The following is a 121896-nucleotide window of genomic DNA, read 5'->3' as shown; positions in this document are numbered from 1 at the left end:
AGCCCGGCTAAAAACACCTACCTACCATAGAGGTTGTATAATTCAATGAGGTGATGCACCTAAAATGCATGGTGCATTACCTGGTACATAGTAAAGTTAACACTGTTGTTGTTTTACCATTATTAACTTTATTTTTTGGCTTGATTTATCTCCCCCCCCTTCATAAAACCTTTATCTAAACAGTCGACATCAAAATAATCTCTTTTCTTTGAATATCAAAAACGTTTATTTTTCCTATCTCTGATATGGCAGCTACAATTTACCGCCCTGCATTTTGGTTACCTTCCTGTTGCACATATTGTCTTATTTCCTCCTCTCAAGAATAAGCTCCTTGAAGAAAAGGTGCATTCTTAGGCATGTTGGCTCTATGTGTCACTCACTGAGGCCATTATATCTTGTCCTGGGGACTTCCACCTCTTTAAAAGGTGAAGGTTAGGTGAGTTAGTTAACCTAGAAGAAAATTCTGCACTTAAAACAATCAGCAGTGTGGGATCTGGAGGTGGGAGTGAGAGTGGGAAGGAGGTTGGGATAAGAGACTCCAGAAAGGGGCAGAATTGAAAAGAAAACGTTTTTTAAATGACTATCTTCTTTCATCTAAGATCTCCTAGCAGCAGGTAACAATTAAAAAAAAAAAAAAAGGAGCCCTGCCACCGTTTGACCCCTATCTCCCCGCTCTCCTCTTTCCGGGAGAGGACGACAGGTGGGGAAGAACGAGGGTGGGCGCGACTAAGCCCTTTGCAATGACTACAGCTAATTATAGGAATTGTGGAAGTGGACCCAAGAATACTGAACTCCCAGCCCATCCACTGCCTCAACTGCGATCCCGGAGAATTCGTTGCTGGAGGGGACCCAGCTCGGCCCTGGGTTGGGGGTGGGGGGAGGCGTGGGAGACAGGCGGAGGGCGGAGACCAGCGTTGCCCCGCCCCCCAGCTAGGCGGTGACCAGTAGGCGGCACCGCGGCGCCCAGCTTTCATTTAGGGAGCAGCCTCGGGAACACCGTGCGCTGTGCCCCAGCTGAAATCGAAGGCCCGCGGCGAGATGAGCCGGGCGCCGGCGTTCCTGAGCGCCGCCGAGGTGCTGGAGCACCTCCGCAGCTCCAGCCTCCTCATCCCGCCTTTGGAGGCGGCTCTGGCCAACTTCTCCAGCGGCCCCGACGGAGGCGTCATGCAGCCGGTGCGCACCGTGGTGCCGGTGGCCAAGCACAGGGGGTGAGTGAGAAAGGCGGGGGCCAGGTGCTGGAGAAACTGGAAACGGGGAAGGGAAGGCACGCGAAGGGAAGCAGCGGGAGAAAGGAATAGAGGGCTCGTCTAAATCCTTGCTAGTAACAGTTGCCACCTAATATTTGCGCTAACCACAGTACCAAGTGGGCGCTTTACAGGCGTTATCTTGTTTAATTCAACACATTCTCCATATAGGTAGGTATTGATGCAAGCATTTTACTGATGGGGAAAACTGAGACTTAGGTTAACTTACCCAAGGTTACACAGGTAGTTAGTAGCAGAACTAGGATAGTTTTTCTCATCCAGAGGCCGACTCTTATACTCCACATACTGCCTAAAGGAAGGACAGAGGAAATGGGGGGAAGGAGGGACAGTAGGGCAGTGACAGAGGAAAGAGAAAGGAACGTACACTGGGACTTGGTAGGGCACCCCAGCATTGCTTAGAAGGGGTTGAAGTTATCCCTCTCTCCTTGCAGCTTCCTGGGGGTCATGCCTGCCTACAGTGCTGCAGAAGACGCCCTGACCACCAAGTTGGTCACCTTCTACGAGGGCCACAGCACCATCTCCATGGTGCCCTCCCACCAGGCCACTGTGCTGCTCTTTGAGCCCAGCAATGGCTCCCTTCTGGCGGTGAGCAACTCCCTGCCTGGGATGAAGTGGGGGCCCCTGGGCCCAGAGCTAGCCTGGAAATTAGTTCTCTGAGAGAGCTGGGTGGAGATTTGGTGGGGACCACACGTGCCCCTCTCTGACTATGATGTCTCTGGATACCAGCAACAATGAAGGGTGTCTGTGACTGTGTATCTGTTTCCAGGACTTCCTGAGGATGCACAATCCAGCACCAGAGTGCACCTGCTACTTGAAGTGTGTGACAGTGTGGAAGTAATAATCTCATCATTCTTGTAGATGCTCTTGCCCTGTCCCAGTTACTCCAATATACAGTTCATCAAACTCAGTAGCCAAGGAAACATTTATTTAGTGACTTCTCTAGTGGAAGAAAAGGAGTGTCCTATAATCCCTGGGAGGCTTTTCTGAGAGATACACAGTCACTGGTTTTAACGGTTCATGGTAGTACCAAAATACAGCAGTAGCTCATTCATTGAGCACTTTGTATGTATCGGACATAGAGGACTTGACTTGTATTAACTCTCCTAATACCTAGAAGCACTCTGTGAGGTAAGTAATATCATTAGCCCCCTTTTGCAGATGAGGAAGCTGAGTCACAGAGCAACTATGCCCATCTTACCCAGTTTACCTAACTAAGTAAGTGGCATGGCTGGACTGCAGACCTACTCAGTGTAAGTCCAGGGTCTATACTCTCTGCAGACTGTGTCTACTGCCTTTCTAACTGCCACTTACTGAGCACTTACCATGTGCCAGAGAAGAGAATTTGATCTCATTCAATTGTGGCAACATTCCTCTGTGGGAGTTTTTCTTTCACACCCCACTCCCAATTTCTGTTGAGGACTCTGAACCTCAGAGTAGTGGAGCCACTTTGCTGGAGGTCACACAGCTGCTTAGCCAAAAGCCCAGGAATCATTGCTAGGCCTGCCTGATGATGGAGTTTGTACGAACTTGTACTCTGAACCCATGTGCTCTGTGCCCTCCAAGCTGGCTCTGAGACCAGGCTGTTGAGTTGTTAGCTGGGTCAGTCTCCTTCATTCCACCCATACTTCTGGATCTTTAAATCCTCTCTCCTGATTTTCTGGCTCCCCAAGGAACCTGGCTGTACATCACTCCTCTGGGGAGACTGTGTAGCCCTACCCAACCTATACTCATTCTGAGGAGATGACATTCATACCACTACCAATGGTGGTTCCCCCAGAAAGTGGGACCGGCTCAGGCTTTTAAACTAAATGACAAGACCTTAGATCCTTCCTGAATCTGCTCAGTAGTAAGTGATTCACTTCCTTGTCTATAAAATGAGAATACTGATACTACCTGGGGAGCAACTAAGATGAATAACTTCAAAACAGGAGAATAACACAAAGGATGGTGGTTATTTTTAGCCAGACATAATTCAGAATCCCCTGGGGAGCTTTTGAAAACAAGGGTGTCTGGGTGCCTCCCTTAGAGAGATTCCCTGGGCATCTGTATCTTCACAAAGCTCCCCACATGTGTGGTAAGAGTTAAGAGCCAGGTAGAATTTCAGTTAAGAGGTAGAATTTCATGGCCCTTGCACAGATGTCGTATGACTTACTCTAATTCCTCAAATTGTTCCTTCATCTGGTGTTTTGAGAGACCCAGGGAAAGAAAATAAAATGGGCAATTCTTGAAGGCTCATCGTGTGCTAGATATTTACATTTATGTGAGTGCTTTAATCCTCACCAAAGTCTTCAGAATGGTTGGCATTGTCTTTGTTTTTACAGGTGAGCCAAATGGTACTTAGAGATTAAGATATTTCTTCAAAGGTGCATTTCTCATAAGCGGAAAAATTAGCTCCAGATCTGACAGCAAGCCTGTGCTCTTTGTAGGATACTGTGATACTTCCTGACGCTGCTCTTTTTGAGCTGTTTCTTTCTGCTTAAGTCGTGGCTAGGGTTGCCCCTCGCTCACTGCCTCTCCTTTCCTCCAAGGTCATGGATGGAAATGTCATCACCGCAAAGAGAACAGCTGCAGTATCTGCCATCGCCACTAAGGTAAGATTAGTGCCAGCCTGTGTTGTTGGGGTTTGCCGGAGAGCGGGGTTGGGCGCCTCAAGCTTGAAAGCCTAAGGGAGAAGTGAGGGACTTACTTCGGTATTCCTTTGGACATAACTGGAACTCCATAAGCCAAAAATGGGATGTCAGATGAGCACAGGGATTCATGAAACTATTAAGTACCACTTAATGAGCACCACTAGATTCCGGGGACCCTACATACCTTATTCCTTATCTTCACATCAACCTTGCAAAGGAGATAGGATGATCTCCATTTGCCACATTTAGGGAATGTGGCTCAGAGAGGTTATGTGAGTTGCCCAAGATCACACAGCTACTGAGAAGCAGAGCAAGAATTTAAAATTTGACTTCTATGACCCCCAGGACTGCTTTGTTGCCCCCTGCCCCCGTACTACACTGCTCCTGGTAAATCAGGGTAGTTGCTGCATAGGCCAAAGCCAATCCTGCACAAGAAGCAGAGGGGGAGATGAAGGGATCCAAGTGCACTCACGTATTCATTCAGCTAGTACTGCCTGAGATCCTACTATATGTTGGGCACTGTTCTAAACATCAGGGATATGGCAGTGAACAAAACAGAGAGTGGCACATGGGGGTTTAAGACAATACACAAGATGAAAAGTGAAGCACACAGTTTGGTTTGCTAAGAAAATAATTAACCAAAAACAAACTCCTTTTGAGTTAATAACATGCTAGGATTTGCTTTTAAAAAAAACCCACTACCGACAAAAAACAGATAGTGTGCTGCATGAAAATAAAGCAGAATCGAGAATACTGGGGAGGGGTGACCTTCCGAATTACCCACGGAAGATCTCATTCACCAAGAAGGTGACATTTGAGTAAAAACTGAAGGAAGTAAGTGGGGGAAGGGGCACTCTTCAGGCGAAAGGGAAAGCAAGTGAAGGGGGCGATGATGTTCCTGAGCACTGTCAGGGCATCCTACAAAAAAAGCAGTATCTTTAGAGGTTAGCGTTACGGAGAATAGGCTTGGAAAGCTGGCTGTCTTTCACGTGAGATGGGAATGTATACGGTTTGCTGAGCTGGTTTAGGAGTTTATGAGGAATGAGCATAAAGAGGTGTGGGGTCTGGGGAGCAGCAGAGACCAGGTGTTCAGATTGTGAGAGTGTTAAGGTCTTCTAAACACAAGATGGGGAGGGAAGAATGTAAGGATTAACCTGAGAATTGTGTAGGAAGGGGGCAGATCACACACCTGGATGAAATGGTTTTTTGAAGCACATCCAGACCCAACTCAGACTGAAATAGTCAAGGGACTCCTTGAGATATATATACTCACTGGTACAATTACTGCCTTTCATTTATTTGTAAAGGACTCTTGTCTTTTTCAGAAGAACTTCCAACCCATTGTCTTGATGTATCTTTCGGTTTCTGTGAGGGAGGGAGAACAAGTATTATTGGCTTCATTTCGTCCTAGAGATGGAGACTAGGACTTCCAGAAGTCATATAACCCACGTAGCTGTGGGATCTTCTGAGACTGCCTGGTCTTCATGGCCCAGGTCTGTGGTTTCCAACTCAAGCTATGCAGCAGCCATCACCTGGGGAATGTCTTTAAAAATTCAGATCCCCAAAACACAGATTTGAAATCACTAAGGGTGGGGCCCAAGAAAATGGTTGTTGTGTTGTTTTTTTTTTTAATAGTCTCTGGTTACTTCTGATGATCAACCCGGTTTGAAAACCAAAATCTTGTAGACCCAGCTCCCAGTTACACCGTGCTTTTTTTTTTTTTTTTTTTGCATTGATAAAAATCTGCACTCCCATAAGAGTTGAGAATCATTGAGCTGATGCTTCAGAGTTTAGGCTGCAACTTCCCAGCTTTATGCCCAGGGGTGCAGATGGGTTATTTCAATAAGGAACTAAAGGTCTATTATACTTTTTGCCCTGGAAGAGAGAGTGTTTTCTTTTCCACCACTTCTCATTCATTTAGGGCTTTGGGGAGGAGGATGAGAAGTATAAGAGGTTCTCAGGTTTGTCAGTCACTGCAACTTCTTTGCATTTGGATTGCACATACCCTGAGTTGTGGATTCTGACATGCTTTTTCAAGGTGACAGTACATATCAGAGTTTATCCCTGGCATGCATTTATTCGGCAAATAATTGAGTGCCCACTAGAGGCCAGGCCCAGTGCTCAGTCTGGGGCATAGAATGGTAAATAAAACCAGATACAGTACCTGCCATGGAACACAAGAGTCCATTTGGGGAAACAGATATTAACCCAAAGATCACACCAATACCTGTGAAACTATTACCTAGACAAATACATCGAGTGCAAGAGGTGAAGTGCAATGAGAGTGTGTAACAGGAGGTCTGTGGGATTTGGAAAGGCTCTTCTGGTGGAAGGGATATCTGATGAGAGATATGAAGGATAGGAGGAGTTACTTGTGAAGGACAGAGAGAAAAATATTCCATGCATAGGAAAGAACCTGTGCAAAGGCCTTGTGGTTGATGGTAACACACGTGCTTGGGAATTTGCAAAGAAGCCGGTGTGTCTGAAGGACAGGAATTGCAGAGGAACATGGCCTGAGAGGGGGCTGGAGAGATGGCTGGGCTACATCTAGTGCTGTTCATTAGCAAATGCAGATGACACACACACTTCCAAGCTCTTTAAGTAAGAAACCTAGCAGATTCATATACATGTTTTTAATTATTTGCATGCTATGGGAAAAAGAATGAAGTACCACTAATCCTGCTATGATTTAATACATCTTATAAATGTTATGCTATTTAGGAAAAGAGATGTCTATTGTAACATTATTACCAAGGCAACAAATTATCAAGTAAGACAATCAATCAGAATTAGAGATTTAGTTTCACAAGTTGAAGGTTTGTTTTACAGGACACTGCAATGATTTCTAAAGCCCAAGTGTACTTCAAAGAATAGATTCATATTAACTAAGAACAGGAAAAAAATTGATTTAGTAAAGGAAAAATCACCTAATTCTCCTTGTTGGATAAGAGCATAACATTGCTTGTTTTGTTGATATTGTAATTTTGAAAACTTCCCAAGTCAGATACTTTGAACTATATTTTATGGCACAAAATGGTATCTCTCCTTCTGTAGCTACAGGAGAGATGAACATCTGCTACTATTTCTGTGACTCCTTTTTGCTAGTAATTAATAATTAAAGAGACTTTCGCTTTTAGGATTACATTCCAGAAATTCAATAATTAATATTGAAGAAAGAACAGACTCAAATTTTACTGAATGAAATACAGAAAAGGCAGAAGAGGTTCTTTCTTTCTTTCTTTCTCTTTCCCCCTCCCTTCCTCTCTCTCTCTCTCTTTTTAAGTAGGCTTCATGTCTAGCATGGAGCCCAGTGTGGGGCTTGAACTCACAACCCTGAGATCAAGACCTGAACTGAGATCAAGAGTCGAATGCTCAACTGACTGAGACACCCAGGTACCCCACAAGAGGCTCTTATTTAATATGGATGGTGTGCCAGTAGGTCTCAACCCCGAATGATTTTTGCCACCTGTCCCAGGGACATTTAGCAATATCTGGAGACATTTTTGGTTTTGTCACAACTAGGGGAAGTAGGAGATGCTACAAGTATCAAATGGATAGAGGCCAGCGATGCTGCTAAACATCCTGTAATACACAGGAGAGCCCATCCACCAGTTTCTGCGGACAAAGAATTATTTAGCCCAAATGTCAGTCATGCTGAGGTTCAGGAACCCTGCTTTACTTCCTACACATAATAGGAGATTTGTGCCAAATCTGTGCAAATGAGACTGTCTCTGCCCTCATGGGCTTACAGATCAGTACAAGAAAATAAATCTGTAAAGAAATAAGTGCTGTGAAGGGATGACCTCTATCAGGGAGGTCAGGAAGATTTCACCTTAGAGGTGATACCTGATATGAGTTGATCATAGAACCCCACTCCCAAACACAGACACATGTACATCCTTAGCAGGTGCCACAAATGCCAGGTCTACATTCCTCTTTAAAGGAAGATGGAGGCTGAGAAAGGATCAGCAGTGGGCTTCGAAAATATAACGGAGAGCCTTGAGTTGCAAGGAAGGGCCCATGGATTCCAGGTAGCTCTTAGAAGTAACTCAGGGCTCTGAGAAGTGGGTGTGGCCTATCATGTCCCCAAGATGGGGTGGCACAGGAGAAAGAATGTGGTCTTTGGAGAATGAAGGGTGTGGTTTTTGGAGTCCCACTGTGCCATTTAATAGTTGTAGGACCCTGCAAGTTACTTAACCTCTCTGGACTCCAATTTCTTCATCTAGAAGAGGAGGATAAAAATAGGAGTGCCTTGCTCACAGGGTGATTGCCTGGACTAAATGAGACCATGAGGGTAAAGCATTGGCATATATTAGGGGCTCCCTGAAGGCTCCTTCCTCCCCTCCACACTCTGCAGAGGAGAAACTGAAACACAAAATATCATCTCCTTCATTGCCCAAGAGATAGTGAGGGAGCTAAAGATAGGGCCAAAGACACCTGATACTCAGACTGTGTTTGTTCTTCACCTGGCTGCTCTGTCTCCCTTGACCTTTGCCACCTGGTTTCTCTCAAATAGTTTTTGAAACCACCCAGCAGTGAAGTGTTGTGCATCCTTGGGGCTGGGGTCCAGGCCTATAGCCACTACGAGGTCTTCACAGAACAGTTCTCCTTCAAAGAGGTAAGTCCAGGGAAGGCTAGGGGAGAAGAGGAGAGGGAGCGATCATGACCTTTATCTATACTCCTTCACTGCAACATGGGCAATTCTGAAATAGTTAGGTCAAGAGTCTGATCTAGACCATTCTTGTTTTTTTTAATGTTTGTTTATTTGTTCATGAGAGAGAAAGAGAGAATGCCTGCATGCCTGCGTGCTAACAGGGGAGGGGCAGAGAGAAAGAGGGAGACAGAGAATCCCAAGCAGGCCCCACACTGTCGGCACGGAGCCTGATGTGGGCTCGATCCCACGAACCGTGAGATCATGACCTGAGCCGAAATCAAGAGTTGGACGCTTAACCAACAGAGCCACCCAGGCACACCCATAGGGGATGATTTAAATCCCCTTACCCCAGAGTGGCTCAACTTTCCCCTGGCACCAATGAAACATAATAAAACATAAACAGACAAACAATCATGGCACCAATGTCCCTCTTGTTACCCCCAATGAAGGTAAGGATATGGAACCGCACCAAAGAACATGCAGAGAAGTTTGCAGACACAGTTCAAGGAGAGGTACAGGTCTGTTCGTCGGTCCAGGAGGCGGTGACAGGTGCAGATGTGATCATCACAGTCACCATGGCAACAGAGCCCATTTTGTTTGGTGAATGGGTGAAGCCGGGGGCTCACATCAATGGTAAGCAGAGTGGCTCCCGGAGCCGTGGGTAGATGGTGGCCATAGTTGTCCCTGGGCTGAACCAAGTGGCTGCATCTGCAGAGCTATTTTCCTCATGCAAACGACCAAGCTTTTTAAGGCCCTCAGGAACATGTGATCCCTGAAAAACAATATTCACTCAAAACTTTGAAACAAAAATCCTAAACCAGAAGCTTATACATTTAAGTTCTATAAAATGTAACATTTTGGCAAGTGATCAGTCACAGCTAAGTTCTTAAATGTAATGGAATTTAAATTACAAAAGTCAAATGATTCCTTCTTTCTTAAAAATACTTAGAATTACCCCCTGAAAAAGTTTTTTTTTTTTTAATTATAGCACAAAAGACATTTAATATGACATGTGGATGCTATTTAATATGTGTGATAGGATGGGTGGGACTCCAACCATAAGAGTTCCTGGGGCTTCTGAGGATTCTCAAATGACTCTGGAGGTTATAGCAAGAGCTGGTCTCTGTCGAATATTTACTGTTGCAGGTGCTGTTCTAAATTCTTTATTTGTATTACATCATTCAATCCTTACAACAACCTTATGAGGTAGGAGATATTCTTATCATTACCTTCATTTTATAGGTGGGTAAACCAAGGCATAGAGAGATTAAGTAACTTGCCCAAAGTCAGAGGTTCTTAGTGGTAAAGCTGGGATCTGAACTGAGGCAATCTACCATCAGAGCACAAGCTCTTCAATTTTACTACTCTCTATGATCTTCCAAAAAGAAGACTGGAATCTGGTGAGCAAGGAGGGCAAATACTAGGGGTTTAAACACGTTTTCGGTGCCCTCTGTTCTGGTGACAACCACCTGGCGTGAACTCAGAAGCTAAGAATTCTGTACACATTGGCAGAGAGCAGGCAGAAGCCCAGTGTCATGGTTGCGCATCCAATCACAAATGTGTCCTGAATCCCTACCATGTGACAGGCACTCTTCTAGATGCTGGGGAGGCCAAAATAAGCCAGCACTCGGGGACATTTGCTTTCCTGATGCTTACATTCAGGTGAAAGGAAATCGACAACAAACAGCTAAGCAAATAGATGGACTAGATGGTTCCAGCTAAAGAGAAGTTCTGTGAAGGAAACCAGTGTGTGGCTTGTCTGAGGAATGGGCCAATGCGAAGTGAAGGTCTCAGCTTGTGTGGGATTGGTGTTATGATGTGAGTCCAGAGGGTAGGCAGGCAAGAGATGGGTCAGTTCTGGCTTTGTGACAGTAAGACCATTTCTGGAAGGACTCAGGAAATCAAAAGAAACCAGTTCTTGGTAAGATGGACAAGAGCTGAATGTTCAGCCAGACCGACTTGATTTTTTTCTTTTTCAGCTTAAAGCAGTACATATGTATTATCTTGCAGTTTCTGTGGTGTTGGGGGTCTGGGCATGGGTTAGCTGGGGTCTCTGCTCACACAAGGAGGAAATCAAGGTGTTGTCTGAGCTGTGGTCTCATCTAGAGCTCAGAGCCCTCTTCCAGGGCTAGGTGGTTGTGCAGATGCTTCACATTGTTAAGAGAGGAATACTGGTTTCCTGGGGGCTGTTCTCAGCTCCTGGAGGCTGTCCACGTTCCTTGTATGGCTGTTTCATCCTCAAAGCCAACAACGGAGAATCTCTCTCACACTGTGACTCTCCAGGAAGTGCTGCCTAAATCTTGAGTCCAGGCATCCCTTCTATTTCCCTAGCCCAAAGACAAAATTGGCTTAGGCGTTTACAGAGGCATCAAATATATTTCAGAAAAGTATGTTACAAGTGTGGTTGACAGGGAGACACCAACAACAGATTTTACTTACTTTACAGCTTGGCTAAGAGATAGGCCTGATTTCACCCCCACCCTGCACCCTCTCCCCGCTGCCCCAGCTGGGGTCTGACCCTCACCCATTCTTGCTCCACTGGAGCAAGGCCAGGGCCCAGACTGAGTGAGACCCCTCCCTTCACTGCCTGGCCCACCTCCATCTGCCCAAGTGGCCTCACAGGACCCTTTGAAAACTCCCCCTGCTCAGAAGAACTGGGGCAGGAGAGGGTTGGGGAGAGGGGATGCAAGTGCAATGAGAAGAGGTGGCTTGAGAAGCTAGGGTTTTTCCCACCAGCTTATGATTTATTTACGAGCTTCATTTAGTTAGTGCTTTTGTTCTACAGAACTCCCCACACAAATGCCCTTCGAGAAGGACATTTTTACACCAATCTCTTTGAAAATTAGAGTAGGGGACAACAGCAGGAGAGGGAACAAGTAGAGAAAACTGGACACAATGTGGGAAGGCACATAAATGCCGCCTTATGTGGGTGCAAGGCTTTGTAACGGTTTCCAAAGACTAGCTGGCCATGGGCTGGATCCAGCCAGCAGATGTGTTTTGTTTGGATCATAGTGTGCTCTAAAAATCAGGAAATAACACATGCAAATAGATTTCCTGCTTCTCTTTAAAAAAAATAATAAAAGGAAGAAGGGGAGAATATCTAACAGCGGCCCTGCATTCTCACATGGCCACAATTAGCTGGAGATGAATGGTGGCTGCCCTCTTTACAAGGGCCAGCTTTCTTCTGTGTACCAAGGGCTCCACCATTTCCAATCCAGCCCCTCTGACCAGCTTTGCTCATGTTCCTTACCTGCCTGGCCTTGTGGACTTTTGGTGGCAGCCTCTGTGTTATCCTACGTGCCGGTGCCAGGAGGCATGATTCCTTGGATTCATCATTATGCTTCTGGGCTCACTGCAAAGGATGTGATATCTCGGTGCCAGGATGGAGCCAGTTTCCTCTCTACTGGGGCTTCTCCGTGAGCCTGGCACTGGGCTCCTTTGTCATGAGTGAAGAGAGAAATGGTTGGGGGTGAGGAGTGGGAAGGATTCAGAACCAAGCAGATTGATAGAAGATGGAGGAGTGTAGGGTGTGAATAAGCTGTAAGTGATGTCTCTGTTCCCAGAATTTTATAAAGAGGTCACTGCCCCCAATAAACAAACAGAAAAGGCATCAAAGGGCCCAGGAGCATGTCTTAGATACACAACCATGGCCAACACCTTCAGTTCTTTGAGCCTCCTTTGTGCACCTTGTAAATGGAAATCAGACATGAAGCGTACTTGTGAGGATTATAAATAAAATGTGCGAAACATCCCACAGATAGCAGGCAGCCAATAAATGAATGCTAAGTTGCCTCAAAATCTCTTAGAAAGATCTTGGTATGAAATGCAAAAAAAAAAAAAAAAAAAAAAAAAAAAAAAAAAAAAGACAGGCATTATTCTTATTGATGAGTGTTCAGTCTTGCTGATTGGGGGGGCTGGCATTGGGAAATGAAGCATCCCAAATCTGAGTGTTCCCCTGTGTTCTGTGTCACCTCCTTTTCCCCACCCCTCCTCCACTTTTTGGCACGTGTAGTGTCCCTTGCCTCTATTTCTGGGTTCAGGGTCCGTTTTGCTGTCTCTTAGCCATTGGAGCGAGCAGACCCGACTGGAGAGAGCTGGACGACGAGCTGATGAAACAGGCTGTGCTGTATGTGGATTCCCAAGAGGCTGCCCTGAAAGAGTCTGGAGATGTCCTCCTGTCAGGGGTGAGCCTCTCCTCCTGGTGGGCTGCTGTCCAGCTGGCCTCACCTGGATGCCAGGGTTTCATTAACCTTCCCTGCCGTTTGGACTGTTCCAGACCTCAGTCACTCCTACCTCTTTGTGGGTGACAGCCCCTAAACATCTCTCAACCCTTTCTAATTCCCTTCTGGAATAATGTGGCCATTATGTTAATGACATGTGTTTTCCTGTCCCCTTTGCCTGGAGAGCAGCTTGATGGATTTTTCCCATCGGACTGAGCTGTCCTATGAAGCAGTAAGATTGGGAGATAAGTGGCTGGCAACCTTCCCAATGTGGCCAACAAAGTAAGACTGGGGTTGGCCACGTTCTGGCCTTATTCTTCTGTAATCAGAACATAGGAGCAAGAAGAGGGCTGCCAAAATGAGCGTTAAGATAAGAATATGCTTATTTCCTCACTGACAGACTGTCTTGGCTGGACATTCTCCTGGCTACAAACTTGTATCTCTGCATTCATGGTATATCACAAAGGCAGATATTATGCAAAAAAAATATATAAATATATGTGTGTGTATATAATTATATTATGATTATATATTATACAATAATTATAATTATTATATGTTATATATAATACATATGTGTTATATATAATTATAATTATATTATATATTACATATAACACATATATATTATATATAACATATATAATATGTGTTATATGTTATAATTATAATATAATTATATTATATTTATATACATATGTAACACATATATATATTATATATATCCTTTTTTTAATGGGGGGAGCCAGTTTACAAATGGTCTTTTTGTCAAGAACCTCATCCAGTTCTGGGTGCTCTCCCTGCCCCTGCTTCAGAACCTGGCCAGAACAGACACTGGCTCCATGGCCCTTCGGGTCAGTGTGTGTTCATTTCACAGGCTGAGATCTTTGCTGAGCTGGGAGAAGTGGTGAGGGGAGTCAAGCCAGCGCACTGCGACAAGACCACGGTGTTCAAGTCTTTAGGTAAGGACTGTTGCTCCCAGGGCACACTCCAGCCAGAGCACAAGGGCAGGCTTGCCCATTGGTGCAAAGGGGAATGAGTCACTGGACTCTGTATTTGAGTCATGAAATCTGTCATTTGAGTCAATTATTTATGTGTGTTAGCACAATAGGTAGTAAGCCCATGAACTCTGGAACTGGGTGGTCCTGGGTGGGATTCCCTTCTCTGCCATTCCCTGGATATGCGTCCTTGGGCAAGTGACCTCACTCCATCTGAGCCATGGTATCTTCACTACCTGTTCCCTTCAGTGTTTATGAGAATTAAGTGACCTGTGTATGTGTGTAAAATGATTTGTATACAGCAAGTGTCAGCAGCAAATCATTTGGACTTAGATCTAAATGAAAGTCAGAAGAAGGTATCCTTCAGAGGTGGGGGTAAGGATGTTTAAAGACAGGGAGCTTGGGGCGCCTGGGTGGCTCAGTCAGTTGAGCGTCTGACTTTGACTCAGGTCATGATCTCACAGTTCATGGGTTCAAGCCCTGCGTCAGGCTCTGTGCTGACAGCTCAGAACCTGGAGCCTGCTTCAGATTCTGTGCGTATGTGTCTCTCTCTCTGCCCCTTCCCTGCTTGTGCTCTGTCTCTCTCTATCTCTCAAAAGTAAACAAATGTTAAAAAAAAATTGTTTTTAAGACAGGGAGCTTAAGGGAAATGGCAGGGAGACCTACCAGAAGAGACCCACCCAGGAAGTACAGTCTGAGACCCCTTTTTGTCCTTCCTTCCCTACCCTCCTACTTGATGATTTGATAGGGACTTCCATGGGGAGCCCCATTACCGACAGAAGCCCAACAAAGGATGGGCTCCCAGTGGCCAGTCTGCCCCTCAGCCCAGCAACTTTACCCCCCACTCAGAGTTAAGGAAATGGACGCACATGATAACAGAGCTGATAGTCAGCTGATACACCTAAAATATTGAAATACTCCCAAACTGGTTGATAAATAGTTATTGCCCTGAGCCCCCAAGAATGTCTTCCACCCTTCTCCCAAGATCTTGCCTATTTCCTATGATCAAGAACCCAAAGCTTTAATGCTTGGCAGAACATTAAGAGTACTCTGGCCACCTAGCATCCATGCCAATGGGTCAGTATCCATGCCTTGCTGCCTTTTAAATATATTTTCAAAATCTCTCATGCACAGGGAGACAGGAAAAAGCAGTGTAAACTTTACCCAGAGCTTGGTTCAAAGACATCACACTGATCCAGTTGTGATGGAAAATTTCAGAGTTCAGAGATCAGAGGTCAGCAACCCCTTCAGCAGACCATACTGCAGAAATCTGCTGTGCCCTTCTGAGCAATTTTTGTTTTCTTGCTTTGGGGATTGGTTTATTGGCACAGCTTTCCATCTAGCAGGTGCATATTAAACACCTATTATGTATCAGACTCCGTACTGGATGTAGTGGTGACTACAAAAATTAGTAAAAATCAGCCCCTGTCCTTTAAAAACACATATCCACTTGAGGTTAAGCTACATATCCAAAACAATAAGATAAGTGGGGTTGCTGAAGGATGCAGGGTTTGGACTAGACCAAGGGTCTGCAAACTATAGCCTGTGGGCCATACTCGGCCCACCTCCTGTTTCTGTCCTGCCTTCAAGCTGGGAATAGTTTCTAATCAAATGACTAGAAAACAAAAAAGAAGAAGAATATTTTGTGACAGATGAAAATCACATGAAATTCAAACTTCAGTGTCCATAAAGAAAGTTTTACTGGAACATGGCCAGGCTCATTTGCTTACCTATCATGTATGACTGCTTTTGCCCCAAAATGGCAGAGTTGATTGCAACAGAGACCATAGGGCTTGCAAAGCCTAAATATTGACCATCCAGCTGTTCACAGAAAGTTTTCAGCACACTAAATTAAACTTTGAAGAACATTTAAAATGTGTTTGGTGGGCATTTCTTGCTTAGCATCTTTTCCCTGCTTCACCCTGTCCTTCGCAGACCTTCCAAGCCTAAACGCACCACTGGATATGAGTACGTTTTTACCCCAATGGGCATGGTTAGCAGCACAGACAGTGAGTCAGGAAACTGCCAGTCACAGGGCCTGGACTGTTCCTGGGAATGGTGTTCTGACAAAAAGTGAACCACATTTCTGCCCCTTCCAGGAATGGCGGTGGAAGACCTGGTTGCAGCCAAACTAGTGTACGATTCCTGGTCATCTGGCAAATGAAATGAAGGAACTTTGCGTGGAGGTAGATGCAACAGCTCAAGGGATGTTGTTACCAGCTCCCTTGCAATTTCTAGATCAAAAGAGGGAACCCGAAGTACAGTGAGCTATAGTTTTGAGCTTATCGTGTCTTACCTTAAATAATGAGATCCCCATTTGTGTGTGTAGTTGGAAAGCAAAACTAGGTGGCCATTTCTTCTGTTACACCAGATTATAGTGATGCTCTGTTTCCCCCCATATTTCACTGCATTTTGTAATTCCTTGAAATAAAGCATTTTCCAAGTCTGCAGTTCTCACTGTGGTCCTTTCTGTCCCCCATGGAAGAGGAAGTGAGGAAAGCAGGTGCTCCCATTCACTCCCTGGGGGAGTTCCAATGACCATAATTAAATTTATTTAAATTATTTAAATTAGTATACAATTCCTGTAATAAAATTCACCAGTTTAAAGTATACAATTCAATGGTTTTTAGCATGTTCACAGGGTGCAACCATCCACTGTCTGATTCCAGAACATTTCATCACTCCCCAAATGAAACCTGGTGCACATTAGCAGTCACTCTGCTTTTCCCCTTTTTCCCAGTCTCTGCCAACGACTGATCTGCTTTCTATCTTTATGGACTTGCCTCTCCTGGACATTTCATATAAATGGAATCATGCTTTATGTAGACTTGTTTCTGGCTTCTCATTATTTAAATTTCAAGGAACAATGGAGCTTCTATATTGGTCAGGACTTCTTTGGTCACAAGTAGTAGAGACCACAACTCAAACTACCCTAGGCACAATGATTGAAAGAACGAATGAATGAGGAATGGAATATATTGGCTCTTACAATTCAGAAGTACACAGGTAACTGCTCACAGCTACAGCTGTATCCAGGGCTCCAAGTATCCATAGGACCCAGTCTTGCTCTCTCCATCCCTCAGCTCTGTTTTCTTCAGTGTTGGCTCCATTACCGAGTAACTTTCCCCCTGGCTGTCCTCTTCGGCAACGTTAGCAGAAATGGAGATTATCCCACAATTCGAAGGACCATCTAGGTGATGTGCCCATTTCTGTGCCTAACACTGTAGCTAAATGAGATGGAATACTCTGGCACAGTCCAGTGCCATGTACCTGTCCCTGAAACAAACACATCCTCCCACTATTCTGATGCTGCTATTATCCGGGCCTGGGTCACATGCCCCCATTGAAGTCCAGAGTGGAATTAGTCCACCTGACCACATGAGCTAACAGAAGAGAAGGGGGCTCTTAGCATAAAGAGGGAGGAATGGGTATTGGGTGGACAAATCTACAGATGTCACTAAAGTATCAGTGTTGAGAGGTTCATTAGGAATTATCTGGTCCAACCTCCTCGTCTTCCAGATGAGGAAACTGAGGTGTGTTTTCCCTAGCTCCCCCAATTCACTAGCAGAGTTATGCTGCTCTTGTCCTGCCAAAGACCCCTTCCCCATCCGAATCCACTCCCACTCCTAGTCTGGCTATGAGATAAGTCAACAGCAAAGAAAAACATTTTCTATTGCTTTGTTTTCCTACACAAACTCCTAACAGTTCTTCTTCATGCTATAGAATGAAGCCACAAGTTCACCCATTCCCCTACTCACCTCCCCTCTGGTAACCATTAGTTTGTTCTCTGTAGGTAAGAATCTATTTTCTGGTTATTTTTTTTCCTTTGTTCATTTGTTTCTTAAATTCTACATAGGAGTGAAATCATATGGCTTAGCCACAAGTTTATCATGTTTGCCAGGCTGTCTGGATAGGGGCCTTTGCACTGGAATAAAATATCGATGAGATCTGCTTTTGCACATCTCAAGTGACGATGAAGTCCTTCTGGGGAACTTAATGGTCACAACCCTAAGGGATGTGTAGAGAAGGATGTGTGATAGTGGGATTATTCAAAGGGCCTCAATTACAGTAATTTCTCTGACATTGACCATAGCAACTTCTTTCTAGATATGTCTCCTGAGGCAAGGGAAAGAGAAGCAAGAATAAACTATTGAGAGTACATAAAAATAAAAAGCTTCCGGGGCACCTGGGTGGCTCAGTCAATTAAGCGTCTGACTTCTGTTCAGGTCATGATCTCTCAGTTCATGAGTTTGAGCCTGACCTCAGGCTGTGTGCTGCAGCTCAGAGCCTGGAGCCTGCTTCCAATTCTGTGTCTCCCTCTCTTTCTATCTATGCCTCCCCTACCCACACTCTCTCTCTCTCAAAAATAAATAATAAAAAATTTTAATAAAAAGCTTCTGCACAGCAAAGGAAACAACCAACAAAACTATAAGACAACCTACTGAATAGGGAAGATATTGCAAATGACATATCCAATAAAGGGTTAGTATCCAAAATATAGAAAGAATTTATACAACTCAACAACCAAAAAACAATACAATTAAGAAATGGGCAGAAAACATGAACAGACATTTCTCCAATGATGACATAGATGGATAACAGACACATGAAAAGATGCTCAACATCATCAATCATCACAGAAATACAAATCAAAACCACAATGAGATATCACCTCACACCTGTCAGAATGTCTAAAATAAAAAACACAAAAAACAATAAGTGTTGACAAGGATGCAGAGAAAAAGGAACTATCGTGTACTGTCGGTGGGAACGCAAACTAGAGCAGCCACTGTGGAAAAGAATATGGAGGTTCCTCAAAAAATTTAAAAATAGAACTACTACATGATCCAGTAATACGACTACTGGGTATTGACCCAAAGAAAACAAAAACACTAATTCAAAAAGATATATGTACCCCTGTGTTTATTGCAGCATTAGTTAGAATAGCCAAATTATGGAAGCAGCTCAAGTGTCCATCAATAGATGAATGGAGACTATATATATATGAATATTACTCAGCCATTAAAAAGAATGAAATCTTGCCATTTGCAACAACATGAATGGATCTATAGCATATTATGCTAAGTGAAATAAGTCAGAGAATGACAAATACCATATGACTTCACTCATATGTAGAATTTAAGAAACAAATGAACAAAGGAAAAAAAAAGAATCAAAAAACAGACTCTTGCCTACAGAGAACAAACTAATGGTTACCAGAGGGGAGGTGAGTAGGAGAATGGGTGAATGAGGTGAAGGAGATTAAGAGTATATTTATCATGATGAGCACTGAGTAATGTACACAATTGTTTAATCCCTATATTGTATACCTGAAACTAATATAACACTGTATGTTAACTATATTGGAATTTAAAATTTTTAAAGTGCCTGAAATAATTCATAGATTTCTTCTTTTGATCTTTCATTAAGAGCCCATACAATAACTGTTTTAGGCCACCAAGACACAATAGAAAAGAAACAGTCATTGTAAAGGGAATTAAGAGATACAAACTTTGAGTAATAAAATAAGTTGTGGGGATGAAAAGTACAGCATAGGGAATATAGTCAATAATATTGTAGTAATGTATGGTGACAGATGGTAACTATACTTATCATGGTTGAGCATTTCATAAAGTATATAATTATTGAACCACTATGTTGTACACCTGAAACTAATATTGTATGTCCACTATACTTCAATTTTTTAAAAAAGCAGTATTTACCCCCAAAAGCACACAGTCTAGGAAAAGAGAGATGTAAAAAGATGATTACAGTACCATGCTTCAGTGTTACAGGAACATATAGTCAGGGTCCCAGCAGGAACAGGGGTGACTGAAGAGAATTCAATGAAGGGACTTTAAGAAAGGAGAGGGGAGAGTTACAGGAAGCAGAGGGGACAGTGAAGCATGCCAAGGCCAGCCACACTAGGAAGCTGCCACCACCACTCGCTGAGTTGGCATGAGCAGTTAGGGAACCCAGCAAGCACTGGAGCTAGGGCAGACAGGGGCTGTGGGCTTGGATGAAGGGAGGCAGCCACAGCCCCACAAGGAAATGAGAGGTGGAGTAAATGTCTCAGCCCCTCTTTCCTCCCACTCTCTGGTCTCTTGATGGTGCCTCCCACTGTCCAAACCCAATCAGAAGTCCAGGGAGAGTCCATGGAGGTCACCAATGGGACACAGAGGAAGGTGGAGAATAGCAGAGAGAGGTTCTGGAGGTTAAACAGAAGATGGCCTGCACAGCTACAGGGTCCAACCCAGACTAGCGGCAGGCAGAGAGGGTGAGTCTCCCAAGAGAGTTGGCTACATGGAGGAAGGGTTTCCCAGGAGGAGGGATGATGGTGTGCGGGGGCACAGGCATAGGAGAGGCACACTATATTCAGGAAGCTACAGGAAACCTGGTGTGGCTGCAATTAGGAGAGAGAGAGAGGAAGGGCCAGAGATGAGATCAGAGGCTTGTTAAGTATGCCATTCTCAAAAGAGGAAGAATAGATAGAGCCCTGGGTTTCTCGGTCTCTGCATTATTAACATTTGGGTTCAGATTATTCTTTGTTGTAGGAGGCTGTCCTATGCACGGTAGGATGTTTAGCATTCCTTGTTTCTAGCCCTGTATCAACCCCTGGCCCCCAACTCACGATAATGAAAAATGCCTGTAGACGTTGCCAGAGGTCCCTGGGGCAAAATTATCCCAGTTAAGAATCACCGACTTGGGAGAAGATGGGTTTAGTTCTGGGCATATTGAGTTTGAGGTACCTGTGAGACATTCAAGGGGAGACGTCAGATAAGCACTCGGGCTTATGGATTTGGAGCTCAAAACAATGGTCTGGGTTGGTTACTCAGATTTTGGAATTGCAAGCATACAATTATGTGTATAGCCTGTGTATAGCCTGACGGCCTGAGATATAAGCACGATATGTGTTTGACACACCAAACTCCTTCAGTGAAATGTTCTTTCTTTTATTTCTCACTGACTTTTATGTTAGACTACAAAGAGAGGGAGACAGAGAGAGAACCAAGGGCATTAGGGAGTTTGATAGCACTGGATAAGCATCTAGATTAAGGGATGGAGGTCTGAATACAGTGAGTATTTAAACTCATCCAGGCTCATAATCCTCCAGTCTGTCTCTAGACAAGGCATTTATACTGCTCTAGCTTCCTCCCTTAGGCCTCTCTTGTTTCACTTAGTTTGAAACATCTAGAATTCTTATAACAGTTATAACCTTTTATAATATGGTATAAGACTTTTTTACAGCAATGTGGCATGATGGAGAGGCTATATCCTTCATGATAAGTTGGGAGAACATTCACATACTGGTTCTGTAAATAATTCATAAGAGGCCAAGAGCCCACAAGAAGAGCATAAAGGTGCCTGGTGAGATCCCCAATAGCAAATGTCTCCCCAAAAGAGGTGAGAGTTGTCCAACGTGACTGATGACTACAACTATGTTACACTTGAGGCAGAAAATGGATTGAGAATGGTTTGTGCAATGGGGAGAAAGTTTTTCCTTTCAGAGTCACTCCTTTCGACGTCACATAACCCGCCCTGACCCTTAGATGCCATGTGAGACACTACATTCAGTGAAACTCCTAGGAATCAACAGCCCAGCATAATTTGCATCTTGCCTCCAGCCTAGGCCTCCCATCTAGTTATGCAACAATAAATAGTGACCATCTGCTATATGACAGACCAGAATTTGGTGCAAGGGATATGTCAGTGAACATAGGACAGAGAAAACTCCCTGTCTCCAAGGAGCTTACATTGTAAGGCAGAACATGGCTTCTCCAATAGGGAAGTAGGTGTAGCAGAGTTCTCAGTAGTGGGAAACTTTTAATTCAACTTCTTTGCTCCCTGATATATAAGACCGAAGGTAATTCTCACTGTTTCGTTCATATATTTTGATCTAATTTTTGTGATAATTGCAGACATGGTATCTACCCTTTAAATGGAACAACAGGAGATGTTCAGAGAATGGTAGATGAGCCAATGGAGCCTACAAGCTGGGTTACCTTAATAAAAATAAAATTCAGCTGTTGAAAAAAATGCAACTCTGACAACCCATTGTGGCCTCACAGAGGTTTATGATTATTCACGTGATAACAGAAAGGGATTAGGTTTGGTCCCTTCTTTTTAATCCAGCAATTTTGGATGGCATTTTCATGTGACATTTTACAATCCACATGTCCTTCAAAATCATATCCCCTTCTCTCATCGCAAAATTGACATGAAGTCCAAGGGGATGGTCATAGTGAGAGCTTCCAGTTCTACTGGACAAACAAACATCCTCCTTCCTGTATTTTCTGAGCCAAATGCTGCCCCTCCAGTAGAAAGAATTCTCCAGCATGGAGAATTCCAGCTGGAAATGAGGAACTCCCACGAAGCACTTTGCATGAGATCCTTTAAGGCGGAGAGTTCCACTAATATTTCCACTGACCTGCCTTTTCTCATTCTCCCAAAGAGGTATCTTTCCACGCCCATAAGGTGATATTCTATCCAGGCAGCAATGCAGGTTTCCAGCTCACAATTCTTTGTACCACCTCACACAGCCTCTCATTTGCTACAATGTATCGCCAGCCTTTCTATACTACTTTTACCTCTGACAGTCATGTACAAAGTACTACTGGAACTCATCCTTTTTGTTAACAGCAGCACTTCCTCCCCGCCCCCCAACCCCAGTGACTTATACTTCTCATATATCCTAGGAACCAGTGTCTCATTAGGCAGATTCTGGAGAATAAGTGGAGAGAGGATCCTGGCATCTACAATAATGAAGTACTAATACACGCAGGCTCAGACACAACAAACTTTATCTGGGTTTCTTTTACGTGCCAAATGCTTTTGTGCACACTTTTTGAAAGCAAATACAGCTTCAGTCTATTCCAGACCAACAAAATGCAGTATTTGTAAACATGATCATCCCCTAGTGCAACATATTTATTCCATGACTGACAATCTTTCTGAATCTATCCATTGAGGAAGAATGAGCCAATTGTTCATCAGATTTACACATCTGTATCCTCCTGAAGCTTATCGTCTCCATGGGTGCCTCTTGAAATAACCCAAACAGATGTGCATGAGGAACCATGCTGAACATGAACAGCTGTTTCTGTATTATACACACAGTCAATAGTAAATTCCACTTGATGTAAGTCTGGCTATAAAAATCCAAGGAAGCTTAGCTGTTCAGTAGGGTTTCAATCTGAATTGGGATGGCCATTCAAAAATGTCAGCTGCAATTCTGCCAGTTTATATCATAAAACTTACACATATTCAGACATGTGGCCATGCTGACAGACAAGAATAAATAAAAGATATGTACATAATAGGGGCTCTTGGGTGGCTCAGTCGGTTAAGCATCGGACTTCAGCTCAGGTCATGATCTCACAGATCATGGGTTTGAGCCCTGCATCGGGCTCTGTGCTGACGGCTCAGAGCCTGGAGCCTGCTTTGGATTCTGTCTCCCTCTTTCTCTGCCCCTCCCCCTCTCATGTTCTATCTCTCTGCCTCTCAAAAATAAAAAAAGTAATAAAAATTTTTTTAAACCACATAAAAAAAGATATGTACATGCACATAAAAATGTAAAATTTCCTTTTATAATCAACTTTTCCCTACAAATGACCTAGATGTCCCCCCCTTCTTTTAAGTTTCAGAAGGCACTTACCTTGAGAAAAATCATGAAACAGTCCAGACTTTTTCTCGGCATCCTTATTTTCTCTCCACTCCTTAGTCTTGGTCTGCTAAGACTGCCATAACAAAATACCACAGACTGGGTGGTTTAAACAACAGAAATTTATTTTCTTACAGCTCTGAAGACTGGAAGTGCAAGATCAAAGTATTGGAAGGTTTGGTTTTTCCTGAAGCATCTGTCTTTGGCTTGCAGATGACTGTTTTCTTGCTGTGTCCCCATGTGGCCTCTTCTGTGTGTGTGTGTGCAACCCTGAGTGTCTCTTCTTATAAGGACACCATCCATCTGTGTCCCTTATGACATCATTTAACTTTAATCACCTCCCTAATGGTCTGATCTCCAAATACAGTTATGTTGAGGCATAAAGCTTCAACATACAAATTTTAGGGAGATACGATTCATATTACATCAGGTACCCGGTATTCTATTTCTTTCTTCACTCTCCCTACATGCTGCTCTGCCTCTGTTCCCAGGCAGGAATATTATAAACCCATTTCCATTACTTATAAACATGTAAACATCTGTTGAGGGGTTAAACACATTTAAGTTGGACATAAAGCCTCAGACCAATGGAAGAATTCAAATCTCTTCCAACAGACAAAGTCATAGAGCTCAGGACAGAACTGGAGTTGGAATCCCCAGGCTCTAAGGATGAGAAAGTAAGCAGCACACTTGTGTGACAAGAGATTATAATTTTTAAGTTCAGAGTTGGAAAATTAAAGAGATTTTCCCTTGTCTGCCATTCATTTAACCCTTTCTATATTCAAAAATATCAAAAAGATAATTGGAGAGAAAATTGCATTCTTGTATTCCCAGATCTCTTTGAGTTGGTCACTGGTGGTTTTTTTGGACAGGTACAGAATATTTCTCAGACTACAGTCTGGGCCTCTTTCTTAGGAGCGCATTTCCAAAACCCTAGCAACAATTCCCAGTGGCCTGGCATTGGGCATACAGAGGGTGTTGACTGGAGGGTTTCCAGTGGGCCACAGCATTGCCCCATTGCTGCAGATTCACCCTGTGGACCCAATAATCCATCAGAGACTGGTGTCAATCAGTTGCCCAGGCTGTTGTAGCACCTGCTTCCTTCCATTTATAGCATTAAGAACTTTCTTCCTGGGACCAAGCTGCATTTGTATACTCTGAAGATCCTCATCAGAGCAAAGTAACAGAGCTTCTAGATCAATCTGCTCTCTCATGAAAATAGGAAGGAATTCTTCCAGGTGGTGGGACTGCAAAAATACTTCCAGAGGAGTAGCATCAACCACATCTTCCTCCCACTCCACTTCATCCTCATCCCAAGGCAAATCATCTTCATGGCTGTTTTCCACTCCCTCGTTGTTAGCCTCAGCTTCCTCAGCCTCTGCTGCTCCTTGTCTCTGAAGCAATTCACTGTGCATCTGAAATCCCAACACCCTCTTGCTGTCTGAGAGGTCTTCGGGACTTAATATTCTGTTCTTTCTAAAAACAATATTGCCTAGACCCGGACGGTTAAGAATGGACTCGTGCTGCACACCTCCGTCCTCCTTTGCTGAGAAATGGAGCTTCTCTTTGAAGTCCTGGGAGAATGTGTCTTCCTCCTCTTCTCTGAACACTTCCATCACATTCCTCTGCCCACTTCTGCTCTCCTTCCCTACCAGCTCTTCTGTACCTTTGTTCTTCTTGAACTTTATCTTGAAGGTGTCTTTAATGCCCTTAGTTGCTGACCCAAATGTACCAGAAGCAGAAGCATTTGAAAGGGATGACCTGGAGAAAGTAGCCTTGGAAGAAGAAAGAGTCCCAGATTCCTCCTTGCTATAGGTGCGAGCCATCTTGTGTTGGTGCTTCTCTTGGAGCCTCTCGCACTCTTTGATCTGCCTCCTGGCATTCTTCTGAGCTTGCTCCTTCAGCCTGCTAACTTTCTTGGGGCTCATGATGTTCTGGGCAGTGGCAGCCTTATCCAGGAGAGCAACACATTCATTCTGCTCTCTGCTAGCAGCAGCATCCAGTGGAGACTGTAAGTTGTTGTCCAGGGCAAAGATGTTGGCACCAAAGTTGACCAGGAATGAAACACAGTGGGTATGACCATTGGAGGCTGCATAATGCAAGGGAGTATTTCCCCAGATGTCACATCTATTAGGGTCCCCTCTAGAAAAAATATCAAAAATACACATAATTTTTGTTTCTTAGAACATGAGGTCCAAAATAAATAAATAAATAAATAAAACCAAGATGAACAAAATACATGTTAATCCTGCCTTGGCATTGGTTATAACTTGTGAAAGTCTAAACACATAGAGAAATCAACATGGCCAGAAACAGAAAGAGCCCATCTCTACCCTTTGCTTCCTTTTTAGAAGAAAAGCTTTCCAAGAAACATCCCCCTCCCCCCAAAAAAGCCACTTTCATGTCTCATTGTTCCCAATTGGATCACATGTCTATAGGAAGAGAAATAGAACTACTATAACTTAGGCCAATTAAAAATTTTCCCTGAAGCTAGGGATAAGATTACCCAGTGGCATACTTGTAAATGTTTAACAACTGGCTTACCCAAGAAAAAGATCAAAGCTCTGATTTATGGCATGTGCCAATTTTTGTGTTGTACATACACCCATCATGGCAAAATTCAAGCTACTAATGTGATATTACTGGACACAGTTTGGAAGAGATGTACAGTAACACACTGTTATAAATTATTCCCACCATATATGTAGATATTGCAGATGTGCAAAATCTTAAGAACATAGTTAATAGTAAAATGCACTAAATAATTAGGAAGTGAGAAGTTTTGAGTATTTAAAAATATAATTTATTAACTGATAGGTTAAATAACCTTATTTTTAATAATGACTCTGTTTAACAGACTGAAACTTCCTGAAAATTAAGCAATCATCTCTCATGAGCTGGTAAGAGCTCATTCCCACTCTAACAGTGTTACCACACTGGAGTCACATGTAGGAAAATAAAGAACTGAACAGAACTGGGTTCCCACCAGCAAGAAAGAAGAGGAGAATGGATATTGTGTAGGTACCAAACAGTATCTACTACAACCATTATTCATACAAAGGGTAGAACATATCCATTGATTCCCCAACTTACTTCCATGTAATTACAGTGTCATATATGCGATCAGTTCTGCAACGGCTTACGGTGTAATTGGGGGTACTATTAGATGGGATTAAGGCCAGAGACCCCATGCCAGCATAGAAACAGTCATGCGGTAGGTGCTCAGTAAAGATTTGTGGGATGAATTAATGCCTACTGGAATCTTGCCCCAGGCCACAACCCCACTCCCCCTATGAGATTGTGAGTTACTGGCAGTCATGTTGTTTAATATGGCTCTGGCCCCAAGCCCAAGCCATTGATGAGAACTCTGATAATACAGGTACTAAGAGGCATTCTTCCCTCACCCTAGACTAGACCCCCAAACGAGGATCCCTCTAAACTTTCCCCAGTCTGGACCCATGGAAGGACAGGAGACAGGTTCCGAGAAGGCCTCTTGACATTCTTGGTGAGTAGGATGTGGAAACAGGAGAGACAATCCATGCACTTGCAACTGCCACATCAATGCCCTGTGACCCTTCCTCTGTTGCTTGCTACTCAAAGTTTGGTCCCTGGATCAGTAGTAGCAGCTGCAGCTGCTAGTTTGCTAGAAATGTGGAATCTTGGACTCCAGCCCAGAATTCCTGAATCAGAATCCGAAGTTTAACAAGATCCCAAGGTGATATGTAAGTTCCCTGCAGATTGAGAAGAGCTGCGCTAGTTAACGGAGCCTAACCAATGTCCAGTAATTTGATGAATCGAATTTGTAACTCCTCCACGGAAAGCCTTGGTCTCCTCAGGCTTTTCAGTTGTGAAGGTTTATACTTTCAACACCATCACCACCATCCACCATCACCATCTCCTTCTTAAAGAAAGACCAGGATAATTATCAGAGGGGTAAAATAAGGCTCAGAATGGTTAACTGATTTAAGCCTGTTACACAGGCAGCATACTTTGGATCAGGCTTGCCTCCAGGCCTAACGGTCTCCAGCACAATATAGTCTTATGTTAACAGACCTCAAGTTTTTCTACTTTGCCAGCTATGAGGCCTCAAGCTTAACTCACTGAGGACTCAGTGTCCTCATCTGAATGAGTATGAGAATAATTTTCATGGAGTTGCTATGTGAATAAGTTAACATAAAGCCTTAGAAAAGTGCTTGGTCCATAGTGAATACTCAATAAACATTACCTATTATCATTTCCCTTTTCCCTAAACTCATAATCCCTAATTTCATATATTTATTTTCCCCACAGCATTATAATAGCTCTTGTGACTTTTGTTAAATGTTTATTTATTTTGAGAGAGAGAGCACAGGAGAGGGACAGAGGGAGAGAGAGAATCCTAAACGGCCTTTGCATTCAGAGTGGAGCCCGACATGAGGCTCCATCTCGTGACCATGAGCTCATGACCTGAGCCAAAATCAAGAGTCGGACGCTTAACTGACTGAGCCACCCAGGCGCCCTAGCTCTTGCGACTTTTTAACACTTACAGTCGTACTTAATTTGCCCAATATTTATGTCCCAACTCCCTAATGAGATAATATGCCTCAGAGGGTCAAACCTGTGTCTTTTTGTCCTTTGTATCACATCTCCTAGCAGAAGTCTCAGACTCAAAGAAACCAAGCAGGTCATTTAAGCAGCTGAATGGAGCCAAGCTTGTTCTTTCAACAAAGTCATAGTTGAGTGTGAACTTCAATGAGAAAGGATAGCTGTCGCTCAGCAGCAGCTGACTGCCACCTTGAATAAAAGCAGGCACAATTTGGCCAGGGCTTCCATTTTCCACATAAAGCCAGACATCCAGGATTTCATGTGGAATTTTTTGAATTTCAAACGTTGGCTCCAATTTAAAAGAAAAATACAGTGAAATCCAAATAAAACACAGTTTTGGACTGGATCCAGCCCATACTCTGGCAGTTGGTAACCTCCTTCTGAGCAGAGAACAGCATGAACAGATGCACATATGGGTGATGTTAAACATGGCATATCTGAGGAACCAGGAGTATATTTCGGTTGACCAGAGTGCATGGAGATGGGGCAAGGGAAATCAGTGCAAAGAGGAAAGCAAGAAAATGAAATTTAATCTAAGGAAAGCAAATATTAAATAAGACCATTCTGTCGGGCTGCTACTTCCAAGAGGTCTGCTCAGTATGCCTGATTTAATTGTTTTGGATCAAAGAAAACCTCTTTCAGTCTTAGTGCAGTTGTGTATCTTAGGGGGGCACAGTGCCTCACCCCCAAAGATGTCGTTTTACATTTTATTTATTTTAACCAAGCACCATATTCAAAAGACTCCTTAAGTACTCTAGACATCAAAGAGGGATTGTAAAAACATCCAAGATGGTACTACAAACATAAACAAAAACATACTGGTTAAATTTGCTTGAAACTATTGGGTTGTATAAGTTAAAAAAGAAATTATTGAGAGGAGTGAGCTATGGTGGGGATGTTCAGGGTCTTAAGGAGTTTAGGTTAAATCTACATGCTTTGGAACTTAAAGGAACTTAAATGACCCTTTCAAGATGGAAGGAAGAACATCAAGAAAACCTTGAGATGACCCCAAAGATGTGTCTTGTTCTAAGAAAATTTCAAATGCAAAATTCCAAATTTATAGATGAAACTGTCAGTAAGATGATTTAAAAGTTTCCCTAGTGTATTTAAGTTATTTCCACTTATAAAAATTCTATTTAAAAGCAACTTTCTTGGGTGCCTGGGTGGCTGAGTTGGTTAAGCATCTGACTCTTCATGATCTCACAGTTTGTGAGTTCGAGCCCCAAGTCGGGCTCTGTGCTGACAGCTTGGAGCCTGGAACCTGCTTCAGATTCTGTGTCTCCCTCTCTCTGCCCCTCACCTGTTCACACTCTGTCTCTCTCAAATAAATAAATATTAAAAAAAATTTTTTTCAAAGCATCTGACTCTTAATTTCAGCTCAGGCCATGATCCCACAGTTCTTGAGTTTGAGCCCTGCATCAGGTTCTGTGCTACAGCTCGGAGCCTGGAGTCTGCTTCAAATTCTGTGTCTCCCTCTCTCTCTGCCCTTCCCCCAGCTCCCTCTCTGTCTCTCTCTCTCTCTCAAAAATTAATTTTTTTAAATGTTTATTTTATTCTAAGGCAACTTTCTGGGGCGCCAGGGTGGCTCAGTTGGTTAAGCAACCAACTTCAGCTCAGGTCATGATCTCGCAATTTGTGAGTTGAAGACTCGTGACAAGCTCTGTGCTGACAGCTTGGAGATGGAGCCTGCTTCAGATACTGTGTCTCCCTCTCCTCTTTGTGCTCTGTCTCTCAAAAATAAATAAAAACTTTAAAAAAATTTTTTTAAATAAAGCAACTTTCCAAATTTGTGTATAACTTAAAATATTTTCTAATGACAAATGTCATGGAGACCTTATTTTTTTTAATGTTTATTTATTTCTGAGAGAGAGAGACAGAGCATGAGCAGGACAGGGGCAGAGAGAGAGGGAGACACAGAATCCAAAGCAGGCTCCAGGCTCTGTGCCATCAGCACAGAGCCTGACACAGGGCTCGAACTCGTGAACTGTGAGATCATGACCTGAGCTGACGCCGGATGCCCAACTGACTGAGCCACCCAGGCGACCCTCATGGAGTACTTCTAAATTCAATCTTTGTCTTTCAGTCTTTGGTGTCTTTCATACTTCTTGATAGAATCATTACACATACCTGCCCAGATATTCACAAACTGGTCCCTGTCGTTTGATTATCTGAATCTAATATTGACGCTATAGTGTTTGCCTAGGCTAAATTCAGTCTTGGGTTGGTTTCTTTTCCTATTTCTTTTTTCCAAAAGAGAAACTCACAGAAGAGATTTTAAAATAATCCCCACTTTGCTCTTGCTTTTTTGTAGGTCAGTGCATTTGGGCAGTAATTTTTAAAACCGGATTGGTATTATAGTCACTAAATGGGCAACTTGCTTATATTAACTTACTCTGAGCATCTGGTCCACATCATTTTTTCTCTTTTGAAGTTAATTTGTTTTTTGTGAAGCTGTTCTCAGAAAAAAAAATCAGTCTTTCAAAAATGTTTTTCTACATAAGAAGGAATATTTGGACTTATTAATAATCAAAGAAATATAAATGAAAACAATGTACTACCATTTTCTTGCCCATCAGATAGGCAAGGATTAAAAAGAACAGTAATACTCAGTTTTGGCAGGAGTATGGGAAAATGAACAATGCTGGAGGAATCATAAAGTAGTTCAAATTTCCTGGCACGTTATGTGCCAAAAGCTTTTAAAACATAGCACCCTCTTGAATCAATAACTCTGCCTTTAAGAATTTATCCTAAGGAAATATTAGACCCTTGTGTAAAGATGAGTAAGCAAGGGTGTTCATCCCAACTTGTTAATAACAGTTGAAAGACTGGATTCAAATTTAAGTGTTATGAACAAGCAACTGATTAAATAAATTATGATGAAACCGTAAAAACAGAATACCATATAGTCATTAAAAACCAGTGACATGATGGGGCGCCTGGGTGGCTCAGTCGGTTGAGGGTCCGACTTCGGTTCAGGTCATGATCTCACACTCCGTGGGTTCGAGCTGCATGTTGGGCTCTGTGCTGATGGCTCAGAGCCTGGACTCTGCTTCAGATTCTGTGTCTGCCCCCCTCTCTACCCCTCCCCTGCTCATGCTCTGTCTCTCTCTGTCTCAAAAATAAATAAAAACAGTAAAAAATTTTTTAAAAAACAGTGGCATGGGATCCCTGGGTGGCACAGTTAGCTGACTGTCCAACTCTTGATTTCAGCTCAGTTCATGATCCCAGGATCATGGGATCAAGCCCCACATCAGGCTCTGTGCTGAGCCTGCTTAAGATTCTCTCCCTCTCTCTCTCTCTCTCTCTGTCTCTCTCTCTCTGTCTCTTTCTCTCCCTCTCCATCTGCCCCTCTCCCCACTCTTCTAAATCCAATCTCTGTCTTTTAGTCCTTGGTGTCTTTCATACTTCTTGATAGAACCATTACACATATCTGCCCAGGTGTTCACAAACTGGTTCCCCTCATTTGATTAGCTGAATCCAATATTGATGCTATAGTGTTTGCCTGGGCTAAATTCAGGCAAATTCTCTCTCTCTCTAATTAACAAAACAAAACAAAACAAAACAAAACAAAACAAAACACCAGTGGTATAGATTTCTACTTCAAAGAGCAAATAAAAAACTGAAAGTGAAAATGATCCATAATCTATTGTTAAATAATTAGAAGCAGGTGTCAGAACAGTTTGTAACATATGACTGCCTTTTTTCAGGGGGAAAAATGTATGTGTATGTACATGTTCTCAAAGGAAAAAGTCTGGAAGGATATAAGCCCAAATGTTAATGACTGTAAAAATTGGTTTGATTTTTACTTTATTAAATTTATCTTTGTAATATGATGTAAAATTTTGCAATAAGTATCCTCGAAGAATCAGGGAGGAAGATAACTTAGGTTAGCAAGTGAAACAAAACAAAAAAAATTCACATACACTTTGAAGGCAAAATGAAATTTTGTATAATTGGTGCCATCTTCCAAGTGTAGGAGAACATATGTAATTATTGCTTTTCATCTTTAAATTTTGAAAAGAAAGGAACACAATTTTTAACAAAGCCAGAGTTTGGGTATTAATAATTACCACATGATCCACTGTCAGTGATCAATGACTGATTAACTTCTAAATTCAATTTTTAATTTATTTCCCTTTTTAACTCCCTTAAGTATAACTGGCAATTGATCTCTCACAGTTCCTGAAAATTGGCTGTGGTCAATATGGGAGCCTAAGAAAACCTGTACAAGATATTTTTTTCAGCCCATGTACTCCATGGCAATTTAACACAACGGTGGAACATGGGGTCTTACCTTCCTCTTCCTCTACTCACCAAAACATCCAGTCAACTGTAATTGATCCTACACCCAAACTGCCACTCCAGTCCATCCCCGTCTCCCCATTGCCATTGCCACTGCCCTAGTCCAGTTCATCTCTCATCTCAACCATTAAAATAGCCCTTGAACATTTTCTGTGACTGCTACACAGCTGCCTGAACAAGTTTTGTAAACACAAATCTACCAGGTGGCTACCCTGCTTAAACCTGACAATGACTTCCCATGCCATTAGGATAAAGTTCAACTCCCAAACAGAGTTTACAAGGCTCTTGTGATCTGGTCGTTTCTTATAACTTGGCCTCTCCCCATTAAAGCTGCATCCAGCCATACTCAACTTCAGTGCCTAGAATGCAAAGTGCTCTCACTTGGGAAACATTCTTCCTTCCATCTTCTGGCCAGCTTCTTCTCACCTTTCAAGTTACAGCTTCAATGATCCAGAAAGCCTATCCTCACTCTATCGTTTGGGATAGATGCCTGTGTTATTTATGTAACGCCCTTTCTTTCCCCCCTTTATAACCAATATCATCTATGACTTAACTTATTTAATTTCTGTCTTCCTCTCTCAAATCTGATCACCATGAGGAGAGGAATTGGGTCTCTCTTGTTGATCAGGGCATCCCCAGTGGCCAATAAAATGGCTGGTACATTGCAAATATGTAAAAGTAAATATTTACTGAATTGAAATTGATTCACTTAGCTCCTTTGTTAATGTGTTCTTTTTTCCTTTCTTTACTGCCATTGGGTTATAGCTGCCAACACTGCCTAGCCCTTCTGGTAACATGCAGAAGAAAAGAGATAGGTAATTCCTGCATTAGAATTTGGGGGAAGTGTGTATGCATGTGTATATATCTGACAGCTAGAGAGATAAGACAGGCTGAAGGTCCCTTATAAAGCCAACTATTTCATCTAAGAATCATGGCTTGCATTAGGGTTGTGTATTAATAAAAGGCTGTGGATTTTAATGGAATAGATTAAAAAAAAAACAACGCATCATTTGTTCCAATCAAAGTTAACATCTTAAAGTCAAGTAAAACAGTGATTTCTTTTTAAGAGCCAACCATTTACATTTCATGGAAAAGTTTGTTTGTTTGTTTGTTTGTTTGTTTGTTTGTTTTAAAGTAGGCTTCAGACCTAGCATGGAGCCCAATGTGGGGCTTGAATTCATGACCCTGAGATCAAGACCTGACCTGACATCAAGAGTCAGATGCTTAACTGACTGGGCCACTTAGGTGCCCTTATGTAAAAGATTTTTAAAGACACAAAATTAAAATATCCTCCCCCCCATCCCCCTGCCCCGAGCAGATAACAAAGCCTTAGAGTTCAGGATCTTTCTATGTGTGGCTCATAAGGGATGAGCCATCCCCATGGTACCAGTTCTTAATGTGAAAAGAGCATCTCTAGGCAGTTTTCTCTTTTTCTCTAAAAAGACAATTATTTAGACAATCCATAAAGAACAAAGTATTTTCACTGACTTCCTTGTCTCTTGCTGCTGTCTGTAAACTCCTACCATAAACACTGTTTACAGTAGAAACCATCAGGTTGAACTTACCCTCTGCTGCAGATTATTTCTAGGGCTTCCAAATTCCCATGGTAAGCTGCCAGGAGTGTGGGAGTCATGCCATCTTCATCAGAAAGATTCAGATCTCTCTTGGTAGCCTCTTTCAAAAGTTCTAAGTAGCTATCACTAGCAGCTTGGTGGTAGCGAGTGGACATTTTTCCTGGCCACCTAAGCCCAGCCAGATATTGCTCTCCAGGCAGATCAGGTTGTTGGTGAAGTAGCCTTCCGGCAAAGCTGGTTAATCAGTAACAAGGAAGAGTGTCACCTCAGGACAAAGGTCATTCCAGCCTCCTCCATGGAAGGCAGCCAGAAAGGTTCACAGCACTGAACTTGGACCTTTCCTTTCTGGCATGGCCATGACCTGGAATAGTAAGGAATGCGGGGTTCGTCTTGAGTGTTTTAAGCCACATTTAATTTTTTCTGTCCATTAGCATGTCTTGAATGTAGTATTGGTCATCTAGGCACAGAATGTACAAAATAATTTCCAAACAATGCAGAACTAGTCTAGTTCACTAGGGAGGTCTACTTTAGAAACTATTTTATTGAGGTATAATTTATACACTATGAAATTCACCCCTTTTAAGTGTGTAATTCAATGATAGTAAATTTACACAGTGGTTCAAGCATCACCACAATCCAATTTTAGAACATATCTATCACCCTCAAAATATCCCTCATACTCATTTGTAGTTAATCCCCATTTCCCCTCCCAACCCTAGGAAACTACTAATCTGCTTTCTGTCTCTATAGATTTGCTTTTTAAGGGCATTTAATATAAATGGAATCATAAAATATATAGTCTTTGTGTTCAGGGTTTTTTTTTTAGCTTCACATAATTTTCTGAGGTACATTCATTTTTCAGTATATAACAGTACCTCCTTTTTATTGCTGAATAATATTCTACTATAGAAATATACCAAATGTTCATGATTCATCCAATAGCTGATGGACATTTAGATTGTTTCCCCTTTTTGTTTTTATGAATAATGCTTCTAAGAACATTCACACGCAAGTCTGTGTGGACATATATCTTTATGTCTCTTGGGTTTATAGCAAAGAGTGGAATGGCTGGGTTACATGATGATTTATATTTAACTTTTTCAGAAATTGCCAGTGTTTTTCCAAAGTCACTGTACTGTTATACATTTCTACCAGCAATGATTGGTGATAATTTCTCCATATCTTTGCAGCCTTTGTTGCCTTTTTGCTTATAGCCATCCTTAGAGGATGTGAAGTGGTATCATTATGGTTCTAATTTGCATTTCCTAATGATTAATGATGTTGAGCACGTTTTCATGTGCTTATTAGCCATTCTTACATCTTATCTTTATTAAATTGTTTGCCCATTTTTCTCACTGGGTTATTATCTTATTATTGAGTTATAAAAATTCTTTATATATATTGAACAAAAATCCTTTATCAGATCTATTTTGAACTGAATGAAAATGAAGACACAACATCTCAGAATTTTAAAACAGAGCTTGGCCCAAATGTCCATCAACTGATGAATGGATTAAGAAGATGTGGTATATATGAGGTGCCTGGGTGGCTCAGTTGGTTAAGTGTTTGACTTTGGCTCAGGTCATGATCTCACCGTCCATGAGTTCGAGCCCCATGTCAGGCTCTGTGCTGACAGCTTAGAGCTTAGAGCCTGGAGCCTGCTTTGGATTTTGTGTCCCCTCCCCCCCCCCCCCCCCGCTCCTCACCTACTCACACTCTGTCTCTCTCTCTCTCAAAAATAATAAATAAACATTAAAAAAAGATGTTATATATATATATATACACACACACACACACACACACACAGTGGAATACTACTCAGTAATGAAAAAAGAATGATATCTTGCCATTTGCAACAGTGTGGATGGAACTGGAGGGTATTATGCTAAGTGAAATAAGTCAGTCAAAGAAAAACAGATATCACACGATTTCACTCATATGTGGAATTTGAGAAACCTAACAGATGATCATTGGGAAAAGGAAGGAAAAATAAGATAAAAACAGAGAGTAAGGCAAACCATAAGAGACTCTTCAATAAAGAGAATAAACTGAGGGTTGATGGGGGTCAGGGGTGGGGAAAATGGGTGATGGGCATTAAGGATAGGACTGGTTGGGATGAGCCCTGGGTGTTATATGTAAGTGATGAATCACTGGATTTTACTCCAAGACTACACTGTATGTTAACTTGAGAATAAATAAAATAAAAATAAAAAATGTAAAAATAAATAAAACAGAGCTTGGGGGAGAAATTAGCAGTTTTTAATGCCTGTATTAAAAAAAGAGAAATATCTCAAATCAATAACTTAAACTCCCACCTTAAGGAAAGGAGGAAAACATGGAAAAATTAGTGCAAATAAAGAACACAATGTAAGACCAAAAACATGGTCCAAATATCTCTGTAAAACAAATAAGTGTAAATGGACAAAATTCACCAGTTGGAAGACCCAGCTATATCTTATTCACAACAGACACAGCTAAAATATAAAATTGCAGAAAGATTGAAAGCAAAAAATGGAAAAGTTTTATCAAGAAAATACTGACAAAAAATGGTATATCTATATTTATATCAGACAAAATATAGTTTAAGCCAAAAAATTACTAGGGATAAAGAGAGATGATGAAAGGAACAATTCATCAACAAAATATAATAGTCCTAAGCTTGTGTGTACCTAATAACATAGCCCCCAAATAGAGAAAACAAAAAATAATAGAACTGGAACAGAAGGAGCAAATCCACAATCACAGTAGGAGATTTTAATTAACTCTCTTAATATTATATATATAATGATAATGTTAATTCACCCTCTGTATATCATACACACACACACACACACACACACACATATATTAGGTTAAAGATTAGTAAAAATATAAAATATTTGAACACAATTAAAAGCTTGACTTAACAATCCTATGTATAACTCTATACTCAATAGAAAAAGCATGTTCTTTTCAAGTACACAGAAATATTTATAAAAATTGCCCACCTAGAATGCAAATTGGTGCAGCCACTCTGGAAAACAGTGTGGAGGTTCCTCAAAAAATTAAAAATAGACCTACCCTATGACCCAGCAGTAGCACTGCTAGGAATTGACCCAAGGGACACAGGAGTACTGATGCACAGGGGCACTTGTACCCCAATGTTTATAGCAGCACTCTCAACAATAGCCAAATTGTGGAAAGAGCCTAAATGTCCATCAACTGATGAATGGATAAAGAAATTGTGGTTTATATACACAATGGAGTACTACGTGGCAATGAGAAAGAATGAAATATGGCCCTTTGTAGCAACATGGATGGAACTGGTGAGTGTGATGACAAGTGAAATAAGCCATACAGAGAAAAACAGATACCATATGGTTTCACTCTTATGTGGATCCTGAGAAACTTAACAGAAACCCATGGGGGAGGGGAAGGAAAAAAAAAAAGAGATTAGAGTGGAAGAGAGCCAAAGCTCTCTTTGAGCCAAAGCATAAGAGACTCTTAAGAACTGAGAACAAACTGAGGGTTGATGGGGGGTGGGAGGGAGGGGAGGGTAGGTGATGGGTATTGAGGAGGGCACCTTTTGGGATGAGCACTGGGTGTTGTATGGAAACCAATTTGACAATAAACTTCATATATGGAAAAAAAAATTGCCCACCTAATAAAACCAGTGCAGGCCTCAATAAGTATCAAATGATAGATTTCATGCAGACCATGTCCTGTGAAGACACAGCAATAAAATTAGAACCCTTCGCCCGATACAACTGATAAACTGTATTGATATTCTCTTGAAGTATATATTTTACATAGTTTTTATCATCAAATACATACATTTTTGCATTGTCTTTTCCTCTCTTTAATCCACCATAAGTATTTCCCATATTGTTACAAAACCTTTAATATGTTTGGATAATAGTCCATGGAATTGAGGTGAGGAAGATCTATTTTCAAAGTCTATAACTCTTTATTCTTCTTATCTCTTTTTGTCTAAGCCTTTATTCCAAGATAAATTATCTGTCAACTTTGAGAAAGTACAAAGCTTTCATCTGCAAGTTTCTCACGATAATTAGCTCCAAGAGTCAATGTTTGTTCCTTTTTCTGGTTTCTATGAGAACCAGTAGAAGCTGTAGAAGCAACCTGGAGGACACTATTATTTATTTGTAAGGAGGGAAAAAGAATTTTTTTAAGACTGCAGAGAGTGAAATATTCAAACGTGATTATGGATACTGTGAGAACAACTAATTTTTTCATGAGCTACTTTAATTTAGACACAATTACATTCATGAATATATTCTAAAATAGAAAATCATATATAATCTGACAGAGGGCTTCTCAAAGATCGATTAATTATTGTGTATATAATTATAAACTATATTATTAGCTTATAGAAAGCTAAGTGTCAATCAAACGAGGAGTCTGTTACAAGATTAAGATGATGATAAAGATAATGTGATAATGATGGGGAGAAGGAGAATGATAAAGATAAGGATGGAAGCAAAGATAAAGGAGGACAGAGCAATCATTCATATAGGAAGAAGGGTTAGAAATGGAGGAGAAGGAAGAGTTTCTCTACTCCAGTAGCACTCATGACTTGGATTCAAACTCTCCTGTGAAATGGTAAGACACCTGAGCTGTTTGTTTTAATATTTTTAAATGGTATTTAAATATCCTGGCACCCTTTGGCATTTCCTTGGGAAAACCCCTTCCTTAAAAGAAGAGTGTGTTGGGGGGGGGGGGCGCCTGGGTGGCTCCGTTGGTTAAGCGGCTGACTTCGGCTCAGGTCATGATCTCGCAGTCCGTGAGTTCTAGCCCCGCGTCAGGCTCTGTGCTGACAGCTCAGAGCCTGGGGCCTGCTTCAGATTCTGTGTCTCCCTCTCTCTGACCCTCCCCTGTTCATGCTCTGTCTCTCCCTGTCTCAAAAATAAATAAACGTTAAAAAAAAAAAAAAAAAAAAGAAGAGTGTGTTGGGAAGGTGAGGTGAAGCAGAAACAGATCCTGAACTTGAAGATCCTCCTTACACCATTCCCTCAAGAGGAGATTGACAGAGAGGGTTGAAATTAGACCTAGAAGACCTGAAGTCCATATATTCTGGAAGAACTTACTGCATCTATTTGAGTTTCCATTTCTTTGTGAATAAAATTGGAGGATATTGTTCATGATCATATTATCATCTAAACTTATAGTAGTAAAGGTGAAATGATATAAAATTCCTTGCAAACTGTGAAGTATGGTTTTACAAACTGGAAGAGCCAAGAAACCATGTGATTGTGGCTAAGAGTGCAGTTAGAGAGAGAGAGCTCTAAAACTTAGTAATTGGTCTCTTTTCTTATTTTCTACTGTACTTCTCAAAGTACAAAGGAGAGACACAACAGGTAGGAGATGGTAAGGGCAGAGATTAATGAAAATACCCAAGACAGATCTGCATATAATTTAGGCACTAACTGCTCATCAGGAGTCTAGATAATTATGGGGCAATTGTGGCTTTTGACTGTATGTTTTGACAGTATTGGCCTTGTGGAAATAAGTATTTGAATCTGTCCCAACAGTATGCTATTGGACTCTTTGAAGGTCAGAAAAGAATATCTTCCCTACACATTGGTTGATAGACTTTAAGGGTCTGATTTAAATGTCCATTTAAATATCCAGAGTAAGTCAGGTGCTCATCACCTTCCTGTTGTAACCAACCCTGTCCTGCTCCCACCTCCCTATACACCTGCAATATTAGAATAACTTTAGAAACTCTTGCTAGTGACTTCTATGTCCCTCTGCTGCCACTTAGGTTCAGAGGGGGTAGGCTTTATTTCCTCCTTTGTTTTCTTAAAAATTCATTTATTACCTGACACCCCATGCATTTAACCATTTCACTTTGAGAGTCCCTTAGACCCAAACACCACTTCTTTCTGCCAATGACCCAGAGAAAACAGGGTTAATTGGCACCCCCAGGGGCAACACTTAGAAAGATTCTCCCCTTAAAGGGTCTCCTCCTCCCCACAAAGCAATGGCATTGTCCATTCTTCATTGCTGTATTTATAATTTTGCAGTCTCTCTTGCCACCTGACAGCTTGATGTTGTAAACAACTGTCCCATCTACCATGGAGTCTAATCCTGGATGAAAGGAAGTAGTAGCCCTTGGATGGAGAATTTACCTAGGACTCTGATCTATCTATAAAACAGAGTCTTGTGTGTTCCTTTGCCCAGAGAGAGAGATGGAAGGAACAAAGATTAGTGGTAGTTGATACCTCCAGTCTACCCCCAAGAAAAACCAATGCCAACAAAGTGGAAACCCAACTTCTTCCTTGTTCTGAAAAACCATTCACTGCTAATTGGGAAAGAAATTCAATGTGAAGCCCAGAAACACTTATTTTTATTAACGAGATTGCCCCCTAAACCCAAGAGACCTGGTTTTCAAAAGCAGCCTGTATTTGTTCTCCAAAGCTATTTACGCCTAATTATAGAGGAAATTCACTTGTATGGTAGGGAAGCACATTTTTACCTAATAAGGAAAAAGAAAAGATCCAAGCAGAACGTTGCTTTTAACAAGATTGTTTCATCTAATGAGCATCTTATTATGAATTTTAATGAAAATAAAAGGATTAACAGAAAGTAAAAAAAAATTATAAAGGATTACAGAAGTCCTATTGTTACATGGTACTTATAGGAAGTAAGCAAGGACAGAATAGGCGTCATTAACACATTACTGTATGTGCTGGACTTGGGTTTGTGAGAAACAAACCATTTGAGGTAAAGACATTTTTAAGTCCATTACTCAGAAAATGTCACTTAGTTATTTATGTACGTTTTCCTCTTGAGCACAGCAACAAAACTCTTCAACCTATTTGATGTGGATTTTTCCTCTTCAAAAGAGATTCAACAACCCTGCTTCTCATTTAAACACATATATCACTCAAAATACAGAGAAACTTTCTTTCCCACATTGAAGGTCACTGGTGTTGTTTTTCTTAGAAACATTGTTAAATACAAACATGAGGCAATGAAAGGAACCACTGTCTGCCCTTTTGTTTTTTCTTCTCTAAATGAAAACATTTATGAAAATATTTAGGTGGGTAAGTTGACTATTGAAATTATAATGTCCCTGAAGTATTGATTGGGCTTAATTTATTCACATAAGTTTCAAGCCATTCAAAGCCCTATTTTTCTGCCAAAAACACAGACAGAGCTGTTATTGTACCATCTGGTTTGCATGAAGAATCTCTTGGCATCTCTTAACTGCATATTTTATAAATGCTAAATCCCAGATGGCATTACATTGTAACAGTGGAGAGTTTTATAAAGGTTTCCAAAAACAAATTCTTTAAAATGTGAATACTGGATAGTTTAAGCAGGGGCTATGAATTTAAATTCTGCACTTGAATCAACTGGCTTTGTTATCTAGACAAATTTCCTTTTTCTTTTGCCCTTACTCCTTTCTAATTATTATTGGCTCTGTGAATTGAAGATTTCAATCAATAAAATCATATGACCAAGTCTTCACTCAAAGCTTAAATTCATATAAAAGTTGTAAGAACAATGATCACTGGAAAACCTGTATTAGCTGCCATTTTGTTTCAAGATAGAATTTACCACAAAGGAGGGATGTTACGGTACCTGTTAGCAGATCATCAAATACCATCAAAACCATTCACCACTCTTAAAGCTGATAGTTGGACTGGAAACTATGCAACTGTGAGCAGCATGCATTATGTTGAAACAAAGCCCTAGTATGTAATAGCTAAGAACACAGATTCTTAAGTCAGAGACTGACAGACACTAACCCAGAAATTAAATCCCACCATTAATTTGGGCAGATTACTTCTGAGCTTCAATTTCCTCACCAGTAAAATGAAGAGAAAACCCCACAGAGTTATTGCAAGTAATATTATTCACAGGGCTGATGCAAGTAATTAGTTACTTCACACAATGTATGGTCTGTAGTCAGTACTCAATGAATGTAAATTAGTAGTAGTCCCACTGGAAGTAGAAGCTGAAGTCAAGCAGAAGTAGCGGTACTACTAGTAGAAAGGAAGGAACTCTTGGGGCGCCTGGGTGGCTCAGTTGGTTGGGTATCCGACTTCAGCTTAGGTCATGACCTCACAGTTTGTGGGTTCAAGCCCCACGTCGGACTCTGTGCTGGCATCTTGGAGCCTGGAGCCTGCTTCTGATTCTGTGTGTTTCTCTCTCTGCCCCTCCCCTGCTCACACTCTGTCTCTCAAAAATAAATAAAAATGTTTAAGACAATTTTTTTAGTTAAAAAAAGAAAGGAAGGAACTCTCTCCCTTCTTTAGGTCAATCATAAGTGTATAATTACTGCATTTTCTTACACCTTCTCTTTCCTTTGCATTTTTCTTCTCCGTAACAACAAGGAACTGGCTTTTTGTTTTGTTTTGTTTTTTGGGTTTTTGGGTTTTTTTGGTCCTATTCGTCATCATGGTTCAGTAAAAAGAATATATATTTTATAGTCACACAGAGTTGTCTTTCAATCTGAGAATGTGTATTTGTCTTCTAGGGTTGCCCCAAAAAGTACCTCAAACTCGGTGGCTTAATCAGAATTTTTTTCTTACAGTTCTGGAAGTCAGAAGTCCAAGATCAAAGTGTCAGCAGGGTTGGTTCCTTCTGAGGGCTATGAGGGAAGGATCTTTTCTGGGGCCTCTCTCCTTGGCTTATAGATGGTCATCTTCTTCTGTGTCTTCATATTGTCTTCCCTCTGTATACATCTCTGTCCAAATTTCCTCTTCTCTTACAGACACTAGTCATATTGCATTAGGGCCCACCCTAAAGATCTCATTTTAAGTTAAGCTAGAGGATCTATCTCTAAGTACAAGGCCTCTCAAGAACTGGGCTCAGAACTGGCATAGTGCCAGTTCTACCACATTCTGTTGGCCAAACCAGCCAGACTCAAGGGGGAAGTGAAGACACAGGAAGAAACTGACCTCGAAGCACACTGCAAGGGATGGGAATACAGGGAGGGGTGGAAGATTGTGACTTGTACAACAAATCTTCACATCAGCTTCAGAACTTTAATATTTAACATATATTCTATCAACTAAAAGTAATGTGCTGCATTGCCAAGAAAACCTTTTCTCTATTTCTGTGGTAACCACTGCACTCTTTACTAGCTATGGAGTAATCTGTATTAATACTTTTATATAAATGGGTTTTTATTTAGAACTTCTGAGCCTTCTCTGTCATCCATTTACCTAAGCTGCCCTATCTTTATATTTACAGATCAATGAAGTCTTGTATACTTTTGTTCTAGTTCTTTCTGAGCCCATGACTATCAAGAGGCTTATTCAACTTGGATCTGTCTAAAGATCCCAAGGGGAAAATGATATTAATATTGTATAGTTACACTGTTAAAGGAATTACCATATGATGTTAAAGAACATTCTCATTGACATAATCTATCTTGTTTTCCTAAGTTAAATTCATATTTGACATTTGAAAGCTATTTTAAGCTATATTAGCATAGCTGGTAGAAGTTTCTAGATTTCTTATTTATCTTATACTGCTAAATTCTAATTAATGCCATCTTGTACTTCTAAAGCTAACTGATCTGCAAGAGAAGCAGAGTTTTAAAACACCTCTTCATGCACACACACCACACACACACACACACACAGGGGGAGAGAGAGAGAAAGGGAAAATCATAATGAATTAGAAAGAGCTTGGGAATGGACATCAGGACCTGATTCCTTACTGGATCTCTGCTGCTAACTTTCTGTAAGATCTTGAGCAAGTTACTAAACCTCTTAGGTGTAATTTCTTCATTTTACATTAGGGAGATGGACTTTGGAAGCCTCACGTACCAAATCCACTCACTTGGGTGCTATACCTTTATATCATGAAGTTTGAACCCATGGGCTTTTGATTGTATACCTTCTATTGATCACTTAAATACCACTCAGATTTACTGTTACTTCTGTTTGCACTTTAAAATTATTTTAATTGGTTATTTTGTCACCAAGACAACTCAACCAATACAGAAAAAAAATAGAGTCAGTAAAACAGGAGTTCCCCACCTCTGTATTCCTATGGATGATATTGTGCATATATTTATAACCAGTAGTAGAAGAGCACAGACAAACCAGAACCAACAATTGTTGTAAATGGCCAGCATAGCTGGACTGGGCTTGACTGCCTGTATATCTGCACGGTCTCTTCCCCTGAGTAACACAATTAGCTCTCTGGAAATACTTTCCTGGACTTTTTTTCCATAAGAGAGAGAGCACGCACATGGAAGCAGGGGAGAAGGGCGGGGGGGGGGGGGGGGGAGAGAGAGAGAGAGAGAGAGAGAGAGAGAGAGAGAGAGAGAGAGAGAATCTTAAGCAGATTCCATGCTCAGCGAGGAGCCTGATGCAGGGCTCGAACCCATGGTCCTGGGATCATGACCTGAGCTGAAATCAAGAGTCAGATACTCAACCAACTGAACCATCCAGGCACCCCATCCTTCCTGTACTTTCAATTCAAATATACATTTATATACACAGACACAAAAATGTATAGACATACACAGGTTTTTTTTTTTCTTTCTTTAAGTACAATATAAAAACATTAATTATACAACTCCAAAACTCCAATTTTATTGTGGTCATCTTTAATATTACCATCCATAGATCCACATGAATCCAGATGCATTTTAGAATTTGAAGATATTCATACTTACCTAACAATCTGATGATGACATTTAGGTTGTCTTTTAATATGTTTATATTGTAGAAAATAAGACAGCAAGCAAGCTTGGAATTTAAGAATTGTAAATTGTTGGGATGCCTGGGTGGCTCAGTTGGTTAAGCGTCCAACTCTTGATTTTGGCTCGGGTCATGGTCTCACATGCTTCTTGGTATCAAGCTCCACGTCAGGGTCCAGGCAGTGTGGAGCCTGCTTGGGATTCTCTCTCTGCCCCTCCTCCACCCTCCTCTCAAAATAAAAATGTAAACATAAAAGAAAAAGAACTGTAAACTGTTATTTATAAGAACTGTATTTCAGAAGGAGGGCACATGCTCAAATGAGGCAACAATACTGCCTTGTTATGCATAACAACTTAAAACTCCCTTCAAGAAATGCCTGGTGATGAGCAAGTAAGAAGTGACCTCAGGACCATCAGGTAGAGACCCACTCAGAGAGTAGAGGGAATACCTTGTAGTCATTAGCACAAAGAGTGCTAATGAAATTAGTGGCGAAGGAAGATGGCGGCGCAGGAGGACTTAGATTCCACCCACACCTGCCTAAATAACCCAGAAAACCGCCAGAAGACAAGCAGAACGGATTCTCTGGGGCCAAATGTAGATGAGAGGCCCACGGAAGAGGGTAGGAAGGGCAGAGAGGCGGTGAGCGCTACACTGAGAGCTGGGGCGGAAGGGCAGCCCTCGGGCAAAGCAGAGCCCCCGAGTCTGGCTTGCAAAAGCGGAGGGGCTGGACGGAGTGTGTTCTGACAGCCAGTGGGACTTAACATCTGGAAGGTTATAAGTTAACAGCTCTGCTCAGAGAGAGGGAGGGCTGGAGGACAACAGGAGGGAGAGTTGTTGAGCCCTGGACGACAGAGCTCAGCTTGGCGGGGAACAAAGGCGCTCGCCAGTGCCATCTCCCATCCCCCAGCCAAAATCCCAAAGGGAACCAGTTCCTGCCAGAGAACTTGCTTGCACCGAGCAAACACCCAACACTGTGCTTCTGCGGATCCATCCCTCCAGCGGCGGGTCTGACTCCCTCCCGCTGCCGCAGGGCCCCTCCCGAAGCGGATCACTGAATCGGATGGAAAGAGCCTAAATGTCCATCAACTGACAAATGGATAAAGAAATTGTGGTTTATATACACAATGGAATACTACTTGGCAATGAGAAAGAATGAAATATGGCCTTTTGTAGCAATGTGAATTAAACTGGAGAGTGGTAGCCTAAGTGAAATAAGTCATACAGAGAAAGACAGATACATATGTTTTCACTCATGTGGATCCTGAGAAACTTAACGGAAGATGATGGGGGAGGAGAAGGGGAAAAAAAAAGTTAGGGAGGTAGCCAAACCACAAGAGACTCTTAAAAACTGAGAATAAACTGAGGGTTGATGGGGGGTGGGAGGGAAGGGAAAGTGGATGATGGGCATTGAGGAGGGCACCTGTTTGGATTAGCACTGGGTGTTGTATGGAAACCAATTTGACAATAAATTTCATATATTAAAAAAATAAATAAGGGGCGCCTGGGTGGCTCAGTCGGTTAAGCGGCCGACTTTGGCTCAGGTCATGATCTCGACCTGAGTTCGAGCCCCTGCTGAGTTCGAGCCCCGCATGGGGCTCTGTGCTGACAGCTCAGAGCCCAGAGCCGGTTTCAGATTCTGTGTCTCCCTCTCTCTGACCCTCCCCCGTTCATGCTCTGTCTCTCTCTGTCTCAAAAATAAATAAACGTTAAAAAAAATTTTTTTAAATAAATAAACATTGAAAAGAAAAAAAGTATACTCTAAAAATAAATAAAGAAATAATAAAGAAATAAAAGAAATTAGTCTTTGGTGTAGTCACCACCTTTACCAGTTCCCACAGTGGTCCTCCTTCTCTCCATGCCTCCTGCTCAGGGCTTTTGTGCTGCCCCTTAGTCTCCCAGAACCCCGAATTTGGGGCTGGGATCAAATCTGTCCTTTCCAAGGCAAGACCTCCTACTTTGGAGAAAAGGCACAATATTGGTAGAGAAGCGAACCTGGGGGTGGGGCCTGGGAAAGTGGAGTGACACATCAGTCTCTGAACCTTGCTTCCACACTGCATCCTCTACGGCCTTCCCATCACAGTCTTAACAATCATGGTAGGAAATTACCTTCACATTTGCAGAAAAGTTGTCACTTTTTGGAAAATATGCTTCAGAGAAAAGGAGTAACTATTGCTACCATGCCTCTGCTTGGAATCTAAAATCTTCTCACTGTCTCTAATCCCAGAAACCTGCTTATCCTGGCTTTTGTTCCCTCTCCCCAGTTCCATATAACATAATGGGTTAATTCCCATTGAAGAAGTTGACCACTAGCAATCACTCATTTTCGTGCCTTCCCTCCAAGTATGTGCCAAATTTTCCCCATCATAAGATTCACCTGTGGTGCTTGTTAAATAGTACATTAACTCAGGACCCTCCCCTGGAGAGCCCAATTCAGCAGCTTTTGGGTGAGAGCCTGGAATGTGTGCTATTAATGAGAGCCCCATGTAATCCTTTGATCAAGAAAGTTGGGGAAACACTGCTCTAACCTACAATGGTATTTCAGACACCTGTAACAGGGAGTAGAGATTACCCCTCAAGTTACACTACAAAGACAACACCATAAATCAATAATTACAAGTGCCACCCCGCCACTTGCACAGAATTTGAACATGGCTGCAGAAATCTAGGTATCTCAAATTGCAGTAAGAGATGCTGAAAATATCTTGATTGGGCCTTACAAAATCTGAGTCCTCAACCTGGCTCTGACACTGAGTTGTTAATAGGTTGGGCAAAGTTGCTTTGCCTCAATTTCCCCATGTGTAAACTCCCAATTGGTATGCACTATGACATTATTATTTAGAACGTTACTCTCTTTGACCCAGAATTTCTACTTACCAAGGGTTAGCCAGGGGAATATACAAGAATATCCATCGTATTATGGTTTATGATGATGCAAAATTAGAAGTCTTTGTAATGTCCATCATTAGGAATAAAGGCTGATTTATCTAGACATTGAATACTATGCAATCTTAAAAATGGTAATGGAGATCTTTATGTTTGATATATAAAATGCCCATGTCATGTAAAGTGGTAAAATCAGGTTACAAAACATTACCTAAACTTTGATCCCAGGTTATTGGTTTTTGTGTGTGGTCTTTGTACAAAAAGCCCATAAAGCTATATATCTAAATATTAGCAGTGGCAAGATTACAGGTGACTTTTTCCTTTTCTCTATATCCTTCTGTAATTGTCTGAATTTTTGCGGTTAATTTAAATTTTTATACGTGGGGGAAATAATATATCATCATTTTTTGTAAAGGTACTTCATGCACATTGCCAGGGTAGTGATAACAGCCAGGAAACTAGGGGTTACTTAAAGGAAAGTTTTGTTACTTGAAGATGGTATGAACAAGAGATGTTCTTTCTTCAATAAAATCCACCACCCTCTTTCACTCTACACTGCAGTTGTATTTTTCCCAAAAAATACTAATTTTGCCCAGTGTTATGGAGAAAAACACCAATTCATTTACCTGGAGCCAATTTTAGTGACCTCTGGTTTCATGGCTGGCCCACAGAGAAGCTGGTAGAATAACCCAAAGGCAAATGTCAGGAAGGGCAGAATTATGCTTCCTTCAGGCCTTCCAGAAAGTCCTTCCTGTCCCAAATCCCTCCTCTCAGGTGAGAAAGCTGGAGAAAACTCAGGTGTCTCCAATGGGGAGAGGGCGGGGTCATGTTCTATGTTCTGCTATAAAAAAAGCACAGAACATCCCATCCCTCTATCTGGTTGATTTGGTGATACATTTGGCCATGGCCTCCAGACAGAAAGGAGGTAGTGGGAGTCCTTCAAGCTGGTTTAATGCAGATTGGAGGTGAGTAATTCTGGCAGCAGAGTAGGGACAGACACAATGGCCTTGTTTGCTGAAGCTCATTCCTCCTTAACTCTCTCCCCAATCTCCTTCTAGCACCTACAGGTCACTTTTTCTACTCTTTATCCTCATGACTTCCGTGAATTCCATAGGTGTTTTGCAGTTGGTGAATCCTGTCTTCCCAGGTATGTCTGTTGGGTGAGGGGAAGTGCCCTTAGCATCTTTCAAACAGGTTGCAGCTAGATGGCCAGGGAACATTAACATGGGCCACAATCTCCACTCACCCCGTTTCTTAGTTTGATCAAGTCAGTAGATTTTGCTATTACTTACCCATGACTTGGTATACTAGCTAAAGAAAAGATGTTGCAAAACACCTACACTAGTTTTTATTCCCTTACTGCCTCAAGCTTTACGGTACCCCCAAAACAGCAGAACACAACACTAAATCCCCATCTTTAATGGTAGTCCTTTTCAAACACAAGCTTATGCTTAAGGAAAGCATCAACATGACAGACAAAATTGGAGCTGCTCTGCTTATGAGTTTTTTAAACTTTCACGTGGGCAAGAGGATGTAAAATAGCATATTATAGGTAGAATTTAGCCTTTAAAAAGTGTTCTTGGGCTTATGTAGGGTGAAGTTTTTAAGTTTAAGTAATCTCTATGCTTAACACGGGATTCAAACTGAGGACTCTAAGATCAAGAGTCTTGCATGCTCTTCTGACTGAGCCAGCCAGGCACCCCATGTTGGGCATTTTTTAAACTTCAAGTTGAAAAGTCTTTAGATAGAACATTTGTTCTCCAGCTCTTCACAGACCTACCATCCCCACCTCTGTCAGCATCATTGTCAAGGTTCTAGCCTGGTCCCTGTTGTGGGGCCTATTCTGGGCTTAACTTTGGAGAGTTCCAGAAAGCCCCAGGCATTTAACTGACAACTTCCCTACAGTTGGTAACTTGCATTTTAGTTATGTCTTTGCCACCAATCTGTGAGCTCCCTGAAGGTAGGGTTCAAAGTTTGCCTCTTGCAAGTGGTATTCTTCCCTGATGCCTGTTGGAGAGGTGACTCCATACGTTTAGGAATCCTGCCTCCTGCAGCTCAAGGAGGCCCCAAACTTTTCCTTTCCTCTTCAGGTACTGTCACTTGCTATGAAACTAGAATGGCAGTGGAATTTCCAAGTGATTTTGGCACCAAAAAATGGCATACATCTGTGGTGGGTAGGTAATGTGTATATTCTTATCTTAGTCTTAGTAGAAAGCTCTTAGTTCAAGGCTAGCCCTATTTTTCAGGTGAGCAGAGTAGGCAAACTTTAGAGTAACTGACACCCAATTCCCATGATGCCACAGGGGTCCCTGATTTGCATGATGCCAGTAAGAGTGAGAGACCTCATCTTGCCTTAGAAACCTGTCTTATCTCAGAATTTCCTGAGAAATCTTTAGTAGCAAACCACAGCATCTTTTAAAGCTTGGGTCCTATCACCCATCTGGGACAATAAAAAGTAAAATGATGGAGGGGCGCCTGGGTGGCGCAGTCGGTTAAGCGTCCGACTTCAGCCAGGTCACGATCTCGCGGTCCGTGAGTTCGAGCCCCACGTCAGGCTCTGGGCTGATGGCTCAGAGCCTGGAGCCTGTTTCCGATTCTGTGTCTCCCTCTCTCTCTGCCCCTCCCCCATTCATGCTCTGTGTCTCTCTGTCCCAAAAATAAATAAACGTTGAAAAAAAATTTATAAAAAAAATAAAATAAAATAAAAAAGTAAAATGATGGAGCTTAGAAATGGATTGATACTCTTGACTATGTAGCTTTGGTTTACTCTGTTACTGTAATGTACTTCTTGGCCATTTGCTCTGGCTTCTATAGATCCCTTTAGTTTTGAATTGTTGAACTGCACTTACATCTTGGATCCAGAAAAGCTCACCTTAAAGGCCCCATATGAGACCTGTACCAGAAGAACGGTAAGTAATAGTTTTGAGGAGTGATGGTGGGAAATAGTAACCTAGTAGTTACTAATAGTAACCCTACTAGTTAAGGATTTGGCTTTAGAGTAGAGCAGTTACTCTCAATCAAGGGTGGTTGGTTGGTTGGTTGGTTGGTTGGTTGGTTTTTGTTACTGTTTTGGGGGGTTGGGGGGAGTTGTTTAGTTTTGTCTTCCAAGAGGACATTGTGCAATGTTTGGAGACCTTTTGAAGACCTTACTGGCTGTCACAACTGGTGTAGGGGGCTGTCTGCCACTGGCATGCAGCAGGTACAAGCCACAGTTGCTGCTAAAAAGCCTACATTGCACAGGGTGGCTCCCTTTAACATGGAATTACCAGTCCTGAAATGTCAATAATGCTGAAAATGAAAAACCCTGAAGTTAGGGCCTTGGTATGAGTTCTGGCTTTGCCACTCTCGAGTTGTGATCTTGAGCAAGTAAGCTAACCTTTCTAAGCCTTGGCTTGCTCATTGCAAAAGGGGGATTATGGTACCTTTTCTACAGGGCACCTAAAAATTAATAAGATACAGATGAAGAGCTTGGCACAGCAGTAAGATACAACAAATGTTTAAAATGAGATATTCTGATCAGTAACCTCCATGGGCAACTGAAGGCTATTTTGGTGCTGGCAAAGAGAACTGCTATGCTATAAAAACAGGTGTTGGAAGGCAAGCAGCAGCTGAGCAATAGGGTTTTCTCTATTGCCAAGCAACAGTACTGCCCAATCAAGGTTATTGGGAGCAGTAAAGGAAACCTGTCAAGTAGCCAAGAATCACTTGGGGAACTTTGTATACACTTAGTTCATTGATCTAAGTTGATGACTTAGGTCTAAGGTACATTTTAGAAATCTGCATACTTAACTGGCTACTTGATCTAACTCTGCAGTGAAAACCTCCAGTAATTAATTTTTCCTTTCGGAGATGGCCTTTGCCAACTTTCAGAGAGGCTAGAGTTTGCTTTAGACCAAGGGTCTGCCAACTACAAACTGTGGATGGCCACATTGAGCCCATGATGTGCATGTATGCATGTGTGTGATAGTACTTGAGCTAAGGATGGTTTTTAAAGACTTAAAAAGTACATGTTAGAAATGGTATGTGGCCTTAAAATCCTAAAATACTTAATAGTTAATAGAAAAAAGGTGGCTGTCCTTTGCTTGAGACTGAGTTCCCTAAACGAGGGGAAAGTACCAAAGATGGCTCTGTTTAGCACCCAAACAATAGCTGATAAATACGTGCTCAATATTTGTTTGACTTGGGCAGAGGTGCCAAATTAGCTGGAACCACGATATTCAAAGGTAAATGTCAAATCAAAACCTGAACTCTAATCCCTGAAGCTCAATAAACTATTTTCTGCCAAGACAGGAGTCTTACCTAGGCTATAGCTAGTGCTTTCAAATATCCTATCTTTGTATAGGAATGGTTACTTTCCAGAACCTGTGGTACTAGTAACCTCAAGAGTCTGGCCATTGAGCTGGATCCAATGGTCTTCTGGAATCACCTTTCCCACCAAGGTACCAGCACTTAGTGTTGTTACTATGCCTTTGCACACAGCTTGGCCAGCACCGGATGATCATCAGACTCAAGGACCACAATGCTGCTTCAAGACATAACAGTTTGATGTATCAGATCAACTGTCCAGTTATGCAAGCAGAAGAAACCCATGAGCATGCAGGATCCACTATCTGCACAAAGGATTCCATGTCTGTGAGTGAAGCAGACTGATGGCTTCTCATGGTTACTGCAGGGGAAATGGGGTGGTCTACACAGAGCTGGTGTTAGGAACAGGATCAGGATTACAATCTGGTATTCACCACTAATTGATGATGTGGCTTTGGATTCATTTCTTGACCATATTGAGTCTTAGTTTCCAAGTCTTAAGCAGGAGACAATAGTACTTAACTCAAAGGATGGCCCTGAGAATTAACTGAGAGGGTATATACAGTGCTCAGCACATCATACCTGGCAGTAGAAAGGATTACATTGGTAGCTGCAATGACATTAAAAAACATGTGACAAACTGAATGCCCATGATGTGCCAGGTTCTGTGCCAGATGCTAAGATACAGTAAAAAAGCAAAATAGCCCAATCTCCTACTCTGGGATTTTATAGTCTGACATAACTAATAACAATGGGAAAATAAATTCATCCTTGATTATAACAATGATAAAAAGGCATGACTTGACTGAATGCTTGATTTCTGTGGACAAAGGGAAGAAATGAGCATCTAAGAACTTAGTGTCCCAATTTAAAACTGGAAGAGAGTTGCGATCTTGCAATTGCTTTTTGTCATCGGAAGCCTGGAGATGAAAGGATGTCTAAGGGCACAGCTAGTTTTCATGACTGAACTTGTGCCTCTTCTTACCCCACAACCAGACCTCTTGGTAGAAGTACACAGCAGTTGCTCTGGGTGTTCTACACATATTGACAGGTGGCATGATTTCAGAAACCTTCTCTGCCAAATCAAAGCCTCACATCATGATTTCTTTACTTCTTCTTTCCAGTTTACCTTTAATGTCATTCCTGGCCTGGCTGATGAAAATACGGTATGAAAGTCACCTGTTAAATTACAGACCTAAGTAACCTTTAGTTCTATAGTAGAAGTGACCTAACTTCAATCTTGATTAAAATATTAAGTAGACAAATAGTCTTGGAGTTAGGATGAGCACCAGCCCTTTAAATCAAACTTGTATCTTTAGGATACCAAGAATCCGATGGGATGGAGCATTGAGGTTGGTGATGGTACAAAAGCCAAAACTCTGACTCTTCAGGATGTCTTGAGACAAGGATACAATATCCTGTTTGATAACCACAAGATCACCTTCCAGGTGTCATTCAATGCCACTGGAGTGACTCACTACATGGTAGGTATGAATCTTCTTGTACCACTACCAAAGGACAGACCAATATTCTAAGTCTAAGCGTGGCCTCAACCATGTCTTCAAAATAACTGAGAATACAGTTGATTGAACAGGTATCTTAATGCCTCCCATGTGCTAGGCGCTGCACTGAGTATGAAAGATAAAAGGGTGAACAAAACAGATGTGTTCTTCCCATGGATCTATCTAGATCTACTCTATGTGATCTAGGGTACCATGAAGGTCTTTGAGCAATTAAGATGTTGTTATACATCATAGGACAATGATTGCTTGTAGAAATTGGTGCTTTGAGGGCCAACAATGAAGACATGAAGTTAAATGAGTTAATGTGTGAAAGTAATTTAAACAAGTCCTAGCAGATAAGCGCTTAAATGTCAGCCATTTTAACAAGAACAGTCCTGTTACACATAGAATATAAACAGATTGCTGAGTTTTACAAACATTTCCTCTGAATGCTGTTAAGATAAAACCAGCTTTTGTTCACATCTGCCTAGGAGTGACGTATAGGTCCTACCAGTAGACAATACTGACTGGCCAGAGGTTAGGAGACATAAGATTTAAAAACTAGAACATCTGATAAACAGTCATTTGACAAACTGCTTAAATTCTAGTTGGGCCAAAATAGTGCCCAATACTTGAGTATATGTTTGCCCTGATGACTCCTAGAGCATTTGTTAGAAATTCAAGTAAACCAATGTTGGAAAAATGTTCTCTCCCCACCCCACCCTCAGCAAGGTAACAGTCACCTCTACATGGTGCCTCTGAAGTTGATACATGAATCTCTTGGGCAGAAGATCATCTTAACAACACGAGTGCTTTGTATGTCAGGTAAGGCCCTGACATACAGGAAGGGGCAACTCCAGTTGTGGGAGACACTGTTCTAGGGGCTTAAAGCTGATCATGGGCATTGTGTTGGCCATTCCTTCTAGATGCTGTGACCTGTAACGCCACACATGTGACTCTGACCATACCAGAGTTTCCTGGGAAATTAAAATCTGTGAGCTTTGAAAATAGGAACTTTGCTGTAAGCCAGCTGCACAACAATGGGATTGATAAAGAAGAATCAAGTGGCTTGACATTGCACTTCAGCAAAACTCTTATCAAAATGGAAGTATGTTCCTATCATGAACAGCTAGGCTTGAAGGAAGCCAGACTTGAAGCACAGTCATTAAATAACCCTGATACAGCTCACGACTGGTCCATAAACTGTCAGTAGAATAGATGCAAAATCGAAGGCCTCATTTGATCACTTGGCCTAAGCGAATTCTCCAGTAACTGAAATTTACTCTGAAACATACAGCCTCCTAAACCGCTGCAATGGAAGTATTCCTGTGTGGGGTTTTTTGTTTGTTTCATTGTGTGTGTGTGTGTGTGTGTGTGTGTGTGTGTGTGTGTGTGTGTGTGTAACTCAGTTCATCGAACTGATTATAAGTTGTTACTGATGGCCCTCCTATGCCCTACTAAAAGCGGGACAGTTTGATCCAAACAAAAGTGTCCTGAACTGTTAACTTGGAGGCCAGTCTTGACTGATGGAATTGGCAGGGACACCAGAGAGTAATCTTAGGTTGGGGTAGTGTGTTTCGCAATAACATCTGACAACATTTGTAGAATGCTTGATTAATCAGACCTAGCTTGGCAGAGCACTCCACTCTTTGGAATTTGATCTGTAAATTCAGGCTTCAGTGAAAAGTACAAAGAGCATGCAGAGCTGGGTATTTCAGGGCATGAGTTTAAAGCAATAAATTTCCTGCCTAGGAAAGCATCCTGATCTGGAGAAGTGATAGGATCTTGCTTGTTGTGGTTTGAAGGGAATCCAGATTAATTCTAGAGTGTGCCCTACAGGTATTCAGTGTACTTCCTTCCTGCTTCACTGGGACTGTTCTGGGCCCCCAAGGCTGTGGCTGCTAATTGATATTCCTCTCTCCTTGCAGTTCTCTGAAAAATGCCTACCCTATCAGTTCTACTTAGCTTCACTCAAGCTGACCTTTGCCTTTAATCAAGAGACTATATCCACGGTGCTTTATCCTGAGTGTGTCTGTGAGTCACCAGTTTCTATAGGTAAAAACATTTCCAAGAAAAATGGTTTTTTACATTATTCTCCCTTAGCCTTTCTGTAGGTCAGAATGGGTATAGAAGTTCGGACTCTGTATTGCTTCTACTGAGGAAACTGATCAGATCAGAAATCTCAGTATAGCTACTAAAACAGCATCCTAAGTTGACAAGATCTCCAAAAGACAGTGATAGGTACCTGTATGTATAAGGGATCCATGTTTAAGTAGCCCGGATATATTGTGGTTTAGGAGCCTGAGCCCACCATCTAAATAAGATTGATCCAAACCTGTAACTATAAGGGCTACAAAAGTTGAAAAGACTTCCCCCAAATGCTGATAAGTGGCTCAAAAACAGGGAGTAGGTATTTCTTCAGTATTGCCTCTGCCCCTGTGCTTCTCTTATTTACTAACCTGTATCCAGTCCAGCCAATAAGAAAACTAGCTCCTGCATCCACTACCCTCCATCCTTGCCCTCCCCAAACCACTCAGGATTTGTGAGTCTTGAAATAAGGGACATGATGATACAAGGCATTACACTTTAAGCCATAATCTGATCCATGAATAACTTCAGCCTCTCAAGGGTTTCTCCTAGATCTCCTCATCCGCACTTCAGTGTTGGTAAATACCATTCACCTGGCAGACAAACTACTTTAAACTCTGACCACCATCTAGTTACAGGTGACCTGTGTACTCAGGATGGGTTTATGGACATAAAGGTCTACAGTCACCAGACAAAACCAGCTCTCAACTTAGAAACCCTAAGGGTGGGAGACTCATCCTGCCAACCTACCTTCCAGGCTGCATCTCAAGGGCTGATACTGTTTCACATACCCCTGAATGGATGCGGGACAAGACCTAAGGTTAGTGCTGGCATACTATGGAATGCTAGGGCTTGACTTCGAGGTCACTTGTTAGTAGCTTCTAACCTTTATCCAACTTTAAGTTCAAGGAAGGCAAAGTCATCTATGAAAATGAAATACATGCTGTCTGGGCGGATCTTCCTCCAAGCACAATTTCTAGAGATAGTGAATTCAGGTATGATTAAATTGCTACTTGTTAAGCACCAGATGAAATTCAAGCAGGATCCTAACCTAAAATTCTTCTGTACCACCTTGCCCCTCCCCTAATGTCTTACAGAATGACAGTGCAGTGCCATTACAGCAAAGGTGACCTGCTAATAAATACCAGAGTCCAAAGTCTTCCTCCTCCAGAGGCCTCAGTGAGGCCAGGTCCACTTGCCTTAATCCTGCAAACCTACCCAGGTGAGATGTTACAACCTAAAAAAATCTGCTTGGGGCACTTATGTGGCTCAGTTGGTTAAGTGTTCAACTTTGGCTCAGGTCATGATCTCACAGTTACTGAGTTCCAGCCCTGCTCTGCTTATAGTGCAGAACCTGCTTTGGATCCTGTCTCCCTCTATCTACTCCTCCCTTGCTCACCTCCTCTCTTTCTCAAAAAAAAAAAAAAAAAAAAAAGGCAAAAACAAAAAAAAAAACCAAACACTGGAAAAAAAAAATTTAAAAAAACCTGCTGAAATCCTTTGAGGTAAATCTTCCCTAACCTGAACTTTGTGATGATGCCAGACTAATGGAACATTAGTGATGCTTTAGCTCCTATTGCAACCATCAACCACTTGAATACTGAAGAGGTCTCAATTCCATTTCAGATAAATCCTACCTCCAACCTTATGGGGAGAAGGAGTACCCTGTGGTGAGATACCTCCGCCAACCAATTTATCTGGAAGTGAGAGTCCTAAATAGGTCTGACCCCAACATCAAGCTGGTCTTAGATGACTGCTGGGCAACACCCACGGTGGACCCAGCCTCCGTCCCCCAGTGGAATATTATCATGGATGGGTAGGTATTCTCTATAGATAAGGTAGCTCAGCTAATCAAAACACCAGTGAAGAGACTCCTGGCTGGCTCAGTACAGCATGTGACTTTAGATCTCAGGATTGTGTGTGAGCCCCGTGTTGGGTGTAGAGATTACTTTTAAAAAGTTTAGGAAAAAAAAGGCCAGTGAGAATATAAAACCCTCTAGGGTTTCAGAAGAGCACTAGGTCACAAAAGTGCTGATTTTGGTACTCATTTGTAACCAGTCATTGGTCCAATAGAATGATATACTTTGCTCTTAACCTTGAATCTAAAAGAATGGGTTCCTCTCCAAGGATGCCAGGCTCTAATACTCTTGATCTAGAGAGAAGAGATTGCCAGTTCCTATTCACCCATGTTCCAAGCAAGGTGCTATGTACTCAACATGCATTAGTTGAACCTCCTCACGCTATGAAAAGACACTAGCCACCCCACTTCATGATAAAACCCAAGCTGGCTGCTTAAATGACTAGCCAAAATAAGATGTAGTAAATAGTGGGATTTAAATGCCTATCTGACTCGATCCATAATGCTCTGAAGCTGTGACTAGACACGTGAATTGGTGGCTGTCCTCCCAGCTCTGCCCTCAAGGGTCTTCATCTGTATAGAAACCATAGATTATCTTCCTTGAAGCCCTTATAATCTGTTCCTAAGCTCTTAAACTCCAGGTACACTCTTGGTCCAGGACTACATGTAGCCCACCTAACATAAGATTTTCTCTACAGCTACCAACCTCTGGTATGATCAGAGGTAAAATAGCAGTAGTTCTCTACTACTTTTTTACTGTTTTATTTTATTTTATTTTATTCTTTAATTTTTTTTCAACGTTTATTTATTTTTGGGACAGAGAGAGACAGAGCATGAACGGGGGAGGGGCAGAGAGAGAGGGAGACACAGAATCGGAAACAGGCTCCAGGCTCTGAGCCATCAGCCCAGAGCCCGACGCGGGGCTCGAACTCACAGAGCGCGAGATCGTGACCTGGCTGAAGTCGGACGCTTAACCGACTGCGCCACCCAGGCGCCCCTACTGTTTTATTTTTGAGAGAGGAGAGAGAGAAGTGAGGGGGGATGGGCAGAGAGAGACACAGAATCCAAAGCAGGCCCCAGGCTCTGAGCTGCCAGCACAGAGCCTGATGTGGGGCTCAAACTCCTGGACTATGAGATCATGACCTGAGCCAAAGTTGGTTGCTCAACCAAGCGAGCCACTCCAGCACCCCAGTTCTCTACTTTCCTTGTCCCTGATCTATACTAACTGCCTGGGATAAAACAGGTACTCAGATGAGTATGGAAGGATTAAGCCAATGTCCGATGAAAACACACATATAAAACGTGAGGTTCTTGATAAGTTTAGCTGGCAGACAAATAGGTACTTAAATTTTATTAATGCATGTTCGAAAAACAACTAGCATATACAACTCATGACTTAATATTGGTGGAGACGCCATGTCAGAAGTAAAGTAAATAAAATGTACAGGTAGAAGGTAGAACAATTCTGAAGGTATTTGAATACACATAGCTGAATATGGGCAGATGTTGAGTTAAACTTCAGGGAAAATGAAGCTGATAATCTTGGCTGATGTGTGCCTCCTAGCTGTGAATACAACCTGGACAACCACAGAACCACCTTCCATCCAGTTGGCTCCTCTGTGACCTATCCTTCTCACTATCGGAGGTTTGATGTGAAGACCTTTGCCTTTGTATCAGAGGCCCAAGTGCTTTCTAGTCTGGTAAGCGATTAAGTCACCTGGGACAGGTCAAAAGTGAGTGCATCAGTTCCACTTAACTCTTCCTTTATCCCCAGGTCTACTTCCACTGCAGTGTCTTAATCTGCAGTCGACTGTCTGCTGACTCCCCTCTGTGTTCCGTGACTTGCCCTGTGTCATTCAGACACAGGAGAGGTAATAACTTGAGGTCCTTGTTGCCATGAGTTGTCAAAGCAAGACTGGTCTTTATAGAACTAGAAACTAAGAATAAGGCTTTGGGGTGCTCGGATGGCTCAGTTGCTAGAGCATGGAATTCTTGATCTCAGGAATGTGAGTTTGAGACCCAAGTGTGGTGAAGAGTTGACATGAAAAAAAAAAGTTAAAAAAAAAAAAAAAAAAAAAGGAGGGGGGTTGATTGAGACTCTTCATTCAGTTGCAAGAAACCGTCTTAGCCCAGTCTGCCCTGCCAATAGAGTAAGACTGAGATGACCAGTTCTTGATAAGACTAAGGGCAAATTTGGTTTTATATATGGACTGGAGCCTGATGTTTTGCAAACATGACTCCCAAAAGTTACTATGCTGGAGTCCAGGTTGACTCGGAACTTAATCTTTGAATATTCTTAGAGATTTTATCCTATTCTTACCCTAAGGTGTATGTCCTCTCCTGCAAAGGTGGGGAAAACCCACATAGAGCAGGGGACTCGATGGAGATGTGCTCAAAAAAGTCCATCAACACCCCTCTCTACTCCTCACTATTCCAGAGGTCAGACAGACACAAATTCGAATTTCTCCCTCCAGCCACAGGCACCACTGAAGAAGAGAAAATGATAGTGAGTCTTCCAGGACCCATCCTCCTGCTGTCAGATAGCTCTTCACTCAGAGGTATGGAGCTAAAGCTTAGGGCACTTCCTGAACTCAAGTTCATACCTTTTATGTTGAATTTAACCATACATGAGTAATACATGATTATAGTAATTCTAAGCAGTTAAAGAATCTCTATCCAAGGAAGAGAAAGGAGTATCTCTTCCTAGCTATACTTCATTAAGTCTCTTGTGTACTCTTCCAAAAATCCCCCTTAAAAAAAAATCTCCCTTTAACACAAGTGGAATCATATTTTCTACCTGCTTTCTATGATTTTACACTTAAACACTTAAATCTGTACAGAGAGCACCTCACAGCTAACAGCTACATAGTACTGCATGCATACAGCTGTAGTTTAGCCACAGTCCTCAATCAAGGACCTGTAGGTTACTTTGAGCTCTGTCAATAATGTCATAGTAGAATACTCTTTTTTTTTTAATTTTTTTTTTCAACGTTTATTTATTTTTGGGACAGAGAGAGACAGAGCATGAACGGGGGAGGGGCAGAGAGAGAGGGAGACACAGAATCGGAAACAGGCTCCAGGCTCTGAGCCATCAGCCCAGAGCCTGACGCGGGGCTCGAACTCCCGGACCGCGAGATCGTGACCTGGCTGAAGTCGGACGCTTAACCGACTGCGCCACCCAGGCGCCCCTTGAATACTCTTAAATCTTTGCCAATGAAACAAATTCAGGATATCTTTCTAGAAGTGAAACTATGAGATCAGAATGAATGTGCCTTACCACTGCCAAATTTGAGTCTGTACTAGATGGTGTTCCTGGTCATATCCCATATCCTCATCACAAAAGGTCTTAATTTTAGGCTTACAATTGGAAATTGCAAGATTTGTTAGGGACTTAAGACAGTGTAATAAATTGTGCATTCGAGGTCATCTCTATGAATGCCAGAATGTTGGTTAGACTGGAACAGTAAGATTGTTTCCAGGTGTCAGCCCATCAGATTTTAGGTTAATTAAAGTTAGTAGGAAGTAGGAGCAGCAGTGGGACCAGAGAGAGGAGGAGGTTGGCTCAAAAAGTAAGACTAAATACTCTATTGCAAGCTTCCCAAAGGAGACATTAGAGGCATAATTTAACTTCTCTGGGGAGCCTAAGGCTTGAACTTAAGCCTTTAGATTTGAAATGATCTTAAGACCTGAATGTCTGCTTTCTTCCCAGATGTGGTGGACTCAAAAGGGTATGGGGCTGCCGGATATGTTGCTTTTAAGACTGTGGTAGCTGTGGCTGCCTTAGCAGGCCTTGTGGCAACGCTAGGCTTCATCACCTACCTGCGCAAGAACAGAACCATGATGTTAAATCACTAAGGATTTTCAAATAAAATGGTTGAAGTAAGCTACTTGCTTTTTACCTCATTAACGTTACATGGAGTGTTCTCTTATAGTCATTCTTTAATGGTAACTGTAGGACCTTTCCACAACCCCAATGGTGTTTAGTCTGTGGATGTGAATAAGGAAATGTGTGACTTCAGTGCTTACTGTCAACGCAGCCTTTGACGTCCTTAACCAAAACTGGTAGAGCCAGAGAATTAAACAGTGGCTCTTGACTATAGAGACAAGTCTTAAACTCCTCCATTCATCTATGCAAGACTAAAAGACAAGAAATCACCCCTAGTCACTGGCATGATTTTCTTTGTCTAGACGGGCAGGGAAACCACGTGTTCCCAAGGAATTAATTGAATTTATCTAGTGTTCTGCTCCAACACTGCCTAATGGAAATTATTCCTTGAAAATTTACCTGAGAACTTGAGGTATTCAGTCACATTCTTCCCTGTATTCCTCATGCAATTCAAGACCAACAGTCTCCCTTGGAGGGATAAAATTAGAAGGTTCTAGTTTACTTAAGTGCAATTACAACATTTCTAGTCTCATTAAGACTCCACAGCTGAACACCAGCCCCTTAGCTGAGCTGGAGAGTGGCTTTCCCCTCTACCAACACATGATTATTCATTCTTCCTGAGCCTTTTTTCCCTCAGGGTCCCCTAGCTTCTGCTACACTGCAATAAAATCAGTATGACTAGTGTTTGCTTGACACTGAAGCTCTAACAGACCATCTTCAAGATAACTAACGGAGAATATAAGCGAGTTCATTTCTATAACTAGAAAAAGCCTAGGTCTAAATGAGAACTTGTTTTGGAAAAAAGTCATAAAGCTTTTAAATGTCTGAACAGGGGTGTGCCTGGGTGGCTCAGACAACTGGGCATCTGGCTCTTCATTTTGGCTCAAGTCATGATCCCACAGTGGTGGGATTGAGGCCTGAGTTGGGCTATGCACCGGGCATGTAGCCAGCTTAAGATTCTCTCCCTCTTCCTCTGGTCAGCCCCTACTTACATGTGTGTTCTCTCAAAAGAAAAATTAAATATCTGTACATGGCAGGGAGGTGAAAACAGTGTTTTGTGGACTTCTTCAACCCTTAATTGGGAAATGTCATAATCTGGTTTTGTTAAGTGTTGTTTCCTCAAGAAGGCTATGTATAATGTAGGTCTTATATATTGGAAGGAGGAATCCAATATTAATTTCCATTCATTAGATATATATGGTAGAACTCATCCCTGGTGTGGGGAAGGAAACCCCACTCCATTATAGGAAATGTCTTGTCTGTCTAGAGTAACAGAGGTTAAAAATTCAAGGTATCTCATCAAAGCCATTCTTTAAATACTGCTTGATAAGAGAACATGGCCTTAACCTACTAATGCCAAAGGTGTTAGAGTCCAACTTTTCTGTGACTATCCTGTAACAGTGTTACATATTAGAACCAGAAATCTTGCATGTGCTGTACTTTGTAAAATGGCACTTAAGAGTTGGCCACTTACGTGGCTTCCTGATCTCCCCGAGTCTATATTGACTGGGCAGATGTGGTAAGGGTCCTGACAAGGGGCTATTATGCAATAGGGTCCAATCACATGGGTCCCTATAAAAAGGGTAGATAGATCAGAATCACATCATGTCCCAAAGGGAGACATCAGAATGACATGGGCTACAAGCCACAGAATGGAGGCAGCCTATATTAGGTGGGGCATGGCAAGCAAATATATTCTCTCCTAGAATACAGCCCTGCTGCCCCATTTTGGACTTCTGAATTCAAGTTGCAAAATAACCTGTGTTTTAAACCACTCAGTTTGTATTAATTTCTTAAAAGAGCAATAGGAAACAAATATAACCTCTAATGCTTCCCTACAGCCAACACTTTGCTAGAAATGCATACATTTTACAGAAGAGCAACTTGAACCCTAGTGTAGCTTGTCCAGGATATCACTGTGTCTTGATCATGAAGCTGGAGCTTCTCATCCCCAGATTGGTCTGTTTGTGTAGAGTCAGGATCAAGGTGACCTGGGCTCCAGGGTGCCGCCACAGACTTGTTTCTGATGTTTGCCGCAAATGCTCGGGCAGAACTCAGAAAAGCTAACCGGCTGTGGAACAGCTGCTAGGATGAATACTTGTTGCCATGGTAACCTGGAACAAGTATAAGAGTGATTGAAGAAAGTCACGTTCTCAACTTTGGGTGGTACGCATCCTGCCATATGTGGGGGAGGGGGCCTAGCTGTGTGGGGAGTGAGCTCAAATCCCAAGAGGCTGCTCCTTCACCCAGTGTCTGCAATCTACCTTATCCAGTAAGGATAAGCTGTAATTGTGACACAGGTCTCAGGAGGTAGATGAAGGGCATGTGGGATTCTAACACTCAGCCCAACAGTTCCATGGGTGGAGGTTACAGGGATTGGTAATGGACCTATGAGCCTTGGGAAATCCCCTCTAACATTGAACTTTTCTTTCCTGCCATTCTGCTGACTTGGGTGGTTTTATGAAATTTGTAGGGTTCTAGAATAAGGGCTAGAATAAGGTTTGTGTTCTAGTTCTGTCTCTCTCTTGCTGCATGACTTTGGGCAGATGGAACACAATCTCTGAGTCTACTTCCACATCTGTAAAATGGGAATAAAACTTATTTGGGGGCATCTGGCTGGCTTTGTTAGTGGAGCATGTGACTCTTGGTCTTGAGGTTGTAGGTCCCAGCCCCACACTGGGCACAGAGATTACTTAAAATCTTAAAAAAAACAAAGCCTACTTAGAAAGCATGTGAGCATTCAATAAGATAGTCAATCATCAAGTTCTTGTGTATGTGCTGCCCAGTCAGCATTGGAGCCATCTAAATAAAACTGCAGAGATAAAATTATAAGCAACTGAAGGTAGGATATAACTATGTACTAGGTAACAGGTACTTAGGCATATATTTTGAAAAATAAACATGTCCTGACCCCACCTACTAAACTAGAATCTTTGAGGGGTGTCTAAGCATGTTTAGGCTCTGTGGGAGGCCAAAGAATGGCCCTCAAATATCCATGTCCTAATTTCAGAAACATGTGAAATGTTACCTTCCATGGGAAAAGAGGATTTTGAGTACATGATTAATTTCGGGGTCCTGGATAGGGAAATTATCTGAATTATCCCTGTGGGCCCTAACTTCAATCACAAGGATCCCTGTAAGAGAGAAACAGGGTGAGATCTGACCACAGGAGGACAAGGCAATGTGATGATGGCAGCAGAGACTGGAATGATGCACAGTGAGCACAAGGGAGGAGCTACCAGCCAAGGAAAACAAGTGGACATCAGAAGCTAAATGAGTCCAGGAAAAGGACTCTCCCCTAGAGCCTCCAGAAGGAAATAGCCTCACTGGCATGCATCTTGACTTCAGCCTAGTGAAACTGATTTCAAATTTCTGACCTCCAAAATAAATCAGTTATTTTTAAGCCCCTGAGCTTGTGGTAATTTGTTACAGCAGCAAAAGGAAACTAAAGCAAAGCTGCTCCTGTGAGTCTGACATACACCCCTGGGTAAGAATCGCTGTGTTAAACAAAGCAATTGGTGGCAAACTTTGTCATAGACGTGTTACAAACACACATGGTTGCTCCTATATAGAGTCGAAGAACATGGGAACAGTTTATCATCTCAAGGACTTGGCAAATTCAAGTAGCAACCAGCCTCGTTTCTAAACCATAGTATATCCTGGTGCAATAGAAGAATTGCAGAGAACAGAAGTCCATCCTGATGTGGGAATTTAAGTTGTAACCCGTTGAGTTACCAAAATGCGAATTTCCTTTTATGGTTGTCACTACTGGGTCAATAAGCAGAAAATACATAGAGTTACATTGCTTCTGGCTTGAAGGTGGTGGTGCATGGAGAGGCAAGCCACTTCACTGTGGGCAGGAGGGCAGGACAGGGGCGTCAGCAGAAGGTAGTGTTATGTAAACAGGCTGGAACGCTGGTGGAAACACCAAGCAGCACTTGGAGATTTTGGTGGATCGGAGATTTATTTAACACCGGCGGGCGCAGAGGAGACCGTTTCTCCAAAGATCTGAGCGCTGAATGCAAGTGGGGAGGGTAATTTATAGTTGTCAGCTTCCACATCTGTGGGGGTTTTCACACGCGCAGCAAACAAAGGAAGAAGAACCCGGAGGAGGGGGTCTCTAAACTAGAGACCAGAGTTTGTTTTAGCGCCATCAGCCATTTTGGCATACTTTATTCACTTCTCCAACAGTAGAACATGCAGTGTCCATGGTCTTGGTCATAGCAGCTTCCATCTGATGAGTCAATGGACTCCAGTGTGCATAGGGGGGGCTACTGGGTGGCAGGAGTAACGACTTCTTCTCTTGAGAGTAGATTTCCCTGCCAGAGGTTAGCATTTTGGCTAAGCTTCTTGGTCCTGACCTTTGATCACAGGGCACCTGAAGAACTTTATTTTGTGAATAAACACAACTACAACAGTCATGAGTGCACTGGAACAGACAGTGTAGTGTTGGCTGCTTAATCAGAAAGGGTTTTCTTCCCCCTTTCTTTTACTGTAATACTGTGATTTATAATAAATACATATTTCGTCTTTGTCCAGGTCTAGCACAGAGCTCCTGAAACCCTGGGAATCTCCTAAGTGAAGAGAGAAATCAAGGAGTCTTTTGTAATGTTAATAGACGACTTAAGGAAAGCCCCTAGATAACCAGGGAAGGGGATTTGTTGCCAGGGACACCAACCTCAAATAGACTGTAGAGACCTTCAGTCCTACCCCCTTGATGGGGAGAGAGCACAGAGGTTGAATCAGTCACCAGTGGTCAGGGACTTAACCAATCATGACTGTAAAATCCAAACAGGTGGGGATTTGAGAAGAGTGATGCTTTCAGGAAGGATATGGAAGTTCCTTGTCCTTTCACCATGGCTCTGCATCAATTCCATCTGGCTATTCCTGAATTACATCCTTTAATAATAAACCAGTAATCTAGTAAGTACACTGTTTCTCTGAGTTCTATGAGACACTCTGGCAAACTCATCAAACCCAAGGAGGGTCTCATCAGAACCTCCTATCTGTAGCCAGTCCATTAGGAGGAGCACAGGTGACAACCTGTACTTGTGACTGGCACCTGAAGCAGGGTGGGCTGGGGTGGAGTCAGTCTTATAAGACCTAGACCTTAACCTGTGTGTGGGATCTGATGCCACAGTGACATCAGATAGTTACAGAATTCAGTTAAATTGTAGGACACGAGATGGTGTCAGAATTGCTTGGTGGTCCTTTATCCATTTTGAGTTTATTTTTGTAAATGGTGTGAGAAAGTGGTCTAGTTTCAACCTTCTGCATGTTGCTGTCCAGTTCTCCCAGCACCATTTGTTAAAGAGGCTGTCTTTTTTCCATTGGATGTTCTTTCCTGCTTTGTCAAAGATGAGTTGGCCATACGTTTGTGGGTTGGTGGGAATGCAAATTGGTGCAGCCGCTCTGGAAAGCAGTGTGGAGGTTCCTCAGAAAATTAAAAATAGACCTACCCTATGACCCAGCAATAGCACTGCTAGGAATTTATCCAAGGGATACAGGAGTACTGATGCATAGGGGCACTTGTACCCCAATGTTCATAGCAGCACTCTCAACAATAGCCAAATTATGGAAAGAGCCTAAATGTCCATCAACTGATGAATGGATAAAGAAATTGTGGTTTATATACACAATGGAATACTATGTGGCAATGAGAAAAAATGAAATATGGCCCTTTGTAGCAACGTGGATGGAACTGGAGAGTGTGATGCTAAGTGAAATAAGCCATACAGAGAAAGACAGATACCATATGGTTTCACTCTTATGTGGATCCTGAGAAACTTAACAGGAACCCATGGGGGAGGGGAAGAAAAAAAAAAAAAAAGAGGTTAGAGTGGGAGAGAGCCAAAGCATAAGAGACTGTTAAAAACTGAGAACAAACTGAGGGTTGATGGGGGGTGGGAGGGAGGGGAGGGTGGGTGATGGGTATTGAGGAGGGCACCTTTTGGGATGAGCACTGGGTGTTGTATGGAAACCAATTTGTCAATAAATTTCATAAAAAAAAAAAAAAAAGAATTGCTTGGTGGTATGGGAAACCCCCCACCCCCACCCCGCCCTGACATACACATTGGAGTTGGTCCCAGAATCCTCCTTCTTCTCTCCCCACTCCCTTCTTCCCCAATAAGAGAAATTTGACCTTGTTCTGGAATGGGGTAGTATATCCCCCAGGGGATATACCCAGATTGGGCTAAATAATGAAGATAAAGTCTCATTCCTCTTGCAGATCAGCTACCAGCAAGCATATGATTCTGTTTAATCACATTTATTGAGGGATATTGGAAGGGGGCTTCTGTCTTTTGCTTCCTTGTTTAAAAAAAAAAAAAAGTTATGTAATTCTAGCCCCTTTTCTTCCTGCCTGTGGATGTGGTTGTGTGACATTGTGATTCCTTGAGCTGTGGCAGCCATCTTGTGACCATGAGGAAATAAACCTAATGACGCTATCTGAAAATGATGGAGTAAAAACAGAAAACCTAAATTCCTGACTACTTCATTGTGTTTCCTCAATCAACCCTGGAGTCACTTGCATCTTTTAAAAAGAAAACCACAGGCCCCAAAATGGAATAACTTATGCTAGGCCAAGTTACCAAAACAGAGCTTAATACCTAATCTAATTGCAGTTTCAACCTACGCCAGAAATGTAGTCTTAACTGGTAAATCAGGAATTTTCTAATCAGCACCAATGGGCCCTCTCCCTTCCCCAAAATAAGATGAGATCATCTTTATCTGTGTAAGACCTCCTGCTCTTCCCCTAAGGGAGAGTGACCTTGCCTAAAACAACTTTTTTCTTTTGCTAATAACTTCTTTGCCCTACTCTCTTTCCTATAAAAACCTTCCACTTTGTACAGCTCCTCAGAGATGTACTCTACTTGCTAGATGAAATTCATGAATTGCTTCATAAAACCAATGTGAGAAGTGAGATGATTCATTTTCAAACATACCAAATAAAAGCTGTGCTGTCTAGTTAACCATAGGTTTACAACCTATTGGAAATATGTACAAGCTGCCCACACACACCCCTCCCCCACCCCTTGCAACAATGGAGTCCCCAACGCTTGGACACTTCACTTCCTGGTTATTCCTCCCCTCTCCATTTCCCCAGGCTTATTTTTTGTGGGCTCTGCAATGAGCATGTGCCAAAGAACTGAAGTTCTCTGGATCACCTCAAGGAGTGTACATTTGTTCCAATCAGACCACATGGCCATAGGTGACTTCCAGGTAAGGCTGTCACCTCTGTAGTACTCAGCCAATGAGGAACCAGGGGAGTAACATGCACGCTAGAAGATAAATTGCATGCTATAACTGCCCTGAGTTGTGCCTGTCCATCAGATACCTGCTCTTGCAAGAACTTTGATTGAAGCCTTGCTCACTGTGCTCCAAGTCTCCTAGTCCCTCCTTTTTTTGGGCCAGTGGATTTATTTCTCACAACCAATTAGATCTTCAAATTTACTCAGCTGAAATTTTAACAATCTTTGACGTTGAGTGAGATTCTAAGGATTCCTATTTTTAAAGGGAGGCAGTTTGTTTCTTGTAGGTAAAAAGCACTCAAAATGATTCAGGATTAAAGAACCTTTATTTTTAGGAGAATGACTATAGGTATAATTTGCATCTGTAAGAACACCCCAAGTTATATGTAAGCTATCCTTTGGATTAATAGCCAAATTTGTATAAATCACAAAGAAGAACACCTTCTGTTACATTTATTTTGTTTTGGCTCCCACAAGGCCCAAGAGGACCAGAGTCTTGTTCTGTTCATCTTTGAATTCCCACTGGTCCTCACGTGGGGAAGTGGTTGACCAAAAATATAGTACAAAGAAGTTTGATTCTATGAAAATTAGTAACAGGAAACATCACTAAAATGGAGTCAGGAAGTTTTGGCATGGGGAGTTCCCATGCCCTACCACTCCAAATCAATTGCAGACACAACAGAAGAGATGAATTTTACTGTGAATATGGAACCACTCTACTCTTCCAGGTGGAAGTAGAGATGTTTTCCTCATTTCCTGCCCCCCCCCTCGCCCCCACCAGGCAACAGTTCAACCAATGAGAAGCCACTATACTTCAAACTCCCAGTTTCCTCCAATGGACTTTTAGTTCATAACAGCCTTCCCAATTTACCCCTTCTCTCCTTAAAAAGAGCGTTCCTCAGGGCACCTGGGTGGCTCAGTCCATTCTTGATTTTGACACAGGTCATGATCTCATGGTTGTGGGATCGACCCTGCTCTGCACTGGGCATGCAGCCTGCTTGGGATTCTCTCTCCCTCTGCCCCCGCTTGCATGCTCACCCATACGTGCTCTCTCTCTCTCAGAAAAAAGAGGGGGGGCACCTGGGTGGCTCAGTCAGTTAAGTATCCAACTTCAGCTCAGGTCATGATCTCATAGCTGGTGGGTTCAAGCCCCACACTGGGCTCTGTGCTGACAGCTCAGAACTGGAGCCTGCTTCAGATTCTGTGTTTCCCTCTCTCTCTCTCAAAAACAAACATTTAAAAAAAAAAAAAAAAAAAAAGCATGCCTCTCCCTTGTAACCTGGACTTGCCTACAGTTTTGCTGTTTGTCCCCAATTGCAATTCTCTTTTATTCACAAATAAACCCATCTTTTTCTGGTAAAATAACTGGCAGTATCTATGAGGTTACCAATTCAAAGCAGACAGTATGGTCTCCTCTCTTCCCTACTTAGGAATGGATCCTCCTCCCTTAATTCTGTTAGGGTCACAGGGGCAGGGAAGATGCCAGGAAGCAAGCATGGATGCAGGAAACATGGGTTCTAGCCCTGGTACTGCAGACTTACAGTGTCTGGCCTCAGGTGTGCATCTTCAGGAGAGGACTGAAGAGGCAATCTATTTATTACCTTGTTACCCAAGGTGTGTGGTCTGTGCAAGGCTTCCCCTGGGAGCTGGTAAGCAACGCATAAACTCAGGTCCTGCTCCAGACCTAAGGATTCAGAATCTGCCCTGTAGCAGGACTCCTTGTTACAAATGCACATTAACAATGCACATTAATGGATGCAAGTTAACATTTGATGTGTGAGTCAAAATCTTCTTCCAGTTAGCACTACTCCCTGCTGGCCCAGCTTCATATTGCCTGAACGTGAGCTCCCTCTTCTGGCTCAAAAATTAAGCGCTTTCTTTAGGAAACACTTCTGATCCATTTGTTTTTTTTTTTTTAAGGGTTTCAAATGGGGCTTGAAGCTCCAGCACCTAAACAGGGGCATAAGGGCTGTTTTTTTAAGGGTATCAAATGCGGCTTGAAGCTAGCTCCAGCACCTAAACAGGGGCATAGCATATGTATAGGACCTTGAGTCTCCTCCCGCATTTTGGAAACTTGAACAATGCCTACAGCCAGCCTTGTCATTTCTGCTTTTTTTTTTGGTAATATTTATTTATTTATTTATTTATTTATTTATTTATTTATTTAAAAAAATTTTTTAATGTTTTATTTATTTTTGAGACAGGGAGAGACAGAGCATGAACAGGGGAGGGTCAGAGAGAGGGAGACACAGAATCTGAAGCAGGCTCCAGGCTCTGAGCTGTCAGCACAGAGCCCGAGGCGGGCCTCGAACTCATGGACTGCGAGATCATGACCTGAGCCGAAGTCGGACGCTTAACCGACTGAACCACCCAGGCGCCCCAATTTTTATTTATTTTTGAGAGAGAAAGAGAGAAAGGCAGACAGAGAGAGGGAGACCCAGAATCCAAAGCATGCTTCAGGCTCCCAGCTGTCAGCACAGAGCCCAACGCAGAGCTCGAACCCACGAACTGTGAGATCATGACCCGAGCTGAAGTTGGAGCTTAACCGACTGAGCCACCCAGGTGCCCCATGTCATTTCTGCTTTAACAACAAAGCAGGGAGAGATGAACAAACAGTGCCTGACCTGGCAGGCTGGTGATGGGGTAGTCACCAGCCAGCCCTGAGACCTCTGGCAAACTGTTGGCCCAGTTTCCTCTTCTGCCAGCTGATGAATATGGCATGAAGTTGGAACAGAGTGACCTTGCAAAACTGTTGTGAAAGGTCAAAAATAGTCATCGATGTGAAAGGTCTTTGAAAACCTGAAATGTTTGTTTCACAAACATGAAGGTGTTTTCCTGATGCCGTTACTGTAACTGGCTGCTCTAGCACAGACCTGGCCAACTCCAGCCTCTGATCCCAGACGAACTGTGCCTTGCTTGGCCTAATGCTCTTAATTCTCATTATTTGTCTACATCAAGATTTCTCAACCTTGGCACCAACATTTGGGCCCAGATAATCTTTTTGTAAGGAGGTGTCATATGCACTGTAGGATGGTTAGCAGCATCCCTGGCCTCAACCCACCAGATACCAGCCTCACCCCCTCTTCCAAACACACACACAGTCATGACAATCAAAAATGCCTCCAGATGCTGCCAGACGGGAACAGGCTATAGATCCAGACTTCTTGATCTTTCTAGTCAATGGAAAATGTTGTTCAGGGGCTTCTATGTATAAGGTTATAGGTTACCCAAAGTGAATAGACAGACTTTGTTTCCATCCCCAGAGCACTGGTGGAGAGGAGGCACGTAAGCAGGGTGGGAGGAAGGACAAATGCAAGAGAATAGCACCAAACAAGAGACAATTTCATTGAGCAAGGGTATAATTGTTCCACTGTGTTGTAGCACTTTTATAATCTAGAGATCACTTGCCTCCACCTCCCAAAGATTCTGGGTGGGTAGCATTCTCACTACAGACTGAGGAAGTCAACACACAGAGAGGTTGTCACTTGCTCACCATGCCTGGTCCACAAGGGCTGTACATATAAAGACAGTGCACACAGCAAGACATGACTTCAATTTAAGCTGGACTGTGGAAGGTGGAAATGTTTCAAAAAGGGAGGTTTGGAAAGGGGATGCCCAACACCACTGATTTTCAACTTTTCGGCCACACACATGATGGATAATATCCACCCTGACGACACACCCAAGAGGCACACCAAATTTGTATGTAATCCCTACCCCCTTCCTTTCCTTCAGGAAGGCAAAGAAAGCACTTTAATAATTTGTAATTGTCACAGCTCTTACCAATCACTCAGAGTGTGTGTGTGTGTGTGTGTGTGTGTGTGCACGCACGTGCGTGCACACATAATTTAATCACTCAGGATATGTGTATGCATGCACGCACAGGGGTTCTGGGGGATGCCATGGCATAGGTAAGGTTACTCTCAAATGCTACGTCCTCTCTCTAGCTCCACCTTTTCTCTCCTGCTCAAGGAAGCACAGCAGAACCTCATGAAAGTACCGTTAGTCATTCTCAACCTTCTTGGGACAACTCAGACCTGATCTGCCTTTGCCAGAATGCCGCAACTTCTGGGCTCAATCTCCCTTTTTTTTTCTCTCTTTTCCAACTTCTATTTAAATTCTAGTTAGTTAACATACAGTGCAATATCGGTTGCAGGAGTAGAATTCAGGGATTCATCACTTACCTACGACACCCTGTTCTACACGGAGCAGACTGCAGAAGCTGCACACAAGTGGTAGTTGAAATGGTTACTTCAATGGGGACAATTTTAGGGGAAGCCAATCACTCACATTCCGTTTCATGAAACCGGCGATCTCTGGAGTTCAGTGACATGGCAGCAAAGGATGTGGGTACGGTCGCAGACGGCATCTATTAGGGCATGGGTCCAAATTTCAGAAGGCCTCAAAGGCAGGTTGGAGGAGTGGATATTGAACAGTACACGGGTTACACAGGTGGGTTTTGTAGTCAGGCAGACTGGGCTTGAATCCCACTTGTTTCTGTGTGCCCTTAAAACAGTTTAACCACTCAGTCTTTTGGCTTCTTCATCTCTAAAATGGGTGGTAGTGAGGATGGACTGAAAACGTGTATTGATTTGTAGAGGTTTCAAGATCGCACCCAACATGTGGCAAAAACAGAGACATACTGATAAATTAACATTCTGGCTGTATAAAGTCACAGCTTTCATGCTCTGAGGATAAATTACCTTTCCAAATGAGCCGCACATTGAACTATATCTAAAAAGCAGGCACCTTTTGAATAATGGGTGAGTCCTAACATTCCTCCAAGCTTGGCTAACAACAGGCCTCTTACACGTTCCTGTTGCACTGTTTTAAATGATGGTGCGCTGTGCATTTTAACAACTGTGCCTTATGGGCCCATTCTATGGCAGGCACTCTGCTAGGTTCTGTACGTTATTTTACTTTGTTTGATTGGCAAAGGCCTTGGGCTCTAGGCAATATTATGGGGAGCCTGAATTGCAAAGCTATGATTAGATGCCACATTTCTTGGCAGAATTAGTTGAGTCAGTTCTGCTCTAAACCTTAGTTTCATTTCTAAACTCCAGAGGCTGATGCATACAAAAAATGAGAAGCCAGCAGGGGCAGCTTGTGATGGGTCTCACTCAAGTGTAGTGGGAAAGCACCTTGTACTTGCAGAGTTTGAAGTAAGGATGTTTATATAATTGGAAATGTGTTTTAAAATGATCTCTTGGCTACTCCTAGGAGACCATCTCATAAGATGTCTGTGTAAAGCTCTCAGCACTGAAAATACTCCCAAACATTATATCCTCAGCCCAGACCTACACTCTAAGCCAACAGTCTACTTGATTCATCCTATTGGTGTTAAAGGCGTATCTGACTTAATATAAGCAAAGCAGATTTTGAATATTCACCCAGTCCCCACCTCAGAAAAATAGTGTCTCTGTCTACCCACCGGCTCAAGTTAAAAAAATTTAGGTACCATCCTTATGTCCCCCTTTCCTTCATCATCCACATGCAATCAACCACCAGATGCTGCCGGCTCTCCAAGGGAGGCAGGTCTCCATTACCTCCATCCCAGTATGGTGCCACAACCATCCTCTGCTCTGGGCCTCTGGAGACCTAAATGGCTTTCAGCTCCCAACCCACTGCCTATAGAGTGATCTTTTAACATCCAAGTCTATGTCCCTCTAAACTTTATGGTCTTCCCTTTACTCATTGGTGTAACTTTCTTACTATATGGACCAGTGCACGATGGACTCCTATCCCTATCTCTTTCATCTACCCTTTGCTTACCAGGCCCAGCCACACTGACAGTTCAATTTTTCCAGTCTCTGGGCCTTTGTGTCCCTGTGCCTTCTGCTGGGAACACGCAGCCCCAGCTCATGGCATGGCAGTAACTTCTCATTCTTTGGTTCAGAGAAGAAATCCTTGCTTGCTGTGACTAAACTGGCCTCCCACAGTTATTTATCACCCTTTACTTTCATTGATATGCTTGTCACAATCTAATACTTTGTCTGCTTGTTGTAGCAGGTAGACTCTAAGGTAGAGCCCATGATCCCAACCTGTGGTACACATGCCTTTGTGCGATCCCATCCTTTCAAGTGTGGTTGGGACCTGTGATTGCTTCTAACCCACAGAATACAGTGAAAGTGACAAGATGTACGTGATTATGCTACATAAGAATGTAATGTCTGCCTTGCTAAGAGACTCTCTCAGCGGCTTTGAAGAAGCAAGCTGCCAGGTGTGAAGTCCCATACAGACTGCAGGGAACTGGATGCTGCCAGTGACCATGTGGGCTTGGATGTGGATCCTTCCCCAGGTGAGCCTCAAATGAGAACCTAGCCCTGGCAGGTTCTTTCAAAGGACCCAGCTGAGCCAGGACTCCTAACACACTGAAAATGTGAGTTAACATATGCTCTTTTAAGTCTATAGTTTGTGGTAAACTGCTATACAGCAACATTTAATACACTTGTTAAACAACTCCTGTGTTAGAAAGTGAACTTCAGGACTGGGGACCTTTTCATTTTTCCATTACTGGAGCCTCAGAACCCAGCTGGGTAGATACCATCGACAGAAAATAGCAGACCCTTGCATGAAGAAAAGAAACATTTAATAAATACCAACTGTTAATACTGGCAAGAAAGGGCACCTCTTGTTCTCAAGTAGAGGTAAAACCACCTTTAGGGACAGGCATGACAGTCAAGGGATTCAGAAGTTTCCAGATGAAGGCCTTTATGCCCTATCACAAGTAGCAGGCTTATTATTTTAGTTTGTCTGCCCAGTAAATATTTCCTCTCCTTCTCATATTCTTTTGGGAGTATGCACACCATCCTGTGTGAAACCAGTGGACCTGACCTAAACCATTCCTGGTTCCCATGAACCTATGTCCCAGCCCTGCCCTATCAACAGAGTCTAACCTCCTGGCCACTGTGATTGGTTCAGGGTTGCTCACATGACCCAAGTCTGTCCAATCAGAGCCAAGCCCAGAACATCTGCTTGTACTGTTGGAAAAGAGCAGCTTTCTTACCAGTGCAGAGTGCTGACTGTAGGGTTGATGTAAAGCCAGAGTTGCTGGGACCCCAGGTAAGGAGGGCCTGACTGGAAAAGGAGCTCACACGGAGGAAAGTAGGGCTGAGGGCTGAGAGAGATGCCTCAAAGCACCACTGGATCCGGCAGTACCTGAAAATCTAACCCCTGGCTTTTTAGTTGAGTGAAATGAACTTCCCCCTTCTGCGCCCCACTTTTTAAAGCCACTTTGGGTGGAGTGTCTATCACAAACCCTATTACCTGGGATCTGACATGAAATCAACAGAGAAGGAATAAGCAGGTATGATGTCTTGGGGGTGAAATAAAGAGTTAAGAAGCTCATCTAGATAAATATTTAATAAAATGCCACAGCAGACCACTGAAGTAGAAATCCCATGGGATTTTAAAAGTTTGTGTAATCCTTTAGCATTCCATAGGACTTTTTACAGATGTGGCTTAACAAGTTCCTGAAAACAATACAAAAGTGTCAAGTGCAAGTATTTTAGAAAGTAACAGCACTTAACAGTACTCAACAAGGGAACTAAGCCTTTAGACTTTTTCAAAAGTGCCCTTGGCCATAAAGTTAACTTTGGACTGTATTTTCCAGCTTTGTCTGAGAGGCCATAATTACCAAATTTTGCTAGTTTTTCTGATACAAAGCTAATAAGGCAGAAGAATTTGTTCTGTTTTCGATCACTTTTGCCACCTCGTTTCAAGGAAGTGAAGAAATAAACAGCTTCCTCATTTCAGAAAGAAAGAAAAAAAGAAAGGAAGCAAGGAAGGAAGGGGAGGGAGGGAAGGAAGATAGAAGAAAAAAAAAGAAACCATAGTTGCCCCAGTTGGGCCCTTGGACAAAAGATTGGAGTCTTTGGGGTCAAGCTGCTGGCTGTAAGGAGTGGGGCCAAAGTCAAGACCGCACACTGGAGAGGAGTGAAAGGTGGGAGGAGCTGCCAAGCCACTGCAATTTTCAGCTAATTCTCACATGAGGGTGGGTCAGCCAACAGAACCACAGGGACTCAAGAGCAACTGATCACCAAGTGGCCTCAAGTTGCCCCCGCAGGATCCTACAAATAAGAGAAAAGGCTAGAGGACACATACAGGGAGTGTTTGACCACCCAGCCCCCATCTGAGTCAATCCTAAGGGTTGAGTATGATCCACAGACTTCGAGAAGTGCTTGCAAAAAGCTCTGGCTCCGCTCAGCCGATCATTCCTGGTAGAGCCCCTCTAAGTCTGCGGACTTCATAGCAAGCTGACAGTCGCCACCGGAGTTTTGTTGTGTTAACAGTCTGTTTGGTAACAAGAGGAAATGGTTAGCCCTACGGCCTCTTTATTTATTTTTTATTTTTTAAAATGTTTATTTTTGAGAGAGAGAGACAGAGCATGAGTAGGGCAGGGGCAGAGAGAGAGACACACAGAATGTGAAGCAGGCTCCAGGCTCTGAGCTGTCAGCACAGAGCCCGACGCGGGACTAAAACTCACCAACAGTGAAATCATGACCTGAGCTGAAATTGGATGCTTTAACCGACTAAACCACCCAGCCACCCCATGTTTATTTATTTTTTAATGCTTATTTATTTTTGAGAAAGGAAGAGAGAGATAGAACATGAGTGGGGGAGGGGCAGAGACAGAGGGAGACAGAAAATCTGAAGCAAGTTCCAGGCACTGAGCTGTCAGCACAGAGCCCGATGCAGGACTCAAACTCAGAAACAGTGAGATCATGACCTGAGCCGAAGTTGGATGCTTAACTGACTAAACCACTTGCCACCCCATGTTTATTTGTTTTTTAATGCTTATTTATTTTTGTGAGAGACAGAGACAAAGAGAGAGAGAGAGAGAGAGAGAGAAAACGTGGGTGGGGGAGGGGCAGAGAGAGAGGGAGGCACAGAATCTGAAGCAGGCTCCAGGCTCTGAGCTGTCAGCACAGAGCCTGACACGGGGCTTGAACCTATGACCCATGGGATCATGACCTGAGCCAAAGTCAGAGGCTTAACCAACTGAGCTACCCAGGCATAGGGCCTCTTTAAAGAGCTTTAATGCTGAGCATGCACAAAACTGAATACAGGACTTTCTTTGTTGGTTTGTTTTTAGCTGCTTCTTGAAACACCAGATTTGAGGCTTTACCATTTACAGATGGAAATTGATGGCACAAGAGGTTAAAATGACTGAGTTAGGGGTAGGGATTATGGCCCTTCCCCCTATCCTAATTTGGACACTGCATTTTCTCAGTGTATTGTTCACATTCTCGCAATAATCCAGTGATTGTTGGAGTAACCCTATTTTACCAGTGAAAGAAAACTGAGAACAGAGAAGTTAAGCAGCTTGTTCAAGATCACACAGCTAAAAAATGGCAGAGCTGGGATTGAGACCCATATCTTCTGATTCCAATTAATCCGCTGTTTCTTGACATCTTCAACAGAAGAGAGGTAGGGGGCAAAAAGGAAGACAAATAGGTCTTTTTTAGCCCCTGTGATGGCAAGTTTCTGAGGGGAGTGAGAGTGGAGATAGCATTATCAATATTAAGTACATCTATAGGTTATCTTTGAATTTCAAATACCTTTGCCAACATGGACACCCCAGTGCGGAAAACTGTGGCATACACCAGAGTTTGGCTGACCAACACAGCCGAGAAAACAGCACTCCATCTCACAGCCTCCTTGCCAGCTTAGAACAGCCAACTGACACAATTCTAGACAAGGAAGTCAGCTTGGGCAGGATGGGGAGAGGTCCTAGGAAAAACTGCACTTACTTGATAAAAAATGGTCAGACTCAAGTGGTGAGGGAGGTCTCATTTTTTTTTTTCTCCCTTCATCCTGCCTTGAATGTTCTTGGTGTAGCCAGAGCCACAACAGCTTTCTTGTGGCCATGAGGTCACAAACCAATGGGCTAAGCATGGCAACACCAAAAGACATAAGGTGGCTGGTATGTAGATGACACCATGCAGTTAATCCATTTTCTTAAGGACATCTTACAGTTTTATTCCCTTTTTTCTTTTTCAAAAATTTTAGCTGCATATTATCTTTTGTTTTAAGGTCAAGATCCCATTTGCATCATGGAATAAAGTGAACAGTTCCTCTTTCTTCCCCCTATGCTTTGGAACATTCAGTAAGAGGTTTCTTGAGTTTAAGAATGCACTAGTGCAAGGGTTTTCAGGTGACAACTATTTTCATAGTAATATAATATGCTCAATGCCTTTGTTGCTCTCATTCTCCACAAAGGAACAGTGGAGTGTGTTTTTTAAGCTTATTTTTGAGAAAGAGAGAGAAAGCACAAGTGGGGAAGAGGGAGAAAGAAAGGGAGACAGAGGATCCAAAGGGGGCTCTGTGCTGACAGCAGAGAGCTCGATGCGGGGCTTGAACTCACAAACCGCGAGATCATGATCTGAGCCTAAATCAGAAGCTTGACTGACTGAGCCACTCAAGTGCCCCAACAGTGGAGTTTTCACAGTATATGTGGAACATCTGCATGACTCCATGAACCAATATTCTCCAAATGAGCAATGCATGAAGTTAAAAAACACGCACCATAGAAGATCTAATAAAAGTGCAAGACAGACCAGTAGATTTTAATATAATGAACTACAAAAAGTCACATTTCAGTTAACCTTTGCGAAACTACCACATATTGAGTTTTGGTGTACTATCAAAGAACATCCACAGTCATCTGAAAAAGCTTTTCCTCTCTTTGTCAGTCACACATTTGTGAGGCGGGGTCTGCAAAACCCAGCTGACCTCTATTAAGGAGACCTTAAAGATCTTTGTAACATGTAAAACAATGCCACTTACTCATTTCATTTTGTAATGGGAAAATGTTACTTATAAAGATGTTATTTACATCAACTGGTAAAACTGCTCTTTTTAAAGGAATAAATATTTTTTGAATTTGTTAATTTCTACTACAGTAATTATTGGTACATTTAAACCACATGAACAAAAACTTGGGGAGATTCAGTAGTTTTAAGAAGGTAAAATGGGTCATTTTAAGAAGGTAAAAAGCTTGAGAACCACTGCCCTAAGAAAACAATCAGTCCAGGGGTCTTGGTTGGGAGGAGAAGAGGGCTGTAAGGAGATAAAGGAGAAATCTTGGGTATCTTTTTTTGTGTGTTTGTTTTTGAGAGAGAGAGACAGAGTGCGAGCAGAGGAGGAGTAGAGAGAGGGGGGCACAGAATCCAAAGCAAGCTCCAGGCTCCGAGCTATCAGCACAGAGCCTGACATGGGGCTCGAACCCACAATGCTGAGATCATGACCTGGGCTGAAGTTGGATGCTCAACTGACTGAGCCACCCAGGCATCCCTCTTGGATATCTTTTTACTCTCTTTGTTGACAAGTAGGTGGTATTCAGGTTTTGCTACTTCCTGCGGTATAGCAGAGCAGGGTTCAGAGGTGGGGAGAAATTTTGGCTCAGAAACATTAGCTTTAATAAGCCACATTTTGGCTAATATTTTTCCTTTTATCTCCTTTGAGACTGATAGTCATCAAAACAATTTAGAGAAGCTGAATGTAACTCCAGGGACATCAACCAGGCAAGCCTATGACAACCACCCCTGAGGTATTTTAAATTATACCTACTTCACATTTTATTTTCCAACATGAGTAACAAGAGGATAACACTTTGGTAAGAAGTTCAAGGGCTAGTCTATAGAAAAATAAAATTCAGGATGTAGGTTCTTTTAGGGCAAGGGTTGGCAAATCCCTTGGGCCAAATCTGGCCTGCTGCCTGTTTTTGTAAATAAAGTTTTATTGGAACACAGCCATGCTCACTTGTAGGCATGTAGCCACCTGTGCTACAACAGCACAGGTGAGGAGTTACAACAGAGACCACATGGTCTGCAAAGCCTAAAATAAAGTATTATCATCTGGCCCCTTACAGACATTGTTTGCTGACTCCTGTTTTGGAGTCACTTTGGAATCTTGGTTAAGAAGCTTTAGAGTTAAGTGACTTGTAGAGTTAAGTAACTTGTAGAGTTAAGGGACTTGTATAAGTCCCTTCTCTGCCACACTTTGCTTTGGGACTTGGCTTCATTTAGTTGTCATAGATTGGAGCTAGTACCTGCCTCACAGGGTGGTTGTGAGGATTATATGAACTAAGGCCTGGAAAGCGCATAACAGAGTCCCAGGCACAGAGCAAGTGCTTGATGGGTAGCTGCTGTCATCAATTAAGCAAGAGCTTAAATGAAGCATAATGGACAGCCCACTTGGGACTTAGATTCTAAATTCATCAAGGAGAATGGATAAAAATCAAGCATTAAAAAAAAATCATCTCTAGGGGCTCCTGGGTGGCTCAGTCAGTTAAGCGTCTGACTCTTGATTTCAGCTCAGGTCATGATCTCATGGTTGTGGGATCAAGCCCTGCGCAGTACAGAGCCTGCTTGGGATTCTCTCTCTCCCTCTCTGCCCCTTCTGTGCTCTCACACACTCTCTCTCAAAATAAATTTAAAAAAACATTAAAAAAAAAAATCTCTGAAAATCCCTTAGGAGGGCAGTCCATTATAGACAAACATACTGTCTTACACTAATCTCAGTATGGCTGGTTTTCCCTCTAGCATTTAAATACATCACTGTTCCTTCAGTGAAGGCCCAGATGAAGTGTAGCTGGCATTTAGGAGCCACAATGTAGGAACATAATCCATGTAATCAAACACAAGATAACACACTCAGTATGGTGAGATACACACACACACACACACACTCTGAAGAGCAAAGGGAATGAAGACAGACTTTGGGAACAGCAGATTTGTGGCCCCCTGCATCATCCTGAGGTACATGCATGCTGAGTATTTCCGGTTGCCCCCCGCAAAAACCCTTAATTTGAATTTTTGTAAATTTAATGGTATCTTTTAAAAGGAATCAGTAACAATTACTTCAGAGTTGCCATGACAACAAAATGAGTAATTGTGTGTGGTGGTTGTTTGAAACGCCATCGTAAATTCCCATGTGATGTCTGATGTATATGGAATAAGGAACACCTGCCTCTCACAATTTTACTAACCAAATAGGGTTAAGGTATTATTTGTGAAAATCCCCCAAATGGTAAAGATTAAATTATTGCACTGACATGTATTTACCTGGGAGAAAACCAGTAGTTGACAAGGCTGGAGACCATCACGTAGGACACCATGATTGTCCCCGACATGACGAGTGACACAAAGCTCAAGCCACAGAGGACACAAAGCAGTGAGAGGCCACCCACAGAGATGACCAGTCCTAGAAGAAAGCATAGTTAGGAGAAGCATTCAGCTAAAACAGATTGAAAGCTACCAGACCCAAGGCCACTGTGCTTATGACAGTTAACTCAGACTTTTTAAGTGAGATTTCCCATAAAGATCCAGGTTTCCAGCATCACTTTAAAAGAAGGTAATCTAGGGGCACCTGGGTGGCTCAGTCGGTTTAGTGTCTGACTTCGGCTCAGGTCATGATCTCACAGTTTGTGAGTTTGAGCCCCTCGTCGGGCTCTGTGCTAACAGTTGAAAGCCTGGAGCCTGCTTTGGATTCTGTGTCTCCCTCTCTCTCTCTCTGCCCCTCACCTGCTTGCTCGCTCGCTCTTTCTCTCTCTCTCTCTCAAAAATAAATAAAACATTAAAAAAAGACTAAAAAAAAGGAGGTAATCTAACCACCCAAGTGGGCATCACTGCAAGGCAAATACCCTTTTCCTTGCCTTGGGAGTGGTCAAATAACTCAGGACTCCATCCTCATGGCTACAGTGATATAATTTCAGAGACGGACCTTGCAAAGGAAGGAAATCAGACAATATAAATGGATGTGCTGCCTTTTTACAAAGATTTGCAAAATCCTGGATCAGTGTTTTTCCAAGTGTGGCCAACAACCACTGTATCAGAATCAGATGCATCAGGAAGGCTTGTAAAATTTCAGATTTTTGGACCCTGCTCCAGAACTACTAACGATCTCTGGATGAAGCCTAGAAGTCTGTATCTTCAAAAACACAAGTAAGACTTAAACACACTCAAGTTCCAGACTACTGTTCTAAAGGCTTTATATATGCTGTTCCTCCTGTTTAGAAAGTCTTTACTTCCCCAAAGGAAACAAGAGTTGTTACAGATCTATAAATCCTGTTCTCTGTTAAACTTTGCATGATACACCAAAATGCAGTGGTTCTCTTCCCCTCCTTAAATTTACTTTTGCTGCAGTACTCATTCATTCCTCCACTCATTCATTCATCCGTCTCTCTATCTGTCAATATTTAGTGAACAGCTACTCTGCCAGGCTGTATTTTGCTCATCTGCCTATGATGCTCACTTTCTCCTTTGAGTATAAATTGCCTTATCCACAGTTCCCCAGGCAGGGAAACAACTCTGCGTGATCTTAACCCTGGGAAGCCGTAGGATAAATCAGAGGTGATTGCCTGACCCAATGGCAACCACCTCTTTGGCCAGTATTTTGTGATTTTTGATCTGATATGAAAAGGCAAACTGAGCTGGTCAGATCTGCCTTCTCAGTAATTTTATCTTAGCAACAAAAGGAGAAGTTGACAGTTGGCAGTGTGACTTCAGGAGGAAAGGTGGCAAAGAGGAAACATTACTACCTAGCAAGGTACCTGGCATGCAATGGATATTCAGTAACTAGTTGTGAAATAGACTGTTACTATTCATGTAGAAGCTACTAGGTGCCATGGGCTGTGCTAAATACTTTATGGAACTATGAGTTTCAATCCTTACAATAATGCTTTGAGACAGTTATTATATCATCCCCATTCTACATATGAGGAGTTTGAGGTTCAGAGAGGATAAATAACTTGTCCAAAATTGTGTTGGTGGAAGTAGGATTCTTTTTTTAAAAAAAAATTTTTTTTTAACGTTTATTTATTTTTGAGACACAGAGAAAGAGAGCATGACCAGGGGAGGGTCAGAGAAAGAGAGAGACACAGAGAGAGAGACCATGACCAGGGGAGGGTCAGAGAAAGAGAGAGACACAGAATCTGAAACAGGCTCCAGGCTCTGAGCTGTCAGCACAGAGCCTGACGCAGGGCTTGAACTCACGGACCGCGAGATCATGACCTGAGCTGAAGTCGGGCGCTTAACCGACTGAGCCACCCAGGCGCCCCTGTGGAGGTAGGATTCTAATGTGGACTCCAGAGTCCATCTTTTAACTACTCTAACAATCTGCCTTGGTCATTCTGATTTTTTCAATAAGAGGAAACTTTGATATCAGTGGCAGGTGCCAAATAAATACTGTGCTCCCAATTGAATCATTTTCCAAGGGGGTGAATAGATGAGCAGGATACCTTCCAGTAAAATGACTCCCACAAGAGCAGCCAGGGAGGTAAGCACCACAAGGAGCAGGAAGAATCCAACAGGAATGGCCGACACAGCAACAAACACCAGCATAGTGAGGGCCAGAAAAGGATGCCTGTCCAGGTACTGACCCACCGGAGACTTCATAAAGGCAACCACCTGCAGGCAAAGGAGAAAGAGCCAGGATTAAACGCTGTCTGACCCCCAGGTTGATGGACCCACCTGAGCTGCAGGAAGTATATAAGCAAAGGCCATGAAGTTGGATGGCTCATAAGTAATGTAACAAGTCAACAACACTAACAATTCTCCCAAGACATGAGTCACCCTGGCAACAGCTTAAGGTAGCTATAGGCAGATGGCAGGTTTGAGGGTCCCACCCAACTTTAAGTCTTATGAAAGTAGGAAAGACCTGGTCATGGCTCTACTGCTTAACACACACCCTCTCAGAAGAGGCCCTCAGCATGTGTACACATGGATGTAAAGTACACACCATTTATCTCCTACTTCACAGCTGAAGTTTCATAGTTGAGGCCACTGAGGCACAGAGAGGTTAAGTCCTAGCTACTTGGCATCACCTGGGAGCTTGTTGAAAATGCAACATCTCAAGCCCTCCCCCAGATCTGCTAAATCAGATGATTTTTTTTAATGTTTATTTTTTTTTTAATTTTTTTTTTCCAACGTTTATTTATTTTTGGACAGAGAGAGATAGAGCATGAATGGGGGAGGGGCAGAGAGAGAGGGAGACACAGAACCGGAAACAGTCTCCAGGCTCTGAGCCATCAGCCCAGAGCCCGACGCGGGGCTCGAACTCACGGACTGCGAGATCGTGACCTGGCTGAAGTCGGACGCTTAACCGACTGCGCCACCCAGGCGCCCCAATGTTTATTTTTGAGAGAGAGAGAGAGAGAGAGAGAGAGAGAGACAGAAAGAATGAGCAGATGAGGGCAGAGAGAGAGGGAGATAGAGGATCCAAAGTGGGTTCTGTGCTAACAGCAGAAAGCCTGATGCGGAGCTCGAACTCAGGAACCGTGAGATCATGACCTGAGGTGAAGCTGGATGCCTAACTGACTGGGCCACCCAGGCGCCCCCATCCCCCAGATGTTGATTTTTAATGAGATCCCAGGTGACTTGTACGCACATTAAAGTCTGAGAAGCAATGGCATTTGCCTAGAGTCACGCGGTTTCCAAGTGGCAAAATCTAGACATCCAAAGCTGAATCTCTTCATTCTGAATGTCTAATGCGTGCAATGGCTTCACCTTGTTAGGAAAAAATGCTTTTATGTCATCAACTTGGATACCACAGTCAGGACATAGTCCGATGACACCGGCAAGCTTATGCTGTGTTAATAAACAAGCTAACTTCCTTCACCAGGCAAAAGGGTTTTTTTTGGATCTGGCTCAATGGGGAAGGGCCACTTTAATAGAGAACTGGCCCTAGACAACCCCACAAGGATGGGCTTCGCCCCTCTTCTTAAGCCCCATGCTGTCTCTCTCCTCACTACTGACATGTTGGTTCCAGTTCCCTTACAATGTTCCATCAAGAACTTTTCCCCATCAAAACTGGTCCTTCCCAGGTCTCATTCCTCAGTGCCTTACAGGCCAGCAGCTGAAATGAAGAGGAAATTCAAGCTACAGTGATCATGGATGCCACTACATAAAACACACGTACCTCTTAATGACTCCAATAGTGGGGATCTGGAGGCAAGCTAGAAGGCAATAGGGTTTTGCAGTTGAAGTTGATAGTGATCAAAATACAGTGCTCATGCTGCTTAACCAGAAAAGGCTGTTGTTCCAAGAAGCCACTGCCCTTGGTCTTGGGGCTTCAGCACTGCCTCCTTAGAACTCTCCAGGCATGAACAACTTCACTTCCTGTCAGGCCACAAAAATGGCACAATGCCCACTAGCTATACTGCCTCTAGCTCCTCCTGAGAAAAGCTACCAGATTTGGCTATTCAACTTCTCTAGCCAGAGGTGACTACAGTAGGAATGCGAGCTCACATAATCAGAACCCAATGAGATTCTCCTGTTAAGTCAGCTGAAGGTGAGAGAACGGGTCACGGGAGTGGGGCTGGTCCCTGGATCTGTCTTAAGTCCTGATTGCTTTCCAGCTCTAGTCCACATACATTCTTATTAACTCCTCCAACCACCCAAGGCATCATCTGACAGACTGAACTGTTCTCTCTGACCCTTATAATCAAGAGACCCAGTAACCACAGTGGGGAGATGAGGCTGGAACACCTGAATGCCAGGCTCATGAGTTTACACCTGGACCATCCAGCACAGTAGCCCCACGTGGCCACTGCAGACTTGAAATATGGCTGATGAACTAGGTTTTTAACTTAGTTTAACTTAAATTTAAAAATGGATATATGCTTCAGTCACAGGAATATTTTTAATTACATTTCAAATAGGTCAGGTAGGTTTCAAATAAATTTTCTTTTTTTTTTTTTTTTTCAACGTTTATTTATTTTTGGGACAGAGAGAGACAGAGCATGAACGGGGGAGGGGCAGAGAGAGAGGGAGACACAGAATCGGAAACAGGCTCCAGGCTCCGAGCCATCAGCCCAGAGCCTGACACGGGGCTCGAACTCACAGACCGCGAGATCGTGACCTGGCTGAAGTCGGACGCTTAACCGACTGCGCCACCCAGGCGCCCCTCAAATAAATTTTCAAATGTAAATTTCATGAAATCTGAAGAGATCAAGTATTTTCTTTTTTTTAATGTTTATTTATTTTTGACAGAGAGAGAGAGAGAGACAGAGCATGAACAGGGGAGGGGCAGAGAGAGAGGAAGACACAGAATCCGAAGCAGGCTCCAGGCTCTGAGCTGTCAGCACAGAGCCTGATGCGGGGCTCGAACTCACAGGGTGTGAGATCATGACCTGAGTCGAAGTCGGATGCTCAACTGACTGAGCCACACAGGCGCCCCGAGATCAAGTATTTTCAATGGATATTTAGTACCTGAATTGAGATGTGCACTAAGTATATTTAAAAATGTAGACTGGGGTGGCTGGGTGGCTCAGTCAGTTGAGTGTCAACTCTTGGTTCCAGCTCAGGTCAGGTCAGGATCTCATGGCTGTGGGATCCAGCCCTGAGTCGGGCTCCATGCTAAGCGTGGAGCCTGCTTGAGATCTCTCTCTCTCTCCCTCTCCCTCCCTCCCTCCCTCCCTCTCTCTCTCTCTCTCCCCCTCTGCCCCCCTTCCTTGCTCACGCTGGCTCTCCCTCTAAAATAAAAAAATAAACCTAAAAAAATGTAGACTATCTCGTCACTAATTTTTTATATTATTACATATTGAAATGATATTGTTTTGGATATTTTGGGTTACATAAAATATATTATTGAAAGCAATTTCACATTTCTTTTCATGCTTTTTAATAGGACTACTAGCAAATTTAAAACTCTATACACACATTGCACAGTACTTCCACTGTAAAGCACTTGTTTAAACTTTATCTAGAAAAAAAACCAGGAGGCAAACTGCTGGCATTTGAGCAGGACTATGATATCATGAAAGCACTAATTTAAGATATATGAGCCTGGCAGTCATGTGCAAAAGGCAATTATGAGAATTCGCCTGAAATCAGGCAAGAGAGACTGATGGGCAAATCTAGGCTGATGGCAATATGAAAGTGGAATGACAAAAGAAAAATCAATAGGACTTGGGGACAGTATGGCCTGGGGATCCAAAAGGAGAAAAGTAGGACTATTCTTCCAGACCCTAAAAGAATCTATTTTTTTCTTAGCCTCTTCTGAGTCTGGGCCCTGTAACCAACAAACAGAATCATTCAGATATGCAGAGAGACCATTTTAAGATGCAGTTAAGCCCAGCAATTGTCTTCCCCTAAGAAGTACGGCCCTACTTAGGCCAGTCTGTCATGGAAGAGGAGGATATGATTCAGTTACACCTAATAATAATAGAGGGGCACCTGGGCAGCTCAGTCGGTTGAGCATCCAACTCTTGATTTCAGCTCAAGTCATGATCTCAGGATTGTGGGATCAAGCCCTGCAACGGGGTCCTGCTGAGCCTGCTTAGGATACTCTCTCTCTCCCTCTGCCCCTCTCCCCCACTCACTCTCTCTCTAAAATAAAAAAAGGAAATAAAAAAAATAATAGAGAACATTGATTAAACACTCAGGCACCAAGCACGGTTTTAAGTGCTTTCAACGTATTTCCTCATTTATTTCCCCCTAAGACACTCACAGGCAGGTAAGGAGGAACTTTATTTAAATCCAGGGAATTGGAACATAGCAATTAACTTCTCATTCTCATGGCAATAGAGGGGGATACAATGGGAGGATGGAAAGTGGGACAGCTTATTATTCAGTAACATGAACTGCAATTTTCCATTCCTATCCTGGAAGCAGGCACATGTCATCCAACCTGGATTTTACAGGGAGGGTGCTGTGCTGAAGAACTCAGGAATGCCAGGCTGGGACAGACCAGCACCGTTATGTGCCAGGCTCTGTGCCACAGCTTTTCTAAACAGCTTCTGAGATCACCTCACAACAAACCAATGAGCCTGGCATTGCTTATTTTAGAGAAGAGGTGATGGAGATTCAAAGACCCTAAGCAACTTGCCCAAGGTCAAAGGAAATTTATTTTAAACTGCACACAATCTATTTTAAACCTGCCTGAGTATGGCAGGTTCCAAAGTAGGGGTGATGTGGCCAGTATTTAAGGACATGAAGGCTCCATATGGAACTGTTTAGGAGACAGGCCAATTCCCTGGTGTCAGAATGCAAAAGACAATCAGTGCCCCTTGCTACTAGAGAGAAGGAGGACAAAGGCATCAGATTATTTAAAACCACTGGTAAAGTGCTGGTATCCAAAATCTATAAAGAACTCACCAAACTCCACACCTGAAAACCAAATAATCCAGTGAAGAAATGGGCAGAAAACATGAATAGACACTTCTCTAAAGAAGACATCCCGATGGCCAACAGGCACGTGAAAAGATGCTCAACGTCTCTCCTCATCAGGGAAATACAAATCAAAACCACGCTCAGATACCACCTCACCCCAGTCAGAGTGGCTAAAATGAACAAATCAGGAGACTATAGATGCTGGAGAGGATGTGGAGAAACGGGAACCCTCTTGCACTGTTGGTGGGAATGCAAATTGGTGCAGCCACTCTGGAAAGCAGTGTGGAGGTTCCTCAGAAAATTAAAAATAGACCTACCCTATGACCCAGCAGTAGCACTGCTAGGAATTTACCCAAGGGATACAGGAGTACTGATGCATAGGGGCACTTGTACCCCAATGTTTACAGCAGCACTCTCAACAATAGCCAAATGATGGAAAGACCCTAAATGTCCATCAACTGATGAATGGATAAAGAAATTGTGGTTTACATACACAATGGAATACTACTTGGCAATGAGAAAGAATGAAATATGGCCTTTTGTAGCAATGTGGATGGAACTGGAGAGTGTGATGCTAAGTGAAATAGGTCATACAGAGAAAGACAGGTACCACATGTTTTCACTCATATGTGAGACCTTGAGAAACTTAACAGAAGACCAAGGGGGAGGGCAAGGAAAAAATAAAGTTAGAGAGGGAGGGAGCCAAACCATAAGAGACTCTTAAAAACTGAGAATAAACTGAGGGTTGATGGGGGGTGGGAGGGAGGGGAAAGTGGGTGATGGGCATTGAGGAGGGCACCTGTTGGGATGAGCACTGGGTGTTGTATGGAAACCAATTTGACAATAAATTTCATATTAAAAATTAATAAGTAAATAAAACCAGTGGTAAAGACAACTCCAAGGTGCTGGGTAACAGTTTCTCCCAGACTGGTCCCTGGGTGCCCACTGGTATGTGATTCAGAGGTTAGTTCAAAAACATCCCTTGTGGGCCAGCATGGGAGCAAAACTAGTTAGTTATAGGTAATCCACAAGTGAAAATGCCATCAGGGGGCATCTGCCCAGCCCATGTTCCTTCTCTCTTCCCACCTCTCTGAACACTGTCCCTTCCCACAATAGGGGTAGGCCCCTGGAGCCATGTTTCTCTCCACGAAATGAGAAGCCCCTGCCCAGCTGTCACCAACCTGGCCACAGGTGACTTGGTCAAGCCTGATCCTAGGAATCAGACATTCCCAGAGAAGGCTCCTAAAGGGCTTCAGGGAGGGAGACATAGGGAGTTGAAGGTACCAGCCTGGGGAGTTACACTGGCCCATGTGAATGGAAGAGTCAAGAAAGCCAGGCTGTAGAGAGAGGAGAATGAAGGTGATGCACAAGGAAAAACGGTAACTGGAAGCAACATGAACAACATGGCCCAAGAGAAGGTGTTGAGAGTTACCTCTAACCCCAGTGACCTGCCAGATCCTGATTCACTTCCTGCCCTTGGCTTCTAAGATAGCCTCCCATTTCCAAAGTCCCAGAATCCCTCACTACTCGTTTGCTTAAGCTATTTTGAGCAGGTTTCTGACTCTCTCAGCCTAAAAGTAAGACAACAAAGACTTGACATTCCAGAGGCTTCCTACAAGAAATGATGGGAGTTGTTTCACAAATACTCTGTGTAGAAGCCAATCTATTCTTTTCTGGAATTTAAAGGGCTGATTAACTCTGAGGAAAGGCTAAAACTTATTTGGGAGAAATAAATCATCTAAATATGCTCCAAACAAGTAGATGTTTCTATAAATTATGCTTATGTCAATCTGATGGAAGGTTCTGTAATACCTTTTCTTACATTTTTGTTTTTTGTTGGTAATTTCACCATTCAAAATGGCAGAAATACTGTCTAGTGTTCTTAAGTGTAAGAAGGCTGTGATGTGCCTTAAGAGAAAATACTTTCTTCAGGCAAGATTTCTAGTGCTATTGGCCATGAGTTTAATGTTAACGAATGAATATATATATATAAGTAACCTTCAAACAAAAATACACATGCAATAGTTTATGTATTTATCAATTGATGAGTATGTTGTGACCATACATTTGCCAGAGCCTAATCCTGTAGTTCCCCTGGAGAAATTGCAAATTCATTGTTTGAGGTGACCTCATAGAACTTAACTAACACATCTAATGAGAATCAAATGCACATGGAGATGAGCACAAGGACCTTTCCTACTAAGCTAACTTTTAGTAACAAGAGTCTCATCCTGCTGACTAGAAAGCTGCTTGGCCAATTTAAAAATAGCTTGGTAAATCCACCAAGAGGGCCAGAGGCATTTTGGGATGAGTCCAGGAAAGATCGCTACAGAGTATATTGCTCTAGACTGCAAAGTGGTAGCTCTTCAAATAGACCCTAGGGGAATTGTACTGTCTAATACAAAAAACAGATCACAAACTAGTTCATTTCGTTACATATATGTATGTACCTTATGGGTATACTGCATGGGAAAAAAAAAGTCTGGAGGGAAATACAACACAATGTTAATATTATCTCTGAGAGCTGTTATTTTTTTTCCGGACAAAATGCTGAGTGACACATAGAAGAAGGCAAGAAAGATAAAAATTCAAGAAAGCAGAATATACCGTCTCAAGTCCCATTGCCATTGAATGGGTACTGAACATCTGAAAAGTGGCTAATTCAAATGGAGATGTGCCATTAAGTGTAAAATACACACTGGAGTTTGAAGACTTACTACAAAATAATGTAGAACGTTTCAATGACTTTTTTCATTAATAATTTTTTATAATGATTACATATTGAAATATTTAGATATATTAGACTAAATACATCAAAATTAATTTCACCTACTTTTTACTTTTTAAATGTGGCTACTAGAAAATTGTAAATTACATATGTGGCTCCTATCATACTTCTATTGGACACTGGGTTTCTAGTAGAAAACTGGACTCAAATCTTAAAGTAGGCTTTAGCCCCTCAGTCTCAGGATAACAGGGCAAAATTAACAACAAAACAAAACAGGAAGGTATCTGTGGCAAAGACTGAGAGCCACCCTCTATATCTAAAGAACTGCATTTACCCCTAGGGGAGACCTGCAACTAAATTTTGGTCTATGAGATATAATTGGAAGTGCTACCTGTGTGTGACTTCTAGGAAGGCCCTTTAAATTAGAAGTGGCTAGGGGCGCCTGGGTGGCGCAGTCGGTTAAGCGTCCGACTTCAGCCAGGTCACGATCTCGCGGTCCGTGAGTTCGAGCCCCGCGTCAGGCTCTGGGCTGACGGCTCAGAGCCTGGAGCCTGCTTCCGATTCTGTGTCTCCCTCTCTCTCTGACCCTCCCCCGTTCATGCTCTATCTCTCTCTGTCCCAAAAATAAATAAACGTTGAAAAAAAAAAATTAGAAGTGGCTTGCAAGTCTTTCTCCCCTTCCCTCCTCCATCCCATAGCCTGAAATGTGAATACAGTGGCTGATACTTTAGCAGCCATCTTGGACAATGAGTTTGAAGATCACAATTTAGGCATGTCAGAGTGGTGAATTAGAAAGATTCCTGACCTACTCCAAATTTCTTCTACCTCAGAGAGAAATAACCTTCTATGCTGTTTAAGCTGGTGTTATTTTGGGATTTTTCCATTATATATCCTGATTGGAAACTGACCTTTGAGTTATTTTGGATAGACTCAATCAGCAAAGACAGCTTCCTCTGCAGTTCCTGCAAGTCCTTTGAGGTACTCGGGAGGTCTTCTTTTGCCATCCTGAAACCCACTTCAGTCTCTTTACGGGTTAATTCTTCTATCTGTAAGCTGTCCAGGGCAGGGTGCAGTCGAATCTCTCATGTCACCCTGTCTCTTGCTGTCACTGGTGAAACAAGAAGTAACTTAAACCATTAGTAGTATTCACCCAGCCAGTTCAACAAAAGCTTCTACTATCCTCACGCATTGATGGTAGGTGTGCAGGTGGAGGGTAGCTTGGCCGTATGTATCAAAATTTCTAAGTGCACACACCTTCTTCCAACAATTCATTTTCCAGAATCTGAAGGAGATAATCAAATAGGTATATCAAAACATACAAAAAGGATGTGCAGTGCAATCGTATTTATAGTATGTAATAAGTAGCAAAACATTGGAAAGAAGCTAACTGTAAGAAATTGGTTAAATAATGACAAATTCATAAAATGGAGTATTCGTTACTTGTTAAAATGATAGTGTGGAGGGGTGCCTGGGTGGTTTAGTCGGTTAAATGTCTGAATCTTGCTTTTGGCTCAGGTCATGATCTCACAATTTGTGAGATCCAGCCCTGCATCTGGCTCTGTGTTGTCAGCACAAAGCCTGCTTGGGATTCTCTCTCCCCCTCTCCCTACCCCTCTCCACCCCCTTCAAAATAAATAAATATTTTAAATAATGATAATATGGACATTTAGTGATATGAAAATACATCCATGGTAATAAGTAAAAAAAAAATTACAAGATATCCCATACTGTTACGTAAACCTTAGTATTTTACGTCTATATTCCATAGTAAAATAAAAGACCTAGAAGGATATGTATCATATAATACCAAAATATTAATGATATTATCTCTGGGGGCTTACGTTTATTTTTTTTAGCCCGACAAACTGCTGCAAAGAAAGGTGAAAGGTGAAACACTATTTTAAGTCCCATTGCCTTTTTCCCCCCAGAAAGCTTTTCTTAAGCAATGATGGTGGTCAATTTCTTTATTCACTACCCACATTAACAGGTTGGCTCCCAATTACACAGCATCATAAATCATTCTCTATTTACTTGTAAATCTCCTAACAAGAGGTGCCTCAAGGGGAAACCTAACTACAATATACTCCCTGACTCAACAGCCTTTAATTTCCAGGACTGTCCTAATCACATATAACTTATAAAACCAATTTGTTCAATTAGATATCTATTTTTTTTAACCCTTACTGGATTTTCATACAAAAAACATATTGTTCTTATTTTGTATTTTCCAAAACTGGAGGGCTGGACACAATTTCTTCCTTACAAATGACCTCTTGCTACTGATAGTAAAAAAGCCTCAAAGATCCTGTCACAGTGGCCAAAATTAACTGAGCGATGCCGACATTTGTTTACCATATTGACTATACCACATGGTAATTATGTGAGTTAAGGGGGGAGGGGTTACTTACTAATACCACTAGGGCCTAGAATGAAAATTAAAGTCCATTTTAATTACCCCAGCTAGAGTGCTTCTGCTACAACCCCGTTTGTGAAACAGGAACGCTTTGCACAGTAAAGGACTAACCCCTCTACAGCCATATTCTGTCTTTGAAGCTGCTACTCGCACAGATTTTGGATTTGGGATGTTCCCTGGACTCAGCTCCCCTAATCTCATCTCTGCAGCGGGCAGAAACAAGCCCAGCTCCCCTTACTGGTCTCCAGAGGCCTTAGGGAACCCAAGGGCCACCCAGACCGGTTAGGGAAGTCCGATGGGAACCAGCGTGGGTAGAAGGCCGTGGGCCATTGCCGTGAAATACATCCACCTGGCTTCCAATCCCCAGACTGCCTAATCACTCACTCTACGGAGGGGTCTCCCCAGGCACTTAGAAGTTTCCAAACCGAAGGCGGCAATCTCTTAACCCTGCGCAGCCCATAAATTACCTGCCTTCTCCGCCTTCCCGGCTGACCAAAGAGATCACTAACCAACCTTCCCGTCCCCCTCCCCCAGCCACGGCTCTTCCACTCCCGCCCCTCCCGGGGCTAACGGCCACCCGGAGCGTTCCAGCTAGAAGGGAAAGGCGGCGGCGCATCTCTTTTTGGGGAAAAGGAATGCGGGGCGCCTCGGGCCTACCCAGGCCGCTTCCCCATCAGCTTCCAAGTCTCTCAGCCTTCGAAGCCGCGAGGGGGAGGAGGCGCCCTGCTTCTAGGGATCCATGGGCATTGGGGGAAGCGGCAGGGATGCAGGTGGAGAGGGTGGTCCGCCTACGAGAGAGCACGGAGGCTGAGAAAGGGAAGTTCAGGGGCGAGTGGAGTACTCTTGTCATTAATTTGGGGGGAAAGAATACACCTTTGTTACTTGGAGCTCCCCTCTCTGCAGTGACAAGGGAGAGGGTCCCTCGGTAGAGAGGAGGGACCCCTTGAGAAGGTGGGCACCCATTTTCATTAATCCTGCGGAAAGGGTTTAGAGACTCCCCAGCCAGGTTTCCCCAAGGGGCAGGGTCTCGGGGGTGGGATGGGACTGGCAAGCCTGTTATCAAATCTAGTGGTGGATGTGAGGGTGTGTGTGCACTCCAAGCCCGTTTTAAGGCTTCGAAGGGGTAAGACGTCCCTTTTCACTAAACAGCGGACAGGGGACCACACCGCAAGGCACCCACTGCCTTCTCATTTGCCCTTCCCCGCGAGGGGGTCTAGCCAGCCCAGGCATGCTGTATCCTACCACCCAAGCTTCGAGCTCTCACCAAGGCCCGGCGGCTACACTTACCGGTGTCTGCGACCGGAGCTGAGGGAGATGGGAAGAGGCGGAAAGGTAAAGGAGGAGGAGGAAGGAAGGTTCTTCGGCACTGGCGGGAGCTGCGGCCGGCTTCCTGCCCAGTCCCGGCCGGCCACCTCCCTGCGCCGCGTCCCGCCCCTTCTCCGCCCTCGCCCCGCCCCTTCCCCCGCCCCTCGGTTGCCGACGTCTACCCCAACTTCGCTCTGCTCGGCTCTTCCCGCCTGCTGCCGGAGGGAGCCGGAGCCAGCAAAGGCGCGCCCTGGCCTCGCGCATCACGCTCCGCCGAGCGCGCTCTCTGCCTCAGCGTTTTGGAGCCATCCCAACAGGCCCTGAGAGCTTTACAGATGAGGAAACTGAGGCCCAAAAGGAATTGCCCGTCCCCCACCCTTGGCTTGAGGTGAGAGTGCCCATGCCACCGCCAACACAGGTGGGCTGGCCTCTGAGCACGGGTTTGTGTAGAGTCTTAGGGCTTCCCCTGCCTAAATGCCTACACCTGTACCAACTCTTCTGGAAGCATTCCTGGAGTTCAGGACACCCAACAATGAGGTATGGCCTTTACTGGAAGGTGTTAGCCATTACTTTTCATGCAGAAGTCACGAACCCGCGAGATCCTTAAAGATGAGTTCAGCTATTATCTCTGTTTTTTTTTATGGATGAAAAAGTCTAAACCTAAGTCCCTCAGTTCTACATCAGAGCCAGACACGTTCCCTGGCCCCAAACCCATAGAGCAGGGTTTCTCAATGGCAGCAATATTGACTTAGTAGGTGGGAAAATTCTGTATTAAGGGGCTGTGAATTGTAGAATGTTTAGCAGCATTCCTGGCCTCTACCCACTAGATGCCAGTAGTAATCCCTTTCCTCCCAGTTGTGACAACCAAAAAATGTCCCCAAACGTTGCCACAGGTTCTGTGAGGGGGCGCAATCGTCCCCAGCTGAGACCCACTGCGATTGAGGGTTGAGTGTATCGGTAAACACCATGGCTGGGGGAGGGGGATCCCAACAGTTCTGGGCTCTGATCTCATGGCTTACTGTGTGACCTTGGTGAGTTACCTCTCTAAGCCTGGGCTTTGTCTGTAAAATGATAGGCCCGTGCATTGGCCTGCTACTACATAGTTTTCAGGCACTTTCCATCCAGGGACCTATGTTGACCTACCTTTCTTCTGTGACCTGGATGACAGTCACAGGGTTTTAGTGAGGACATGTGCAATAATAGCTATAAAGAAGTTAATACCTATCTGGAGTATAAAAGAGACTCAAAAAGATTGGATGGCACAGTCTTTTACCAACTAATGTTTCTAGAAATAAACAGGCTGGTGGATAAAGACATAAGCTTGGGGTTAGTAAGAATAAAAAGAAGCTAAAGGGGGTGCCTTGGTGGCTCAGTTGGTTAAGCAGGTCATGATCTCATATCATAATTTGTAAGTCTGAGCCCCGCATCAGGTTCTGCACTGACAGTGCTGGGCCTGCTTGGATTCTCTCTTCCCCTCTCTCTCTGCCCCTCCCCTGCTCACTCTCTCTCTCTTTCTCTCTCAAAGTAAATAAACTTAAAAAAAAAAAAAAAAAAAAGCTAAGGAATCCTGCTCTACCTTCACAACAGCCAAGAAAAGAGGAGCTAATGGTGGGGATAAGTGTCCCTAAATCCTTGTTTCAGGCAATCCTGTGTGGCTTCATGCACTTTGATTTGCTGCAGTATGATGGGTGCCCCATCTAAGAAAAGGTTGTGGGTTTTTTTCCTTTAGAACAAAACATTACAACCATCATTCTTATTTCCTTTCGAAAGTTGAACTGGGTCCTCCGTGGGATTGTTCAAGAGTGCCATCTAGGGGCGTCTTTGTGAATCCTTTACTTCCCCCTCCTCCACCTCTGTCATTGTAGGGACAGCCAGGTTTTGTTTTATCCTTGTGCTTTGGCTGCCTTTTGCACCATGTTATGTATACTCTGATGACTAGGATCTTAGCTCTCTCCATAGCATCAGGACTTGGCTTATGATGACCATTGATGGGTCAATAAGATATATCCATATGCAGCCTCTTCTATGCTTTTCAGAGATTACTTACTCTGGGTGAGCAACCATTTCAGGTCTTAGAAAAGATCTGCCAGGAGCCCTGGGCTCTGAATAAGAAATGTCTGAAAATTTCCCCACAACACATTGAGATCCTAAGCTGTTTATATCACAGAGATGGGGACAAACCAGACTCTAACTGACCTCTTCTCCCTGTATTGCCAGATTTAGCAAATAAAAATCCAGGACACCCAGTTCAGAGTGAATTTCAAGTGAACAACAGATAACTTTTTAACATAATTATGTCCCAAATACCGAATGGGATAAACTTATGCTAAAAAAATTATTTGTTGTTTATCTGAAATTCTAATTTCACTGGGCATCCTGTGTTACATCTGGCAACCCTGTGTACTTAGAGTTGAGGGATTGAGGGATTTGAAGCCTGCATCCCTCTTGGGACTTATCAGACAGAAGATTAAGTCAGACAATTCTGGTGCAGATGAGGTGGCTGGGGAGTGTGTTGGGGGGAGGTGGCATTTTCATTCTCCTTAGTAGATATTTTATTTATTTTTTTTTAATTTTTAAATGTTTATTTTTGAGAGAGAGAGAAACAGCATGAGCAGGGGAGAGACAGAGAGAGAGAGGGAGACACACAATCTGAAGCAGGCTCCAGGCTCTGAGCTGGCAGCACAGTGTCTGACCTGGGACCCAAACTCAGGAACTGAACAGTGAGATCATGACCTCAGCTGAAGTCAGACACTTAACCGACTGAGCTACCCAGGCACCCTATTTATTTATTTTCTACGTAACAGACCACACGTAGGTTTTTGGTTAAAGCTAGGGAACAGATTCCATAGTCAGGTTCAAGTCCCAACTTTGCCACTAACCTAGCTGAGTGATTTAACCTGCCTGTGTCTGTTTCCTCAGCCATAAAAGTTGGGATAATAGTTGTATTTATTTTCTGGGTTGTTGAGAAGATTTGGAAAGATGATGCTTAGCACAGTGCTAGCAGATAGTATAACTCAATACATGGAAGTCATAATCATTGTTTTGATGTTTTTGAACACAGGTAGACTTAGAGTTCACTAACTTTCAGATGGAAGCATGTCTCCTCCTCACCCACAGGATCATGGGGCTCATTAGCACCATACCAGTCTCTTTCTACTGTTTCACTTTGTTGGGCTACAGCCGCTGGTTTTTGTGTGACATTGGGTTTCGTGCCCCATTATAGGAGGCCTAGTAATAACCCCATTTCTGTCTAAACCAAAGTTTCAAACCCTGTCACTAGTTCATTTATTCCAGATACTATTTGAAATTGTATATATTGTGTTATCTAAATGTCGTGTCTGTCCAGAAGATGGGGGCCCCCAGTTGTGGGGTAACGATCAGGTGGAAAACAGTGGCAAGGGCAGTGAAGGATTCACCTGAGGCAGAACAAGGAAGCTAGAAGTTTACCAAATACACCTCAAGGGAGGTTGGGAGGGGCAGGACAGCAAAGGAGAGGCAGTGGGTGGGGGCTATTTTTAAAAGGGAAATGTGAGGAGGAATGGGGATGTATGGAAAAAAGGGAGACTTTATGGTAACTGTGCCTGGTTGTAAGTAGCCCATTGGTTAGTTAGGGCCTATGGATGTTTTGAGGTGAATCCCCTGATGGTCTTGTCTATATTCAGCCAGGAGGTCACTGTGAGCCCTTTCTACATTCCATTGCTCAAGATTGTTTGCCTAAAAGCGGACTCTCCATATATGTCTGATGGTAGAGAGTAGAAATAAAAGAGATGGGGAAGCACAAGGTTATTTTCAAAGTATGGAGAGGGGTGCCTGGGTGGCTTAGTTGGTTAAACATCTGACTCTTGATCTTGGATCAGGGCTGACAGTACAGAGCCTGTTTGGGAGTCTCTCTCTCCCCCTCTCTGCCCCTCCCCTGCTCATGCACTCTGCCTCTCTCAAAATAAAAATAAATAAACTTAAAAAATAAAAAAGTAAGAAAAAGGAGAAACAGAAGTACTTGGTGCTGTGCTGGTAGGATCTCAGAAATGTTTGTTTTCTGGATAGGTCCTTTGTGGAAAGAGCAATGGACTCTGGAGTCATAAGGACAGGCTTCAACTTCTATTAGCTCTTATGAGTTGCATCAATTTGGGAAAGTTATGTATTTTTCTCAGTTTTGGTTTTCTCCTCCATAAAATGGGAACAACATGGCATTTTGGGGAAAATTGAATGAAATAACAGATATGCAAGCATGGCACCCCAAAAGAGCTCAATAAGTCTAACTTGGTTTTGAGGGAACTCAAGCGACCAAATAATGTGTGCTTTGAATGTTTGGACAGCAGCTAATACTGTAACCTGTGTACACAAGTATACATGTGTGTGAGTATGTGTATGTGTGTTTCTGTGTTTATAATAAGAATTATATTAAAAAAAAAGAAAGAATTATGTTAGTCACAACATCTATAGAGTGCCTCCTATATCAGGTGACCAAACCATCCCACTGCCTAGGACTGCGGGGGTTCCCCGGATACAGGATTTGGAGTGTTAAAACCCAGAAAGTCACAGGCAAACTGGGATGAGTTGGTCATCCTCCTGCTCTGTGCAGATTGCTTTACAGACATTATCTCATTAAACCTTCCAACCTACCCTGTGAGGTAGGTACTCATGTTTGTTGCCATTTTACATTTAAGAAGGACATTTAGAGAGCTTAAGCAATTTCATCAAGCCACAAAGCTAATTAACGGGAAGGGCAGGATCTGAACCCAGCTGGGTCCAGCCTGAGAATTTAACCACCATGCTATAGGCATTTAGACTTTACCAGAGGCATAGTCTTTTATTGCCACTCATCTCTACATTCCCGGATCTTTGCTAAACACCCTCCCATCTTCCCTTCTGTCACCACCAATTTCTGCTGCCCAGCCAGGCCTCCAGCAAAGGGAGACACCAGCTGAGTCAAGCCCAGTCTTGTATCTGGGCACAGCTGAGGCCCCTCCTTCCTTAGCAACAGACGCTGAAGCCTGGTTACCGGCCCCAAGGCCTGGGTGCAGGCACCTCCAATGTTAAAACAGCCCAGAGAAGAGGAGAGAGAAGAGTTCAGGTTGCTAGGGTATTGTTTAGTGGAGGTGTTTCTTCCCTCTTATCTGTATTAACATGTAACTCTGCTTCCATTTTTCCTCTACAGTGAACTCGGTGTGTTCCTGGAAAAGTTCTAAGAGAGGAGCTGCTCAGTGGAAGGGAAGAGCGGCCAGAGCAGAAGGCATTGCAACCACAGCAGAAAAGCCCTGCAGAACCCCAATGCTCTCCCTTCTTCATTCTCTAGCTTCTCTTTCTTTCTTCTTCTACCAGAGAACTCCTCAGGGGGCCAAAGTCTATGACCTCAGAGAGACAGCTCTGTGAACAGAGCTTTCAGAACACTTAGAAAGTTCCATTTTCTGTGTCACCTCACTATGCTATAAGCAAGTGTGAATTTCAGAGCCACTGGTACGAGAGGATCATCCCTAGAGAAACTGAGAGCTCTTTATTCATTTTGTAATAGACCCAACTAAAATGGACAACATGAATGACGTGGATTGCTCATCTCAGAAGGTAGGTGTGAATTTTAAGGTGTATTTCTTTTTTTCTTTTAAACCTGTATTTTCAACATGTAGGGAATTTGGGAGTGAGCAGGAAGGGGATGTTTCAATCATAGACTAATTGCCATGTTAGATCCCCTTGACTGAGCAACGGTGTTAACATTTTTATGCTTTGTCCTTTGAAATATGCTTTTTGCTGAATTAGGCTTTTGGACTAAAAGCCTCAGGTTTTGCTGTGAAAACTTCAGGAATAGATACCTGTTGTTCCTTTCCCTTCCCTTCCTGAGGCCTTTAGACCATATATTCCATCCAACAGTTCCCAGATGTACATCAGAATATCCTAGAGAGCATCTTGAAAACAGAGACTTGGCCTCACTCCCAAAGGTTCTGATCCAGAAGACTTGAATGGGGTCCCGGAATCTGTATTTTTAACTAAGAATTGAGTGATTCTGCTGTAGCAGGTGAGCTTTTGAGATCGGCCTCCAAGAAGAACATGCAAACATGATGTGTAGTCAGAAATCATCCATCTGAAAGTAATAGTGTTACCCCATCTAGATGTCAGAATCTTGGTGTTCAAAGCCAAGATCCATTAGGTTGCCATACCCTAAAGTGCCCAGAGGAGCATTTTCATGTTTATTTGTTTTTTGAGAGAGAGAGAGAGACAGAGCATGAACAAGTAAGGGGTAGAGAGAAAGAGAAAGAGAAAGAGAGAGACACAACCCAAAGCAGGCTCTAGGCTCTGAGCTGTCAGCACAGAGCCCGACGCAGGCCTTGAACTCACAAGTGGTGAGATCATGATCTGAGCTTAACTGACTGAGCTACCCAGGCACCCCAAACCAGAGGAGCATTTTAAATTGAAACTTTATGAAATGAAGGTGATTCTTACAAAAATCAATCTCTTTTTCCTTCAAGATGCCACAGAGCATTCTTAGGTATGGTCATGTTCTGTTCTGGAATTGATTTCTAGATCTGGTGATCCTGTGTGTGTTCCATGTATCCCTGTCCCATGCACTGAGATGTTTTCTGCTCTCCGTATTTCTGGCTCTGTGTGTCTAAGTCTTAGTCTGTGCCTATGAACAAGCTCAAATTTTTAACTTGTTCTCCAAAGGTTCTGCTTCTATTATATGCTGTAAAATTCTTAATATTGGCTTGCTTTTTGCAAAATGTTTCAGTTTCTTTATTTTCCCAAGAATGGCTTATGTCTTTGTATGATGATTCAGCTGCCTCTGTGTCTGCCCCTTGGATGAACATCTCTCAGTATGAAGGAGCATAAATATAATTTAGCTCAAGCCCAAAAGGGAATCTCTGGGCTCAAGTAACCAAGAAGTCCAAATGGGATCCAGGAGTCCAGCCGAAGTCACTGGGAGTCTATCTTTTGCCTTCTGGGAGTCTTGCTTCTATGTTGGCTGTATTCTAATGAAAGCTTTGTTTCCACATAAGGCAAAGATGTTTATTGAGAGTGCGTCTTTCTCAATAGGTCTAGTGAAACTGTCAGGAAAGACTAATGAGCCCAGCTTAGGTCACATGCCTGTCCCTGAGCCAAGCACTGTGTCTAGGAGGGTGGAGAACCCTGATTAGCCTGACCTATGTCACATGTGCTTCCTGGAGCCAGGGACTGGGTGGAATCAGGTGACTGTATAGCACGGACTGAAATTGGAGAAGAGCTGATTTTGTCCACTAGGGCTGTGCCCTACTAATTTTGGTAGGGAGAATAACTTCCCAATTGGTGTCAGAGATGACATCAGGTTTACCCCAGCCACGAGCAGAAGCAAGACACCTCCTGACTAATGTTAACGTCCTACTTGACTGTAAAAGTTCAAGGTTTTTTGGTTTAACTACTCATTTCCATTTTTGTTGTAACTTACTCAAGATGTCTGAAATTTGTGGTGTTTGCTTGTTGCTCTTTTAATGAAGATTTTTATTTGAAACATATTTAAAAGCTAGGCCAAGGGAAAGATTTCCAGTGACCATAAAACTTTCTTGCTTGCAAAGACAAAAAAACAAAAAACAAAAACAGGCAGCCAGAACTTATCAATCATTATATGCTGTACATCTGGGATCCTGATGGAAATCACGAATTACTTCATAGCGCTGAAAGTACCACTGCCAGAATCGACCTCAGATGGTGTGGTACCCACTTTGGATGACCAGGTTCCTTTCAGGCTGATGCTGGAGTTCTATCCTTTTGTTCACCTGATTGGTGCAAATCTGATACTAATTTCAGTACCGAAAAATCATCTTGGAGATAATTGATCAATTCTTAGGTCCTTGAAACTGAGGTCAAGAACAGAGAGGGGCGCCTGGGTGGCTCAGTTGGTTAAACGTCTGACTTTGGCTTGGGTCATGATCTTGTGGTTTGTGGGTTCAATCCCCACCTCAGGCTCTGGGCTGACCACTCAGAGCCTGGAGCCTGTTTCCTATTCTGTGTCTCTCGCTCTCTGTTTCTGCTCCTCCCTGGGAGCAAATCCCCAGACTTGCATTCTGTCTCTCTCAAAAATAAATAAACATTGAAAAAAAAAAAGAGAGAGAGATAGGCACGGTTATTTAACTCAACAAACTGAGTTCTCTAAAAACAGCAAAGTCTGCAGGTCTCAAACTCCTCCCGTTTAAGTTGGAGCCCAAGCATCCCTATTTTTAATAAAGTTCTATTGGTGAGTGTGATGTGCCACAATTTTTTACAATAACTAGATTAGGCCATTAGACCAGTGGGCCTGTTGTATGTTTTTTAAAGATCTCAGGCTTGGTGTGCATCTTTATTTATGGGTTTGCATGTTTTTGTTGAATTTTAAGATCAACACCTTCCTAAAGTAATTTGCCGTGTTATCAGTACTCGCTGTTTCCAATGTGTTGGGATGCAGAGTCATGTGTATTTAAATTTTTTTTAATGTTTATTTATTTTTGAGAGAGAGAGAGAGAGAGAGAGAGAGAGAGAGAAACACACACAGCGTGATCAGGGTAGGGGCAAAGAGAAAGGGAGATACAGAATCTGAATCAGGCTCCAGGCTCTGAGCTGTGAGCACAGAGCCTGATGCAGGGCTTGAACTCACAAAATGGGAGATCATGACCTGAACCAAAGTCAAACACCTAACCAACTGAGCCACCCAAATGCCCGCAGAGTCACGTGTATTTAAAAGCACCTGTGTGTGGCCAGGATGCATTACTTATATTCTCTGGGCTTTAGTTTCTTCATGTCAAACATGGTTATCAAAAACTCCTATAAGGAAAAAAAAACCTCTCATAAGGTTGTACAGTGCCTAGCACATAATAATTTGGAATAATTATAGTGGTATTATTGTTATTTTATGAGGTTGAGTCATCAGTGAGCAGTTGGTTAGGGCGTGAGGGTGGCTGACATCCGATTCATATACCCCCTATCTGCTACCCCCTGCCAGTTCCCCTGCATGACATAATTTGCTGATTCAAGTAAATCAAATGAATCCAGTAATGTCTCGTCTTACACAGTTTAGTCCAAGGTCATTGCCTTAGGTGAAAAATCATGGAGAGCCAAAATTGCCCTTGAAAGCCCCTTAAACCATCTTTAAAATGCTATACAGCAACATGTCTCAGTACAACCCACAGTTTTCCTTTAGTTTTGGAACAAATTGTACCTTCTCTGTCACAGCCCCAGATAAGTAGTTGTCGTGCACATAGAGGCTGGGTCCTAGGATAGAAACACACACAGAATTGTTCAATACTGCTGTCACTTTCAGCTCTGCTCAGAAGAGGTACTTGGGAACTGAGAGTGGCCATGGGAGCCGCAGGTTCACCCCTACCTGAGGCTCACCCCTAAGTGCACCCTCACTGAATGGAATGGTGGACTCAGACACCCATACTATTTAAGTGACTCTTTTTATTTTTCAAAGCAGGCAGAACAGAGAGTTGCTCATGTGTGTGTTAAACACACAAAGTACAATGCCACCACATAAGCAAATTTCTATTTGGAATTGTGTTTTTGTGAAGTGCAAGGGTCTATTTTTTGTTTAAAGTTAACCCCTTTAATCACAACCCAGGATAGGGTAACTTCCCTCAGAATTTGGGGTCTTCCCAGGGGAAAAATATTACCCTAAATTTGCTCATTGAGGGGTAGCCAAGGAGAAGACGCTGGAGGAGAGACATCACTGATTTAAAAATGAAACCTACACTATGGATGGGGGTGAGAAGGTGTTTAGTGGGCATAACTCTGTCCCTAAAACTTATCTTAGGGATCTTTTTACTCCTTGCCAACCTAGAGGCTTGGAAATCTTTCCCGATTCCTGAAGAGCGGCTTTGTTCCCATTTCCCACAGATCCCTGAAAGTGACTCAATACATCACATGAGCCACTCCCAGATGCGGCCAGAGCTGCCCCCTCTGCCTACTTCTGCTAATGAGGAACCATCTGCGCTCTACCAGGTATGTTCACTGGGCTGCTGCTATTCTACTGATATTAGTGGGAGACAAACAGCTAGGCTTGACGAGTGGGATCAATGGCTTTGGTCACTTCTGCCACCAGAAAAGGCTATGGTAGTGTGGGGAGAAAGAGCTATCTAGTAGTACAAAGGTGAGTTAGGATCCAGCCTTATCACTTCCCTGCTGTATTATTGAGACTTTCTGAACTTCTGCATCTTCGGTTGTGAAAAATATAAGGATGATTATTTCTACTTTACAGCCATGTCCATAAAGAATAAAGACAATAGAAGTAAATCACCTGATGCACAAACATACTGCTTATTGAAAGCCAGCTTTTGTCCTTGACATCAGAAATCATGCTCATGGTGGTTGGAGAAGTGCAATTGGTGAACATCCAGGAAGCATATGGCTGAGTTTGCAGGAAGTAGAAACAGCGTAGGGCATGCAGGACTCTCTTGAGTCTCCATGTGAGTGGACCTTAAGCTCCTCCAAGAGATGTCCTTCACCTCGTCATACTCTGCATTTCTTTCCTTGTAGACCATCATGTCGCACAGCTTTTATCCCCCCTTGATGCAACGTACATCGTGGACCCTGGCTGCACCCTTCAAAGAGCAGCACCACTACCGTGGACCCAGCGACTCCATTGCCAACAACTACTCCTTGATGGCCCAGGACCTGAAGCTGAAGGACCTGCTGAAGGTTTACCAGCCAGTCACTATCAATGTTCCCAGGGAAAGGACCAGAAAGGGGCTGCCATTAGGTAATTGTAGCAGTGTGCCATACCGATCCAAATGGGGCTTTGCAGTGAGATTTTTAGTCGTGGGTTCTAGTTCTGGCTCCATTGCTTGCTGAAGCTAACCTTGGATAACCTCATAGGGTCTCAGTCTTTTCATCTATGAAATGGGAATGATTGTAATATCTAGCATTACATTTACTGTATGCCATGTCCCTTACATTTACCACACGCCGAACACTTTTCTGCGTACTTGTGTTATTGAATCCTGAATAACAAATTATTCCCAAAACTTAATGGTTTAAAACAACTACCACTTATGTGGATCCTGAGAAACTCAACAGGAACCCATGGGGGAGGGGAAGGAAAAAAAAAAGACGTTAGAGTGGGAGAGAGCCAAAGCATAAGAGACTCTTAAAAACTGAGAACAAACTGAGGGTTGATGGGGGGTGGGAGGGAAGGGAGGGTGGGTGATGGGTATTGAGGAGGGCACCTTTTGGGATGAGCACTGGGTGTTGTATGGAAACCAATTTGTCAATAAATTTCATATATATAAAAAAATAAATAAATAAAATAAAACAACAACAACAACAACAACAAAAAAAATAAAATAAAATCCAATCAGCATTCTATAGTATATGTAGGAATTTGTCAGACCAAATAAGTATTTTAATTGCTTCTAAGTGAAAGGAGAAGCTAATGAAAAGTATTAAGCACGGAAGGTAAGAGTTGCCCTTTGAAAAGATTCCTCTGGCCACATGTGTTTGAGAGGGGATACTTGCAACAATGGAAGCAAAAAGGATCAGTTAAAGAACAAATGCAGTCAGTCATTTGTCTAGTAGATAACCATGATTTGGACTAAGTGGTAGCAAGAGAGCTTATGAGAATTCATCAAATTCCAAAGTATCTTGAAGGTGGAGATAAAAGATTTACTGATCAATAAAAATTGATTATGAAATAAAAAAAATAAAAAAAAATAAAACAACCACCACTTATTATCTCATAGTTTCTATGGATCAAGAATCTGAGCATGGCTTAACCGAACAGTTCTGCCTCAGAGTCTCTCACAAGCATGCAATCAAGGTATCAGCTAGCCCCACAGTCCTCTAAGGGCACTTAAGGAAGGATCCTCTCCCAAGCTCATTCATTTCCTCAGGTTTTTGCTGGCTGTTGGTCATAGACATCAGTTTCCTGCCACATGGGTCTTTCCATAGGGCAGTTCACATTATGGCTTCTGGCTTCCCTCATAGGGAACAGGGGAGGGAGCAAGAGACAGAAGAGAGCCAAAAAAACAGAAACCACACTCTTTTTGGAATTTAATTTTGGAAGTGACAGCCTATCACTTTTGCTGTATTCTGTTTGTTAGAAGTGAGTCACCAGGTCTAGCCTGCACGCACAGGGATTGCACAAGACCATGATGCCAGGAGGTGGGGATCATTGGGGGCCATCTTGGAAGCTGTTTACCACAGTACTTTATATGTATTAATTTATTTAATCCTGCTGGGCACACATAAGTCTGCTTATCCTTCAGTAATTTTTGTTACATGTGTGTTGGAGCCTCTCAGTCTGCCCTCTGTCTCAAACTCATTTTCATATTTTTCATTTTTCTCTCTGTGCTGGGTCTGGGTAAGTTCCTCAGATGTATCTTCTGATTCACTAATTTGCTCAACTGTGTTGAGCCTTGAGTTTATCATGTCTAATGAACTTTTTTTACTTTCATGACAAAATCTTTTCATTTTCAGATTTTCTTTTTTTTTAATTAAAAAAGTTTTTTTAAGTTCATTTATATTAGAGAGTGTGGGTGCAAGCACGGGAAGGGCAGAGACAGAGAAAGAAAGAGAATCGCAAGCAGGCTTTGTATGCTGTCAGTGTGGAGCCCTGCACGGAGCTTGATCCTATGAACCATGAGACAATGACCTCATGAAATCAAGAAGTCAGAGTCAAGAGTGACAATGACCTCATGAAATCAAGAGTCAGATGCTTAATCAACTGAACCACACAAGTGCCCCTCATTTTCAGATTTTGTAATTGATTCTACCTGCCAATTTGTTATTTTACTCTTATAGGCTTAGCTCTTTCAATATTCCTGGGAAGATCTTAAACATTTATTTTGGAGCAATGTTTGATTGCTGTATTATTTTTACTTTGCAGAATTATCCCTTGCTTGTTGAGTCAATTAACTGTCTTTCTTACTATTGGTTTTTCTCATATGGTCTGGTCTGGGATTTTAATTTGCAGGCTTCTGTTGAGAGTTTTTTCCCTTCTTGTGACTTGCATCCCACCCCCCTCATTGTTTTTATTGAGGTATGATTTACATACAATAAGATGCATAGATCTCAAGTGTTCAGTTCAGTGAGCATTGACCATTGTTTATACCATGTAGCCACCACCCAAACAGGATATAGGGCATTTCCATCCCTAGAGAAAGCTCTATTGTGCTTATTTCCAGTGAGTTCTCTTCCCTACCCATAAACCATCCCACTCTAGGGTAGTTGCTTTCTGATTTTTGTCACCATAGATTAATTTTGATTGTTTTCACTTAGAAATGTAATCAGTGTACCTTTTTGACACATACTTCTTAATCTAACGTTTTTATTCTTATGCCTTCATCTGGCCTCTTAGGACCCCAAATTAGTACCAGACCTTATATTGGTGGCTTGGGACTCCCATCCTAGGTGATATTTGGAGATCTTGTAGATGTGGTCACTGAGGCTGCGTGAAACTTGGCCTCATTATTGGGCTGTCTCTGTTATCTCTGGCCAACATAAGAATTGAGGATCCTTGTGCTTTATCTGCATGACAGTGCTGTCTTCATGGATAGGACAGTCTGTCTTCATGGATAGGGCAGCCTTGCTTCAGTCCTGGATTTGTGCTGTGAACCTAGATCATTTATTTATTTTGAGAGAAAGAGCATGAGCAGGATGAGGAGCAGAGAGAGATGGAGAGAGAGGATCCCAAGCAGGCTCTGTGCTGCCAGCTCGGAGCCTGACGTGGGTCATGAGGTGGGGCTTGATCTCATGAACTGTGAGATCGTGACCTGAGCCAAAATCAAGAGTCAGACGCTTAACCAACTGAACCACCCAGGAGCCTCTCAAAATGTCAATTTAGTATTATGTCTTCAACACTTCTCTGTTACTTGTTAATTCCTTTAGGCTGGAGACTTAAGTAACAGTATCTAGTTAAAGCTTTATAATCTAGTTTTATATCAACTATTGAATTCATTTGTAGTTACCTTGTATTGTGCATGATACTGGTTTTTCTATTTGTGATAATCATATATTTCCTTTAAAATAAATATGCCAAGTGTAAAAGTCTTCACCTACTTAGAAATATTAAACAGTAATTTCCAACGTTTAGAAAATAGGGCATACAGGATTAGGGAGTGAATCGAGTAGGACTGATATTAATACTTGACAATTGTATGGGTGAATAGAAGGTATGTGCATTCCCATTTCACAGTTGGGGAAACTGAGGCCTGGAGTGATGAAGTCACTGCTTCAGAGTCACACAGGTGATCAGTGGTGCATGTAGAACCAGGCGGCCCATCTCCTGCCTTATCCCCATTGCACCGAGTCTACTCCCCTTAGTATGCTCTGGGACTGTCCTGTGGACAGAGGATGACCCTAATGTGTTTCTTCTCCACTCTTCTAGCAACTAACTGCTCATCAGAACCCAACAAGAAGAAAAGAAAGTTCTCCTCTAGAGACAAAGAGAATCCCACCAGGTAAGTATCCCTGTGGGTGCAGGAGATTGTAGGACACCTGGCTGAACTGAAGAAGGCTGTGGTCTCATTAACCATGCTCTGCTTCTTGACTTCAAAGCATTCCCAGACTCCAAGTAACTCATGTGTTTTTCCACCAGTGCTCTTAACTCAATTTTTTAAAATGTTTATTTACTTTTGAGAGAGAGACAGAGAGAGAGACAGAACACAAGCAGGAGAGGGGCAGAGACAGAGACACAGAATCCAAAGCAGGCTCCAGGCTCTGAACTGTCAACACAGCCTAATGTGGGTCTCGAACTCATGAACCATGAGATCATGATCAAAGCTGAAGTCGGTTACTCAACCCACTGAGCCATCCACGCGCTCTGTTTTAACCCAGTTTTTTAAGGCTCTAAATAAAACTAAAGTAACCAACTGAGCAGAGGCACCTGAGTGGCTCATTGGTTGCCAACTCTTGTTTTCAGCTCAGGTCATGATCCCAGGGTCCTGGAATTGAGCCCTGCATCAGGCTCTGTGCTGAGCATGGAGCCTGCTGAAGATTCTCTCACTCTCTCCCTCTACCCATCTCCCGAACTCTCTCTCTCTCTCTCTCTCTCTCTAAAATTAAAAAAGGAGGGTGCCTGGGTGGCTCAGTCGGTTGAGTGTCTGACTTTGGCTCAGGTCATGATCTTGCACTTCATGGGTTTGAGCTCTGGCATCAAGCTCTGTGCTGGAGCCTCGGAGCCTGCTTCAGATTGTGTCTCTCACTCTCTCTCTGCCCGCCCGCCACCCCACCACTTGCACTTTGTCTCTCTCTTTGTCTCAAAAAGGAATAAACATTAAAAAAAATTTTAAGTAAAAAATGAAAATAAAAAAAAATAAATTTACCACCTGAGCAAAACCAATGCTAGCATACCTATGGATGTTCCACGGTTAGAGGCTGTCACTGCAGTGCACATCCATACTGTTAGATGACACAGAGGAGAGGGGTTTCCATTGCAGAACGACACTCAGCAGCTTGGAGACAGTAGGCCTGACACAGAGCACCTCTGCAGAGAACCAAAGATGTGTCTACTTTTCAGGACCAAGCTGGCCCACAATATCTCAGCCTTATCATCCATAAAGAAGGAGGCAGTGACATCTTTGACCCTGCCAGGAAGCAGACCAATGAGTCCAGAAGAACAGATTGGTGTGATGTTACAGCAGGAGATGGAAATAGAAGGTAAAGAAACCCAACCATCTGAATCAGACTTAGAGGTATGTTCTTGTTGCTTCCTTTCTCTCAGTTTGCTAAGAATTATTCTTGACAGCTCAGGGATTCTAAACTCAGGGAGAATAGCAGAATCACCCAGGGAATGTTTTAAAAATATCAAAGTCCAGACCCCATGACAGACTACTGAATAAGGGTATGTGTGTATTTGTGTGTGTGTGTGTGTGTGTGTGTGTGTGTGTGTGTGTGTCTGTGTGAATTGTTTTAGTAGGTCTTAGAAACCTTTGAGTCCTTATAGAACATAGGTTGTGGGACACCTAGGTTGCTCAGTCAGTTAAGCATTTGACTCTTGATTTAGTTCAGGTCATGATCTCATGAACCATGAGATCAGGCCCCACGTTGGGGTCTCCACTGACAGCAGGGAGCCTGCTTAGGATTCTTTCCCTCCCTCCGTTTCTGCCCCCCATGCTCTCTCTCTGTCTCTCAAAATAAATAAATAAACTTAAAAAAAAAAAAAACAATGGTTGCAAAATGGTGACCCATAAGCTAGGGTTGCAAAATTTTGAAAAATAAAAAACAGGACACCCAGTTAAATTGGAATTTCAGATATACAATAAATAATTTTAAAAATTATACTAAAATACTAAAAGTATAGGTATATCCCAATGCATCCTGTATTTGGAAGTTTCTTCTCTATAAGCAGCTTCCATTAAGGTTGGAGGAAGGTGAGCTCAGCCTCTTCTGACTACAGACAGTTGTCACAAAAGCTCAAAACTGATTTCCTACACTTTGTGCTTCTCACCCATCTTAAAGTATTTGTTTCTAGAGCTATTCAGCCATCTGGCAGCTTAGAGCCCTAAACGAACAAAACTTCCTGAAATCAACCAGATCACATTGGCCATTTAAAAAAAATTTTTTTTAATGTTTATTTATTTTTGAGAGAGACAGAGACAGAATGCGAGTGGGTTAGGGGCAGAGAGAGAGGGAGACACAGAATCCGAAGCAGGCTCCAGGCTCCAGTCTGTCAGCACAGAGCCCCACGTGGGGCTCAAACTCACGAGCTGTGAGATCATGACCTGAGCCAAAGTTGTACGCTCAACTGACTGAGCCACCCAGGCGCCACCACATTGACTATTTTTGTTTAGTTTGTGTGTTTGTATTGCTTTCCTAAACTCAGAAGCCCATGGTTTGATCAGAACTATTGTAAGTTTCACTTGGACTTGGGGAATTTCCCCTCACTGGCTGTTACAAGCCACAGGATCAAAGTCCTTTGTAGACCACCATTGTTGTTGAGGACGGTGAATTATCTGGTCCATTTGAGGAGCTCATTATGTTCTTAAAGTTCACCGATGGGCTGCCTCTGTCCTGGCCTCAGTAGTCATTCCACTGTTCCTCTCTGCATGGCTTTTGACAAGTCCTTCCTTATAACCCACTGAAATTTCTGGCTCTGGGTCAGTCCTCCAGAGTCATGGAAAAATTTGCCCGCCATCACACTGCAGAGAGTGTGTGGTGATGGTCCCAGAAAACCCGATTGTAGCAAGTGAAGGGTGGAGATGGGTGCTGTGTGAACAGGGCCCCTTGGAGGCTGATGGGTGTGGGCAGGTGGGCACAGTTAACCAATCACTATCATTGTCTTGCTGGTGGTTTGTTTATGGAAGAGATACTATTACTATTTGACCAATGGCATCCGAAAAGATATGATTGCCCCTGAGGAGGATGAAGTGATGTTTCGGATTTCAAAGCTGATTTCTAACACACTGCTGACAAGTCCCTTCCTGGCACCCCTGATGATCATCCTGGTGAAGGAGAAGGAAAATGACTACTATAGTAGCATCATGAAAAGCATTGGTAAGGTTGGGTATAAGTGGTTCAAGGGGCTCCCATGTGGAGGGCACTGTCTTTATCAGTCCACCTTCTGGTTCCTCCTTTTCATTCAGATGCTCTCCCCCCATCACTAAGGTCTACACTAGCACTTCCTGTACTTTGATGGGCACCCACATAACCTGGGAATCTTATAAAAAATGCAGATTCCGGGGGGCGCCTGAGTGGCTCAGTTGGTTAAGCATCCAATTTCAGCTCAGGTCATGATCTCACAGTTTGTGAGTTCAAGCCCTACATCAGGCTCTATGCTGACAGCTCATAGCCTGGAGCCTACTTTGGATTCTGTGTCTCCAGCTCTCTCTGCCCCTCCCCCGCTTGCACTTGCTCGTGCGCTCGATCTCTCTCTCTCTCTCTCTCTCTCTCTCTCTCTCTCTCTCTCTCAAAAAGCAGATTCCGATTCGGTAGATCTGGGGTAGGGCCTGAGAGTCTGCATTTCTAACAAGCTACCAGGAGATATGGATGCTTGCTCACCTCTGGGCAACACTAGGACTAGCAAGGGTTTACCTAAGTTTTAAAATCTAGCTCAAGACCTGCCTCTTAAGTACTTTTAGCTCTCTGTACCCCACAGTGGTCCCTCCACCCTCTGCATGCACAGCACTTCTTATCTCTACTTTTAACTCACCCTACTTTGGACCATCTCTGGGCCATTATTTCTCCTCTGTCATTTCACACTGGCATTGTCTTTTCATTTCTCGTGGGTCTTGGCTCCCTTATTAGACTGTCAGTTCTTTGACCGTGAAGGACATATTATTGATCCTAGCTCCCCTTCATTCCTTAGGCCCATGTCTTATACACACAGTAGGTCATTGGGAAATATTTAATGATGGTGAGTAATGTGAGAAATACATCGAAGGGGCATAATGATATTAGTTCCTCATCTTTCTATTTTCTCTGGCCAATAGCTGTGTTTACCAAGTTATCTAGTTATTTTTAATTTCCTAATTAACTTTCTAATGGTGTCAGGGTAATGGCTCCTTGTCCACTCTAGGGTAGAACCAAACTCATAAGGTTAAACCTGTAAAAGTCTTTTAAATTCCAGCCTCAATGTACTTCTGCAGTCTTATCACCTTAAACTCGACCACTTGCATCTGATATTTCAGCTACAAAATAACTCCCAGATCCTTCAGCATGTTTTACGAAAGTCATAGAACTGCATTTCATTATATGCTGTTACTTCTTTGGTTCTTCCAAAGGACGTTATATGTTCTTTCCTTCCTATCCTGTCTGCAAATGCCTACTCGTTATTCACATTCCAGCTCAAATGTCCCTTCCGCTGTGAACCTTTTACCAATCTTTCTTTCCTTAGTGTGTGAAATATTTGATTTCTGAATTTCCAATTCTAAGTATATAGTATCATCTGTTATGTTGATTTTTTTGTGTATGGCTATTTAGGTGTGAGAAATCAATTAATGATGAATGAGGTATCATCAAATAGTAGCTCCTTGTCATGCATAATGCTAGATATCCTAATAGGTCTCAACCCCAGGTTCTAAGCTCCAGACTGTGAAGTTACACTCCTCCTTCTCCCTGAAATATCTTCAGAAAGAAAACAAACCAACAGAGTGGAGCTTCCCTAATTTAGTTATACCCAGGGGATTATCAACATAATGGGTATTATCAGTGTAACCGGTCAGAGGCTCATTTACATGCTAAATGCTGCAGCTCAGAGCACAGAGTGTTCCAGGGCCTGCCTTACTAACAAAGTATTTGTTCTGCTGGTTATAGTTGATTACATCCTCATGGACCCAATAGAGAGAAAAAGACTCTTCATTGAGAATATTCCCCGTATGTTTCCTCAAAGAGTGATCCGGGCGCCTGTGCCCTGGCACAGTGTCTACAGGAATGCCAAGAAGTGGAACGAGGAACATCTGCACACAGTGAACCCCATGATGCTCAGCCTGAAAGAACTGTGGTTTACAGAGTAAGAATTTCCTCCCTTCCCTTTTCTTCCCTTTCTTTCTTGTTTACACACATAAGAGACTACCTATGCTGGGCACAGTTAGGGTAGCCCAGCCCTTAAGAGGAAATGATGAAAATCCTGGACCAAAAGTGCATATGAACTGTAAATGACAGCTCTCCGTGCACAGTGAAGGTACTCTTCTTTGCATGACACCCAGTGCCAGTCTCTAAGCCCTGGTGCGTACCAGTAAAGAGCACAGACTTGGAGCCAGCCTGCTAAGGGCTATATCTTCACTCTGCGGCTTCCTAGGTAATATGGGTATGTTACATCATCTGTCTGGGTCTTGCTTTCCTGATCTCTAAATTAGGGACAGTAAGAGTTCCTGCTTCATTGGGCTGGTAGGAGGAATGAATAACTTAATACATGCAAAGTACTCAGAACAGTGCCCGACCCATTAAGTGTGAATGAGCCATTAACTCTGCAAGGGCATGTACCACACTGAATTACAACTGTGTGTTTGCTAGTTTGTCTTTTCTCTAGCCTATGAGATGTATGGGAGATTGGGTCTTATTCCTTAGGTAACTCATTACCCGCACAGGGATGGCAAACAGTGGTCTGTTATGTTCATCAGTGGAGCACCTGGGGAGCTCAGTCAGTTAAGTGTCTGACTCTTGATTTCAGCTCAAGACATAAACTCATGTTCATGAGTTCAAGCCCTGCATCGGGCTCTGAGCTAACAGTGGGAAACCTGCTTGGAATTCTCTCTCTGCCCCTTCCTAGCTGGCGTGCTGTCTCTCTCTCTCTCTCTTTCAAAATAAATAAATAAAGTTAAAAAAAAAATTTGTTCATCAGTGACTGAATTGGCCATAGGAAGTGGAGGAGTTTAGAGGATGCAAGAATCCCTTTTCTGTCATTTTTCTAAATTGAGATATAATCCACATACCATAAAATTCACCCCTCTTAAGTGCACAGTACGGTAGTTTTCAGTGCACTCACACATTTGTACAACCCAGAAAGAAATGCAATATCCATTAGCAGTCGCTCCTTCATCCCCCTTCCGCTCAGCCCTTGGCAACCACTAACCTGATTTCTGTCTCTACAGATTTAACCTATCCTGGACATTTCATGTAGATAGAATCACACCATATGTGACCTTTTGTGTCTAGTTGCTTTTTGCTCAGCATCAGGTTTTCAAGGTTCATCCACCACTGAAGCATGTATCAGTGTTTCATTCCATTCTGTGACTGAATATTATTCCATTGAAAGGCTACACCCTGTTGAGTTTATCCATTCATCAGCTGTGGAGAAAGACTGTCATTTTGGGGGAGTCCATCAAGGGAGGTGCCAATCCTGGTGGGAACATGAGGCCAACAGATTTCACTGAAAGGTCAGGCTGATGACATGATGAGCTGCCATCATCTGAGTTCTTTATTAGAAAAATTAGAGGCTGGGGCATCTGGGTGGCTCAGTTGGCTGAGTGTCTGACTCTTGATCTTGCCTCAGGTCTTGATCTTAGGGTTGTGAGTTTGAGCCCTCTGTTAGGCTCCACGCTGGGTATGAAGCCTACTTAAAAAATGAAAAGTAGAGAGCCAGGAGGCTCAGTCGGTTAAGTGTCCGATTCCTGATTTCAGCTCAGGTCATGATCTTAGGTCACATAGGGCTCTGTGCTGACAGTGTGAAGCCTGCTTAGGATTCTCTCTCTTTCTGCCTCTCCCCTGCTGTCACCACACCCCCCCCCCCCGTTTCTCTCTCTCTCTCGCTCTCTCAAAATAAATAAAATAAACTTTAAAAAATAAAAGAAAAATTGAAGGTAAATATGCTTACTTAATTTTGATTGGCTAAACTTGCCAGTAGCTCAAATATTTTATTTTGGGGAGGCTCTGTAGCTTTGAGTGTCTTCAGTCTTAAGGGAGGCTTGTTACCTGGAGAACTTCCTTGTTTATCACATTCTTTGTTTTACTTATATTTTAAAAGGGAATGGAAAGGGAAGTCAAGCTAGCATGGAGCCCACCAATGTTAAATAAGCACATTCCCTTCTTTGGACTGTATTCAGTTTTCTAAGTCATTGGAGGTGCCACTCAGGAGTCTGAAAAGAAACAGTCATTTTCTAATGAGGCAGAAGCATATAGGGTAATAATTTATAGTATGGGCTCCAAAACTACACTGCCTACATTCTGATTCTCTCTCTGTTAATAACAAACAGTGTGATTTGGGGGAACTTAATCTCTCTAGGCCTCTATTTTTTTATATGTGAAATGAGAATAATAACAGTTACCTCATGGGTTGTTTGATGAATTGCTTAGAACAGTTTTGGCATATAGCTGTTCAATAAATGAAGGTGCTGCTTTAATTATAAGCATGTTTATGGCCTCAAAAAATAACCTAGAAATTAACAAAAAAGGTCAGTCTTAGGGATGGTAAATTGCTAAATGCTCAAAGCCAAAAAGATGTACATGTGCATTTAATTTGATCGTGTAGTGAAGATGGCAAATTATTGAACCCATAGCTTCTGAAAAGAAGGAATTCTTACCGCCTGCTTTTAGGGGTTTCCTAAAGATTACGTAGGCAACAAAGACAAACAAAGCCATTTAGAAGCTCTTTGTCAGCTGAACCAAAAAAAAAAAAAATCAACAATGAGAAAGATTTGTTAAGGAAATGATACAGACTGCTCTTCTTTATGGCCTGCGTGATTAATTTTAAAAATTCTAAGGAGTCACCTAGTGGTTGGCAAAGGGTAAAGGACCTGGGGCCTCAAATAGGGTTGTGGTCTAAAAAGCCATTGTCGGAAGTTTGTTAGAACTGAATTAAAGATAAGTAGCATAATTACCAAGTGGTGACAAGGGCCATACTCAGGTTGGATATCAAAGGTGTGGTGAGGGAGGTCTCAGATTCTGTCCTCCCCTAACAGTGCTTTGTGACTGGCCAGACAAGATGGGGACCAAGTTCACCACCTACACGAAGGAGGAATAGGGATTAGGAATAGGAATAGGGTAGGCTGTGGGATTTAAGAAAGGTGAGAAAAGTGCCCAAGAGGTCATTACAGTGGATAATGAAAATGAGAAGCAAGACATGAGATGAGCTAAGAAAGTGAGCAAAGGTCTAATTGAGGAAGTGAAAGGCAGTGATTATTTAAAAGAATGAGTTATAGGGGTGCCTGGGTGGCTCAGTCGGTTGAGCGTCTAACTGCAGCTCAGGTCACGATCTCACGGTCAGTGAGTTTCGAGCCCCGAGTTGGGCTCTATGCTGACAGCTCAGAGCCTGGAGCCTGCTTCAGATTCTGTGTCTCCCTCTTTCTCTGCCCTTCCCCACTCATCCTCTGTTTCTCTGTCAAAAATAAATAAACATTAAAAAAAATCAAAAGAGTGATTTATAAATGAGTGGAATAGATATCAGGAAGAGATATGGTGTCCCTGTGAGCTAAAAGAGGCCTTGGGGAATGTGGTAAAGGGCAACACATCCATTGATCTGAGAGAAATAGGAGAAGATAAGAGCCTCACAGGAGAAGGTGGAAGGAGATTCGTGTATTCATTCAACAAATATTGCGTGCCTGCATTGTGTGAGGGACTGTGCCAAGGTATGCTGTGCATGTCTTGGTGAGTCTGCCAGCCATCAGGGGTAGTAGGTCTGAAGGGTTTTTTTGTTTAGACCAAAGCAGTCCTCCAAGTTGTCCTGAGTAGCTTATCTAGGGGCCACGTTGAGGATTAGATGGAACCCACTTGATCATGAAGGTGGTGCTTTGCTTGACCTGTCTTCTCTGTCTTTGCTGTTGTAAAGAACTTTGATTTGTCCATTTGATATCCCAGTTCCCAGGCAGGCAAATAACCAGGTTGTTGCCAAAACCCCACTCCTCAGATGGGTTATTTGGAGCAGGACAGATAGGAAGGCTCAGCAAACACCTATTCAGTTGGCTCATCTATCTACTCTTTGCAAGGTTCTTGTGGACTGTCTGCCCCTCCTCAGACTTTCATATTTTTCAAATATAAATGGTTTTACCTCATTGAAAAGTGAGGATGGGGCACCTGGGTGCCTCAGTTGTTTAAGTGTCTGACTCTTGATTTCAGCTCAGGTCCTGATCTCACAGTTCGTGAGTTTGAGCCCCACATCAGGCTTTGCACTGAGCACGGAACCTGCTTGGGATTCTCTCTCTCCCTCTCTCTTCCCCTTCTCTACTCACTCGCACTTGCACACTCTCTCTCTCTCTCTCCCTCCCAAAATAAACAAACAAAAAGATAAGAAAAGTGAGGATGTGTGCCCTTTGAACCCATCCTCGAGAATTCATTATTGTCTTCTCAGCCCAGGACGGTTCTCCCTCTCTTTTGGCAGATTTAAAGACCTCAGGTTTGTTCGAACAGCAGAATTACTGGCAGGAAAATTGCCTTTGCAGCCTCATGAGTACTGGGATGTGATCCAGAAACACTGCATGGAAGCACGCCAAATTCTTCTCAACAAGTCAGTATCTGGCCTCAGAATGGGACCTCGTCACAACATCATAAACTCTCAGGAGGGAAAACTGGTTCCCAGCCTGGAGGTTGCACAGTTTGCTGACTTCTCACTGACATCTTTCTCTGTCCCTTTCCTTCTACATTCCATCCCACCAGTATTTGTGTCTCCCCAGGTCCATGCTTCAACCCTCATTCCTGTTCTCCCTCTGCCTTTTTGAAACTCTCATTACCATTCTTTGTTGGGCTACCACTTCCTTACCCTCCCTCTGAAATCTGTGAGGTCTTGCTAAGTTACATGACTTGAGTTTGAATAACTTGTGTTCAGGTGGCCCAGATAAACAGCTGCAAGATTCCAGGGTTAGAGAGTTTTCAGTCACTTAGACTATTCCTTTTCCCTTTGCAAATGCATGCAGGATGATGTCCAGAGCTAGAGAAACCCCCTTATGTAAAATGATGGTGGTAATACCTACCAGTGGGTTTTTATTATCAGAGAAAATGTATATGCCATAGCACGTAGTAGCTGCTTGATAAATATCATAATTATTGTCTTTACAACTCTGGCTGTTACTAGTACTTCTCTGACTATTAGAGTAGCACCTTCCTAGCAATCATAAAAGAGATGTGATAGGATGAAAAGGCCAGTGGTTCCCACTGGGAATTAAAAATTGGGGGAAGTAGGAAGAAAGAACAATGAGACATCCATTTTTTCTTTTTCTTTTCTTATTTTCACTCTCAACTTCTGAGCAACTATCACCACACTGGAGTTTCTCTTAAGTTTTCTTCTTTTTCTCCTCTTCCTCACTTTCCCCCTATAAAGTCTGAATCAGAGGCCAGGCATTTGCCAGGGAGAGAAGTTGGACAGAACATTCCATTTCTTTATGCCCCTTCACCCCAAATCTCTGATTATAGTGAAGAAACTAGAGACTCTTTGAGCAGGACATGCCACCAGCATCCCTTGTGCCTTTGGATGAATAGTCTCTCAATTCAAATCTTACTACTTTCTTTCCAGGAAAGAGGTGTTGGCAGGGGAGGTGGCCAGGGATATGAAAGTACTGATTTGGAAAGCTGCTTAGTGGGGAATGAGCCACCTTCCTTGTTACAGAGAGTGGGGAACATCTGATAGGATTTCTCCGAGCTCAGAAGAGCTTCTTACTTCTCTACCCTTCTTTTTTCACAGGTGGATCCCCACCTGTGCCCAGCTGTTCATCTCACAGAAGGAGCAGTGGGTCCATTTTGCTCCCAAGAGTGACTATGACTCCTCTCATAACATTGAGGAATATTTTGCTTCTGTTGCTTCCTTCATGTCCCTCCAGCTGAGGGACTTGGTCATTAAGTCTCTCGAGGACCTCATCTCCTTTTTCATGATACACAAGGTATGTAGGGGACCAGCAGTAGGCCCTTTGAGGGGAAACAACCAAGACAGAATCAGAATTCCATCATGTAGGTCTTCAGCTACATTAGTTCATGAAAATGAGTTTTGTGAGTCACAGCAAGCTTTCCTGAGGTAATTGCCTATAGTAAATTGCCAAAGATCTCCAGAAGTGGAGAAGTTGTTACAAAAATTGAAAGAAGATGGAATAAAATGGAATTCATACCTCCTATGAGAGGGAATGGGGTCACTTTTTCATCCTCTGTGAAGGAAGGTGTTGAAAAAATTTTGTTATCAATCTTTGGCTTGATATTTAGGGAGTGTTGTGTGTATCATTGCAAACATTGGCTTTTGGTTCTTTGGTCTTTGAAGGGGCATCTCTGAAAACAAAAGGCTTTGTTGACCTAATTAATAACTTTCTTCATGAAACTACTTCAGTGAAGTCAAAATAAAAGCTAAAAACACTAAGTCTTGGATTTCAAAAGAGCGTAGCATCCCCTAAACTTAGATAACCTATGGACCAAGGAAGATTTGTTTACATTTTATGCCACGTGCACATTTTACCTTAAAAAGGAGTAATAAAAATATATAATTGCCTGGTTATAAAAGGTTAAGTTCTAAGTATTTTTACAAATGAAGTAAAGATGAACAATTGTCCTTTTGCTCAAAAAAAGTATAGAAGCCAGTGTTGCTGAATTTAGACTGTGATGTTAGCTTTGTAGCAAGGACCAATCAATAGATGTCACTGTAATCATCTACTTTGCTAAAGCAGAAGAGGCTCAGATGTGGAACAAATCCCACTCTAAAATTCCCCACAAAGGGAAAAGTTAAATCGTTATATGTCTGAAAGAAGGGGAGATTTATGGGTATTTGATACATGGTAGCTGTTCAGCAAATGTTTATCAATCATCCTTAAACAGATCTAGAGATGTCTAACATCACTGACTTAGGTAAATACTTTCCAGCTACCCTGTGACAATTTCATTAGGCAGGGTAGTTTATGAGACGTATCTCCTATTACTACCCTCATAGGGAATTGTAGATATCTCCATGCCAATATTTCTGTTGTAGGAGTGTTGACATTTTGAGTGTTTAAAATAGACTATACACTCATTAGCTCCATTTGAGGTATATAGATAACTATTTATGCTTTTGGATTCTGTCAACAGATTTTTATTGAGCATCAACTATGTACTAAATGCTACCTTGGAGATTTCAGAGGAAGTACAGGGTTCAGACAGATCCTGCCCTTGAGGTTAAAGTAGAGAAAATAAGATGTACCTATAAATCTCTGCAACAGAGAAAGCTAAAATAGCATGAAGGAAATAGAAACACATAAGTTCAGAAGTGAAAGAGATTATATCTTGCTAGAGAACAGAGAAGCTTCCTAGAGCAGGGGCTTTTGAGCTGAATTTTGGAGGGTGGGAAGGATTTGGAAATAATTAACTCAGGAATATCTAAGCAAAGAAAATATACTGAATTAAAACTTCTGGAATGGGGGAGTGGATAAGCTCAGGGTGGGCTAAGCCATACCCAGACCTTATGTGAACATGAACAGTGCCTGGTACCCTGAATTTCCATTTCTGGTATTCATGTAATACTGTGAATGGGTAAAAATCACTCCTTTGATTCTGGAAGGCCCCATCTTGTGACAGCTGCCATATCTTATATCTCCTGAAGGATGGGAATGATTACAAGGAGCCCTACCAAGAGATGGAGTTCTTCATACCTCAGCTAATCATGATCAAACTTGAAGTCCATGAACCCATTATCATCTTTAATCCATCTTTTGATGACTGCTGGGAATTAATACACAATTCTTTCTTGGAAATTATTAA

General features: G+C 42.7%; 4 protein-coding genes across 10 annotated transcripts in view; 3 read left to right on the top strand and 1 right to left on the bottom strand.

The window, feature by feature from the left end:
- Positions 1 to 969: 969 nt before the first annotated feature.
- Positions 970 to 16217, top strand: CRYM (crystallin mu). The gene is made up of 8 exons (XM_030300089.2): positions 970 to 1208; positions 1697 to 1850; positions 3794 to 3856; positions 8412 to 8513; positions 8999 to 9182; positions 12612 to 12733; positions 13647 to 13731; positions 15867 to 16217. Exons 1-8 carry the CDS (start codon positions 1039 to 1041, stop codon positions 15929 to 15931), a joined length of 945 nt encoding a protein of 314 aa, XP_030155949.1. The 5' UTR covers positions 970 to 1038; the 3' UTR covers positions 15932 to 16217.
- A 7315-nt stretch (positions 16218 to 23532) lies between these two features.
- ANKS4B (ankyrin repeat and sterile alpha motif domain containing 4B) lies at positions 23533 to 94999 on the bottom strand. 7 transcript variants are annotated; one of them, XM_032591543.1, is made up of 6 exons: positions 94870 to 94999; positions 92078 to 92296; positions 83569 to 83737; positions 81395 to 81533; positions 33880 to 34122; positions 23533 to 25570 (listed from the first exon to the last, which is right to left on the bottom strand). In XM_032591543.1, exons 2-6 carry the CDS (start codon positions 92171 to 92173, stop codon positions 24481 to 24483), a joined length of 1737 nt encoding a protein of 578 aa, XP_032447434.1. In that variant the 5' UTR covers positions 92174 to 92296; positions 94870 to 94999; the 3' UTR covers positions 23533 to 24480. The 7 variants fall into 7 exon arrangements, with proteins under 7 accessions (XP_032447434.1, XP_032447433.1, XP_032447435.1 ...); XM_032591542.1 differs by having other exon boundaries at positions 92078 to 92277; XM_030300087.1 differs by lacking the exons at positions 23533 to 25570; positions 33880 to 34122 and adding an exon at positions 70842 to 72696 and having other exon boundaries at positions 92078 to 92277.
- Positions 48056 to 61570, top strand: ZP2 (zona pellucida glycoprotein 2). Its single transcript, XM_030300094.1, has 18 exons — positions 48056 to 48403; positions 48497 to 48585; positions 49529 to 49612; positions 50253 to 50347; positions 51918 to 52070; positions 52868 to 52909; positions 53063 to 53227; positions 53974 to 54070; positions 54172 to 54353; positions 55174 to 55300; positions 55966 to 56153; positions 56237 to 56328; positions 56431 to 56555; positions 56960 to 57149; positions 58756 to 58891; positions 58966 to 59062; positions 59666 to 59749; positions 60901 to 61570. Exons 1-18 carry the CDS (start codon positions 48138 to 48140, stop codon positions 61044 to 61046), a joined length of 2358 nt encoding a protein of 785 aa, XP_030155954.1. The 5' UTR covers positions 48056 to 48137; the 3' UTR covers positions 61047 to 61570.
- A 4982-nt stretch (positions 95000 to 99981) lies between the features above and the next one.
- The window catches only part of DNAH3 (dynein axonemal heavy chain 3), a 166877-nt gene continuing 144962 nt past the window's right edge, over positions 99982 to 121896 (top strand). Inside the window, 10 exon segments of the mRNA XM_032591638.1 lie at positions 99982 to 100449; positions 104722 to 104826; positions 105361 to 105583; positions 109208 to 109280; positions 110339 to 110513; positions 112125 to 112314; positions 114073 to 114268; positions 118571 to 118696; positions 119867 to 120062; positions 121739 to 121896. The exon segment at positions 121739 to 121896 is cut by the window's right edge and continues 22 nt beyond it. Coding sequence (XP_032447529.1) covers positions 100411 to 100449; positions 104722 to 104826; positions 105361 to 105583; positions 109208 to 109280; positions 110339 to 110513; positions 112125 to 112314; positions 114073 to 114268; positions 118571 to 118696; positions 119867 to 120062; positions 121739 to 121896 — 1481 coding nt within the window. The 5' untranslated portion in view covers positions 99982 to 100410.

Source organism: Lynx canadensis, chromosome E3 (genome assembly GCF_007474595.2).
Source record: "Lynx canadensis isolate LIC74 chromosome E3, mLynCan4.pri.v2, whole genome shotgun sequence".
Lineage (NCBI taxonomy): Eukaryota > Metazoa > Chordata > Mammalia > Carnivora > Felidae > Lynx > Lynx canadensis.
This window is presented reverse-complemented; position numbering and strand designations above follow the sequence as displayed.

Bases quoted from the DNA above. Each gene is read 5' to 3' on its own strand.
- ANKS4B (XM_032591543.1), bottom strand. From the start codon at position 92,173: ATGGCAAAAGAAGACCTCCCGAGTACCTCAAAGGACTTGCAGGAACTG. The intron at 83,738-92,077 runs GTCAGTTTCCAA...CTTTGCCTGCAG, and splicing joins CTATCCAAAATAACTCAAAG to GTGGTTGCCTTTATGAAGTC. The intron at 34,123-81,394 runs GTAAATACATGT...CTGATTAACCAG, and splicing joins AACTACTGGTTTTCTCCCAG to CTTTGCCGGAAGGCTACTTC.
- ZP2 (XM_030300094.1), top strand. From the start codon at position 48,138: ATGTCAGGAAGGGCAGAATTATGCTTCCTTCAGGCCTTCCAGAAAGTC. The intron at 52,910-53,062 runs GTATGAAAGTCA...TTGTATCTTTAG, and splicing joins GCCTGGCTGATGAAAATACG to GATACCAAGAATCCGATGGG. The intron at 56,556-56,959 runs GTGAGATGTTAC...ATTCCATTTCAG, and splicing joins AATCCTGCAAACCTACCCAG to ATAAATCCTACCTCCAACCT.
- CRYM (XM_030300089.2), top strand. From the start codon at position 1,039: ATGAGCCGGGCGCCGGCGTTCCTGAGCGCCGCCGAGGTGCTGGAGCAC. The intron at 1,851-3,793 runs GTGAGCAACTCC...CTTTCCTCCAAG, and splicing joins GCAATGGCTCCCTTCTGGCG to GTCATGGATGGAAATGTCAT. The intron at 8,514-8,998 runs GTAAGTCCAGGG...CCCCCAATGAAG, and splicing joins AACAGTTCTCCTTCAAAGAG to GTAAGGATATGGAACCGCAC.